Source organism: Pseudonaja textilis, chromosome 3 (genome assembly GCF_049901715.1).
Source record: "Pseudonaja textilis isolate UNSWEBS1 chromosome 3, rPseTex1.2, whole genome shotgun sequence".
Classification (NCBI taxonomy): Eukaryota; Metazoa; Chordata; class Lepidosauria; order Squamata; family Elapidae; genus Pseudonaja; species Pseudonaja textilis.
Window position 1 is genome coordinate 198,518,024 of NC_141992.1, and position 143,295 is coordinate 198,661,318.

General features: G+C 46.4%; 1 protein-coding gene across 1 annotated transcript; it reads right to left on the reverse strand.

The window, feature by feature from the left end:
- Nucleotides 1–24,731: 24,731 nt before the first annotated feature.
- On the reverse strand, nucleotides 24,732–116,359 carry LOC113452797 (1-phosphatidylinositol 4,5-bisphosphate phosphodiesterase gamma-1-like). The gene is given in 34 exon segments (XM_087931836.1): nucleotides 24,732–27,746; nucleotides 29,236–29,420; nucleotides 30,210–30,298; nucleotides 31,814–31,975; nucleotides 32,312–32,426; nucleotides 33,939–34,087; nucleotides 35,740–35,964; nucleotides 37,541–37,637; nucleotides 42,239–42,402; nucleotides 44,837–44,903; nucleotides 45,802–45,898; nucleotides 47,052–47,155; nucleotides 49,063–49,140; nucleotides 50,860–51,043; nucleotides 51,256–51,375; nucleotides 55,509–55,709; nucleotides 55,826–55,890; nucleotides 55,892–56,008; nucleotides 57,348–57,458; nucleotides 59,033–59,152; nucleotides 62,758–62,926; nucleotides 64,269–64,389; nucleotides 66,711–66,796; nucleotides 69,024–69,142; nucleotides 72,013–72,114; nucleotides 74,436–74,508; nucleotides 76,057–76,091; nucleotides 78,193–78,273; nucleotides 80,703–80,787; nucleotides 87,565–87,612; nucleotides 90,206–90,299; nucleotides 97,891–98,040; nucleotides 114,469–114,811; nucleotides 116,190–116,359. Coding segments are annotated over 33 exon segments (3,900 nt in total). The 5' UTR covers nucleotides 114,704–114,811; nucleotides 116,190–116,359; the 3' UTR covers nucleotides 24,732–27,694.
- Between the last annotated feature and the right edge of the window lie 26,936 nt (nucleotides 116,360–143,295).

The window sequence follows — 143,295 nt, forward strand, 5'->3', positions numbered from 1 at the left end:
AAGATATCGGCCTGGCAACTCTCCAAGCCTAATAAAGGTCTGTAGTTGTGAAATCTCACGAAAGACTGTTTTGCTGGAGAGGAGTTCAGTTTAAACTAAATAAAAGGAGTCTTACTGGAATGAGGAGCCGGCTTCATGATCTTGGGAAGCCTCGGTCAAAACATCTACAATCCCCCTGTGGTCTCCTCTTTCAGGACACGGCAGCCTGACCCTGTCCGGCCTCCGACTCAGAGGCTGCCACGCCCGATGCCTTTTCTGGAAGGACCCCAAAACTCACCTTGGGGTTGATGATTTCAATGTGGAGCAGCAGAGAAGCCAACTCCAGATCCTCACTGTAGCTGTTCTTCAACGGCACCGACTGGTAGCCTGTGGACAAAGGTGGACGATCAACTCCCAAAGCCAAGCAAACGATCTCCAGGGAGTCCTCAAGGACTATCTGTAGACCGAGGACTACCCACAAATTTCTGTTGCAATGCAACACGTTCGTTAAGGGAATTCTGCCCCATTGTATGACCGATCTTGCCAGTGTCAACTCCTAAAACATTTTGTATACACATTTTATAGTTGTCAACAGAAAGAAGGGGGGGGGGTTCAAAGAGAAGGCGGCAGTGTGGAATCGAAAGTACATTCCATTCATATTTTCTTCAGAGACTGATTAGAGGACTGAAACTTCTGCCGGCAAAAATCTTAATTGGAGAGCATGATTGATGACTCTGGGCTATGGATGTTTTTCATTGGATGATACATCTGGGGGGGTTGGTGGGGAAGCAGGATCAAGGGTGACAGTGAATTACGTATCTCAGAGTCAGCTACGCCCAGGCTAATGGCGGCAAGTTAACTTCAAATCAATCCTTTCAGGTTTTGGGAGGGTGTCTCGAGGCTCATGATTTAATTGGGGTAACTGCCGGAATCCTGACAGACAACACATTTCTCTCACCACAGGCCCAGGTGCGTGAATACAGGTAATCCTTCACTTACGACCCCAGTTGCAACCAGAATTTCCATTGCTAAGCAAGATGGTTGTGAAGGGGGTTGGGTCTGATTTTACGACCTTTTTTTGCCATGGTTGTTAAGCGGATCAGGGGTCGTTAAGCGAATCCAACTTTACCCACTGATTTTGATCGTCAGAAACTGGCTGGGGAGTTTGGCCAGAATGCTGCAACAGTGGCCAATACATGCTGGTTGCCAAGCACCCAGATTTTGATCAAGTCAAGTCAATGCCACTAGATGACCTTGCTAGGGCTCGCTGCCTTAGAAGAGTGGGGAAACTTCTCAGGGACGACTCACATCCCGCTCGGCACTTCTTCACTCTCCAACCATCGGGGAGGAAGTATAGAAGCTTAGCCAGCCGCACCAACAGGCTGAAGAACTGTGAGCTGTCAGACTTCCGAACGGAAAATAATGTCATGTCAGCATAGTAGGATAGACTTGCAGGGCCGGTGCATTGTGCAAGAAGGTCACATGCTGTAATAAGATTGGGACTGGACCTCAAGGGTGAAAATATATTGGCTTAAGATTCGGGCATGGCTGGAAGAACTGACAAATCAAAAGATCCAATTTAACCCAGAGACCTTTCTATTGGGAATGTCAGAATCGTCATGGGACGAGAAGCATCAGCATTTAATATTACATATTATCACAGCGGCTAGGATAGCTTTTGCCCAAACCTGGAAATCAAAAATACTTGAATACAGCTCATCAGTCTGAAACCCACATGACGTATCTGATATTAGCACAATTGAGAAAGTCCAGAAATATTTCACAAGAAGAGTTCTCCAATCCTCTACTCGTTGTAGAATACCTTATTCCACCAGACTTGAAATTCTAGATCTAGAAAACCTTGAATTACGCTGTCTTCGGTCTGATCTCTAAGTATGGCATATAAAATCATACATTGCAATGTCCTACCTGTCAATGAATACTTCAGCTTCAAGCATAACAACACAAGAGCACACAATAGATACAAACTCCAGGTTAACCGCACCAAACTTGATTGCAGGAAATACGACTTCAGCAACAGAGTGGTCAATGTCTGGAATACTCTTCCTGACTCTGTGGTTTCTTCCCCAAACCCCAAAAACTTTAACCTTAAACTGTCTACTATTGACCTCACCCCTTTCCTAAGAGGTCTGTAGGGGGCGGGCATAAGTAATGTACAGATAGTTAAATTCCTTGTTCCCCCTCAGCTTTGATGGAGCTTAAGACCTCGGTTTAAAATTAATCTTGGTGGATTTCCAAAGACAAAAGAGATTAAGAGAGATGTTTACCTATCTTTGCTCATGCAAAACAAACATCGGGCATTGTGCAGTATTATCATACTATCCACATTGTCTCTCACAGAGAACCTTCAGGAATAAGGAATAAGAACTGGCATTCATTCATTTGGCTCCTGGTTAAAAAAAATGGCACGGTTCCAATACAACCCTGGATGTGTTCCAGATAGTACCTTTTGCCACTAACCCACCAGATATTTTGTTTTTTAAGGTTGGGATATTGGATAATGCTTCACAAACTGCAAATCCCCCACTTTCCTCCTGAGTCACTTTACTTATCATTTGGTGGTACACCAGTTGAGTCCGTCTCCCAGTCAAGAAACCCTTGTGGTCTCCCTTCTTGACTATTGCAATCTTTCAGCAAATCTTTTAATTCTCAGACCTTGTGTCCCTCCAAGCTCAATGGAATTGAATCCATGTGGAGGGAGGAATGCAGTGGGGTACCCCAAGGCTCTTTCTTAGGCTTCCTACAATTCAGCTTCTTCACCAATGATTTAGATGAGGGGATAGAAGGGGAATTCATCAAATGTGCAGATGACACTAAGCTGGCAGGAATAGCCAGCACTCCAGAAGATAGGCTCAAGATCCAGATGAATGTCAATAGACTGGAACTCTGGGACCCATTCAGCAAAACGCAATTCAGTGGTGAAAAAAAGTAAGGTTTTACAGTCAGGCAACCAAAATCAAATGTACAGATACAGATGAGGTGAAACCTGGCTCCATTGCAGAAACTGCAAGAAGGATCTTGGAGTCCTAGTGGGCAGTTACCTAAACCTGAGCCAGCTGTGTGCTGCAGCTGCCAAAAAGACCAACACAATCCTAGACTGCATAAACGGAAGGATACAATCCAGATCGTGTGAAGTATGATTCAGACTTTATTAAAGCCTTGATAAGACCTCGCTTAGAATACAGCATCCAGTTTTGAAATTTGCCATGTTGAGACTCACTGCTATTCTCTCTTGAACCTGGATCTTCTCTCTTGAACCTGGCTCTCCAGCCCCCACAAGGTGGGGTACAGGTATATATCTTCTACCATCCTGGACTGCACTTTGAAGGCTGCAGAGCAGATTGCAAGATGAAAGCTTTGCTACTTGCTTTGTTGTGGGTCGAATTCTTGTTCAGGGATCCAGGTAGGATCCCGAACCTTTGATCTGAGTTGAAGATTTTATAAGCATTTATTTATAAATTTTATTGGCTGCCCATCGTACCATAGGGTATCTCTGGGTGGCTTACAGTTAAATTCCCATTAAAACATAAACATTAAAACTCAAACATTAAAACCAAAGAGACACTTGAAGGGCGGGGTTGGAGTGGGGTGGAAGTGGGTCTGTTATTGCTCAGTTGACCTCCTCCATTGAGCTGACCCACCACGGGGCTCCCAAGTAGACCGGCAAGGCCACCTCTTTAGGCCCTTATGAAAAGATAGAAGGGTTGAGGCCAACTTCACACTGGGAGTAGCAAGGTTTTTGGGAGGGTAGGAGTTACAGCAGGGAAACCCTTGCTCCTGGACTCCACCACTTGGAATATTGGGCCAGAGGACGGGACCTTCAGGGTGCCCCCTCTCCTGGCATCTGTGGCATGGGCTAATTCCAGTGGGGTGGGTAACCCGACTCCTTCCCACGAAGGGCTTTAAAAGGGATCACCAACACTTTGAATTGGAAGGAGAAGCAGACTGGTAACCAATGCAGCTCATGGAGCAGTGGGGTAACACGGGCCGTTCTTGGCCCCCGCAAAATAGCCTGCACCGCCCCACTCTACAGCGGCTAGAACTTCTGAATGCGCTTCCTGTGTCTGTGTTATTTGTGGGACTGCCTCTTCCCAATGAAATCAGTGTCCCTTCCCAATGAAATCTGTCCCTCCCATCATACCCAAGAGAAGAGGCCTGTTGTGGGTGCAGTCTGCTAAGGAGCTCCATCTGGTGGGACCCCGGAGACGGGACCTTTCTGCCATGCTTCCAGAGAGGAAGAGAGTTGGGATAACCCCTCCCTGGAATCTCCCAGGATATATCCGCTAGGAGGAGGGAAGGAAGGGCTCCACCTGGCAAGATCCTTTGAGGAATTGTCACCTATCACTCCTGCATAATTGTTTTGCCACACAGACATAAGATGACTGGAGGAGCTTTCAGTTGTCAGGCTAAGACTAAGGATGGACAAGAGCAATTCAGCCAGAGCTCAGTGATGTATTTCCTGACTCACAATACAGAGGATCCTCCCAGGTGGAGCCCTTCCTTCCCTCCTCCTAGCGGATATATCCTGGGAGATTCCAGGGAGGTGTTATCCCAAATCTCTTCCTCTGTCTCTTATATTTTCTGAGCTGCAATGCCTCTTGTCTCTACACACAGAAATGCTCTCGCACACAGACACACACAGAGACATAGACACAAACACAAGGAAAGACTACATCGTTTTTAATCTCTCTCCCTCTCTCTATATATATATGTTTTATTAATACATTTTCTTTTTACATGACACGAGCTGGATCCCCATGCTTCATGAAGAAACTATGTGAACGGGCTATGCAAGATAAATTCGGTTCACAATCTGTTGGCTCAGTGGTGGTCAATGATTGAAACACATAAGGGTTTCCTTTCCTTTCCTTTCCATTCCATTCCTTTCCTTCTTTCCCTTCCCTTCCTCCTTTCCTTACCTCCATTCTCTTCCTTTCCATTCCTTTCCTTTCCTTTATTTTCCTCCTTTCCCTTCCCTTCCCTTCCTCCTTTCCTTTCCTCCTTTTCCTTCCATTCCTCCTTTCTTTTCCTTCTTTCCTCCTTTCATTTCCATCTATCAATTATCTCTCTATGCAATCATCTATCTATCTATCTATCTATCTATCTATCTATCTATCTATCATCTATCTATCCAATACAATACACTACAATACAATAAGCTTCTGAATTTCCTTCTGTGGTTCCACAAAGGTCTTAGATGAGATTCAACTGTAATTTGGCCTGAAATATCAAGATCTTCACTTACAGAATTAAGAATATTGGAAATATGGAGAGAAAACTATTTTCTAAGCCCAAGCAATGCAGGAGTCCGCTCCTAAAATTCACTAGGGAAATAGGGGTAAATATGAACATAAGCTACGTGAAGTAAGTTTTATGTCACAAACATATTGTGTTGCTGCTGTTGTTGTCGGTCAGGGACATTCCAAACGTGTAATCAAACTGATTTCCAGGGCAATCTCCAATTTCTCCTCAGAGATATATACACTGACCGTTAGAAACGTAATCAGGTCATTGTCTTTTGTCAGATATCAAAGGGGAGGTGGGAGAATGAAGTGGGGGTCTCAGAAAGTCTTTGATCAGGGGAAAAACAACTTCTTAATGCTGTGAGAAAACCCAGAGAACCAGGGAAGAAGGAGAATCTTCCAGGCCTGCATTATTATAAAGAGTATTTTTATTATTATGCCTCTTCTGCTGGATCTGATGGGAGGGACAGATTGAATTAGGAAGAGGCAGCCCACAAATGACACAAACTCCATGCCAGCAAAGACTTTACAGGACATGGACCCAGTTCCATGGAGCCAGAAGCAAGCTGGTAACCAATGCAGCTTCTGGGTCAGAGGGATACTGTGTGCCGTTTCAGGGCTCCCCGTGATTGCTTGGGCACCAGAGGTGGCATTCAGCAGCTTCTGTCCAGTTCTGGAGAACCGGTAGTGGAAATTTGGAGTAGTTCAGAGAATCGGCAAATCCCACCTCTGAGTGGCCCCGTCCCCATCTCTTCTCTGCCTCCCATTGAGTCCCAGCTGATGGGCTGAGTCTTCTTTGGTTGCCCTGCACAGGAGAACAGAGCTGGAAAGCAGGTTAATGGGGTGGGGAGGGGATGGGATTTTGCAGTAACCTTCCCCCAGGAGTGGGGAGGGAACGGAGAATTTACAGTATCCTTCCCCTGCCAGGCTCAACAAGCCACACACACAGACCCAGGAGTAAAACGTTTGAATCCCACCCCTGTTGTGCCCCCACATTTTACACAAGCTGATACTTCTGCATATTCTTCAAATGCATGGTGATGGACCAAGGTGCTGTTTGGACCAGGCACCTCACCGTTCCCCACCTCTTCTCCCACATCACACCCCTATTCAGAAAACCCCATTTGATGGTGCTGAGCAGATCTTCAACATCCTGGAGAACCGGATTTGTATGTCTGAAATGGTTTGTGCCAGCCTAGAATTAAGGCGGACCTCAACCACCGCATCCCCCAGACTCACTTTTCATTCTTAGAGCTCTCCTTCTGAATACTCTCGTTCTGAGAGTATTCATTGGATCATTATTCTCTTAGTAAAAGAAATAAAGATTGTGATTTGCTACTTATTTTGTGCCCCTGAATACTCCCAAAACAGGGGTGTCAAACTCCTGGGGTCATGGCAGCATGACATGAGGTGTTAGGACTTTTTCCCTTCTGCTAAACTAGGCCTGGGCCTGGTCAGGGCGTGACGCATCCAGCCCATGGACTGTGAATTTGATGGCCCTGTCCTCAAAGATATTCAGGTGAGAGCGGAAAAGCTTTCATCTTGCATTCCTCTCTGCAGCCTGCAGTTTGTAGCCCAGGATGGGAGAAGGAGCTCAGGATACCTTTAAGATGTTGTCCTTGCAGGACTGGATTTCCAGGGTTAAGAGAGAAGAACAGGGAGACTCATGGGGAGAAGGGTAGGTCAGAGGGATGGTCTCCTTTCTCCCACCACAAAAGGGAAAACGTATCAGGCCAGGTGAAGAACCAACCTGTGATGACCCAGGCCATGGCACAAGGGCAAGACAGTCAAATAAACAAGAAGAATCCCTTTATTATCTCCAACTTGGCCCCCAATGTCCAAGTTAGCTTAGGCTGGAGAAAAACTCTCCCAAGAACAATCATTAAGTGGAGGAAATTCAGTCCGAAAACAAAGTCCTTTTCCACAGGGTTTTGCAAAAGAATAAAGTGGAACAATGACTGATGACTTCCTTTTACCGGTCCACAATAGAAAGCGTCCTGACACATTGCCTTACGGTGTGGTATGCTGGCTTGTCGACCATGGATAGAAAGACATTACAGAAGGTGTCAAGCACAGCAAAAAACATCGTGGCCTGTTCCCTGATACCACTAGATGAGCTCACTAGGCCTCGCTGCCTTAGAAGAGTGAGGAAAATTCTCAGGGATGACTCACATCCTGGTCAGCACTTTTTCATTCTCCAACCATCGGGGAGGAGATATGGAAGCATAGCCAGCTGCACCAACAGGTTAAAGAAGAGTTTCTACCCATGGGCTGTCAGACTTCTGAACGGAAGATAACTTCATGTCAACATAGTATGAAAGACTTGCAGGGCCAGCACGTTTTGCAACAAGGTTACATAATGTAATAAGATTCGGACTGGGTTAGGGACTCCTGTCTTCAATGTGAATTGTGTTCAATGTGTTTATGCACGAAGGGAGGTTCAACCAATCTCATTGTACACATGTTCCACAGTGACAATAAAGTTAATAAGAAATTTGATGAGTTCCCCCTCATCCAAATCATTGGTGAAGATGTTGAACTGTACAGAGCCTAAGAAGGAGCCATGGGGTACCCCACTGCATTCCTCCCTCCATATAGATATAGTTCCAGTGAGCTTGGAGAGACTCAAGGTCTGAGAATTAAAAGATTTGCTGAAATATTGCAATACTCTGGAAGGGAGGACACAAGGGTCTCGTGGTTTGGAGATGGACTCAACTGGTATACCAACAAATCATGACTAAAGTGAGTCAGGAGGAAAATGGACGATTTGCAATTTGTCAAGCATTAACTGATATCCCAACATTAAATTAAAAATTTCCATTTGGTTAGTGGCAAAAGATACCATCCGGAACTCAATCCTGGTTGTATTGGAACGATGCCCTTTTTTAAACCTGGGATCAAATGAATGAATGCCACGTCTCTGTCCTTCTTCCTTATTCATGTAAGTTCTTTGAGAGAGACAATGTGGACAGTATAACCATTTTTCACAGTGCACGATGTTTGTTTTGCATCAGCAAAGATAGGTAAACATCTCTCTTAATCTCTTTTGACTTTGGAAATCCAACAAGATTAATTTTAAGCTGAGGTCTTAAGCTCCATTAAACCTGTTGGGGAAGAAGGAATTTGACTCTGTACATTTCAATGTTAACTTGAAGTATTAAAATACGGACAATCAGTTTATACATGCATTAGAGTTCTCTTTATGAATTAGAATTAGAATTTTTTTTTTCATTTCAATGTGATTGGACGCCCAAGGAATTTGGGGGATTTAATGAAATTTTAGTTGATGGATAGAACATATAATGCTCTGCATCTCAACCTCACTTGAGGCACTAGGATAATTGTAAGGAATTGCTGTCCCATAAGTTCAAATTTTGCCTTGATTTAACAGATATAGCTTTTGTCTAAAGCTCCCTCAAATTAAGGTGGAAGAAGGAATTTAACTATCTGTACATTTAATCTGGGGATAGAAATATCTGGTGTTTCACAATAATAAAATAATGTAGTGGGAAGGGAATTTTGGAGGACTTCTACTCCAAGGTGCTGCCTAAGCATGAGGCCCTGTAATATCTTAGATAAATGGTTATCCAAACTCTTCTTACAAACTTCCAGCAATAGAGCACCCTCAACTTCTGAAGGCAAGACATCCCACTGATTAATTGTTCCAGCTTTCATGAAATTTCTCCTTAATTCTAGGTTGGTCCTCTCCTTAATGAGTTTCCATCTATTGTTTCTTGTAATGCTTAGACACACCCAGTTCCAGTAATCTTTCTTCAGATGTTTTAGCCTCCAGCCCCCTGGTCATTCTAGTTGCTCTTCTTTCCAGAGTCTCAAGATCTTTTTTTTTTTTATTGTGGCAGATATAGAAACTGGATGCAATATTCTAACTGAGGTCTTATTAAGGCTTTATAAAGTGCTAATAATACTTCACATGATCTTGATTCTATCCTTTTGTTAATGCAGTCTGGGATTGTGTTGGTTTATTTGGCAGCTGCAGCACATGCCTGGCTCAGATTTAGGTAACTCTCCACTGGGGCTCCAAGATCCCTCTCGCAGTTACTGCAACGGAGCCAGGATTCCTCTGTTATGGACATTTTGAGTAGTTCGGAGAACGGGCAAATACCACCTCTCACTGGCCCTGCCCCAACCTGCCCAGTCACAACTTGCCATGCCCACACTGCCCGCTCTCCACACCTCACCTTTCTGGTATAGCACACTGTGCGCTCCTCACGTTGACCAAACAGTCTCTGCTTGTGGCTTTCCCGCCTTCCGGTGCAGAGCCTGTGGCCCAACTGAGCGCTCCTGATCTGTCTGCCTGGGAAAGGAAGCCTGCAACTCACCCGAACCCTCTGTCTCTGGCCTTTAGATTGCCTGGTCGACTTGGCCACAGCAGCTGCATCCCACGCAGCACGGGGAATCTGCATGGCTGCGCTTGCTGGGAGAACGCTCTCCCCATGGGTGGGAAGCCACATGGCTGTGCTCGTTAGGAGAACAAATTCCCCGAGGATTTCTTTGCCTGCTTGATTTCCAGCTCCTTCGCACTTCTCCCAAAATGTGCAGGGAAACAAAAATTTGTGGGGCGGGGGGGTTAAAAGTAATCCACTCAATCAATTACAACTTAGCACAAAAAAAAAAAACCTCACAAAGATTAATTTCATTTGAAGACTTTCTCTATTAGATAGGTTAATAGATCTTAAAAGAGGAACTTCAACTATTGACTCAAGGCAAAGTTTGCACACCTTAGACAGCTATCCTTGAAAAAAGAAGAATATGGAAAGGTGGCAGGGTTAAAAATTAACAAAGAAAAAACAAAAGTATTAACAAAAACCTGTACAAAGGAGCAGAAGGAAGAACTAGCAAATAAATTAGGTGTGCAGGTGGTAAATAAAGTAAAATATCTTGGGATCTGGTTGACTGCTAGATGTCTGTTGATTAAAAAAGATAACTATGATAAGTTAATAACGCAAATAATTAAAGATTTAGATAATTGGGCCAAATTGCAGTTATCGCTATTGGGACGTATTTCGATAGTACAAGTGAATATTTGGCCAAACCTGTTGTTCCTGTTTCAGACAGTGCCAGTCAAGCTGGAAATTTAGCAACCCGTGGAGATCTGGATTTGGAGTGACACTCAAAATTAAAGTGGAAAAAAACACTACAGGCTGATCCAACTCTGATGTAATGTCCTTAAAAAAAGTCAAAATGAGGCTCAGTAGTGTGTGTAGCCTCCACGTGCCTGTATGACCTCCCTACAATGTCTGGGCATGCTCCTGATGAGGTGGCGGATGGTCTCCTGAGGGATCTCCTCCCACACCTGGACTAAAGCATCCCCCAACTCCTGGACAGTCTGTGGTGCAACGTGGCATTGGTGGATGCAGCGAGACATGATGTCCCAGATGTGCTTAATTGGATTCAGGTCTGGGGGACGGGTGGGCCAGTCCATAGCATCAATGCCTTCGTCTTGCAGGAACTGCTGACACACTCCAGCCACATGAGGTCTAGCATTGTCGTGCATTAGGAGGAACCCAGGGCCAACCGCACCAGCATATGGTCTCACAAGGGGTCTGAGGATCTCATCTCGGTACCTAGTGGCAGTCAGGCTACCTCTGGCGAGCACATGGAGGACTGTGAGGCCCCCTAAAGAAATGCCAACTCACCCCATTACTGACCCACTGCCAACCGGTCATGCTGGAGGATGTTGCAGGCAGCAGAACGTTCTCCACGGCGTCTCCAGACCCTGTCGGGTCTGTCACATGTGCTCAGTGTGAACCTGCTTTCATCTGTGAAGAGCACAGGGTGCCAGTGGAGAATTTGCCAATCTTGGTGTTCTCTGGCAAATGCCAAACGTCCTGCAAGGTGTTGGGCTGTAAGCACAACCCCCTGTGGACGTTGGGCCCTCATACCACCCTCATGGAGTCTGTTTTTGACCGTTTGAGCAGCCACATGCACATTTGTGGCCATCTGGAGGTCATTTTGCAGGGCTCTGGCAGTGCTCCTCCTGTCCCTCCTTGCACAAAGGTGGAGGTAGCGGTCCTGATGCTGGGTTGTTGCTCTCCTACAGCCTCTTCCACATCTCCTGATGTACTGGCCTGTCTCCTGGTGGTGCCTCCATGCTCTGGACACTACGCTGACAGACACAGCAAACCTTCTTGCCACAGCTCGCATTGATGTGCCATCCTGGATGAGCTGCACTACCTCAGCCACTTGTGTGGGCTGTAGACTCTGTTTCATGCTACCACTAGAGTGAAAGCGCCGCCAGCATTCAAAAGTGACCAAACCATCAGCCAGAAAGCATAGAAACTGAGAAGTGGTCTGTGGTCACCACCTACGAACCATTCCTTTATTGGGGATGTCTTGCTAACTGCCTCTGCTTTCCACCTGTTGTCTATTCCATTTGCACAACAGCATGTGAAATTGATTGTCAGTCAGTGTTGCTACCTAAGTGGACAGTTTGATTTCACAGAACTGTGATTGACTTGGAGTTACATTGACTTGGTGTTCCCTTTATTTTTTTTAGCACTGTATCTCTCAATTTATATGGCAGAGGAAGAAACCCAGAGTGAAATATAAATTATTACAGGATACCAAGAAAAAAGGAGGATTTGGCCTTCCAGATTTTGAATTATATTATCATGCTTTTATAGTAAACTGGCTTAAGGATTGGGTTAAATTAGAAAATAGGTTATTAGTATTAGAAGGTTTTGATCTCCAACTTGGCTGGCACACCTTCATGTGGGATGGAAAATCTTAACAGCATTCATATTTCCAAAGGCACCATGTAAGAAATGTGTTGTTCAATATCTGGGGAAAGATTAAAAAAAAACACTACCCAAAGGTTCCATTGTGGCTATCTACATTGGAAGCAGTCACACATCCAAATTTATTGGATTATGAAAATATTGTCAGGTATCAAGATTTATTATATGATACTGGAGAGCTTAAAAATAGGAACCAAATACAAATTCAAGGAAAAGAGATAGCATGGTGGCCCTTTGCACAAACACAAAGCCATTATAAAAAAGACAGAGAACAATTTGACTTTAATATGACCCCACAAGAATTAGATAAAATATGGCTAGGAGAGGAAAAGAAAACAATTAGTAAAACATATAAATATCTTTTGGATTGCAAATTAAAAGAAGAAACAGTCACAGAATCTATGATAATTTGGGCTAAAAACGTGGGTCATAGTATTGAATTAAATAAGTGGGAACACATCTAGCAAACAAATTGCAAATTAACCATGTCAGTCTCATATAAAGAAAACTTATACAAAATGGTTCATCGCTGGCACCTACCTCCTGCGAGACTGGCTAAGATGTTCCCCAATCTATCACCCAACTGTTGGAAATGTAACTACGCACAAGGAACATATTTTCACATGTGGTGGACTTGCCCATGTGCTCAGAAGTTTTGGGGAAATATTAGAAATTGGATTTTAAATACAACAATACAAAATTTAAAACTTGAACCTGAAAACTTTCTGCTAAGTATGATAGATTTAAACATGGAGAAAAAATATCAATATTTAATTTTGCGCATCATAACTGCGGCCAGAATAACCTATGCACAAAACTGGAAACTGTCCTTCATTCCTTCAGAGGATATGGTAATTTAAAAAATGCATGAATGTGCTGAGATGGATAGCCTAACCAAATTGTTAAAAAATAAACAAGATAGTGACTATTATGAAATATGGAACATTTGGTATGATTGGTTAAAGAAATGGTAATATTTGATATTTGGATAAGTTATGGAAATGACAGAAGATGCGCATTTAATTATAAACTATATAGAGAAATTAAAACATTAAAAGAATGAAGGATATATATATATATATATATCTGAGAAGCACAGAGAAGCACAGAGCCGAAGACAGAAGCCTGAAGATGATGAATGAGACTTCATCGAAAGGTTGCCTAGATACTGCCAATCTTACGCGGGAGAAAACCCGAATAACCAAAGATCCACATACAAATACCCGCGAGAACCTCAGAAAACAAATATATATATATATTTGTCTGCTTTAAATGTATATCAAATAAATGTTTTTTCCAGAATAAAAAAAATAATTAAAAAAAAGAAGAACTTCAACTATTGACTCAAGGCAAATTTTTGAACACCTTAGACAGCAATCCTTGAAAGTTACTGTTGTGCTCAAAATGAGGGTGAGACGCAGAGAATTGTACGATCTCCCCACCAACTAAAATTCCATTATATCCCCCACCTCACTATTTCTCCCCTTGTCCTCTCCCTATGCATATTTTGATGCTTTGGGTTGACTGATTGAGCTAATAACCCTTTTGCTAAAGACACTTGATATAGCTCCAAGTACAACGGGGCTTAAGAGAGATGGGCACCTGTCTCTGTTTATGCAAGGCAAACATTGCACCCCATACCAAATTATTGTATTATTTGTATCGTCTCTATTAGCCTGCCTCCAGGAATAAGCCATGAACAGGGACGTGGCATTCTCTTCTTCGGGTCCTTGTTAAAATGGTTCACAGTTACAAGACAACCACATTTGTATTCTAGCTAGTATCTTTTGATGCTAAACGGCTGGGTATTTGGGTTTTTACGGTTAGTGTTAGATCAATCGTGCACTTTCTATTCTTCGGGCAGGAGACCTCTGATTCTGGATCCCTAAAATCTTTTTCAGCGTCCCTCCATTTTCATCTAGGAAAGACTGCCCAATGCAATGAGCTGTATAGAAACAAAAATCAGGGCTTCACAAGAAAGAGGTTTTGTGTCAAGGAAAGCAGAATGAGATGTTGTGTTATAGACAAATGCTGCAAATCCCAAGGAAGCAGGTGAGCTAATAGCAATAACAATAGCACTTATATACCGCTTTATAGTGCTTTATAATCCTCTCTCAGTGGTTTACAGAGTCAGGCTCTGGCCCCCAACAATTTGTGCCCTCATTCCTTTTCCTCTGGATCTCTGCATTTTCTTACAGCCCTAAATAATCTGAGTATCTTTTGTATCTTGTGAATTGGTTAATCCACAGGATAGTTTTAGAGAGAACTTCTCATGCTCCGATCTGTTCATGTTTCTTTTTTTTGGAAAACAATTTTATTAGATTTTAAAAAAAACAAACAAAACAAAAAAACATCCAGCTTTCTTTCATAAATATACAAACAGTGTGTCGGTTGGTTTACCAGTTTTTGAGCATTCATTTCGTAGTCTCAATTACAGTTACATTACATAATAACTCATATTATCAATCAAAAATTATATACCCTAGTATCACTATCAAACAATCATTTGACTATGATTTCATTCATTCATACTTTACGAGATAACTATAATTTATTTTATAACAAATCCTATTATCATACGAAATCTATCCTGAAGACATTTCATAAATGTGATATTAAATAAAAAAGAAAAAAATATCTCTTCATATATTCATTATTATCTAAAATTCTAAATATTCTATTATTGTATTTTATCATCCAACCATCGATAGAAAGGTCCCAAATTTTATAAAATTGTTTATCCTCTTGTTCTCTAATTTCAAATGTCAAGATATTTTGTTTAATTTTGCATTATGTATAATCTTGTATAAATACAGGAAGAGATGCCGGTTGTCCAGGTGCCCAGTTTTTGTCTGCAGAATAGAAGGGTCTTCCTTGAAGTCGGGGAATGGTTGGTCCTTCACCTGATCTGAGCTGGCTTCCGTTTTGGTGTCGGGGCAAAAAGGCCACACCCCCTGGCCTCCCCCTTTCTCCTGAATCTTCCTAGGCTTCTCTCTAGATATCCTAAATATACAGCCCCACCCCCCACCCCCATCTCAAAGGGGTATAAATAAGTGTCTGCTTCCACCCTGGGCTACACTTTGCAGGCTGCAGAGAAGATCGCAAGATGAAAACTCTGCTGCTGACCTTGGTGGTGGTGACAATCGTGTGCCTGGACTTAGGTAAGGCCACCAAACTTTGATCTTGGGTGGCAATCAAACCCCCCCAAAAGGGGCAGAGTAAGGGGGGGTGGTATTCAAGGAAGTTGTGGTCCGTTTTTGGGGTGGGACGTTCTCACTGTTCCGGTCTGCACAAGGAGGAAGCCTTGGGGGGAGAAGAGGAGGTCTCCGTTTGGAGAGAAGCCCATGGCTGAGACAGGGGCTGTTCCAGGCTGGCATTCTGGGGTAGACTGCCTCTGAAAGTAGAGGTTCCTTTGCGTAGTGAGCTCTGCCGTGGGATTACTCCAGGGAAGGAATGCGATGAAAAAGGTTTCCGCTCACCTGTCTCTGGCTTTGCCACCCTTCAGTATTTGGGATGGTACGGCCAACGGGGACCAGTGATGCCTCCTTCAAGTCAAGCATGGAGATTCCTCAACATCAGCCGGTGAAGCGGCATAAAACCCGAAGTGTTATAGCTGTTTGTAATGACCCAAGGAAGCGAAGAAACCTAATACTCCTTCCTCCCATCTTCCCCACAGCAACAACCCTGTGAGGTAGGATGGGCAGAGAGAGGGTGAATAGTCCAAAGTTGCTAAGTTGCCTTTTATGCCCAAAGTGGGACTAGAACTCACTGTCTCCTGGTGTTCAGCCCAGAGTCCCCCAGGTGGCTTTCATGCCTAAGGTGGGACTGGAACTCAGGTTTCCTATTTCTAGACCCTTTGATCTTTCTAGGGAAATTTTCACAGCTGAGCTTAGCGTGAAAAGATCTATCCTCTAACATGTAATAAGATTACAAGATCAGAAAAATAAATATCAAAGTAATATTAATATATATATGTTATATCTTTCATCCAGGATACACCAGGACATGCTTCAAAACACCTGCACCTGTTAGATCTGGGCCTTGTCCACCTGGGGAGGACCTATGCTATACAAGGACTTGGAGAGATGGCCATAGTAAGCACATTTCTTATCTTCACTCACAGTTATTTTTCTTCTTGAACCGAGACTAGAGCTCCCAAATGCACCTGAGAACTGGAGGTCACCTAGGACCTGTCTGTGCCCTGCCTGGGTTCCCCTCAGGTCACATCCTGTTGCCGGACACCCTAAGCAATGCAAGGAAAGGGGGGTCTTGGACTGGGGTGCCCCATCTTTCTCAGCAACAGCCCAGACGGGAGGGGGAAACCTTCTTTAGAGAAAGGGGGAGGGAAACGCTGGGAGAGCTGCGGGTTTGTTCAGGAATTGAGGGAAAACGGACGAAGCCATGAAACATCCAAGAAAGGTGCCATTGCCCCTCAGTCATGTCGAAACAGGAGACTCCCCCAGAAATCTCTTCTTCATTCATTTACTCCCGAGTTTTGAGTAGGGGAGGAAGGAGGTCTGCCTTCCTCATGGGACGGGGAGCATGAATGTGTTCAGTGTGGGTTTACCAGTTTGTTCAGCAACAGCCACAGGTCTGTTCTTTGCTATTTTTAAAATAATCATTCTGCTTTGTAGGTGGAGACAGAGGACCGCGAGTCGATTTGGGATGTGCTGCTACTTGCCCCACTACAGATAAGACCGAGATACATATTACCTGCTGCTCAACAGACGATTGCAACACATTTCCGAAATGGGAACGTCCTAAACCACGTCCTTGAGGGAGGCTCTCATCCATCATGGACCATCCTTGAAAATTTATGCTTGTGGCCTTTACCGCAGGTGGTCCATCATCCCCTGCTGTCTTTGACACCTCGACATCTTTCCCTTTTCTCTCGTTCTCTCAGTTTCCTTCTGCTAGTTCTGTAGTTTGAGAATCGAATAAAACTCAGCATTCAATTCAAGTGTTTTGATTTTTTAATCCCCCCCCCCTCAAAACATCCCTCTCACGAAACCCACAGGTAAAGAGTTTTTCTCCAGGTTTCAGCAGGCAGTGAGGCTGGGATGAGCAGGATTCGGTCCGATCCCTGTTGAATCATGGCTTGGATTGCCTAACGGGTAATAATCTGACATTCGGGCAGGGTAAAGAAAGAGGAGAAACCCACAACCGAGTCTTTCCTCAGGAAAACCTTCCACTTCAAAGCCTCCCGTTCTTCTCTCTGGGGAAAGCTGAGGGGAAGAGGAAGACGCCTTGAAAGAGAGGAGGGGGATTTGGGGGGAAGAATGGCAGGCCTCTTCTCCATTTGGCCTACCTGAAAGAAGAAACGTCTTGATTCAGCAGGTGACTCTGCAGGCTCTTCTCAAGCTTTCTCAATCCTGAGTTCAGGTTTTGGCGGTTATACCTGGACATCGGGGCTTCACTGGCCTGATCTTTCCTCGCTGCATTGGGTAGACTACGCCAAAGCAACACAAGTAGACCGGGATGGCCCGGATCTAACCCCATTGCAGGCTTTGAGTTTGACACCCCTGCACTACAATGATGTGGTCCTTCCGCAAGAAAAATATTGGACTCAAATACATACTTAGTTAGAATAAGTGATAAAACAACATACAGATTTGAAACCAGAGATATTTTGGGTGGGTAAATTACCAGATCAGTATGACAAAGGCAAAACATATTTAATTTTACATACGTACGAACGAGAGCAACAATTGTGTTTGCACAGCAATGGAAAAGCAAAAAGATCCCTATGAAGGAAAACGTTATATAAAAAATATTAGAATGCGCTGAGAGGGACAGATTATCAATTAAAATAAAAGACAAGGAAGAAACAGAATACTTTTTAATATGGGACTTGTTTTACCAATGGCTAACAGGAACAGAGGTTACAAACCAAACAGATTAAAAAAATAATTTTTTTCGTATTGATAACTTTTCAAGATGGATTAACTAATTGTATTATCACTTTGTGATTAATATTGATACGAGTATTATGATTATGATTTATGTTGATTAACATTATATTTGTATTCAAAACTAATTATGCCCTGATAACACGCGGTTCAGATTGATATGGAATATTTTATCTGTATATACAGAAGCGATATACCACTCAGACATCATCACAAAATCTCCAGGACCGGAAAGCCTACAAACTTGAAATTTGGCACATTTGTTCCTCTTGGCTTCTAGGTGCTCAATAAGAAAGGATTTTTTGAAATGACCATCAGAGCATTAGTATTTCTTAATGCCGAAATTAACACCCTCTGATGCTAAGGAGTTCTACCCCTCCTCCTCACCTGAAAAGAACTCTGTTCCTCCTGCCAGTTGCCCCACATTCCGTTACCTTAGTAACACCACAGCCATTTGCACCGCTCAGGTGACCCGAGGACAGAGACAAACCTCCAAGCTGCCTCAATGACTCTATAAATGGATGCAAACTACACTTCCAAACAGGAAGCTACTCTGGCATCAAAGGTTGTAGTGTTTTTATTACCCACCATCCAATCAGAGCTGAAGAAGCTCCTTGGATGAGAAGCAAAAGGTCTTCAAAGAAAAACTAGACAGTCCAGTTGTCTCTTGAAAGAAAAATACCTGGGACAACAGTGGGAGGATTGTATTGTATTGTATTGTATTGTATTGTATTGTATTGTATTGTATTGTATTGTATTGTATTGTATTGTATTCTATTCTATTCTATTCTATTCTATTCTATTCTATTCTATTCTATTCTATTCTATTCTATTCTATTGTAAGGCTTTATAGAGTGGTGTTAGTACCTCCCTTGATCTTGATTGAATCCCTCTGTCAATGCAATTTAGGATTGCATTAGCTATTTTGGCTGCTGCTGCACACTGCTGGCTCCTATTTAGCTGGTTGTCCACTAAGACTCCAAGATCCCTCTCACAGTTCCTGCTATTGAGCCTGTTTTCACCCAGTCTATATGTGGTTTTTCTTGCGTAAGTGTAGGACTTTACTTTTCTCTACATTGAATTTCATTTTGTTAGATATGGCCCAGAAAACTACAATGATCTAATACATATCGATTTTACAGAAGACAATGTTGAAAAAGCACTACGCAATCTAAAACCATCTCTATCTATTGGACCGGACGGAATATGTGCCTACTTCTTAAAAAAAGCTATCCACTGCCGTAGCCGAACCTCTAAGCATAATCTTTCCTTCTTTTATTTCCATCTGTCAATTATCTGTCTATCCAATTGTCTGTCTATCATCTATCTATCTATCTATCTATCTATCTATCTATCTATCTATCTACCATCTATCTGTCTGTCTGTCTGTCTGTCTGTCTGTCTGTCTGTCTGTCTATCTATCTATCCAATACAATACACTGGAATACAATAAGCTTCTGAATTTCCATCTGTGGTTCCACAAAGGTCTTAGATGAGATTCAACTGTAATTTGGCCTGAAATATCAAGATCTTCACTTACAGAATTAAGAATATTGGAAATATGGAGAGAAAACTATTTTCTAAGCCCAAGCAATGCAGGAGTCCGCTCCTAAAATTCACTAGGAAAATAGGGGTAAATATGAACATAAGCTACGTGAAGTAAGTTTTATGTCACAAACATATTGTAATGCTGCTGTTGTTGTCGGTCAGGGACATTCCAAACGTGTAATCAAACTGATTTCCAGGGCAATCTCCAATTTCTCCTCAGAAATATATACACTGACCGTTAGAAACGTAATCAGGTCATTGTCTTTTGTCAGATATCAAAGGGGAGGTGGGAGAATGAAGTGGGGGTCTCAGAAAGTCTTTGATCAGGGGAAAAACAACTTCTTAATGCTGTGAGAAAACCCAGAGAACCAGGGAAGAAGGAGAATCTTCCAGGCCTGCATTATTATAAAGAGTATTTTTATTATTATGCCTCTTCTGCTGGATCTGATGGGAGGGACAGATTGAATTAGGAAGAGGCAGCCCACAAATGACACAAACTCCATGCCAGCAAAGACTTTCCAGGACATGGAGCCAGTTCCATGGAGCCAGAAGCAAGCTGGTAACCAATGCAGCTTCTGGGTCAGAGGGATACTGTGTGCCGTTTCAGGGCTCCCCGTGATTGCTTGGGCACCAGAGGTGGCATTCAGCAGCTTCTGTCCAGTTCTGGAGAACCGGTAGTGGAAATTTGGAGTAGTTCAGAGAATTGGCAAATCCCACCTCTGAGTGGCCCCGTCCCCATCTCTTCTCTGCCTCCCATTGAGTCCCAGCTGATGGGCTCAGTCTTCTTTGGTTTCCCTGCTCAGGAGAACAGAGCTGGAAAGCAGGTTAGCTGGGTGGGGAGGGGATGGGATTTTGCAGTAACCTTCCCCCAGGAGTGGGGAGGGAACGGAGAATTTACAGTATCCTTCCCCTGCCAGGCTCAACAAGCCACACACACAGACCCAGGAGTAAAAACGTTTGAATCCCACCCCTGTTGTTCCCCCACATTTTACACAAGCTGATACTTCTGCATATTCTTCAAATGCATGGTGATGGACCAAGGTGCTGTTTGGACCAGGCACCTCACCGTTCCCCACCTCTTCCCCCACATCACACCCTGATTCAGAAAACCCCATTTGATGGTGCTGAGCAGATCTTCAACATCCTGGAAAACCGGATTTGTATGTCTGAAATGGTTTGTGCCAGCCTAGAATTAAGGTGGACCTGAACCACCACATCCTCCAGACTCATTTTCATTCTTAGAGCTCTCCTACTGAATACTCTCGTTCTGAGAGTATTCATTGGATCATTATTCTCTTAGTAAAAGAAATAAAGATTGTGATTTGCTACTTATTTTGTGCCCCTGAATACTCCCAAAACAGGGGTGTCAAACTCCTGGGGTCATGGCGGCATCACGTGAGGTGTTAGGACTTTTTCCCTTCCGCTAAACTGGGCATGGGCCTGGCCAGTGCGTGACGCATCCAGCCCGTGGACTGTGAATTTGATGGCCCTGTCCTCAAAGATATTCAGGTGAGAGCAGCAAAGCTTTCATCTTGCATTCCTCTCTGCAGCCTGCAGTTTGTAGCCCAGGATGGGAGAAGGCGCTCAGGATACCTTTAAGATGTTGTCCTTGCAGGACTGGATTTCCAGGGTTAAGAGAGAAGAACAGGGAGACTCATGGGGAGAAGGGTAGGTCAGAGGGATGGTCTCCTTTCTCCCACCACAAAAGGGAAAACGTATCAGGCCAGGTGAAGAACCAACCTGTGATGACCCAGGCCATGGCACAAGGGCAAGACAGTCAAATAAACAAGAAGAGTCCCTTTATTATCTCCAACTTGGCCCCCAATGTCCAAGTTAGCTTAGGCTGGAGAAAAACTCTCCCAAGAACAGTCGTTAAGTGGAGGAAATTCAGACGGAAAACAAAGTCCATTTCTGTGGGGTTTTGCAAAATAATAAAGTGGAACAATGACTGATGACTTCCTTTTACTGGTCCACAATAGAAAGCGTCCTCATACATTGCCTTACGGTGTGGTATGCTGGCTTGTCAACCGTGGATAGAAAGACATTACAGAAGGTGGCAAGCACAGCAAAAAACATCGTGGCCTGTTCCCTGATACCACTAGATGACCTCACTAGGCCTCGCTGCCTTAGAAGAGTGAGGAAAATTCTCGGGGACGACTCACATTCCGGTTAGCACTTCTTCATTCTCCAACCATTGGGTAGGAGATATGGAAGCATAGCCAGCTGCACCAACAGGTTGAAGAAGAGTTTCTACCCATGGGCTGTCAGACTTCTGAAAGGAAGATAACTTCATGTCAACATAGTATGAAAGACTTGCAGGGCCAGCACGTTGTGCAACAAATTCACATAATGTAATCAGATTTGGACTGGGTTAGGGACTCCTGTCTTCAATGTGAATTGTGTTCAAATTGCGTATGCACGAAGGGAGGTTCAACCAATCTCATTGTACACATGTTCCACAGTGACAATAAAGTTAATAAGAAATTTGATGAGTTCCCCATCTATCCCCTCATCCAAATCATTGGTGAAGATGTGGAACTGTACAGAGCCTAAGAAGGAGTCATGGGGTACCCCACTGCTTTCCTCCCTCCATATAGATGTAGTTCCAGTGAGCTTGGAGAGACTCAAGGTCTGAGAATTAAAAGATATGCTGAAATATTGCAATACTCTGGAAGGGAGGACACAAGGGTCTCGTGGTTTGGAGATGGACTCAACTGGTATACCAACAAATCATGACTAAAGTGAGTCAGGAGGAAAATGGACGATTTGCAGTTTGTCAAGCATTAATTGATGTCCCAACATTAAATTAAAATTTTCCATTTGGTTAGTGGCAAAAGATACCATCCGGAACACAATCATGGTTGTATTGGAACGATGCCCTTTTTTAAACCTGGGATCAAATGAATGAATGCCACGTCTCTGTCCTTCTTCCTTATTCCTGTAAGTTCATTGAGAGAGACAATGTGGACAGTATATCCATTTTGCACAGTGCACAATGTTTGTTTTGCATCAGCAAAGATAGTTAAACTTCTCTCTTAATCTCTTTTGTCTTTGGAAGTCCAACAAGATTAATTTTAAGCTGAGGTCTTAAGCTCCATTAAACCTGTTGGGGAGGAAGGAATTTGACTCTGTACATTTCAAACAGTTAACTTGAAGTATTAAAATACTCACAATCAGTGTATACGTGAGTTAGAATTCTCTTTATGAATTAGAATTAGAAATCTTTTTTCAGTGTCCAAATGTTTACAAATGGGATGTGCATTTCAGAAGACCACAATTGTACAAAGTTTTGGTATTTCCCAATACTATGTGAAAGTGAAAGCTGAACTTTCAAGAAGCAGGACAGGAAAACTGTCATCTTGACCCTTTGGGACTTAGGTGTGGCAGAAGATTCCCCAGACGACCAGGGACGGCCAAGAAAACAAACTATCACTAACCGAAGGGAGTTTGCATAGCTCAGGGCTGATTGAACTGTCGGGGGCAGGGGGCATTGCTCATTGTTCTCTTTCAGACCTTTCATTACCCAGCTAGGTATCCTGATTAGGGCTTAGGGACAAATCATTCAGAAGAAAAATCTACCTAACGCAAGTGGTAAGAGTCGCTTTCATCCATATGGGTGGTCCTCGACTTAGCAACCGTTCCAAGTCACAGTGGCACTGAAGCGAGTGACTTATGACCGTTTTTCACACTTATGACCTTTTCTCCCACTGACGACCGTTGCAGCAGCCTCACAGTCACGGGACTTACATTCAGACACTTGACAACCGATTCATATTTATGACAGTCGCTGGGCTCACATGACCCATTGTTTTTGGCAACCTTCTGACCAGCGAAGTCTGTTAGGAATAACATAGGTTACCTAACATAGTTTGGGTAAAATAACATATATAAACTATGATTGTAAGTTTAAGTGTGTGTCACTTTAAACTGCAAAGCATGTAATTTTGGGTGCGGTGTTGAACCGCCATAAGAGGGAGCAAGAGAACCTGATGGATTGCTGACTATACTGGATTGATGGTTTGTTAACTGTGTGTTTTCCCTACTGCTGAGTTGCTGAAGGAAGAGAGGAGTTTTGACTTCTTCATATCTCTACTGCGAGGAGATATATTACTGGACTGATATTTGTAAGTTTACTGACCTCTCTTTTTCGACACTGGACTTTGCAACTGAATAATCCCTGGACGGACTGAACTAGTGAATGATATATGGACTGTTTGACTATGCTATAACTCTTACTGGAATAAACTATTTAACTAGCATGGTGTATCTGTTTTACTGAGTGTAAGCTACAAAAATGTTTATCTCACATATTTTGCCTGCCTGCCTGACTGCCGTGCAGATTCTGCTAGGGTGTATCCCTAACAGTGGTGACCCAAACTGGATGCAGTTATTCCTGGTGTGGCCTTACTAAGGCTTTACAAAGTGGCGCTAATACTTCCTTTGTTCTTGATTCTACACCTCTCTTTATACACCAAGGATTGTATTGGCTTTTTTGGGGGTGGGGTTGGCTGCTGACTGGAATTGACGAGGGAAGAGAGTCCCTAATTCCTCGCCCTTGGCACTGCTGGCTGTTTTTCTCCTTGACTGTTGATGTGGAAAGCGACGAGCGCATAGGATACGACTAAGACCGTTGGGCTTTGACCATTTGACATGTTACCTTAGGCTGAGTAAGTCAGTAGCCCTTCCTAGGGCGTTTACAAGGCAATCGACGCACGACCTTTAATCCATCACGGACCTTACCATTCCAGGTAGTCCTCGACTTACGACCACAACTGAGCCCAACATTTCCCTTGCTAAAGCGAGTCTTGCCCCATTTTACAACCGTTCTCATAACAGTCGTTTGAGCAAATCACCGCCATTGAGTTAGTAACCCTGCTGTAAAGTGAATCTGGCTTCCCCACGGACTTTACTCGAGAGTTGGGGTCAACGTGACCACCACCCCCACCCCTCTTGAGACGCGAGGGTTATAAATATGAGCCGGTTGCCAAAGTGTCCAGATTTTGATCAGGTGATCCTGGGAATGCCGCGGTGGTTTTTGTAAGAGTGAAAAATGCCCCTAAGTCGTCCCTTTTTTTTCCCCCATGGGACTAAATGAAAGGTTGTTAAGTCGAGGACTCCCCAGAGCACTAAACAGATTTAACAGATAAAGGGACCTTGTTGGAAGGGACCTTGTAGGTCATCTAGTCCAACCCCACCCACCCACCCAGCACAAGACAAAGCCAGCGTTGCAACAGGAGGGAGCGGAAAGGCGAGAAATTCAAGCGGACGGCGTCTTTTGTTATAAATACTGGCTAAATAAGATTTATTTTTTCATAGAAAGAAACAGAATCCCACCCCAGAGTGGCACGCCCCCAAAAAAAGGGGAGAGGCATGATCTTGCAACAGTGCTGGTGTGCCAACTCTCTTGTGCTTCTTAGGGGTTCCTCTGCTGGAAGAAAAATGGGGGAGCAGTTTGAAGTGGGCGATTGGCAGGACCCCCCCCCTGCCCAGGAATTGCTGCGGTCTTCTTGTCGGGTCGCTCAGTCCTCCTAGGTTGCCAATTTGCTTCCTTGTCAGCCTTTCCTCCTTTGCTTGAGGCTTCCCTGGTGCCCACTCCCTTTAGGACAGAACTGAGCTGGAAGGGACCTTGGAGGTTGTCTAGTCCAGCCCCCTGCTCAAGCAGGAGAACTTACATCATCCAGGCTCTTCTTGAAAACCTCCAGGGACGGAGCGCCCACGATTTTTTGGGGTGGCAAGCCCTTCCACGGTTTAACTATTCCCTTCATTAATCCCTTATTCTTCTTCACTCATGGAAACGAAGCCCAAGACCGAAAGTCACAACTGGAACTCGCTGCTCTCGCAAAAGTCACCAGAAAGGGGGGCATTGATTTGTATCTCGCTTTCAGAGCCCGCTAATTTCTTTATTTGTTCTTAAAAAGTCCATGGGGTCGACTGCATTTTAAAAGCAGAGACTCAAGGTGTGACCTTCGCAAGGAGCTCGCTTAAAGGGGCGCCGGTTCTCTACTCACAGCTGTGCAACCAGCTGCTTCCTCCCCGTGGGGGGGGGGGTTTAAGTAGGACAAAGAGGGAAGTCCAAGGATAGCAAAACAAACAAAAACCCAAACCCAACAGCTTTGCAAGAACTAAACATTGCAGGAAAGTTCTCCAGCTTTTGAGAAGTTCTAAGTGCCACCTTCGCCTTGCTGTATTTCCTGGCGGCCACTTTTTAAGTCCTGAAGGATGCCAGACTTCTCCAGACGAGTTTTGCACCCTGTTCTGGGTTTCCTAGCACCTCACTCCGAGGTTCACCACAAACACGTCCAGTTGGAGATGGAACTTCCTTGGCAAGTTGCATTTTTCTGGTTTCTAACACTCTCACTACGGTTCTTGCTGTGGAATAATAATTTCTTTTTTTTTAAGTGGTAATTACAACTCTCAGCAGGTTTATTATGTTAATTTTTCTTGCTGTTAGGAAGTTTCTCCCTAATTCTAGGTTGGTTCTCTCCTTGGTTAGTCTCCATCCATGGCTTCCTGTCCTGCCTTCAGGTTGACACCCCAACTCACCCCATTCTTTACGGCAGCCCCTTAAATACTGGAAGATGCTATCATGTCGCCCCCAGTCCTCCTTTTCATTAAAGTAGACCTATCCAATTTCTGCAACCATTCTTCGTATGCGATAACTGAATCAGAGAGTTGGAAGGGACCTTGGAGATCTTCTAGTCCAACCCCTTGCTCAAGCAGGAGACCCTGTACTTTTGCAGACAAATGATTGTCATGAACAGGGGTCTTCAAACTTGGCAGCTTGAAGACTGGTGGACTTCCAGAATTCCTCCTCCTCCAGTCATGTTAGCTGAGGAATTCTGGGAGCTGGACGTCCACCGGTCTTAAACCTGCCAAGTTTGAAGGCTCCTTGCTTAAGACCAAATGCAGATCACAGGAAGAGAAAAATATAGATTATGCCTTTAAAGAAGAGTTGAAGGCTGAAGCCAAAAGACAAGGGCCTTTTTTGGGGGTGGTGGTGGAGAGGAATCCCCTGAGAGAGAATCTGGAGAGGACGATGGGCTATCCTTTGCACCCGGGATCGTGCTTCGTTCTTCCGGTGCCACGTCTCTGCGTCCGCTTCCCCTTTTCCATGGTGACCCTGACTTGGCTTCCAAATAATGCCTGCCTGACGTGACCCTCAAGGAAGAAGAAAGGGGGTGTTCCCAAGGGAAAGGAGGCCACATGGAATAGCAAAACGAAAATATTTCTTTCTCAAAGTGACATTTCTCCGTATCGGCTCCCGCAGGCTTCCGGGATGGTTATTGGTAGGGAAGGGGGGATATTTATTTTTTTTCTTCCATACCCCCCACAATAAATAAATAAATACACCCAAGGCTGCCCACTGGGCACCACAATGATCTGCGGAGAGAGGTGGGTGGCACTTCGCCTCTGGCACCAATTTGGAATTTAGGATGGGAAGGAAGGCTGGAAAGCAGAACGCAAGGTCACTGGGAAATTTATCCTTGTTTCTCTCACCTCGACCCTCAAGAGCTAATGTGGCTAAAGGGATCCTTTAGGATCCGGCAGGCCAATCTTCTGGGACTCCCTCATATCTCTCTGCCCCCACCCCCTCGCTGCTCCTTCTCATCTGGCCCCAGTGGTGGGATTCAAATCACTTAACAACCGGTTCTCCGCCCTAACGATTTCTTCCAACGACCAGTTCATCCAAACCGCTCAGAAAGTTAACAACCGGTTCCCACAAACCAGTGCGAACCGGCTGAATCCCATCACTGAGCTGGCCCCGCCTCGAATTTCTACTGTGCAAAACCAACATTCTCTGGGAAAAGTTAGATTAGAGGCACTTTGCTAACTGCCTTAGTTGCACCAAAGCCAAAAAAAAAAAAAAGAATAATAATTAATAATAATTAATAATAATAATAACGAAGCCTCGTCTTCCCGATCCACCAGGAATTTTGGGGGTGGGGAGGAGGAGAAACATGGATTAAGACGGAGCCCCGATGCAACGTCGTCGAAGAAGAGAATGACGGTGAGAACGGCAGCTCTCCGACGCAAGGAAGGGTTGAGCCGGCCTGTTTCACCAGAGGGTGAAAAAACGCTAGGCCGGGATTCCGGCTTTCTACGCCCGGAGGACTCCTGCCTTGTCCCTGCGGCCGTGGTCCCCGCAGCAGGCAGGATTTGGTGGGCCTGAAGGATGTCTCTTGGAAGGTTGGAGGAAGAGATGCCACGATCTCTCACCAGGAAAGTCAGGTGCCGCTCAGTTACGCTTGTTGGCCAACTGACGGTCTCGCTTCTTCTTCTCCATCAACCTGCGTTGGAAAAAAAAAGAACACGAACACGAGAGGGATGGTCAGACGCAGCAGCGGGATTCAGCCGGATCGGGACAGTTCAGGCGAACCAGGTGTTAATTTTACATCCAGTTCAGCGAAGCGGTAGTTCCGAAGACCAGCTGGCCCCGCCCTGTCCTTCCCAGGTGTCCCCACACGCCTGGTTCTGGCTCCCAGGTAAGTGCAGGGAGGCCTCTGAGGCCCAAAATGGGGCACCGGGAGAGGGGGGTATGTGGTGAAAAGAAAGAAAGAAAGAAAGAAAGAAAGAAAGAAAGAAAGAAAGAAAGAAAGAAAGAAAGAAAGAAAGAAAGAGAGAGAGAGAGAGAGAGAGGAGAGAAAAGGAAGGAAGGAAGGAAGAAAAAGAAAGCAAGAAGGAGAGGGATGGGAGAAAGGAAGGAGGAGGGAGAAAGAAAGGAAAGGAAGGAAGGAAGAAAAAGAAAGAAGAAAAAGGGAGGGAGGGATGGGAGAAAGAAAAAGGAAGGGAGAAAGAAAATGGAGGGATGGGAGAAAAAAGTAGAGGAGGAAAGGAAGGAAGAAAAGAAAGAAAAAAGGGAGGGAAGGGAGAAAGGAAAAAAAGAAAGGAGGAGAGGGATGGGAGAAAGAAAGGGAGGGGAAGAAAGAAAGGAAGAGGGAAGGGAGGGAGAAAGAAAAAAGAAAGGGAGGGATGGGAGAAAGAAAGCCGGGAAGGAAGGAAGGAAGGAAGGAAGGGAGAAAAAAGGGGAGGGACGGAAGGGAGAAAGGAAGAGAAAGAAAGAGGGCGGGAAGGGAAAATGAATGAGATATGGATGGATGGATAGAGGAGGGAGAGGAAAAAGGAGAGGAAGGAGGGACCCCAAACCCTGGCACTAAATGCAGCTTCAGGGGATGCTTTGAAACAGCAATCCAGGGCTGGAAGGGACCTCGGAGGTTATCTAGTCCAATCCCCTGCTCCAAGAGCGTTGTTAGTGAGTTTCTCTCTTCTTCTCACCAAGGACCCCTCAGTCCTCCTCCTCCTCCTCCTCCCCTCTCCTCCTCCTCCTCCTCCTCTCTCCTCCTCTCACTCCTCCTCCTCTCCCCACAAACCCCACTTCCTTCTAGTACTGAAGATACTCCCTAGTTGGATAATGAGACGTTTGTAAGAAAACCACCAAGCTCAGAGAGCACCAAGGACCCCTCAGTTCTCCTCCTCCTCCTTCTCCCCCTCCTCTTCCTCCCCTCCACCCCGCCCCTGCAAGCCCTCCTCCTGCTGGTATGGATGACGTTACCTACTTGGCTCTTGAGACATTTGCAGGAAAACAACCAGGGGCCCTTGGATGGATTATTCCCCAGTCCGATTCCTCTTCCCTCCCACCCTCTTTGCGGGTTGCTAATGGGGCGAAAGTTACCCACCCCACCTCCTAGAAAGCAGAGCTACGGAGAAGCCCCCGCAAACTACAACAGAGTTACCCTCTTGGTAAATTTACCACCGGAAAGACTGCCAGCGGCCACTTACTTCCTGTTGCGTGCTTCGGTCAGCTCCATGAGTTGCTCCTGAGCCAACCTCAGCTCATCCAGCCGTTGCTGGTAACGCACGTCGCAATTGTTGCTGTGCTCCAGGTTGGACACCTGGTTGGAGAGCTCGTTCGCCCGGTCCCGGAGTTGCTGGATGGAGGAATACAAGTTCTCATCGTCTTCTTCCTGCAAGAGAGAGAAAAGTACTTCCAGGTGGCTAGGTCTTCCTTGGTTTGCGTCTTGCCCAGACCTGGAAGAGAACCTTGTCAGATGTTCTAGGGGCCCGCCAGCAGAGCTGGTTGGAGACTCGGACAGTGAGGAGGTTGAGGAGGAACCTGGGCCAGTCCTGGAGTCTGGAGAAGGCTCGGACAAGGGCTCTGTGTCGGAAGCAGAGATGGGGCCAGGGCCATTCGACAGTTATCAGCTCCCTTTGGAGTTGGAGATCAGTGAGGAAGAAGAACAATTGGAGCCTGTTCCCAGTGTGCGCACGCGCAGAGCTGCCAGAGGAAGGGAACAGCTAAGGAACAAGGGTCGACCCAGGAGTAAAGCCACAGGTGGACAGAGAATGGGCTCTCCCAGAGGGAATCAAGAGGAGTGAAAGGGGAGTGGTGTTTGCAGGAGACAATTAGTTCGTTTAATTAGTGTGAAGGTTTGTTCCTGACTTCTTGCCAAGTAATTGCTGCTACAGCGTGGCGTCTGGAAGATATCGGCCTGGCAACTCCCAGCCTGATAAAGGTCTGGAGTTGTGAAATCTCACGAAAGACTGTTTTGCTGGAGAGGAGTTCAGTTTAAACTAAATAAAAGGAGTCTTACTGGAATGAGGAGCCGGCTTCATGATCTTGGGAAGCCTCGGTCAAAACAACTACAATCCCCCTGTGGTCTCCTCTTTCAGGACACGGCAGCCCAACCCTTTTCAGCCTCCGACTCAGAGGCTGCCACGCCTGATGCCTTTTCTGGAAGGACCCCAAAACTCACCTTGGCGTTGATGATTTCAATGTGGAGCAGCAGAGAAGCCAACTCCAGATCCTCACTGTAGCTGTTCTTCAACGGCACCGACCGGTAGCCTGTGGACAAAGGTGGACGATAAACTCCCAAAGCCAAGCAAATGATCTCCAGGTAGTCCTCAAAGACTATCTGTAGACCGAGGACTACCCACAAATTTCTGTTGCTAAGCGAGACGTTCGTTAAGGGAATTTTGCCCCATTGTATGACTGATGTTGCCAGTGTCAACTCCTAAAACATTTTGTATATACGTTTTATAGCTGTCAACAGAAAGAAGGGGGGATGGAGTTTCAAAGAGAAGGCGGCAGTGTGGAATCGAAAGTCCATTCCATTCATATTTTCTTCAGAGACTGATTAGATGACTGGAGCTTCTGCCGGCAAAAATCTTAATTGGAGAGCATGATTGATGACTCTTGGCTACGGATGGGTCCCATTGGAGAATATACATCCACGGGGGTGTGTGGGGGGAAGACCAAGCTCAAGGGGGAAATGAATGATGTGTCTCAGAGTCGGCTGCACCCAGGCAGCACCGGCATGTTCGCTCCTAGTAAATCCTTTTCTTTATTTTTTTTTTACTCTGAGATGCGTCTGCAGCAGTGGTGGCTAACCTTTTTTGGCTCCCCTGCCAATAATCATGTGCCGCCACTCATGCGCGATCCCCCCTCGCACGCCATCCGCCTCTGCGCATGTGTGCGAGACACCCCTGCAAGCGCTGCGCGTGCTGTCCAGCCTGTGTATGGGAATTGGAGAGTCAGTTGGCAATTGGGAGCTGTCCCCTTAAGGGAATGCATCATGGTAAATGTAGTTCAGGTATCCTAGGAAATGTAGTCCCTGTCACATGACCACATCTGTAGTCCTGATTGGTCACTCAATGGACCCTCGATGGGTCGGGGGAGGTTTCTTCAAGCTTGCCTGAACTCACCGCTACGAGGTGGGAGGAATAAGGAATATAAGGAGATAACCATCTTTTTACCCACAAGACAGCTATGCAAAGGATTGAACATTAAGAAGAACTTTGTTACAAATGTGAGTTATGAGGATGCCTGATGAACCAATAATAAAGACTTTGCATGGATGTTTTGTTGACTTTTATCTATCTGCATCTGTACAGAAGACAACATCTACCACTGCACAGAATACAGAACACAGCGCATTTCTGCGCATGCGTCTCCCCTGCACCCCCCGCCCCCTGCGCCTGGGCGCCAGATACCCGACAATCAGCTGTCTGGCGGCAGTGTGCATGCGCAGTGGGGCTCTTCCAGGCGACCTCTCGCGTGCCGGGGTGGGAGGTGGGGGGCGGGGAATGGCTCCGTGCGCTACTTCTGACATGCGTTCCACAGGTTCACCAACATGGGGGCTATGGACTCAGGATTTGAACGAGGGTGGATTTTTCGGAGCCCCGACAGCGTGTTTGGCACACGCATGCAAAGTGTGGGCCAAGCCACCCCCACCGAACTGGTGGGTAAAAATCTTTGAATCCCAAGCCCCTGGAACCCACCGCTCACATACTGGGGGGGGGGAACATGCGAATTTCGCGAGGGGTGGGACGGGGGAATGGGAGGGGCCAAGCCAGGTACCTGTTTTGAGGCTTTTGACGGGGAAGGTAGCCTGGGCCAAGAAGTTGGGGTCACTGAACATGTCTTCCTCATAAACCACGAAGCGGAGAAAGGCAAACTGCGGGTTGTTGATGTCGAAGATAAACTGCTTGTGTAGCCAGAGGGGGTTGAGGCCGTTGTCGGCTGAGTGGAAAGGACCAAAAAATAAAAATAAAAAATAAAAATAAATAAAAACCACGTTAATTTGCGAACCCAGAGCAGCCCACCCCGAAATAGGACTCATCTGTCTGTCCCAGCCTGGGGGACCTTCCGCGTTTCTGAATTGGCTCAGTGGATCGAGGTGTCTCCAGGCGATAACCTGGGGCACCTGGGCAAGGTGTGGCTCCGTGAAAGAGAAGGTTCAGAGGCAACGTAAGCCTCCCTCTCCAAACTCGGTTCAGACGCGTCCCCGGGGTCTTGGAAGCGTTGGTTGCGTTCGGACCGACCCACAAGACGCCGGGCCATTTCCCGGTTTCCTACCTACGACATCTGTCTTGTTTTTGCTGTTGTCGAATTCCGAGCCGCACACCTCCACCTCCACAAACGGGCAAACGATGCTGCGGCCATTTTTGGGCAGGTGCCGGGCCCCTAAGATCTGGAGGGGAGGAAGAACGGGGTGGGTTAGGCGGGCAAGGCAGGACCCTCAAAAGGGGTAGCCAAGCCAGAGGGGGCAGAGGGAGGCATCCCAGTGGTGGGATTCAAACTTTTTTTACTACCGGTTCTGTGGGCGTGGCTGGGTGGGCGTGGCAGGGGAAGGATATACTGCAAAATCCCCCTTCCCTCCCCACCCCACTAACCTGCTTTCCAGCTCTGTTCTCTGTGCAGGGCAACCAAAGAAGATCCAGCCAATCAGGTCTCAATCATCTCTTTCTCTATCATCCATCCATCCATCATCTCTCTCTTTCTCAATCTACGTATATCTACCTACCTACTTATCCATCCATCCTTTTTCTCTCGATCATCCATCCATCCATTTACCATCTTCTCTGTCTCTCAGTCTAGTTATATCTACCTACCTACTTATCCATCCATCCATCCATCCATCATCATCTCTATCATCCATCCATCTACCATCTCTCTTTCTCTCTCAATCTACTTATATCTACCTACTTATCCATCCATCCATCATCTCTTTCCCTATCATCCATCTCTCTCTCTTTCTCAATCTACGTATATCTACCTACCTACTTATCCATCCATCCATCCTTTTTCTCTCGATCATCGATCCATCCATCTACCACTCTCTCTCTCTCTCTCAATCTACTTACATCTACCTACCTATTTATCCATCCATCCATCCTTTTTCTCTCGATCATCGATCCATCCATCTACCATCTCTCTCTCTGTCTCTCAATCTACTTACATCTACCTACCTACTTATCCATCCATCCATCTACCATCTTTTTCTCTCAACCTAATTATATCTACCCCTACCTACCTACCTACCATCCATCCATCATATCTATCATCCATCCATCTACCATCTCTCTCTGTCTCTCAATCTAGTTATATCTACCTACTTATCCATCCATCCATCCATCCATCCATCCATCCATCATCTCTTTCATCCATCCATCCATCTACCATCTCTCTTTCTCTCTCAATCTACTTACATCTACCTACCTACTTATCCATCCATCCATCTACCATCTCTTTTTCTCTCAACCTAATTATATCTACCCCTACCTACCTACCTACCTACCCATCCATCCATCCTCTCTCAATCTCTCTCTCTCTCTCTATCCATCCATCCATTGGGATTCAAATTTTTTTACTGCCAGTTCTTTGGGCGAGACTTGGTGGGCGTGGCTTGGTGGGCCTGGCAGGGGAAGGTTACTGCAAAATCCCCATTCCTACCGCATCCCACTAACCTGCTTTCCAGCTCCGTTCTCCTGTGCAGGGCAACCAAAGGAGACCCAGCCGATCAGCTGGGACTCAATGGGAGGCAGAGGAGAGATGGGGGGTTGGCGGGGCCAGTCAGAGGGGTGGCCAAAATTTGCTGGTTCTCCAAAATACTCAAAATTTCCGCTCCCGGTTCTCCAGAACTGGTCCGAACCTGCTGAAGACCCACCTCGGGAGGCCTCCCGCGAGGTCCCAGCTGACTGACCTGCAACTGGACAGTGATGGGCTCCACGTGCCTCAGGCTGCTCTTGTCGAAAGGGTCAAAGAGGTCGTCCCGCATCAGGTCCGGCTGCAGGACGTAGCCGCTGCGCCCGCCCAACATGAAGAGCGACTGGTTCAGCTGCATCGGTTTGTCTGGAAGGAGGGAGAAATTGGGACTCAGGGGAAAGAACAGCGGGAAGGGGACCCCATGAGGTCAGAGGAGGGGACACGGGGCCGTTGGAGAACATAAGGGTGTGCGGGAAAGGCCTTGGGAGGCAAGGGAAGAGAGGCTATCTCAGGGACCACTGGTGGTCCGTTGAGAAAATTTTGCTGGTCTGCAGAGAAATGTCCCCCCCAAAGCAATTAATCCAGGCTGTGCGGGAACACAAGGCTGCGCCGCCCACATGGCTGCGGGAACACAAGGCTTGCATCACTTGCATTGCACACAACACAAGGTAATAAGGGGAGGGGGCAAAGGGAGGAGGGGAGGGAACTTGCCCCATGTGCTCCACGCGCCTGGCCTGGCCACCGGGCTGCTTCTTTCCGCTTCTTTCTTCTTCTGCTTTTGGCTGCACGCAAGGAAAGCAGCCGAAGTCTTTCTTTCTCTCCCCCGAACTCCGCCAGAAATGAGTCTTTGGGACCCTGCAAGGCCTCCTGCTCCGAGAGGCTGCGCCGACACAAAAGACCCATTTCTGGCAGAGTTTGGGGGAGAGAAAGAAAGACTTCTGCAGCTTCTGCTGCTTTCCTTGCATGAAGCTAAAAGTCTCTCTCTCTCTCTCCCTCTCTCTCTCTCCCCCCGAGAACGGAGCAGGAGATGGTATCCTGCGATCCCAAATAAAGAACGATCGATCGGTAGGAAAACGGGGTGGGCGATTTTCCTGCAGACTTTTTGGGGGGATTTTCCCAGGGGGTCTCTGGTCCGTGGGATTTAAAAGGATGAGTTTGCTGGCCCCCGAGGTCCAAGAGGTGAGCGACCCCTGATCTAGGGAACAGCCAGAGAAGAGACCGCATAGCCTGCAGCTGTATAACAGGTAGAGGAAGAAACCCAGAAAGGTTTCTCACTCGTTTATCAGGCTGTAAAAAGAGACGGTGAGAGATTTGCATTCTCAGACCTGCAAGACTCTGTGAATTTAGCCTTTACAATGAAGTATAGGTAGTCCTCAACTTAGTGACTGTTCCAAGGTACCACGGCACTGGAAAAAGAGCCACTTACGACCATTTCTCACCCTTGTGACCATTGTAGCAGGCTGTTGTGGTTAGCTGGCAGCAGGTGCAGACAGCTAAGGAGAACGAGGACTCAGATGAGGGGCCAGGACCCTCAGGGAGTGGACTGCTGCCTTCGGAGAATGTGGGGGCTGGCAGCAGCGACGAGGAGGTTCCCGAGGAGCCTGTGCCAAGCGCGCGTAGGATTGCTCGTAGGAGAGAGCAGTTACAGCAGCACAGGCAACTCGGGAGTAAGGCTGCAAGGTCACGGCCCCTCCTTCCAGAGGATAAAAGCCAGGTTTGAAGAAGCGTTCTTTGCAGAAGGCAAAGACGTTCTGAAACTCAGCCTCATGGACATTATACTGTAGTTAGTATTTGAAAACTCTTGTCACTATTTTCTTATCTGTGGGTTTTTGGCAGCCTTGAACAACAACTTGGCCAGGCTATTTTCTGTCAGAGTTACTTAGTTGGAACCAGGTTGGGTCAGAACGCAGGCTGGCTGAGGAATTCTGGGACTCACAAGTCCACAAGTCTTTCAAGGGGCTACGTTTGGAGACACCACCCGCCCCGATCCAACCCACTCAAGATTAAAACGAATTTACCGGGAGTCTGGAAGTTAAGGGCAACCAACTGGCTGCCGCAGATCCACATGGGCAAGGGGTCGTAGTTGGAGGAGTCGAGGCGCTGCCCCTTGGGGTAGACGCGGCTGAGCTGGCGCCGGTTGTACTGCAGAAATTTCTTCCCCTTGCTGCGGTTGGCGTATTTCTCGGCCTTCGTCTCCGGGAAGGAAGACATGTCCCGGTAACAGGCTTTCTCCGTGCCGATCTCTGGGAAAGAAAACGGAGCAAGAAGGTCAGCTGTCCTGAATACGGATCCTCCACGGCTCAGCGTGCCACCCCCTGCAGAGTGGGAATATCGGGAAGTCCTCGACTTACAACCACAGCCAAGTCTCGACATTACCGTTGCTAAGCGGGACGGTTGCTGAGTGAGTTTTGCCCCTGTGTTACGGCCTTCCTTTCCACGGCTGTGAAGGGAATCGCTGCACTTGGCAAGTTAGCAATCTGGTTGCTATCAGGGAATCTGGCTTCCCCTTTCTGGCTCCAATTGCTCGATTGGAACAGAGCTGGAAGGGACCTCGGAGGTCTTCTAGTCCAACCCCCTGCTCAAGCAGGAGACCCTGGACCGTTCCAGACTTTGCTTGTCAGAAGGTCGCAAAAGGGGATTAGCAGCTGCAGCAATGGATATTCTGGGCTCCATTGTGGTTGTAAGACTGCCTGTATCAGTGATTGGATGATGTCTGTAGATGCCGTATGCTAAATCTATCCTTATAAAAGCGAAACGCCACTCACGCCTCATCACAAAATCTCCAGGACCGTAAAAAGCCTACAAACTTGAAATTTGGCACGTATGTTCCTCTTGGCTTCTAGGGGCTCACTAAGAAAGGATTTTTCAAAAAGACCCTCGGATCATTAGTATTTCATTAGTATTTCTTCTACAGCAATTAACACACTCTGATGCTAAGGAGTTCTACTCCCCCTCCCCTCCTGAAAAGAAAGCTCTTCCAAATGCAAACACAAGCGGAGGAGAGGAGTTTCACTTTCAGTTTCACAGCCCCAAGCCGCTTCAGTACAGAACAGTTGAGCTAAGCCAGGGGTCCCCAACCACCGGGCCACAGATCGGTACCGGTCCTTGGAACATTTCCTACCGGGCCGCCGGTTTGCTGGGCGCCGCCATCTTGTTTGACGAGAAAGTGCTTCCGGGTGAGCTTTTCTGGTTGGAAAGCGGCGTTTGGGGTGCTGAAAGAATCCTTGCGCCTTAGTTTCATCGAAGGGGGGGGGCTTCGAACGAAACTCAGGCGCGAGGATTCTTTCAGCACCCAAGGCAAGGCGAGCCGAGCGACCGTCCCGAAGCGAAGCCCATCGACAAAGGTACAAAGGAGGAGTTGAAAGGTGGCGGGGAGAAGCAGGGGATGGCTGGCTGGCCGGTCGCTTGGCTCGCCTTGCCTTGTCATGCGTGCTGATGCCGGTACCGGGCCGCGGATCATTTTGTGATGCCGGTACCAGGCCGTGGCACAAAAAAGGTTGGGGGCCACTGAGCTAAGCCACGCCCAGGCTCCTTGCTGTCTCCTTCTTGCTCACACAGCAAATACTGCTTCAGTTTCCAAGCAGCCCTCCACTCTCTCTGACACACTGACAGGACGCTAGCCAGATGAATACCGATGGATGCTGGCAGGCAGAGGCAGAATTTTTCCCCCCTGATTTTCCTCCCAAAAAAAACTAAGCCCAACCACATAGTTTCATAGCGAAGCACGAGTATCGAGCTAGTAAATAAACAGAACCCCACCTGAGCCTCAGGTCAGCCTGATTTGAAGCAAAGTCGGGACGAAAGGACATAACAACTTACTCTCCTCATCAAAGGGCACTGGACGGCAATAAACAACCAGTTCCGACAACTCCAGGGCGATCTTCTTCCTCCGTTCCATAATCTTCCCTTCCTGCATCTGCACATGAGACAAACAGATCCCGATCAGTGGTAACCTGGAGAGCATCTATTCCACCCCGCCATACACAGGCGGCACATACAGAGCAAAAAAAAAATGTCCCAACGTGTTGTTCTTCCACGTTAATTCTTCTCCCAAACCCACAATGACTTCAGGTCCTGTCTCTGAAGATTAAAAAGGACGGGCGTGTCTTGAAGGACACCTAGAACTGCCTGGACAATTTTTTTTTTCGAAAACGGTGGGCCAGACTCTGAGAGGAGGAACGAATTATATTTTGGAGACTTGCAGAGGGAAGAGGCCCAGCTGAGATATTTGGAGCCGGTCTTTACCATATAAAAAAGCCTTGGCAAGGCCACACTTGGAATCCTGCCTCCAGTTTTACTCACTATGGTACTCCACCCCACACACACACACAAAAATATGGAGACTCTGGAAAGAGTGCAGAGAAGAGCAACAAAGAGAATTAGGGGACTGGAGGCTGAAACATACAAAGAACGGTTGCAAGGAATTGGGTACGTCTAGTTTAATGAAGAGAAGGATCTGGGGAGACATGAGAGCAGTCTTCCGATCTCTCAGGGGCTGCCCCGAAGAAAAACTATTTTCCAAAACACCCGAAGGCACTACGAGAAGCAACGGATGGAAACTCGTCAAGGAGAGAAGCAACTGGGAATTAAGGAGGAATTTCCTAACAGGGAGGACAATTAACCAGTGGAACAGCTGGCCACCAGAAGTTGCGAATGCTACAATACTGCAAGTTTTTAAGAAGAGATTGGAGCACCGTTGGTCTGAAATGGTATAAGGTCTCCTGCTTGAGCAAGGGGTTGGACTAGAAGACCTCCAAGGTCCCTTCCGACTCTGTGATTCAGTTATCGCATACGAAGAACGGTTGCAGAAATTGGATAGGTCTCGTTTAATGAAAAGGAGGACTGGGGGCGACATGATAGCATCTTCCAGTATTTAAGGGGCTGCCATAAAGAATGGGGTGAGTTGGGGTGTCATCCTGAAGGCAGGACAGGAAGCCATGGATGGAGACTAACCAAGGAGAGAACCAACCTAGAATTAGGGAGAAACTTCCTCACAGCAAGAAAAATTAACCGGCGGAACAACTTGCTACCAGAAGTTGTGGGTGCTCCAACGCTGGAGGAGTTTAGACAGCCATTTGTCTGGAATCGTGTAGAGCAAGTGTGTTCAAACTTGACCAGTTTAAGACTTGTGGACCTTCAACTCCCAGAATTCCCGAGCTAACATGACTGGAGGAGGAATTCTGGGAGTTGGAAGTCCACAAGTCTTAAAGCTGTCAAGTTTGAAGACCCCTGGAATAGATACATAGAGAAAGAGAGGTAGAATAGATAGAGGGGGAGAGAGAGAGAAAGATAGATAGAATAGATATATAGAGTAGATAAAGAAAGGTAGAATACATAGAAAAAAATAGGATAGATAGAATAGATCAAGGGTCTTCAAACTTGGCAAGTTGAAGACTTGTGAACTTCAACTCCCAGAATTCCTGAGCTAACATGACTGGAGGAGGAGGAATTCTGGGAGTTGAAGTCCATAAGCCTTAAAGCTATCAAGTTTGAAGACCCCTGCTCTATCTTATATGCAGCTCTATCATTCCCCTCTATTGGAGTGATTTCCTGTATCACATTGCCACTCCAGGTTTCATCTCTATTGTTCCTGTGATGCATTTCCTGTTCTTGTATTACTCTAACACAAGGATCTTCAACCTTGGCCAGTTTAAGACTTGTGGACTTCAACTCCCAGAATTCCTGAGCTAACATGACTGGAGGAGGAGGAATTCTGGGAGTTGGAAGTCCACAAGTCTTAAAAGCTGCCAAGTTTGAAGACCCCTGAAATAGATAAAGAGAGATAGAATAGAGAGAAAGAGAGAAATAGGATAGATAGGATAGATAGATAGATAGATAGATAAAGAGAAAGAAAGAAAGAAAGAAAGAAAGAAAGAAAGAAAGAAAGAAAGAAAGAAAGAAAGAAAGAAAGAAAGAAAGAAAGAAAGAATACAATTCTTTATTTGCCAAGTGTGATTGGACACCCAAGGAATTTGTCTTGGTGCAAATGCTCTCCGTGTACATGAAAGAAAAGATACATCTATTCTATTCTCTTTATTCTATATGGGAATCTACGGGAAGTCTCCATCATACAGGTCATGGTTGTCCCAAAGGTGCTTTTCCCAAAAACTTTCCTGTTTTTTTTTTTTGTTGCCTTGAAAAGGTTTCGCTTCCCATCCAAGAGGCTTCCTTCAGTTCTGAAGTAATGTAATTGTATATTCTGGAGAACTGTAGAAGCTTCTCATATGGGAAGTGAAACCTTTAGACAGACAGACAGACAGACAGAGGTAGAATAGATAGAAAGACGGATAGAATAGAATAGAATAGAATAGAATATTGGAAGGAATAGAATAGAATAGAATAGAATAGAATAGAACAGAACAGAACATAACAGAATAGGAGAGAGACAGACAGACAGAATAGAGCAAGGGTCTTCCAACTTGGCAAGTTGAAGGCTTGTGGACTTCAACTCCCAGAATTCCTGAGCTAACATGACTGGAGGAGGAGGAATTCTGGGAGTTGGAAGTCCACAAGTCTTAACGCCGCCAAGTTTGAAGACCCCTGGTGTAGAGTTTCCTGCCTGAGCAGAAAGTTGGACGAGTAGACCTCCAAGCTCCCTTCAAATTCTGTTTGTTCTGTTACTCTGTCTTCTCCCATCAGGCTCCCTGGCCAACAGAGGCAGAAAAAGGCCCTTGGATGCACCCCAAGTCCTATTCCATCGCATCCTGACCCCAGAACCGACTTTCCAAAAGCCGTTCAGACTCCGTAACTTCGAACAGGCACTTGGTGGGGCCAACCCCAAAACTTGAGGGACCGGATCTTCCAAGCAGGAGGGTCAACTTGTAAAACATTCCTATGCTGGTTTCTAAGTTGCCGTATGAAATGGGGGGGGAGGGGGAAGGACCCTTAAGGAGCAAACAGCAAATGAACATTCCAAGCTTATTTTACAAAGATTGTAACTGTGGCAACCGGGTATTCTGGGCAGGAAAATCCTCCTTTGGAGAGCGTGATTGACAACGCCTAGCCCATGAACGTGTTTCATTGCGCCATCTGAATGTTGATACACCCAGAGGGGGTGGGGGGTGGGGGAAGAGGGTCATAGGCGATTGTCAATGAGGTTTCTCGGAGTCAGCTTCATGCAGGTCATGCCAGCGTGTCGCTCCTAATAAACTCTTTTGATGTTTTTTGAAGTTTGGCTCGAGGCTCACGATTGAATTAGGGCGATCGCTGGAATCCTGACAACAAACCGACTGTCAACTCACAAAATATTTCTTTGGTCTTTTTAAGAGTTGCCAACAGAAAGTGAGGGAGGAGCAGTGCGGCAGCTTGCAAACCGAACGCGCATTCCATAAATGTTTTCAAAGATAGTCACTAGGTGACCGAAGCTTCTGCTGTGCAAAATTCTAACAGGAGAGCATGATGGACGACTCTGGGCTATGGAGGTGTCCCATTGGAGGATATGAATTATGATAGAACCCGTGGGGGAAACCAGGGTCAAGGGTGACAATGAATGATGTGTCACAGGATATTCATGAACTGGAACAGAGCGTGATAACAAGGTCAGCCAATGAATAGCCACAGCAACTAAGTCAGCCAATGAGAACTGTTTGGAAACTGAAACTAGAAGTAGCCTAGGCGTGGCTCTTTATTAAGATCTGCAGTTCTGCAGCTCTGTTGAGCTCCGAGTCTGTTGAAAATGAAACTATTTCTCTCCTCTTGCTGAACTAAAGTAAAAGATTAACTTGCTTGCTTGCTTGCTGAAGTCTGGAGCTCTGCTCTGAACTTGCAACATGTTTCTGTCTGAGTTTGCTCCGTGTTAGAGAAATCTACAACTGGTTTGTAAAATCTACTGATGATGTTTATAAAGATGTTTTTTGTTTTTTTTTAGAAAAAACTTTATTAATTTTACTTTTAAAAAACAACAACACAGCTACAAATTCTACACAACAAAAAGACAAACAGGTCTTGGCATAGGCCAAGCGGGAAAGAGAGGGAGGCTTGAGAGAGGAAAGAGGGAAAGGGAAGGGAAGCGGGGGGAAAGAGTAGGGAAAACAATTATAATAAAACCGTATTTTTTGTGACTGTCTGTAAGGTCCTTTCTTCTTCAAAACCATCGTCGGCGGTTTATAAAGAGGTTAAATGAAGCCTCAGCCATCTGTATTTATTTTCCTGGCACTGAATTAACACTGCAAAACTCTGAACATGACGCATCTCAAGAGTCGGTTACACCCAGGCAGTGCCGGACATGTCAACTCCCAATAAATACTTTAGAAGTCTTGGAAGTTTGGCTCGAGACTCATGAATTAAATGAGGGAAACCGCCGGCATCCTGACACCAGGATGCCTGAGATACGTAATTGTCCCTGTTTCCCCACCGCACCTCCTCTGGGTGTATCATAAATCAGACTGTCCAACAGAACCCTTTCATGGGCCAGGAGTCATCAATCCGGCTCTCCCAGGAAGGATTTTGCCCAGCCAGAATACCCCGCGTTACCATCTCGTCGAGATAACCTTGGGAATGTCCGTTAGGAGGACTCACCCTAGCGTCTGCGTTTTGCGTGACCTCTCGGATCTTGGCCACCCAGTCGTTCAGCTCCTCCAGAGTATCCGTGGCGACATCCAGCGACTGGGATGGGTGGGTCATCTGCTGAGAATGGATGGTGAAGACAAAGGGTTTGGGGCTCCTGGCGTCTTTCGAGATAACTACAAGGACATCAGAGGGGGGCGGCTTTTACTGGAAGAGCCCGCCCCTCCCCCCGCAATGCAGGACCGGGGGTGGGGAGGGGCAGGGGGCGTGCAGGGTGTGGAGGGTCGCGGGTCTCCCATTGGGGGAAAAGCAATCAGAAGAGGACCACAGCCACGAAGGGGGTGGCCTCACTGATGTTCTTCAATAGATGCTCAGTGGCCCCTCTGTCCCAAATCTCACTTCCCCTGAGGAAGAGCTGGACTAGATGACCTTCGTGGTCATAGGTCATCCTCAACCTACAACCGTTTGTTTAATGGCCATTTGAAGTTACAAGGACACTGAAAAAAATAATAAGTTATAGCCTGTTTTCCCAAAAAATACAACCTACCCTGAAAGTAAGGCCTAGCTTCATTTTTTTTACACGTGCGCCCAATATAAGCCCTACCTCCCAAAATAAGCCCTAATTAAGACCCCGTCCACTCTTAAATATTAAGCTATGATGGGGATGGGGTGGAGCTGCCCGACTACTTACCTTTGGACAGGTGTATCCAGGCCTCGCACCCTCTGACACCTGCCTCAGCGGCCCATTTCTTCTGCAGCCGGCAAGGCTGGCAAGGCTTATCCTGAAGGCCTCTGGAGCTGATAACAAAGCTCAGGATCGATCCAGAGCTCTCTTATAGGCCTTCAGGAAAACCTTTGTGGCTGCAGAAGAAGTTCCTGAAGGCCTTGGACAGCGAAAAGGAGGCCCGGGACGACGCACGTATGTGAGGTTAGTCAGTGGATGGCATCCCCTGAAAATAAGACCTGGTGGCTATTTTTTTTGATGGGGAAAAAAAATCATAAGACAGGGTCTTATTTTCGGGGAAACATGGTATTTCTTTTTCACACCTATGAGCGTTGCAGCCTCCCCGTGGTCACATGATCAAAGCTCAGAGGCTCGGCAACTGGCATGTACTTATGTCAGTTGCCGTGTTCTGGGGTCACCCGATCCCCCTTTGCGATCTTCTGATGATGGAGAAGCCAGATTACAATTGAGCCCGGGATGTCTGCGCTTAAGCAAGAGAAGTGAGTTTTGAGCCATTTTAGGACCTTACTTGCCACGGTCATTATGCAAATCGCTGCCGTTGTTCAGTTAGGAACATATTTTTTTAAAAAAAAGAGAGATTTGACCACCATTTGTCTGAAAGGATATAACATTACCTACTTGAGCCAGAGGTTGGGCTAGAAGACCTCCAACTCTTGTTATTCTGTTATGTGTGGTTGTTAAGTGAATCTGGCTTCTGACTATGTTTGTCCGAAAGTCGCAAAAGGAGATCACGTGACCCCCGGGACACTGCAACTGTCATAAGTACATGCCAGTTGCCAACCCTATGAATTTTTTTTAATCTATATTTTTATTTTATTCAAAAACAAGATTAAAATACAAAATACAAAAACGCCAATCAAAAAGTCCTACAGAAAACAAATTGAGAAAAAAAAAACCAGACAAAAACCACAAAACAATCAAAACATTTTTAAAAAAGCTACATCAAAACAAGAATGTGACCAGGGAGATGCTGTGAAAAACGGACCCTTAATCACTTTTTTTTTCATTGATGTTGTAACTTCAAATGGTCACGAAACGGTAAGTGGTTAAGTTGCAAGCGATCTGAAAATAAAATAAAATATAAAAGAAAATGGCAATAACAGAAAGTAATAAATAAATAAAATAGAATCAAAAATAAATAAAGTGAAATAAAATGATAATTGAGTTACTAAAATATAAAATAACAAAATAATGTAAAATATGATTAAAATAAAATAAAGTAAAATATATTAAAATAAATATAAAGTAAAGTAAAATTAAAGTAAAATTAAAGTATAAAGTAAAGTAAAAAATATTAAAATAAAAATAAATAGAATAGAATAAAGCAAAATTAAATGATAACAGAAATAATAAAATATAAAATCGCATAACAAAATAATAAATAGAATGATTGAAATAACACAAAGTAAAATAGAATGATTAAAATAATACAAAATAAAGTAAAATATGACTAAAATAAAATAAATAAGATAGTAAAATAAAATAAAGAGAAATAAAATAGTAATAGAAATAACAAAACATGAAATAACATAAAATAAAGTAAAATAGAATGATTAAAATAAAATAATAAAATACACTAAAATAAAGCGAAATAAAATGGGAATAGAAATAATAAAATATAAAATAATAACATAAAATAAAAGTAAAATAGAATGATTAAAATAGAATAAAATAAAATAATAAAGGCAGGGTGTCACCCTTGAAGCTGGCAAACAGAGGCCAAGCTGAACCTGACACGGGGTCCACAATGTGGGTGGGAGACCCCCCCCGGGGCCAAGGAAAGAGGTCCCGGCGCCCGCCCGCCCCTCCTCCGAAGCGCTCCATTACTCACCGCCAGCCACAGAAACGCTGTGCAAGACACTCACCCACGTGGCACGATGGGACGTCGATGAACCCTTTCAGAAAGTTGCCCAAAGGGCTGTTCTCCACCGACTGGGGTGGGAGGGGAAGGGAGGGGGAGGAGAAAGAGAAAAAGGGGAGGGCAGAAATGTTAAAATGTCTACATATAAAAGCCAAATGCCCCTCGCGCATCATCGCAAAAATCTCCAGAACCGTCAAGCCTACAAACTTGAAATTTGGCCCTGTGTGTTCCTCTTGGCTTCTAGGGGCTCGCTAAGAAAGGATTTTTCTAACGGACCCTTGGATCGTTAGGATTGCATTAATATTTCTTCTACAGCAATTAACACGCTCTGATGCTAAGGAGTTCTTCTCCCGCTTCCCACCTGGAAAAAAGAAATCCCTTCCAAGTGCAAAACACAAGCCGTTTCAGTTTCAATTTCAGAGCATCAAGCAGCTTTAGTGCAGAACAGTTGAGCTAAGCCACGCCCAGGCTCCTTGCTGTCTCCTCCTTGCTCACACAGCAAATACTCTTTCAGTTTCCAAACAGCCATCAACTCTCTCGCACACCGACAGGACGCTAGCCAGATGGATACCGGTAGGCAGAGGCACAATTTTTTCCTCCTTATTTTCCTCCCCCCAAAACTAAGCCTAACCACATAGTTTCGTAGCGAAGCACTGAGTAACCGAGTTAGTCTTTTTTAAGGTCGCTTCTGTTCACTGACTCTTAAACCGTTGTTGTTGTTGTCGTTTTAAACCTGTACAACTCTGCGTGGACTTCAATTCCCAGAATTCCCCAGCCAGCTGTGCTCTCTTCTCTGGGTTTGCACCCTCCATCTTCGTTTCCTGTAGATGTGCTGGGTGGAGTCCCACATTCCCAGAAGGGGAAGGCTAGCCAGGATGAAGCCAACATGGCTTGTCCTCTCAACATTCGTAGCGGTTCCCCCTCCCCTCCCCCCTCCAAAAAAAAAGCTGGGAAAAATGAGGAACTCACCGCTTCATCTTGCTCCGGCACGGAGGCACTCAAAGTTTCCTCCACGTAGTTAGCGGGGAACCAGAGCTGCTTCTTCCCACCGTAATCTCCTCGCCACCTGGAAGAAAGGAAAGAAAGCTGAGAAACAGTTGGGAACAGATAAGAGATAATCAAGAGTTGGAAGGGACCTTGTAGGTCATCTAGTCCAACCCCCTGCCCAAGCAGGAAACCCTACACTATTTCTGACTGGGACTCTTGACTGGGACCATGATGACGTGGTACAAATTATTACGCAAGCAGAACAGGAAAAGGACAACAATGTCAACTCCTAAAACATTTTGTATACACGTTTTATAGTTGTCAACAGAAAGAAGCGGGGGGTGGTTTCAAAGAGAAGGCGGCAGTGTGGAATCGAAAGTACATTCCATTCATATTTTCTTCAGAGGCTGATTAGAGGACTGAAGCTTCTGCCGGCAAAAATCTTAATTGGAGAGCATGATTGATGACTCTGGGCTATGGATGTGTTTCGTTGGATGATACACCCAGAGAGGTGGGGCGGGGGAAGCAGGATCAAGGGTGACAGTGAATTACGTATCTCAGAGTCAGCTACGCCCAGGCTAATGGCGGCAAGTTAACTTCTACCAGGCTGCTTCTTCCCGCTTCTTTCTTCTTCTGCTTCTGGCTGCACGCAAGGAAAGCAGCCAAAGTCTTTCCTTCTCTCCCCCAAACTCTGCCAGAAATGAGTCTTTGGGACCCTGCAAGGCCTCCTGCTCCAAGAGGCATGACAAGTCCCACAAAGACTCCTTTCTGGTGGAGTTTGGTGGAGAGAAAGAAAGACTTTCGCGGCTTCTGCTGTTTTCCTTGCATGAAGCCAAAAGTCTCTCTCTCTCTCTCTCTCTCTCTCCCTTGAGAACGGAGCTGGAGACGGTACCCTGCGATCCCAAATAAAGAACGATCGATTGGTAGGAAAAACGGGGTGGGGGATTTTCCAGCAGACATTTTGGGGGGATTTTCCCAGGGGGTCTCCGGTCTGCGGGATTTAAAATGATGAGTTTGGTGGTCCCTGAGGTCCAAGAGGTTGGCGACCCCTGGTCTAGGGTCTCCTGCTTGGCCAAGGGGGTCGGACTAGAAGACCCCCAAGGTCCCTCCCACCTCGGCAATTCTGTTATGTTTGGGAGGCCTGACTCCCAGAGGTGAGATTCCTGGCTACTTTGGGGTTACCCAGCAAAGGTAGCTTGAAGTTCCTCCCTCCAAAGTCGTCTGGGACTCACCATCCCCCATCCTGCTTGTCAACGTTATGGATGATGGCTTGTTTGCAGAAGGAGAGCTCGTCTTCTCGCTGGGCTTTGTAGTCGTACAAGGCCTTTACGGTACACTGCAAAGGGAAGGGAAAAAGAAGCTTGGAAAAAGGGAGTCCTTGACTTACGACCACAATTGAGCCCAGAATTTTATGGTGCTAAGTGAGAACTCTGGGAAGGAGCCTTGCCCTGTTAAATGACTTTTCTTGCCCCCGTTGTTGAGTGAGTCAATGCAGTTGTTCAATGAGTAACCTGGTCGTTAAGTGAATCTGGCTTGCCCCTGTGGACTTTGCTTGTCAGAAGGTCGCAAAAGGGGAATCGCGGGACATTAGAACCGTCATAAACGTGAGTCAAATATCCAAATTTTGGTCCCATGACAATGGAGATGCTGCAACCGTTGTAGGTGTGAAAAATGGTTATAAGTCACTTTTTCAGTGCCATTGTAGCTTTTACCGATCATTAAACGAAGTGTGGTCAGTGTCAACTCATAAGTTCTATTTTTAATTGTAACGATGAGAAGAGAGCAAAATCCATAAATTGAGAATCTAATATGGGAATCTGTAGAATAGAATATTCTTTATTGGCCAAGTGTGATTGGACACACAATGAATTTGTCTTTGGTGCAAATGCTCTCAGTGCACATAAAAGAAAAATCCATTCATCAAGAGTCAAGGATCATCCGGTACGACACTTAATAAGTCACAGGGTATAATAAGCAATCAAATCAGACAGATAAATAGAATAGAATAGAATAGAATAGAATAGAATAGAATAGAATAGAATAGAATAGAATAGAATAGAATTCTTTATTGGCCAAGTGTGATTGGACACACAATGAATTTGTCTTTGGTGCAAATGCTCTCAGTGCACATAAAAGAAAAATCCATTCATCAAGAGTCAAGGATCATCCGGTACGACACTTAATAATAGTCACAGGGTATAATAAGCAATCAAATCAGACAGATAAATAGAATAGAATAGAATAGAATAGAATAGAATAGAATAGAATAGAATAGAATAGAATAGAATAGAATTCTTTATTGGCCAAGTGTGATTGGACACACAACGAATTTGTCTTGGTGCAAATGCTCTGAGTGTCCACAGAAGAAAAGATACATTCGTCAAGAATCATCAGGTGCAACACTTAATAACAGTCACAGGGTATAATAAGCAATCAAATCAGATAGATAAATAATAGAATAGAATAGAATAGAATAGAATAGAATAGAATAGAATAGAATAGAATAGAATAGAATTCTTTTATTGGCCAAGTGTGATTGGACACAGAAGGAATTTGTCTTGGTGTAAATGCTCTCAGTGCACTAAAAGAAAAGAGACATTCGTCAAGAGTCAAGAATCATCAGGTGCAACACTTAACGATAGTCATAGGGTACATGAGCAATCAGATAGAGAGAGAGAGAGAGAGAAAGAGAGAGAGAGAGAGAGAGAGAGAGAGAGAAAGAAAGAAAGAAAGAAAGAAAGAAAGAAAGAAAGAAAGAAAGAAAGAAAGAAAGAAAGAAAGAATACAATTCTTTTTTTGCCAAGTGTGATTGGACACCCAAGGAATTTGTCTTGGTGCAGATGCTCTCAGTGTACACAGAAGAAAAGTTACATCTATTCTATTCTATCGATTCTATTCTGTCTATTCTATTCTATATGGGAATCTATGGGAAGTCTCCATCATACAAGTCATGGTTGTCCAAAAGGTGCTTTTCCCAAAAACTTTCCTGTTTGTTTGTTTTTTTTTGTTTCCTTGAAGAGGTTTCGCTTCCCATCCAAGAGGCTTCCTTCAGTTCTGAAGTAACGTAATTGTATATTCTGGAGAACTGTAGAAGCTTCTCATATGGGAAGTGAAACCTTTTCAAGAAAAAAATAAATAAATAGGAAAGCCCAATTGGCTTTTGCAAAAAGCACCTCGGGGAGAAGATGGCTAAAACCGCAACGCACAAAATGCAGAAATAACCCCCCACCTTCGCCCACTTACCCTGGCCATGGGCATCTTGTTGGCTTCCACGTAGAAGTGAGGACTCCTCACCTCATACAACGCCCCATAATCCAGCTCCTGTCAAAGAGATTTGTGACTAAAAACCTGGCCTCATTTTTTCCATCTTAGCAACTTCAAGGAGAGTGGACTTCAACTCCCAGAATTCCCCAGCCAGCACAGCTGGCTGTGGAATTCTGGGAGTTGAAGTCCACACCTCTTAAAGTGACACACCTCTTAAAGTGACACACCTCTTAAAGTGACCACACCTCTTAAAAGTTGAGAAACTCTAGTCCACTTCATTTCTAAGGAACCCAACATGGAAGAAGACTCTCCCAAAATCCCCAAAATCCTTGTATGACCTTCTTTGTACTGAGTTTTGACTACTGCATCAAGTAAAAAACAAAAAATTAGATCCTATTAACTCTCACACCTTTCCCTTCCCCGACCTATTCTCAGCTATGTGTTGTTGTGCCTATTCTACTGCTATTTCTACGAACACCTCTGTTAGGCAGAGCGATTTAGTTTCTTAAAAGGAGAAAGAGGCAGATCTGAGGGATGGAAGTCGGTTTAGATAGCCCCTTCCCACTTTAGGGTTTTAGGGCTAATCAGAAATAAAAAACACCCCAGGCAGGTAGTCCAGCCTCCTGCTAATTCCCCGCTCGCCTCATATTTCATCTTTATTCCAGCAGAAATAGATTGAATGCTTGATTTGGGGTAAAATCAGAGAGGATTGGGCCTTCCTTCCTTCCTTCTCATCTTTCTTTCTTTCTTTCTTTCTCTTCTTTCTTTCTTTCTTCTCTTCTTTCTTTCTCCCCTCCTTCTTTCCTTCCCTTTCATCTCATCTTCTTATTTCCTTCCCTTCCTTCCCCTCCTCATTCATCCATCTTCTTGATGGCTTCCTTCCTTCTCATCTTTCTATTTCTTTCTTTCTCTCTTTCTTTCTTTCTCTCTCTCTCTTTTTTCATCTTTTTCTTTCTTTCCTTCTTTCATTTTTCCTTTCCTTCTTTCTTCCTTCCTTCCCTTTCTTCATTTTCTATGCCTTATTTCCTCCCTCCCTCCACTCCTCATTCATCCATCTTCTTGATGGCTTCCTTCCTTCCTTCCTTCTCATCTTTCTTTCTATCTTTCTTTCTCTCTCCTTCTTTCCTTCCCTTTCTTCTTCTCTATGCCTTAGTTTGTTCCTTCCTCCTCCTCATTCATCCATCTTCTTGATGCCTTCCTTCCTTTTCATCTTTTCTTTCTTTCTTTCTTTCTTTCTTTTTTTCTTTCTTTCTTTTTTCCTACCTTCCTTCCTTCCTTCTCTTCTCTATGCCTTATTTCCTCCTTCCCCTCCTCATCCCCCATCTTCTTGATGGCTTCCTTCCTTCCTTCTCATCTTTCTTTCTTTCTCTCTCCTTCTTTCCTTCCCTTTCTTCTCTTCTCTATACCTTATTTTGTTCCTTCCTTCCCTCCTCATTCATCCATCTTCTTGATGGCTTCCTTCCTTCCTTCCTTCTTTCTTTCTCTTTCTTTCTTTCTTCCTTCCTTCCTTCCCCTTCCTTCCTTCCTTCTTCTTCCTTCCTTCTTCCTTCCTTCCTTCCTTCTCTTTCTTCCTCTTCTCTATGCCTCATTTCCTCCTTCCCCTCCTCATTCCTCCATCTTCTTGATGGCTTCCTTCCTTCCTTCCTTCCTTCCTTCCTTCCTTCCTTCCTTCTTTCCTTCCTCCCTCCTCCCCTCCCTTCCCCTTCTACTCTTTTGGGAAAACAACATGCTGGCTGGGGGATGCTGGGTGTTGGGGTGGCCCAGGGGCTCCCTCACCGCCGTGCCCATCCTCTCCAAGGTCTCCTCGTTGATGGGGTACCGCAGCTTCATCTTGCGGTACAGGGGGTGCTTCTCGTAGTAGCTGACCAGGTCCAGGAGGCTCTCGAACTCCGCCGAGCTGCCCAGCGTGAACAGCCGTCCTTCCTGCTGGACTCGGCAGTGCTTGATCTTCCCCTCGGCCCTGGGGGGGGACGGGACACAGGGGACACACAGAGGCCATCAGGGGGGAGGGTCCTAAAAACCACACTTAAGTCATGGAGGAGAAGCAGGGAGAGGGCAAGCCCCTTGAGGTAGAAACCGACGGCCGCCGAATGAAAGTGTTGCCAAAGCGAGGACTATCTACAACTTTGCTCCGGCCCTTCGGGGCCCTTCGGGGTGCATGGCCAGGCTCACCGGAAGGAGATGGCGTAGGAGTCGGCCTCGCTTCGCTTGCGCACCAGGAAGGCGCCGTCCCTGGGCACCCGCATGAGCATGTGCTCGGCCTGTAGGCGCGTCAGGTTGGCGTGGTACCACCTGCGTGAGGGGAGAGAAGAGGTGTGAGGACCCAGGGGTGGGATACAGAAGCAACAAAGTCACAAAAACAGGTGAAGTCCCTTCAATTCCTTCAACTTGGCTTCAAAGCTCCAATTATCAATGACTGGAGAGAAAAAATCCCCCACAAACAGTTGCGAAAAGGAAGAAATTCCATTCAAACTCAACGTACGTATAAATTATAAATAGGAAAAAACAACACAAACCACACGGAAGCCATTAATGAGACCAGGCAGGATAAGGGCTTGAAGACGTCCACAGATATCAAAATACACACACTGGGAAGGAGGCCAGAACTCAGATAAGAACAGACAGGCTAGAAATATTTTCACGCTTTGCTTCCAGCACTGGGCCATGCGCAGTTTGTCCTTTTAAACAGTCTTCCCAGCTGCAGCCCATGAAGGGGATCAGGGCCCTTTCCTCCCCCGTAGACCATGCCATTCACGTTTCTCCCTTATCCTCCCTTTGTGCCCTAGGATGGAGAGGGGATGGGCCTCTGAATGCCCAGCCGGCCTGTGCCCTTCTCCAGTTTCCTCCACAACCTCCAGAGCCACCCTCCCACTCCCTGTTAGCTGTTCCTCCTCTCCCTCGGAGTCAGACAAGAGGTGCCAATTCAGACACACAAACATACACACACACACACGGGTGTCGAGACCGACGGGTGAGGGGCTCACAGATCTGCCAGGAAAGGCTTGCCACCGAACATCCAAGCTCTGCCTTGTCATCTTCTTTTAATGACCCCATAATCCCCATAATGGAGTCTGGGCAACTGGGAGCTAGCAGAGCGTTTACTGGCCAGATGCCTTTCCTATTGCCAATGCGGAGTTTTGTTCAGCAGATATATTCTCATTGTGACCAGAGAGAAATATCTGCCTCTCTCTTAGGATCGAACTCACAGCCTCATTTTATTAAAAAAAATTTAAATGTAAATTAACAACAAATTAATAAAAAAATAAATTAAAAGCGCTCTCCCAACCCAAGCAGCGAGGAACGCTAAAGAGGAACTGACCTGCCTACCATTATTCAACCCTGCCTTGTTTTGGAGGTCTTAAATTAAGAAGGCACTCTGTGAATGCTCAGAAGCTCCCACACCCTCTCGGATTGAGCTCTTGCTGCTAGGAAAGCTTTTGGGAGCTAAGAAGGGATGAGGCCTGGGTTCGAGTCAGCGACATTCAGGATTCCCCAGGTGGGGGCACTCCAGGAAGGTCATCTCCTGATCCCTTTCCTCCCCCAAATTCCAGGGCCCGGGTGACAAGGAGCATGGGAAGCAAAGAGAAGGGAAGGGAAGGAGGAAGGGAAGGGAAGGGGGAGGGATGAAGAAGGGAAGGGAAAGGGAGGGAAGGAGGAAGGAAGGGAAGCAAAGAGAAGGGAAAGGGAGGGAAGGAGGAAGGGAAGGGAAGGAGGAAGGGAAGGAGGAAGGAAAGAGAAGGGAAGGGAAGGAGGAAGGAAGGGGAGGGATGAAGAAGGAAGGGAAAGGGAGGAAGGAGGAGGGAAGGAAGGAAGGAAGGGAAGGAAGGGAAGGAAGGATGAAGAAGGGAAGGAAGAAGGAAGGAAGGAGGAAGGAAAGGGGAGGGATGAAGAAGGAAGAAGGAAAGGGAGGGAAGGAGAGGAGGGAGGGATGAAGAAGGAAGGAAGGAGGAAGGGAAAGGAAGGGGTGAAGAAGAGAAGGGAAGGGAAGGAGGAAGGAAGGAGGAAGGAAAGGGGAGGGATGAAGAAGGGAAGGAAAGGGAGGGAAGGAGGGAGGGAAGGGTTGAAGAAGGGAAGGGAAGGAAGGGATGAAGAAGGGAAGGAGGAAGGGAAGGAGGAAGGAGAGGGGAGGGATGAAGAAGGGAAGGAAAGGGAGGGAAGGAGGAAGGAAGGGATGAAGAAGAAAAGGGAAGGGAAGAGATGAAGAAGGGAAGGAAAGGGAGGGAAGGAGGAAGGGAAGGGAAGGAGGAAGGGAAGGAGGAAGGCAAGGAAGGGAGGGATGAAGAAGGAAGGGAAAGGGAGGGAAGGAGGAAGGGAAGGGATGAAGAAGGGAAGGGAAAGGGAGGGAAGGAGGAAGGGAGGGATGAAGAAGGGAAGGAAGGAGGAAGGAAGGAGGAAGGAAGGGAGGGATGAAGAAGGAAGGGAAAGGGAGGGAAGGAGGAAGGGAGGGATGAAGAAGGGAAGGAAAGGGAGGGAAGGAGGAAGGGGAGGGATGAAGAAGGGAAGGGAAAGGGAGGGAAGGAGGAAGGGGGAGGGATGAAGAAGGGAAGGGAAAGGGAGGGAAGGAGGAAGGGAGGGATGAAGAAGGGAAGGAAAGGAGGGAAGGAGGAAGGGAAGGGATGAAGAAGGGAAGGGAAAGGGAGGGAAGGAGGAAGGGAAGGGATGAAGAAGGGAAGGAAAGGGAGGGAAGGAGGAAGGAAGGGATGAAGAAGGGAAGGAAAGGGAGGTAAGGAGGAAGGGGAGGGATGAAGAAGGGAAGGGAAGGAGGAAGGGAAGGAGGAAGGGAAGGGAAGGGGAGGGATGAAGAAGGGAAGGGAAAGGGAGGGAAGGAGGAAGGGGAGGGATGAAGAAGGGAAGGAAAGGGAGGAAGGAGGAAGGGGAGGGATGAAGAAGGGAAGGGACGGAGGAAGGGAAGGAGGAAGGGAAGGGGAGGGATGAAGAAGGAAGGGAAAGGAGGAGGAAGGAGGAAGGGGAGGGATGAAGAAGGGAAGGGAAAGGGAGGGAAGGAGGAAGGGGAGGGATGAAGAAGGGAAGGGAAGGGAAGGGAAGGGAAGGGAAGGGAAGGGATGAAGAAGGGAAGGGAAAGGGAGGGAAGGAGGAAGGAAGGGATGAAGAAGGAAGGGAGGAAGGGGAAGGGAAGGAGGAAGGGGAGGGATGAAGAAGGGAAGGGAAAGGGAGGGAAGGAGGAAGGAAGGGATGAAGAAGGGAAGGGAAAGGAGGGAAGGAGGAAGGGAAGGGATGAAGAAGGGAAGGAGGAAGGAAGGAAGGAGGAAGGGGAGGGATGAAGAAGGGAAGGGAAAGGAGGGAAGGAGGAAGGGAAGGGATGAAGAAGGGAAGGAGGAAGGGAAGGGAAGGAGGAAGGGAGGGATGAAGAAGGAAGGAAAGGGAGGGAAGGAGGAAGGGGAGGGATGAAGAAGGGAAGGGAAAGGGAGGGAAGGAGGAAGGGAAGGGATGAAGAAGGGAAGGAGGAAGGGGAAGGAAGGAGGAAGGGAAGGGAGGGAAGGCAAGGGAGGGATGAAGAAGGGAAGGGAAAGGAGGGAAGGAGGAAGGGAAGGATGAAGAAGGGAAGGGAAAGGAGGGAAGGAGGAAGGGAGGGATGAAGAAGGAAGGGAAAGGGAGGGAAGGAGGAAGGGAAGGGAAGCAAAGAGAAGGGAAAGGGAGGGAAGGAGGAAGGGAAGGGAAGGAGGAAGGGAAGGAGGAAGGAAAGAGAAGGGAAGGGAAGGAGGAAGGGAAGGGGAGGATGAAGAAGGGAAGGAAAGGGAGGGAAGGAGGAAGGGAAGGGGAAGAAGGGAAGGGAAAGGGAGGAAGGAGGAAGGAAGGGATGAAGAAGGAAGGAAGGGAGGGAAGGAGGAAGGGAAGGGAAGGAGGAAGGGAAGGAAGGAGGAAGGGAAGGGAGGAAGGCAAGGGGAGGGATGAAGAAGGAAGGGAAAGGAGGAAGGAGGAAGGGGAGGGATGAAGAAGGGAAGGGAAAGGGAGGAAGGAGGAAGGAGGGATGAAGAAGGGAAGGAAAGGGAGGGAAGGAGGAAGGGAAGGGATGAAGAAGGGAAGGGAAAAAGGGAGGGAAGGAGGAAGGAAGAGAAGGAGGAAGGAAGGAAGGAGGAAGGGAAGGAGGAAGGCAAGGGGAGGGATGAAGAAGGGAAGGGAAAGGGAGGGGAAGGAGGAAGGGAAGGGAGTGAAGAAGGAAGGGAAAGGGAGGGAAGGAGGAAGGAAGGAAGCAAAAGAAGGAAAGGGAGGGAAGGAGGAAGGAAGGAAGGAGGAAGGAAGGAGGAAGGAAAGAGAAGGGAGGAAGGAGGAAGGAAGGGAGGGATGAAGAAGGGAAGGGAAATGGAAGGAAGGAAGGAAGGAAGGGATGAAGAAGGGAAGGGAAGGGGAAGGGAAAGGAAGGGAAGAAGGAAGGAAACAAGGGAGGAGGAAGGAAGGCTTCTCACTCCTTGCTTTCAGGGGCGTTGGGCTGCGGCACGGGGTCTGTCAGGCGCATCTCAAACTCGTTACAGCGCAGAGGCACCTCCCGGTAATGGCAGATGAGGCTGTAGAGGCTGTCAAAAACCAGGTTGTCGGTCAGGTAGAACTTGGTGGTGCCGGCTTCTTGCCGGGAGTGGATGCGGCAATGCTGGACCCGTCCGGAACGCCTGGAAAAAAAAACCGCGGCGGAGAAGAGGGAGCGGCTGGGGGTTCAAACAGTCATCGAGCCCAATCTCAGGGGCGGGTCAAAGGTTTGGGGGTGGGACGACGTCTTACAGCGAACGAGAGGGTGTAATCGCCCACGAACGTCTCGCTCTCGCGGACCAGGAACGTGCCATCTTTGCCCCCCCGTCTCGGTGCAGTACTCGTGCAGCAGCCGCTCGGCAATCTGGCGCCCGTCACGGCCCCCGCCCAGCTTGCCATGGAACCACTTCTCACTGAAGTGCAGCTCGTTGTTGTTGAACTCCTGCGGAACTCCCCGAGACAAGAGGGAGCAACCGAGGAGAAGGAGACAGGGATGGGCAGGATTGAAACGGGGAGGGAGGAAGCGCAAGAGAGGGAGGAGAGAGAGAGAGAGAGAGAGAAAGAAGGGGGAGAGAGAAAGAAAGAGAGAGAGAAAGAGAGAAAGGGATGGAGAGAGAAAGAGAGACCGGGAGGAAGAGAGGGAAAGAGAGGGAGGGAGAAAGAGAAAGGAGAGGAGAGAGAAAGAAAAAGTGAAGGGAGAAAGAGAGAAAGAAAGAGAGAGAAAGGGAGGGAAGGAGAGAGAGAGAAAGAGAGAAGGGAGGGAGGGAGAGAGAAAAAGAGAGAGAGAAAGGGAGAGAGAAAGAGGAAGAGAGAGAGAAAGAGAAAGAAAGGGATGGAGAAAAGGGAAGGAGGAAGAGAGGGAAAGAGGGAGGGAGAAAGAGAAAGGAAGGAGAGAAAGAAAAAGAGAGGGGAGGAGAGGAGAGAGAGAGAAAGAGAGAAAGGGGAAGGAGGAGAGAAGAGAGAGAGAGAGAGAGAAAGAGAGAGAAAGAAAGAGAGAGAGAAAGAGAGAAAGGGATAGAGAGAGAAAGAGACAGGGAGGAAGAGAGGGAAAGAGAGGGAGGGAGGAAAAGAGAGAGAGAGTGAGGGAGAGAGAGAGAAAGAGAGAGAAAGGGAGGGAAGAGAGAGAGAGAGAGAGAAACAGGGAGGAAGAGAGGGAAAGAGAGGGAGGGAGGAAAGAGAGAAGGGAGGAGAGAGAGAGAGGAAGGGAGAAAGAGAGAAAGAAAAAGAGAGGAGGGAGGGAGAGAGAGAGAAAGAGAGAGAAAGGGAGGGAAGGAGAGAAGAAAGAGAGAGGGAGAGAAAGAGAGAGAGAGAAAGGGGAGAAGGAGGCAGGGAGAGAGAGAAGAGAGAAAGAGAGAGGGAGGGAGGGAGAGAGAGAGGGAAGAGAGAGAGAAAGAGAGAGGGAGGGAGGGAGAGAGAAAGGGGGAAGGAGGCAGGGAGAGAGAAAGAGGGAGAAAGAAAAAGAAGGAGGGAGGGAGGGGAGAGAGGGAGAAAGAGAGAGGGAGGAGAGAGAAAGAGAGAGAGGGAGGGAAGGAGAGAGAGAGAGAGAGGGAGGGAGGGAGAGAGAGAGAGAACAGCAGTTGTAAATGAGACATGGCGCACTCCTAAGAGCTGGTACAAACTACAGGAAGTCTTCTATTCTTTTACTCCTAATGATAATGAATGGTTCTCATTCCACACACACAAAACCAACAAAAACCCGGCTTCCCCAGTGATTCCTTCCCAATCCCCTAGTCCTCTTGGAGGACCAGCCATTTCCAAAGAGCCTCTATCGGCCGACTTACCTCCTTCTGTTCCGCCTCCTCCTCCTCTTCCCCATGGGACTGATAGTGGGAGGTCTCCTCGGAGTAGTAGATCTTGTGGCTTGTCAGGACAAAATAGTGGGGGCTCCAGGTCTGTAAGGGAGAAAGTCGGGAGGGGGGGATGTTGTCAAAGCGAGAAAAAAAAACCCAGAAAGGAATAAAATCCTTTCTGGATGAAAGATCAAGTACAGGTCGAGTGCAAATCCCGCCCTCCCCCAAAATGCAGAATCCTAGCATTTTACCCCAAAACCTCAGGATGTTACAACACAGCCAACGACCCAGGAGATTACAGCACAAGACTCAGGATGTCACAACAATAGAACTCAGAAGGTCATCACACAGCCCATTACCCAGGTCATTATAACACAGGAGGCTGATAGACACACAGCCAATACTTCAGCCACACATGTTTTTACGAAAAAGCCAACCAATCAGCAAACATCAACTCCACCAACCAATCAAGAAATAACAACACAGCCAACCTCCCCATCGGTATATATAGGGAGACGGCAGCTCGGATCACGCTTTGCTCGCACAAGCACGAAGCCGAAAGCACCAGCCTGAAGATGGTGAGTGGGACCTCGTTTCATAGGAAAAAAAAGCGGGGGGGAAATTCTGCCTCTGCCTACCAGCATCCATTGGTATTCATCTGTCTAACGTCCTGTCAGTGTGTGCAAGAGTGGAGGGCTGTTTGGAAACTGAAAGAGTATTTGCTTAGTGAGCAAGGAGACAGCAAGGAGCCTGGGCGTGGCTTAGCTCAGCTGTTGTATACTAAACCTGCTTGGTGCTGTGAAACTGAAACTAAAACTCCTCTCCTTGCATTTGGAAGGGAGTTCTTTTCAGGAGGGGAGGGAGAATAGAACTCCTTAGCATCAGAGCGTGTTAATAATAATATACGAAATACTAATGCTTGTGTTTCTCCACTTTGGCCACAAAGGTGGGTGGACTCCAACTCCCAGAATTCCCCAGCTAGCCATGGGGAGCTGAAGTCCACAAATCTTAAAAGTCACCAAGGTTGAGCAACACTGATCTAGGGCAGGAGTCCCCAACCACGGTCCCGGACCGGCACCGGTCCGTGGAACAATTTCTACCGGGCTGCCGGTTTGCTGGGCGCCGCCATCTTGTTTTGATGAGAAAGTGCTTCCGGTGAGCTTTTCCTGGTAGAAAGCGGCGTTTGCGTGCTGAAAAAATCCTTGCGCCCTAGTTTCATCGAGGGGGGGGGGGCGGCTTCGAAGTTTCATCGAGGGGGGGCGGCTAAGGTGTGAGGATTCTTTCAGCACGCATGGCAAGGCGAGCCGAGCAACTGTCCCGAAGCCGTCGCGAAGCCCATCGACACAGGTACAAAGGAGGAGTTGAAGGTGGCGGGGAGAAGCGGGGAACGGCTGGCTGGCTGGCCGGTTGCTCGGCTCGCCTTGCCATGCATGTTGATGCCGGTACCGGGCTGTGGATGATTTTGTGATGCTGGTACCGGGCCGCAGATGATTTTGTGATGCCGGTACCGGGCTGCGGCACAAAAAAAGGTTGGGGGCCACTGATCTAGGGAATGTCTGGCTGAGGAAGTTTGATATGAGCCAACCATGGTGATGGAGACCATCTGGAGATCTTCTGAAGACACCAGGCAGCCTCAGTCACCATCATGTGGCCCCACCTCCTCCCCAGGAACTCACATGGTCAATGGGATCTTCCAGGTACAGGATGCCATTCTTGATGGAATTGCTGAGGTCGTTCTCCGAGTAGCTGGCTGTGGAGACTTCCTCATACAGGTTGCCTTCCACCAGCTTCTTGTGCTGAGGCCGGGAGAGAAAATAAAAGAGAATTTTGAAGGGATGCAATGGTTGGAGCGGACAGCCATGTCCCAGGGCTCCTGATGGGCAGCTTTAGTTATTCGTGTACGTACATATATCAAATTTAGAAGCAGATCATGTCCATCCCAAAGGGACGGTTCTTGTGAACAAAGGGGATGAAGGAGAGGGGATAATGACGGAGAGACTCAAAGGATGGCATTTTTTGGCCAGCTTAGGATTGCTCACTGGGCAACATGTTCTCGTTGGGATACAACAACCGCTGGTGACCTTCTACCGCTGTATCAGAGAGTATCTTAACTTGGGACCATCCAGAGGCAAAGATATTGGCTGCAATCTCAGACCTCCGAGATTGCATGCCGTATCGTCGCGACGTCAGCTCCGCCCTCTCCAGAGAGTATCCTGCACCTCTGTATGGTTTGCCAGTTGCACAGTGGCAGATAGGAAAGCACTCCAGAGGGTTAATGTCATTGCCTAGAAGATCACGGGTTGCCCTCTCCCCTCTTTGGAAGAGCTTTAGAGCTCCCGCTGCCTTAAGAAAGTTCAAAACATTCTCAAAGATCCATCTCATCCTGGGCACCCTTTTTTTTTTTTGAACTATTACCATCTGGCAGACGGGACAGGATAATAATAAAAACAAGGACAAATAGGCTGAAAAAACAGCTTCTATCCCAGGGCAGGAACTCTGCTGAATTCTACCGTATCACGCAATATTCATGCAATATCAGGGGGGGTTTCAATTCAATTGCATAGGAGGTGAAGGATGCGTGTTTGTGTTTTATTTTCATCGTCACAATGTACACTAAAGGCGGCATTTCATTTCCTTGCACGAGGTGCCATGACAATAAAGTAAATGAAGCACAGAAGGACAGGGGTGGCATTCTACCGGTTTGGACTGGTTCGACAGACCCGGTTGTTAGGATTCTGCGCGGTTTGGAGAACTGGCGAATCGTGTCGCAGGCCGGCCCCGCCACTCTCCCCCCTCCCTGTCAGTCAATCCTTGCCGCGAATGCCCAACATTGCTGACTGCGTTCTCCCCGCCCAGTCACACCTCCTTTCTTTTTTTTTTTCTTCCTTTCCGACGATCAGCTGTTCCGATGATCAGCTACGCTGGGATCCCCCTCGCTGTCTTACTGCTTCGCCCAGGAGGCCTCCCCGAGGCCCGGGAGGTCAAAAGGGGCATGTGGGGTAGGGTGTGTGTGTGTTGCTCCATGCCCCCCCCCATGCACTCTGTTTTTTGCCTTCTGGAAGCAAAAACGCCGCCGCCCCCCGGGCGGCTTGCCTGAGGCAAAAAACCCAGAGGGGCTGCAAAGAAGAAGAAGAAGGACGAGAGGAGGGAGGGGGGGGAAGGAGAGGAGGAGGAGGAGGAGGAGGAGGAGGAGGAGGAGGAAGAAGAAGAAGAAAAGAAGAAGAAGAAGAAAGAAGAAGAAGAAGGAGGAGGAGGAGGAGGAGGAGGAGGAGGAGGAGGAGGAGAGGAGGAGGAGGAGGGAGGAGGAGGAGGAGGAGGAGGAGGAGGAGGAGAAGGAAGAAGAAGAAGAAGAAGAAGAAGAAGAAGAAGAAGAAGAAGAAGAAGAAGAAGAAGAAGAAGAGGAGGAGGAGGAGGAGGAGGAGGAGGAGGAGGAAGGAAGGAAGAAGAAGAAGAGGAGGAGGAGGAGGAGGAGGAGGAGAGGAGGAGGAAGGAGAGGAAGAAGAAGAAGAAGAGGAGGAGGAGGAGGAGGAGGAGGAGGGAGGAGGAGGAGGAGGAAGAAGAAGAAGAAGAAGGAGGAGGAGGAGGAGGAGGAGGAGGGAGGAGGAGGAAGGAGAGGAAGAAGAAGAAGAAGAAGGAAGAGGAGGAGGGGGAAGGAGTGGAGGAGGAGGTGGAGGAGGAGGAGGAGGAGGAGGAGGAGGAAGAAGAAGAAGAAGGAGGAGGAGGAGGAGGAGGAGGGGAGGAGGAGGAGGAGGAGGAGGAAGGAGAGGAAGAAGAAGAAGGAGGAGGAGGAGGAGGAGAGGAAGGAGAGGGAGGAGGAGGAACAAGAAGAAGGAGGAGAAGGAGGAGGAGGAGGAAGAAGGAAGAAGAAGAGGAGGAGGAGGAGGAGGAGGAGGAAGAAGAAGAAGAGGAGGAGGAGGAGGAGGAGGAGGAGGAGGAAGGAGAGGAAGAAGAAGAAGGAGGAGGAGGAGGAGGAGAGGAAGGAGAGGAGGAGGAGGAACAAGAAGAAGGAGAAGGAGGAGGAGGAGGAAGAAGGAAGAAGAAGAGGAGGAGGAGGAGGAAGAGGAAGAAGGAGGGGAAGAAGAAAAAGAAGAAGAGAGGAAGAAGGAAAAGAAGAAGAGGGAGAGGGAGAGGAAGAAGAAGGAGAAGAAGAATAGGAAGAAGGAGAAGAAGAAGGAGAAGAAGAAGAAGAAGAGGAGAGGAAGAAATGGAAGAAGAAGGAGGAGAGGAAGAAGAAGGAGAGGAAGGAAGAAGAAGAAGAAGAAAAAGGAGGGAGGAGAGAGGAGGAGGAGGAGGAGGAGGAGGAGGAGGAAGAAGAAGAAGCAGCCACGCCCACCCAGTCACATGGCCACAGAACCGGTTGTTAAAAAATTTGAATCCCACCCCTGCAGAAGGGTCTCTGAGCTTGGCGGTTTTCTTGCAGATGTTTCATGACCCAACTGTGGAACATCATCAGTGCTAGAAGGGAGGGGATTTTAGAGAAAGGAGGAGGGAGGAGGAGGGCTGTGGGTTCCTTGGTGCTCTCTGAGCTTGGTGTTTTTCTTCGAGACGTTTCATGACCCCGCTAAGTAGCATTATCAGGGCTAAAAGGGAGTGGGGTTGTGAAAAGAAGGGGAGGAAGAGGAGAGGGAGGAGAAGAGGAGGAGGAGGAGAAGGAGGACCGTGGGATTTTGGGGGCTCTCTTGAGCTTGGGGGTTTTCTTGCAGATGTTTCATGACCCAACTAGACAACATCATCAGTGCTAGAAGGGGGCGGGGATTAAGAGTATAGAATAGGGGACTCCACACAGAACCCTGTGGTGTGCCAGTGTTAAAAATAAGGAGCTATGATTACCTAATCTGACCCCCTGAGAGCAGTGAGACAGGATGCTCTATCCCTGACACATAAGCACGGTGTAAGTGGATAGGCATAACTGAGCGTGGAAAGGAGTATCCACTCATAAAATACTTCTCTGGTCTTTTTGGAGTTGCCATAGAAAGGGGGCAGCAACGAAGCAGCTTGCAAAACCAAAAGCGCATTCCATAAATGTTTTCAAAGATAGTCACTAGGTGACCGAAGTTTCTGCCCGCACAAAATTCTAACTGGAGAGAATGGTGGATGACTCTTGGCTAAGGAGGTGTCCCATCGGAGAATATGAATTACGATGCACCCAGGGGCTGGAGGAAAACCAGGATCAAGGGTGACAATGTGTTGTGTCTCAGCGTCGGCTACACCCAGGTTGCACCGGCATGTCGACTCCTAATAAATCTTCTTGAAGCTTTGACAATCTGACTAGATTTAAATCATGATTTAAATGGGGTTCACTATCGGAGCCCTGACCCCGGGAGATGGTTTCAAAGAGGGCAGAGGGGTCGGAGAGGCTCAGGGTTTCTCCCGGGTGGAAGATGAGGGAGAGCTTGGCTACCTTGATGAGGATTTTTTTCTTGAGCTGGGCAGGAGAGGGCAGTTGGTCGGCATTGACGTCGACCGGTTTGGTCAGCAGCATGTCGCCAAAGACCTTCTTGAAGTGGGACGCCATGTTCCTCTGCTGGACGATGCTGCAGTGATCCTCGATGGAAAGGATGACAGGATACCTGCGGGGGAAAGGAAAGGGCATCAGGCAGGCCCTTGAAAAATCCCGGGGTGTTATTTATTTTTTTTGGTTCTGTTTTTGTTCACATCGAGGGCAATATCCAGGACTGGCCTAGAGGTGGAGCTCTTGCCTCACAATCAGGAGGCTGTGCGTTTCGATCCTAGGGAGAGCACAGTGAGAACGTATCTGCTGAACAAAACTCCGCACTGGGGACGGGAAAGGCATCCGGCCAGTAAACACTCGGCTCCATTTCAGTTGCCCAGACTCCACCCCGGAAAGGATTATGGGACCGTTAAACAACAAAGATGATGATCTAGGGCGGTACGCAAGGATGTGCCGTTCTGCAGAGGGAAGCTGACAACGGCTAAGCAGTTTGGACGAGGAGGACACGAGGCAGGACTTCCTGAGAAGAGGAGGAGCTCGGCAAAGGGTTGGGGGCAGAAGTTTGGGGGGTCCCAATTGAATAACCTTCCCGAGTAGACTTGGGAGCCAAGGACGGAGCTGCTACCTGGCTGCTCCATTCGGTCAACCGAAACATCAGTTCTGGTGTCCGGAACATCCTCCTCCGCTCTGAGGGTCAATTTTTATGGAAGGCCTGAAGCCATTTTGTGAGGTTCATTCCTGCCTTTGCACATTCCGCCCTCCAATCGAGGAGGAGGAGGAAGAGGCGGAGGAAGAGGAGGAGATGGAGGGAGGCAGGAGGAAATGGAGGGAGGGAGGGAGGAGGAAAAGGAAGGGAGGGATGGAGGAGGATTGGAAGGAGGGAAAGGAAGAGAAGGAGGGCAAGAGGGAGGAGGAGAGAAGAAAAGGAGGAGGCGGAAGGAAAAAAGGAGGGAAAAAAGAGGAAGAGGAGGAGATGGAGGGAGCGAGGAAGAGGAAGGGAGGGAGGGAGGAGGATTGGAAGGAAGGAAAGGAAGAGAAGGAGGGCAAGAGAGAGGAGGAGAGAAGAGGAGGAAGAAGGAAAAAAGGAGGAAAAAAAGGAGGAAGAGAAGGAGATGGACGGAGCGAGGAAGAGGAAGGGAGGAGGATTGGAAGGAAGGAAAGGAAGAGGAGAAGGAGGGCGAGGGAGGAGGAGGGAAGGGCAGGAGGAGGAGGAGAGGAAGAAAAAAGGAGAAAAAGAGAAGGAGGAGGAGAAGAAAGGGAGGAGGAGGAAGAGGAGACGATGACAAGGGTGAGGAGAATAGGAGCAGGAGGGGAAGGAAAAGAAGGGGAGGAAGAGAAATAGGAATTAGAGGAGGAGGAGGTGTTAGAGGAGGAGGAGGAGGAGAGGAGGAGGAGGAAGAGGAGAAAGCCCAAGGAAGGAAGCAGGGCCCAAGGCCTACAAAGGCCGCAACACGGCTTACTCGGAGGTGGCGAAGGCGTGCTCCTTGATGGTGTGCAAGACATCGAGGAACTTGATTTTGGAGGTCAGCGTGTGGCCGTGGTAGATGATAGGCAGGTCATCAGGGCCATCCCAGCAATCCACTGAAAATCAAAACTTTCTTAAGTTTTCTTAAAAAATTAGAATCCCAAATTTTAAACCATCACATGAATTCGGGCCTTCTCCGCCGGGCAACTTCTGGCCGTGTTGAGATTCGAATGCCCCCAAATCCCCAGTCCGTGCATTGTGTGTGTGAGAGAGAGCGTGGTTTGTGTGGGAGTGTACATTTCAATCAATCAATCAATGAGAATAGAGTTGGACGGGACCTTGGAGGTCTTCTAGTCCAACCCCCTGCTCAAGCAGGAGACCCTAGACCCGTGATGGCAAACCTATGGCACGCATGCCACAGGTGGCAGGCAGAGCCATTTGTACCAGCACGCAAGCTGCAGGCAAACTTACCTCACTGCGCATGCGTGCGCCTCACAGCCTGATTTTCGGCCGGTTTGAGGCCTTTTTCGGCCTCCCAAAGGCTTGAGGAAGGCTTCTGCAGGCTTTGCAGGCCGAAAACTTAGGCCCGTTTGTCACTTCCTGTTTTTCTGAAAATACCGGAAGTGGTGAAACAGGCCTAGTTTTGGGCCTGCAAAGCCTGCAGAAGCCTTCCTTAAGCCTCTGGGAGGCCGAAAAAGGCCTCAAACCGGCCGAAAATGAGTTGCGAGGTGCAGTGCAGGTAAGGGAGCAGTGGGTCGGGTGGGTGGGGATTGCACGCGCATGCGTAGGGGGCATGGGGGGGGCGCATATTGCCTTCTGGGTGCTGGTACGCGAGTGCGAGCATGCAAACGCGCACACAATTTTGGGCACAGGAGCCCAAAAGGGTTAGCCACCACTGCCCTAGACCAACTCTCAAGAGTTTTACTTTAAAACGTTTTTACTGTTTTAAACTGCAAGTATTCCAATCTTTGCACACTTCTTGGAGGTGCCCAGTTGAGGAAGCACACGCTTCTAGCTCTCCAGCCACAAAGGCAACGAACAAATTAAACATCTCAACCACCTGCAATTCAATCTAACAAAGGGCTCCTTGCAAAAATACACAAATTGCATTTCCCCTTCTGCAGCCATCACAGGCACCTTCAACTGTGCCACAGGGTCTTTATCAAGGGCTGGCCAGATGTGATGCTCTTGCAACATCTGTAGGACCAGTGACCTTGCAGTTTGGTATGCTGAGAAGCAAAGGGAAGGAGAGTGGAGAAGAGAGAAGATAAAATAGAAGAATAGAAACGGAACAGGATACAATATAGAATAGAGTAGAATTAGAAGATAGAAAAATAGGAATAGAATATAGAGCAGAGTAGAATTAGAAGAGAAAGAATAGAAAGTAAAAGAACTGAAACAGAATAGAATATAGAATAGAGTAGAATTAGAAGATAGAAAAATAGGAATAGAATATAGAGTAGAGTAGAATTAGAAGAGAAAGAATAGAAAGTAAAAGAACTGAAACAGAATAGAATATAGAATAGAGTAGAATTAGAAGATAGAAAAATAGGAATAGAATATAGAGTAGAATTAGAAGATAGAAAAATAGGAATAGAATAGAATATAGAGTAGAATCAGAAGAGAAAGAACATTAGAAGAATAGAAATAGAATAGAATATAGAATAGAGTAGAATTAGAAAAGAGAAGACAGAAGAACAGAAATAGAATATATAGAATTAGAGAAGGGGAGAAGATGGAATAGAAGAATAGAAATAGAAGAATAGAAATAGAATAGAATTAGAAGAGAAGAGAAAGAAGAGAAGAGAAGATAGAATTGAAATAGAAGAATAGAAATAGAATAGAATATAGAATAGAGTAGAATCAGAGAAGATAGAAGAAATAGAATAGAAATAGAGTACAATATAGAATAGAAGTAGTGGAGAGAAGATAAAATAGAAGAACAGAAATAGAATAGAATATATAGAGGAGAGGAGAAGAGAAGGGAAAAGAAGAGAAGAGAAGAGAAGAGAAAAAAGATTGAGAAGAGAATATTCTTTTATTGGCCAAATGTGGAATTTGTCTCCAGTTGCATAAGCAGTAAGCGATAAATCATGATTATAATCATAAAATACACTCATCATAAATCACAAGATACAACACTCGGCTGTTTAGTATCCTATGGTCATAGGATACTAAATAAGCAACCAACATAAATCACACTAGGATACCAAATAAAACAATATAAATGTTTTTTTTTTAATTAAGAAGGGGAAGCCGTGGCAGGTTTTGTTGTTGTTTTTTCCTAAATGTAGAAAATCACTACATTGGTGAGGGAAAAAAACAACCCCCACAGACGGTTCTCAGAAACATCTTCGGTGCAGAAAAGCAGAGGCAAGGATGGGACCCTTAACCAAGATTGGTCGAAGGGGTCAGGAATGGGGGGACATCAGCTTACATTCGATGCATCGGCAGCCCATCCGAAGGCAGCGGGCGTAGGCTTCCAGGGAGGACTCACTGGAGAACTGGTCCCCCGTGAGGTACCTGCAAAGGAGGAGGAGGAGGAGAAGCCACCGGCCTGAAACTTCCTGACAAGGCCGCCGTGGGTTAGGAAAGGGAGAAGTTGGGAATGCGCTGGAGGAGGCCCCCAAGTCCACAGTCCCTTAATGGCTTTCTTTCTTTCTTTCTTTCTTTCTTTCTTTCTTTCTTTCTTTCTTTCTTTCTTTCTTTCTTTCTTTCTTTCTTTCTTTCTTTCTTTCTTTCCTTCCTTTTCTCCCTTTTCCTTTCCTTCCTTACCTCCCTCTTTCTTTCCTTCTTTCCCTCCCTTTCTTCCTTCCCTCCCTTTCTTTCCTTCCTTCCTTCCCTCCCTTTCTTTCCTTCTTTCCCTCCCTTTCTTTCTTCTTTTCCTCCCTCCCTCCTTTTCTTCCTTCCTTCCTTCCTTCCCCTCCCCTCCTCCCTCCCTCTCTCTCTTTCCTTCCTTCCCTCCCTCTTCCTTCCTTCCTTCCTTCCCTCCCTCTTCCTTCCTTCCTTCCCTCCCTCCCTCTTCCTTCCTTCCTTCCTTCCTTCCTTCCTTCCTTCCTTCCTTCCTTCCTTCCCTCCCTCCTCCTTCCCTCCCTTTCTTTCCTTCCTTTCTTTCCTTCTTTCCCTCCCTTTCTTTCCTTTCTTCCTTCTTTTCCTCCCTCCCTCCTTTTCTTCCTTCCTTCCTTCCTTCCTTCCCCCTCCCTCCCTCCCTCTCTCTCTCTCTCTCTTTCCTTCCTTCCTTCCCTCCCTCCCTCCCTCCTTCCTTCCTTCCTTCCTTCCTTCCCTCCTCTTCCTTCCTTCCTTCCTTCCTTCCTTCCTTCCTTCCTTCCTTCCTTCCTTCCTTCCTTCCTTCCTTCCTTCCTTTCATTACCAAACTTGGTAATGTCATCAGAACAACAGCAGCAGCAAAATGCCCTCTCACCGAACCGGCTGTAGCACCGGTTGAATCCCACCCCTGGGTCAATGACAGCGTTCCAGAAAACATCCACTCCAACATAAGGTCTCAATATGGCCTCCAAAGCTTACAGTCTACACTACACGAGTAGGATTCAGCCGGTTCAAGTGAAACGGATATTAAATTTACATCTGGTTCACAGAACCGGTAGTTAAACTGACCAGCCGGCCCCACCCTCCCCTCCCCTCCCCCGAGTCTCCACACGGCCCATTTTGGATGCAGGTAAGTGCAGGGTCCGTGTGGAGGTTCTGGGAGGGGGAAAAATGGTCCTCCCAGAAGTTCCGGAAGTCTGCAAACGGGCCTGTCTCCGGCTACCAGAGCCCAAATGAAGCCGTTTTCACCCTCCCAGAAGACTATGGGGAAGGCAAAAAATGACCCTCCTGGAAGTCCCAGAAGTCCGGAAATGGGTCAGTTTCTAGCCTCTGGGGGGCCTCCGGAGCCTGGGGGAAGCCATTTTCGCTCTCCCAGAGGCCTGAGGAAAGCCTCCGGACTCTGGGGAAGGTGAAAAACGGCCCTTCTGGAAGTTCCGGAAGTCCGGAAACGGGTCAGTTTCTGGCCTCCGGAGGGCCTCTGGAGCCTTGGGGGGGGGCATTTTCACCCTCCCAGAAGCCCGAGGGAAGCCTCCGGACTATGGGGAAGGCAAAAAATGACCCTCCTGGAAGTCTCAGAAGTCCAGAAACGGGTCAGTTTCTAGCCTCTGGGGGGCCTCTGGAGCCTGGGGGAAGCCATTTTCGCTCTCCCAGAGGCCTGAGGGAAGCCTCCGGACTCTGGGGAAGGTGAAAAACGGCCCTCCTGGAAGTTCCGGAAGTCCGGAAACGGGTCAAGTTTCCAGCCTCCGGAGCCCGGGGGGGGCATTTTCGACCTCCCAGAGACTCTGGGAAAGGCGAAAAATCAGCCCTCCCGCAAGTTCCGGTAGGCCATGCCCACGCCCGCCCAGCAACCCGGCAGAGAACCAGTTGCTGGGATTTTTGAACCCCACCCCTAGTCTACATGTACTCTAGCACAGGGGTCCCCCCCAATTTGGCAACTTTTAAGACTTTGTGGAATTCCACTACCCAGAATTCTTCAGGCTGGCTGAGGAATTCTGGGAGTTGAAGTCCACGAGTCTTAAAAGTTTGGGAGACCTCTGCCCTGGCTCCAAATTTGCTGTGGGAAAGTTTGCTAACGTCTTGGCGTCATGGCCAACACAGGCCTGGTGGAATGCAATGGATGGGTCCCATCTAGCCTGACCTCAGGTGGCCCCCTTTCCACCCCTTATCCGTCCATCATTGGCCCCAGAATCCGAGGAACTCTTACGTGTTGTGAGAAGACGAGATCCAGTACTGAGACAAAGGGAAGGTCATTTCTTCAGGGGCCACTTGCTCTCCCTTGGAATCCATCAGCGTGTTTTCTTTGGAGAACAAGAAGGTCAGGAACTGCGCAACGAAGAGGGAAAGAAAGACCATTACAGGATAACAAGAGTTGGAAGGCACCTTGGAGGTCTTCTAGTCCAACCCCTTGTCCAAGCAGGAGATTCTACACGGGGGTCACCAACCTTTTGGACCTCAGGGACCACCAAGCTCATAATTTAAAATCCCGCGGACCACTAATATGAATTTTGACTGACAGTGGCTTGCTGACGTTGGTGGGAGAGAGAGAGAGAGAAAGAGGTGTAATCTAACATCTCTCTCTCTCTCTCTCTCTCCACACACACACACACAGACACACAAACACACAGATGCTGGGGTGGGATTCAAATTTCTTAACAACCGCTTCTGTGGGCATGGCCTAATTTTTTGGGTGTGGCTTGGGTGGTCATGTGACCGGCTGAGCATGGCTTGTATGTAAATATTATTAATATTTATGTAAATATTGAATTTTTTTATATAAAAAAGAGCAACTTTTACCCAAAAATCAGGCAAAAAAATTAAAATTAAACAATTTTATGAAGTTTGGGATCTTTTTTATCAATGGTTAGATAACGAAGCATAATAATAGAACATTCAGACTTAGCATAACAAAAAAATTTTCTTTTCTTTTGATATTATCTTTATAAAACATTATCAAGATAGATTTGGCATGATCTTATGATTTATTGCAAAATAAACTAAGTAAAACTATAGTTATTTCGTTAAAGCATGAATTAATAAAATTATAGATAAATGATTTTTTAGTGATGATATTAGGTTATACAATTATTGATTGATAATATGAGCTATTATGTAATATAATTATATTAGTGACTAGGAAATGGATGCACAAAAAAAAAGTGGTAAACCAACTGATACTCTGTTTGTAAATTTATGAAGAAGGATGATATTTTTAAGTTTTATGTGGTATGTCTATGTTGTTTTGTTGTTAAAATAAAAAACTTTTTTATAAAAAAAAAATCAGACAAAGCAGGCAAGCAGATTGAGTTGCTCACAGAATCACAGATTCATTCAGAGATCTATCCATCTGCCATTGGCTATCTGAGTCTGCACTGAATAATAGAACCTAAAAGCAGAGCCGAAGATCTATAGATTAGCTAGAAAGCAAGAAGTCCAACCATTTCCTGCTTTCTAGTTAATCTGAATCTCCCAGCACAGCAGAACAGAGGATGGTCGGAAAAAAGAAAAATAGCAAATTAGCAGGCAAGTTTGTCAGGTAAGGAGTGAGTGGCTGGGGAGGGTTCCCAGGGGCCATGTGGGCGGCGCAGCCTTGTGTTTCTGGATTAATTGCCTCGGGGGCTGTTCTGGGGGGTGGCATTTCTCTGCGGACCACCAAAATTTTTTCGCAGAAGATGGGGTCCCGTGTTGGAGCACCCACATCCGAAGGCCATTAATTGTTCTATCTTATCAGGAAATTTCTGCTTAATTCTAGGTTGGTTTCTCCTTGGTTAGTTTCCATCCGTTGTTTCTTCTCTTACCTTTCGGCGTTTGGAAAATAAGTTTGACCCTCTCGTTTTTGTAGGAGCCCCTCAAATACTGGAATATTGCTACCACATCTCCCCGAGTCTTTCTTTTCACTAGACATACCCAATTCCTTCTGGCGCTTTGGAAAAATAATTTGACCCCCTCTTATTTGGGGCTGCCCCTCAAATACTGGAATACTGCTATCACGTCACCCCTAATTCTTCCTTTCATAGGATTTGGGTTTGACTAGCCAGACCCAGATTCCGTAACCGTTCTTCCTACGTTTTAGTCTCCAGGCCTTGAATCATCCTAGTTGCTCTTCTTTGCATTTTTTTTTTCCAAAGTCTCAACATCTTTTTTTCGGAACGTGGTGACCAAAACTGGATACAGCATTCCAAGGTGTCAACTCATAAAATATTTCTGTGGTTCGTTTTTAGAGTTGACAACAGAAAGGAAGGGGTGAGCAGTGAGGCAGCTTGGAAATCGAAAATGCATTCCATTAATAGCTGTTCAAAGATAGTAACTAGGTGACTGAAGTTTCTGCTGTGCAAAATTCTAACTGGAGAGCCTGATGGATGACTCTGGGCTATGGACGTGTCCCATTGGAGAATGTGAATTACGATACACGCAGGGGGTGGGTGGAAACCAGGATCAAGGGTGACAATGGATGATGTGCCTCAGAGTCAGCTACACCCAGGCAGTGCCGGACATGTTTGCTCCCAATAAATCCTTTGGAAGTTCTAAAAGTTTGGCTCGAGACTCATGGTTTAAATAGAGGGAACTGCCAGAATCCTGACACCAGTAAGGTGTGGCCTTACTAAAGCTTTATAAAGTGGTACTAATCAGTGGTGGGATTCAAACATTTTTATTACTGGTTCTGTGGGTATGGCTTGGTGGGCGTGGCAGGGGAAGGTTACTGCAAAATCTCAATTCCCTCCTCACCCCACTAACCTGCTTTCCAGCTCCGTTCTCCTATGCAGGGCAACCAAAGGAGATCCAGCCGATCAGCTGGGACTCAACGGGAGGCAGAGGAGAGACGGGGTTGGCGGGGCCAGTCAGAGATGGTTCTTTTGCTGGTTCTCCAAACTACTCAAAATCTCCGCTACCGGTTCTCCAGAACTGTTCAGAACCGGCTGAAAACCATCTCCGGTACTAAATACTTCACCTGATTTCGATTCTATGTCTCTGTTTATGCAACCAAGGATTGCATTGGCTTTTTTGGCAGCTGTTGCACACGGCTGGCTCCCATTTAAGTGACTTCCGACTAGGGCTCCTAGATTCCTCTGGGGAATTCTGGGAGTTGAAGTCCACCCATCTAAAAGTTGAGAAGCGCTGGCTTAACAAGACGTGCGTGCGCACACACACACACACACACACACACGGATGATTGAGGAAGAAAGCCGGACACTCACTTCATCCAGCTGGAAGACAGGCTCCGCCAGGTCAGCCAAACGGTCCTGCAGGTAGCTGCACATCAACCTGCGTACCTTGGTGATGTCATTCGCCCAGGTTTCCTGCGGAGAAACGGCCGGGGGCAGAGTTACCAGGAAGCTGTGCAGCAAACTTGAACTGAGAAGGAGGGGCCACGCTCAGGAGAGGTCAAAAAGAGCCAGGATGGCACCTGCAAAGTCCTGCCACTTTGGATAGGCGCTGCGTCGGTTTTATCAAAGTCAATCCGCCATTGGAAGATTCGAAAGACCCGGTTAGACAGAGAACATAATGGAGAAAATGCAAGTAGCGGTTAGGAGCCGAACTGATTGTGGTGGAATGTGGTCTGGATTCCCGGGAGGGAGGGGCTTTCTTTTCTTTTCTTTTTTCTTTCATTTTTTTCTTAATTAGATAATTAGGACTGCAGAAAAAACCATGGCTACCAACCTGCCTTCCATGGAGGACCTGTAATATCCTGCACAGGAGTCACAAAGAGGGCTGTGAAAATATCTACAGACCCTTCACATCCCGGACATAAACTGTTTCAACTCCTTCCCTCAAAATGACGCTACAGAGCCCTGCACACCAGAACAACTAGACACAGTGGAGTTTTTTCCCGAACGCCATCACTCTGCTAAACAAAGAATTCCCTCAACACTGTCCAACTATTTACAATGTCTGCACTACCGTTACTATTAAATCGTCTCATCACTCTTTATCACCCATCCCCTCCCACTTGTGACTGTAGGACTTTAACCTTGTTGCTTGTACCCTTACAATTTATATGGACTGTTTCCTAGTATGATTTGATTGCTTATTGTACCCTATGATTGTTATCAAGTGTTGTACCTGATGATTCTTGACTCTTCATGAATGTATCTTTGCTTTTATGTACACTGGGAGCATTTGCACCAAGACAGATTCCTTGTGTGTCCAATCACACTTGGCCAATAAAGAATTCTATTTCTATTTCTATTCTATTCTATTCTATTCTATTCTATTCTATTCTATTCTATTCTATTCTACTCTACTCTACTCTACTCTACTCTACTCTATACTCCACTCCATTCCATTTATTCTATTCTTTGTATTTTGTATATTCTATTCTATTATTTCCTTATTCTATTCTATTCTATTCCATATTTTCTATTCTATTCAAATTCTATTCTACTCTATTCCATATTTTTATTCTATTCTCTGTAGTTTATATGTTCTATTCTATTCTATATTCTATTCTATTCCATTCCATTCCATTTATTCTATTCTCTGTATTTTGTATATTCTATTCTATTCTATTCTATTCTATTCTATTCTATTCTATTCTATTCTATTCTATTCTATTCTATTCTTTCCTTATTCTATTCTTTCCTTATTCTATTCTATTCTATTCTATTCTATTCTATTCTATTCTATTCTATTCTATTCTATTCTATTCTCTCTCTCCCGCTCTTTCTTTTTTCATTCATTCATTCATTCATTTTATTTACATTCCAGAGGACCAATAGACAAGCTAACTTTGGCTCGTGTGGCTGGGAGGAAGAGAGTTCAGAAGGCGACTCCCGACCTAGAGATCCTCGGAGTGTAACATTGAGGATGAAAATAGTCTGCTTTAGTTTGGCAAGATTCTGTCTAGAGGGGAAGAACAATACAGGAATACAGGCAGACCTCAACGTACAACAGCTCGTTTAGCGGCCGTTCGAAGTTACAGCGGCACTGAAAAAGTGACTTATGACCATTTTTCACACTTATGACCGTTGCAGCATCCCTGTGATCATGTGATCAAAATTTGGGTTCTTGTCAACTGACTAATCGCCTTTTGGGACCTTCTGACAAGCAAAATCCATGGGGAAGCCAGATTCACTTAACAACGGGGTTACTAACTTCACAACTGCAGTGACAAGAAAGGTCGTAAAATGGGGCAGAATTCACTGAACAAATGTTTTCGCTTAACAACAGAAATCTTGGGCTCCGTTGTGGTCGTAAGTCAAGGACTACCTGTACAGAAAGGCAGTTTGTTTATTTATGTATTTATTGAATTTACACACTGCCCATCTCATTGTCAAGGGTAGGCAACTAACCAAACATCACACAAGCATGGATACACAACATGAAAACATTCGCTGTTAAAGTGAACACAAAGAAGCGAAAAAGTCATTTTTGTTAATGATCTCTGCTGGTTTTCATGAAAGCAAACTTCTTTCTTTCTTTCTTTCTTTCTTTCTTTCTTTCTTTCTTTCTTTCTTTCTTTTCTTTCTTTTCTTTTCTTTCTTTCTCTCTCTCTTTCTTCCTTCCTTCCTTCCCTCCCTCCCTCCTTCCTTTCTTCCCTCCCACCCCTCCCCTTTCCTTCCTTTCTTCCTTCCCTCCCTCCCTCCCTCCCTTTCTCTCTCTCTCTTCTTTCAGAAAATACCTTTTGATCGTATTGTAAGAATTTCTGGAAGTCATATAAGGTGACTTGGCAGAGTTCGGGCCGATCCATGTTACTGAAAAGGAAGCCGGAGAAGGAAGAAGCCCCTCAGTAGCTGTGCCACACAAAACACACACACACACACACACTCACACCCAACAGCACTTTGTCAAGGGTGGGGTTCTCGGTACTCTCTCAGCTGGGCTTTCTTGCAGACATTACCTTACCGAACTAGGTAATTTCATTAGGGCTAGAAGGGAGAGGGGTTTGTGGAGGAGGAGGAGGAAAGGAACTGTAGGGCCTGGGTGCTGTCTGAATTTGGTGGTTTAGAGAGAATAGAATAGAATAGAATAGAATAGAATAGAATAGAATAGATGGGATGGAATAGAATAGAATAGAATAGAATAGAATAGAATAGAATAGAATAGAATAGAATAGAATAGAATAAGGAAAGAATAGAATAGAATAGAATAGAATGTAGAGTAGGATAGGATAGGGTAGAACAGAATAGAGAATAGAATAGAATATAGAATAGAATAGAATGTAGAGTGGAGTAGAATAAAGAGTAGAGTAGAATAGAATAGAATAGAATAGAATAGAATAGAATAAGGAAAGAATAGAATAGAATAGAATAGAATAGAATAGAATAGAATAGAATAGAATAGAATAGAATAGAATAAGGAAAGAATAGAATAGAATAGAATAGAATAGAATGTAGAGTAGGATAGAATAAGGAAAGAATAGAATAGAATAGAATAGAATAGAATAGAATAGAATAGAATAGAATAGAATAGAATAGAATAGAATAGAATAGAATAGACAAAATACAGAGAATAGAATAAATGGAATGGAATGGAATAGAATAGAATATAGAATAGAATAGAATAGAATAGAATAGAACATATAAACTACAGAGAATAGAATAAAAATATGGAATAGAGTAGAATAGAATAGAATTTGGATAATGTTCCGTTACCAAACTAGGTAACATCATCAGTGCTGGAAGGGAGTGAAGTGTGGGAGAAGGAGGAAAGAAGGAGGAGAGGACAGAAGGAAGAGAGAAGGAGGAGGGGAGGGGAGGAGGAGAAGGAGGTGGAGAAGAGGAGGAGGAGAGAAGAGGAAGAGAGGAGGAGAAGAAGAGAGGAGGGGAGGAGGAAGAGGAGGGAGGGGAGGAGGAGGAGGAGGACAAGAGGAGGAGGAGAGGAGAGAAGGAGGTGGAGAGAGGAGGAGTAGAGTAGGAGTAGGACTAGGAGGAGGAGTAAGACAACCTGTCTTAAAGTTGCAGAGGTCAGAAAATAGGGGGCTATAAGAAGTTTCGAAGGAGGCTCCCTTTAATTACAGAGAGAATAATTAGACCTCCGGGTGGGATATTCCTTCTTTTTTTTTCTTTTTGCTTTTTGTTTGCTTTGGTCAATTTTGGGAGGCCCCCGGCTGACCCTGGGAGAGAACCTCCCCCCGTGGTGCCAATCTTACGTTTGGTCAAGCGGGCTCAGTCACAATCAGGGAAAGCGTCCCAAAGCCGGTAGACAGAGGCCACGCAACGCCCCGGTTACGAGCACCTGGGCCCAAGGGGAGACAGTTTGGGGGGTGGGGGAGAACCGAGGCACGCCCCCTCCTCACTCACCGCAAGGGGAAGGACAGCTCCAGTTGCTCGATGATCTGAAAGGCAAAGAGACCACATGGAGATCAGCAACGTTCGTCGGGTCCCCGGGGTTTTAATCGCTCACACGGCTGGCATCGACGGAGGTTTTAAGAAAAGGTATTTTTAAGCATTAAGGTTCCCTGGGAATTCCCTTCCGTGATGTCAGACGGTTAGAGTTAGTCCCTGACTTACAACCGTTCATTTAGTGACAGTTCCAAACGACAGCAGCACTGAAAAAAAGCGACTTATGATGGCTTTCCACGCTTACGACCGTCGCGGCACGGGGTTTACACTCCTCTGCTTGGCAACTGACTCACCCTTACGACGGTTGCGGGCTGCTTCCAACAAGCCAAGTCAAAGGGGAGGAAAGCCAGATTTGTTTAGCGGCCAAAGGATTCACTTAACAACTATGGCGAAGGAAGGTCGTAGAATGGAGCCTTAGCAAAGGGAATTTTGGGCTCAGTGGCGGTCGTACCTCAAGGACTTCCGTGGTCCTTGACTCGCGAACCAATCGCTTAGGGACCGTCTGGAGTTACGACCGATGTGAAAAAGGGAGGCTTTATATCTCGGATCCAAAGTTTGTCAACTGGTGACCCAGAGAATTTGTGGGTGCTCTTATCACTGGAGGTTTTTAAGAAGAGTCGCTTGTCTGAAATGGCCCAGGGTCTCCTGCCCGATCAGGGGGCTGGACTAGAGGACCTCCAAGGTCCCTTCCAGCTTATTCATTCTATTATTCTAACTCGACTGCTTTATCGGTAGAAAGTTCCCACCTCTGAATCAAATGTATAAGTCAGAAAAGGAACTGCTGGTAATCCTCACATTATGACCACAACTGAGCCCGAGATTCCCGTTGCTAAGCAAAGACAGGTATTAAAGAGGTTCTGCTCCCCATTTTACGACCTGCCTTGGCCACAGTTGTTCAGCGAATCACTTCCGTCGTTAAGTTGGTCACACGTTTGTTAAGTTGAATCGGTGGCCAAAGCATCCAAATTTTGATCACGGGGATGTGGCCACGTCATAGGTGTGAAAAATATGGCTGTTTTTCACAGGTACGACATTGCAGAAGCCCCACGGTCACGTAATCGAAAATGCTTGGCAACTGGCATGTACTTTTTCTAATGCTGTTGTCACTCTGATCATTAAATGAACTGTTATAAGTCAAGGACTACATCGATCAGACGCCTCCTCCTGCTCTTCCAACACAACACTCCTGCAATGGAGGCTAAAAGTTCTTACCGATTTATATTTAAATACTTGGGGTTTTCATGAGCTGTAAGCCATCATCATCTCAATCGTGACACATCACAGCTTAAACTATCTTGCTTTGCATGTAATAAGTCTACCTCGTATATTAGTTTCCCCTTTAAAGTTGCATTACTGAAATAAATGAACTGTTGCGCAATATTCTAATTTTTTTGAGTTTCACATGTACTCTAAATGCTCTGATAATAATCTTCTCTTAGTGAGCCCCTAGAAGCCAAGAGGATCATACGCACCCAATTTCAAGTTTGTAGGCTTTACGGTTCTGGAGAGTTTGTGATGATGCGCGAGTGGTATTTCGCTTTTTTATATAGAGAGTATATTCATGTACCAACTGCAGCTAGAATGGTAATTTGCACAAAATTGGAAAAGTGAAGAGGTTCCGACTGACAAGGAGGTGATTAGGAAAATATTAGAACGTGCAGAAATGAATAGACTAACGCTGGCAATTAAGGAGAAAGAACTTACTGAGTATGACACGATATGGGAATTACTCTAAAGAAAAAAGGAAGTTAGAAATAAAATGAGATTAGTGAATTATGAAAAGTACCGTATGTTAAGATAGAGAGGTAAACCATATGATGATTGTTCTTGATATGATGATTAAGCCTACGATGTTTAATGTGATCACTATAGTTTTATTGGAAGATAAGTTAAGAGGGAGAAATGGAAAGTTTTATTACCGTATATACAACACTGCGATGGCCAGACTAGAGAGTCAATATCAAAATAATGTATACTGTCGTGTAATTTTGACGGGTTATTGCACGGAGATAATTGTAACCAGACGAAACCCTGTTTAATGGAAGATGGAATGTTTATATTAAAAAATAAATGAATGTTAAAATATATTCTTACCGATTTCTGCGCATCGAACATCAGGTTTTTGTAGAACTGTGTGAAATGGCTGAAGGTGATGTCACCACAAACCTCCAGATCCTGCCCGGACCCAGAAGAGAAAAGGAAGAATTAATTTAAATTTGCTGAGACCAGATTAAATCTCCCACTCAACCTGGATCCCTCCCACATATTGAGACTCCGGTTCCAACGGTTACCAGCGACGACGTCAGTAAAACAAGGACCCGGGTTGTTAGGGGTCAAGAGGCTGAGTCTGGCCACCGCTTAGAGAAGGCTGTAAAAGCACTGTGAAGCGGGATGTAATTCTAAAGGCTATTCCTTCCTTCCTTCCCTCCTTTCTTTCTTTCCTTCCTTCCTTCCCTCCCTTCCCTTCTTTCCAAAGGTTGACTCAGCCTTCCGTCCTTCTGAGGTGGGTAAAATGAGGACCCAGATTGTTGGGGGCCAGAGGCTGACTCTGTAAACCGCTTAGAGAGGGATGGAAAGCACTGTGAAGCAGTATAGAAGTCTTAAGTGCTAGTGCTCTTCCTTCCTTCCTTCCTTTCCTTCCTTCCTTCCATCCTCCTTTCCTTCCTTCCATCCTTCCTTTCCTTCCTTCCTTCCATCCTTCCTTCCTTCCTTCCATCCATCCTTCTTTCCTTTCCTTCCCTTCCTTCCTTCCATCCTCCTTTCCTTCCTTCCTTCCTTTCTTCCATCCTTCCTTTCCTTCCTTCCTTCCTTCCTTCCATCCTTCCTTCCTTCCTTCCTTCCATCCTCCTTTCCTTCCTTCCATCCTTCCTTCCTTCCTTCCTTTCCTTCCCTTCCTTCCTTTCTTCCATCCTTCCTTCCATCCTTCCTTTTCTTCCTTCCTTCCATCCTTCCTTCCATCCTTCCTTCCATCCTTCCTTCCACCCTTCCTTCCTTCCTTCCATCCTTCCTTCCATCCTTCCTTTCCTTTCCTTCCTTCCTTCCTTCCTTCCTTCCTTTCCTTCCTTCCATCCTTCCTTTCCTTTCCTTCCTTCCTTCCTTCCTTTCCTTCCTTCCACCCTTCCTTCCATCCTTCCTTCCTTCCTTCCTTCCTTCCATCCACCCTTCCTTCCGCTTAGAACGCAGTATTGCAGGCTAACTCTGCCCACAGCTAGGTGATCGATTCTCGCTGGCTCAATGCAATGGGCTGACTCTATCAACTGCTTAGAGAGGGCTGCCAAAGCACTGTGAAGTGATATATAAGTCTGTGGTGATTGTTCAAAGCCAACCCATGTTTGATCATTTGTCACAAGCATAGCTAGCCTCTCCCGCTTTGCAGAAATCCAAATACTCCGCATCTACAGCATCGCCCCCTTCGACTAGCATGCAAGGGGATTAAAGAAGCGAAAGTACTAAAGGAGCTGTGGCGGCGCAGTGGTTAGAGTTGCAGGGTTGCAGGCTGACCCTGCCCACTGCCAGCAGTTCGATCCTGACCGGCTCAAGGTCGACTCAGCCTTCCGTCCTTCTGAGGTGGGTAAAATGAGGAGCCAGACTGTTGGGGGGCAAGAGGCTGACTCTGTAAACTGCTTAGAGAGGGATGGAAAGCACTGTAAAGCGGTATATAAGTCTGAAGTACTATTGCTAAGTAGGAAGGAAGGAAGGAAGAAAGGAAGGAAGGGAAGGAAGGAAGAGGAGGGGGAGGGGAGGAAGGAAGGAAAGAAGGAAGGGAAAGAGGGAGGAAGGGAAGGAAGGAAGGAAGGAGAGAAGGAAGGAAGGAAGGAAGAAAGGAAGGAAGGAAGGAAGGAAGGGAGGAGGGGAGGGGAGGAAGGAAGGAAAGGAGGAAGAGAAAGAGGGAGGAAAGGAAGAAGGAAGGAAGGAAGGAAGGGAGAGAAGGAAGGAAGGAAGGAAGGAAGGAAGGAAGGAAGGAAGGAAGGAAGGAAGGAAGGAAGGAAGGAAGGAAGGAAGGGCTGTGGTGGCATAGTGGTTAGAGTTGCAGTATTGCAGGCTGACCCTGCCCACTGCCAGGAGTTCAATCCTGACCGGCTCAAGGTTGACTCAGCCTTCCGTCCTTCTGAGGTGGGTAAAATGAGGACCCAGATTGTTGGAGACAAATAGACTGACTCTGTAAACCGCTTAGAGAGGGATGGAAAGCACTAGGAAGCGGGATATAAGTCTGAAGAACTATTGCTAAGTAGGAAGGAAGGAAGGGAGGGAGGGAAGGAAGGAAGGAAGGAAAGGAGAGAAGGAAAGAAGGAAGGAAAAGGAAGGAAGGAAGGAAGGAAGGAAGGAAGGAAGGAAGGAAGGAAGGAAGGAAGGAAGGAAGGAAGGGCCATGGAATCACAGTGGTTAGAGTGCAACATTGCAGGCTGATTCTGCCCGCTACCAGGAGTTCGATCCTGACCGGCTCCAGGTTGACTCGTCCTTCCATCCTTCCGAGGTGGGTAAAATGAGGACCCAGACTGTTGGAGGGCAAGAGGCTGACTCTCTACAACCGCTTAGAGAGGGCCGTAAAAGCACTGTGAAGCGGTCTAGACGTGTAAGAGCTGTTGCTAAGGCTATCCGCTTACCACCAGTTTATCTCGAAGGAAACGCATATTCGGTACCCGGTAGTTGACCTGAGGTAACATGGTCTTCAGATCTTTGGGGCTGATGCTGCAAGGGAGACAAAAGTTGGACGTGCGTTCAGTGCCACACAACGACCGTCACGCCCCCCCATCGGCGTCGTATTTCTTCCCTTTCCTCTCGGAGCTTAGGAAGGGGCGTTCCCATAGTGGCACACCTCTCTTCGTGGCGGAGAGAGGATTTGAACGCAGGCCTTGTCCAACCTCTAGAGATTACATCACATCACACAAAGAAAATAAAACTTTTGAGGGGGTCCAGAGGACAAACACCACACCATCAAATCTTCAGGTTTTAGTTTAATTCCATTTTTCTCTTGTCAGTGTCCCCCGATCTCTGCAAATTTAAAAGGGGTGGACTTCAACCCCCTTGACGGTTCTGGAGCTATTGTGATGGGTGGTAATTTCGCTTTTATATCTATATAGATAGATAGATATAAGAATATAATATTGTTAGCATTGGTGGGCTGGTAGTTGATTTCTCCTTCCTTTTTTAAAACTTTTATTTTGCATTTTAACTTCGGAAATAAAATTAAAACATTTGAAACGATCAAAAGAAATGAAGAGCTAAACTGCTGGCCGGGACTTGCCAGAGGTGTGTGTGTGTGTGTGTGTGTAGTGTGTGTGTGTGTAGTGGGTGTGTGTAGTGGGTGTGTGTTTGTTCGCAGGGTGCCCTGCCAGATCTCTTCCCCGCGTATCTCGGGAATCAGGCAGGAAGACCAAAGATCTGTTTTCACTTTGAAAAAAACACCTGGATCCCTTCCAGGGAGGGAGGGAGGGAGGGGCAGGAAGGAGGAGGAGCACCACCACCACCACCAGGTATGCCTACCTGAGACATTTCATGCCAAGGCAATTCAGGTCAAGCCAGGTGGGGCTCTTTCTTGCGTAACGACTTTGTTTGCGCAAACACATTTGTCCTGGGACGGCAGCCCAGGAGGCGGTTGGCACATTCCAGTTCTGTGTCTATATGCGTTACATTTCGTGGCCGGGGGTGGGTGGGTGGGGGTGGGGGTGGACATGAAGGTACCTTCTTCATCCTTGCACCCCCCGGATTGGCTAGGACAACGGCCACACCCCTCCGACAAAAGGGAGGGGTTTGCAGCAGAGGGTTTGTTGCTGGTCACTGAGTCTGTCTGTCTGTCTATCGTCCGTCTATCTATCTATCTATCTATCTATCTATCTATCTATCTATATCTGTCTGTCTATCTATCTATCTCTATCTATCTATATCTATCTATCTATCTATCTATCTATCTATCTATCTATCTATCTATCTCTATCTGTCTCTATCTATATCTATTTATCTATCTATCTCTATCTGTCTCTATCTATATCTATCTATCTATCTATCTATCTATCTATCTATCTATCTATCTCTATACCTATCTATCTCTATCTATCTCTATCTATCTATCTCTATCTATCTGTCTCTATCTATCTGTCTATCTATCTATCTATCTATCTATCTATCTATCTATCTATCTATCTACCTCTATCTCTATACCTATCTCTCTCTCTACCTCTCTCTCTCTCTCTATCTATCTATCTATCTCTATTTATCTGTACCTATCTATCTCTATCTATATCTATCTATCTATCTATCTATCTATCTATCTATCTATCTATCTATCTATCTATCTATCTATCTGATATAAATAATAGATGACAGATAGATGATAGACAATCTATCCTATCCTATCTATCTATCCATCCATCCATCCATCAAATGATAGAAGATAGATAGATAATCTATCTATCTATCTATCTATCTATCTATCTATCTATCTATCTATCTATCTATTCTATCTCTCTCTCTAGCTAGCATCCATATTGATCTATCTATCTATCCATCCATTCATATTTCTTAATCCCTTTTAGAGGTAGTTTCCCTGCTTTCTTACAGAGGTTTTGTTACCAAGATAGCCAATCTCAACAGTGGGTCCTGGGTGCTCTCTGAGTTTGGTTGTTTTCTTGCAGACGTTTCATGACCCAACTAGGTAACATCATCAGTCTTAAAAGGGAGTGCGTTGTGAGTTAATTTTGTGAGTTTGCTTGCTAGCGAATGTTATGTGACAGACTCAGGTAGCCGATGCGAGAAAGACAGCTTTGAGTGAATCTGTGATTCTGTGTGCAACTCAATCTACCTGCCAGCTTTGCCTGATTTTGGGTAAAAGTTGCTCTTTTTTAATAAAAAAATCAATATTTACATATTTATAGTATTTACATACAAGCCATGCCCAGCCAGTCACATGACCACCAAGCCACACCCACAAATTAGGCCACATCCACAGGACCAGTTGTTAAGAAATTTGAATCCCACCCCTATGCGTGTGTGTGTGTGTGTGTGTGTGTGTGTGTGTGAGAGAGAGAGAGAGAGAGAGAGAGAGAGAGAGAGAAATTAGATCAGATATCTCTCTCTCTCTCTCACCAATGTCAGCAAGCCACCGTCAGTCAAAATTCATATTAGTGGTCCACAGGATTTAAAATTATGAGTTTCCTTATGCCCAGAAGTTTTGGAGAAACATTAAAAAATGGAGTCTAAACATAACTAAACAAGATGTAAAACTTGAACCTGAAACCTTCTTGCTGGGTATGATAGATTTAAAAATAGAAAAAAAATATATCAATATTTAATCTTGCACATTATAACGGCAGCCAGAATAAGCTATGCACAAAATTGGAAACTGTCTACTTGTCCCTTCAGAGGAGATGGTCATTAAAAAAAAATTCACAAGTGTGCAGAGATGGATAGCCTAACTAAATTATTAAAAAACAACAAAGATAGTGACTATCATAAAATTTGGAATTGTTGGTATGAATGGTTAAAGAAAAAGCAATATTTAACAACTGGATAAGTTATGAAATTATGGAAGACGTGCGTTTAATCATAAAGTATTCTGTGAAATTAAAACATTCAAAGAACGAGGAAGGTATTGTAACAAGGCAGAATACCTGCTGCAAAATGTATATATGTGTGTGTGTGTGTGTGTATATGTATATATATATATACATACACATACATACATACATACATACATACATACATACATATGAACACCCACAGATGAACACAATATAGAAGCCTGATGATGGCAGATGAGATTCTGCCGAAACGTTGCTACAACTTTAAAAGCACAACTACAATGACGTGGGAAAATACCTGAACAAAGCTGAATGCCATACATGTAAGTACCCATGAAAACTTAAGAAAACGTATATATATTTGTTTATATATTTGTATGTTTTTAAATGTTTTAAATGTATGAATCTCAAATAACCTTTATTTTATATTTAAAATAAAAAATAGATATAATTATGAGTTTGGACTAATTCTCTTGGGTAGAACAGCAGCAGCCCAAGAGATGCTTTGTTGGAGAAGATCCCAGAAAGTGAATTTTGACTTTTTCTCCCCCCGCCTTTTTTTTGCGGGTTAAAATAAAGCAATGGATTTAAAAGAATGTTGAGCAAGATTAAACTGAGTTAAATATTAAACAAAAAGCAGTCCTTGTGACTTTGCTTTGTGCTAAGTAACCTTGGTGGAGCGAACCACACGCTCCCTTTGGTTTGAATGTGCGATTCTATGCTCTGCTTTGGCTGGGAAAAAAATATTATTTTCTGGACCCCTCGCTTCCTTCTGGTCCAGCTCCACATCACTTCCTATCTCCACACCCATTTCCTCCTCCCTTTCCTGCTCCCACATCCTGTTTATGGCTTCTTGGGGTGGGGGGGAGTGAGTGAGGGGGGGGAATACCCAGTCAACGCCCCCACCTTCCTGACGTTTTGGCTTTTTCCGATTTTGTTCCGAAGTCTGTTGGTTTGGAGCAGGGATGTGGGTATATCTAACTTTGGCCACTTTTAAGACCTGTGGACTTCAACTCCCAGAATTCAGATAATCAGAGTTGGAAGGGACCTTGCAGGCCATCTAGTCCAACCCCACGCCCAAACGGGAGACCCTACACCATTTCTGACAGATGGGAGTCCAGTCTCTTCTTGAAAGCCTCCAGGGATGAAGCTCCCACAACATCCGAAGGCAACTTCTGTTCCAGGGGTTGATTGTTCTCACTGTCAGAAAGTTTCTCCTTATTTCCAGGTTGAATCTCTCCTTGTTCCTGCATCAGGAATGGTCGACTCAAAGAAGGGCTAAGAGGGGGCCAAATTTAGAGTCCCTGTAAACGCTAGAAGAGAATATTTATAGCTCAGAGTTGAACTGGGCGGTCCTTGGTACTATCGGAGCATGGCTGTTAACTTGCAGACGTTTCACGACCCAACTAGGTAACATCATCAGTGCTTGAAGGAAGTGGGTTTCTTTCTCTGTTTATATGTCTTATCTTCTATATATATAAAAGCGAAATGCCCCTCACGCATCATCACAAAATCTCCAGACTCTGTAAGGCCTACAAACTTGAAATTGGGCCTGTCTGTTTCTCTCGGCTTCTAGGGACTCATTAAGAAAGGGTTTTTCAAAATGTAATAAAATAATAATAATATCATTCATCATCATCCTCAGAGTATTATTATTATATTATATTATTATTATTATTATTATTATTATTATTATTACTATTACTATTATTATTACTATTATTTCCCCTTCTCCACCTGAAAAGAAATCTCTTCCAAATGCAAAACACAAGCAGAGGAGTTGCAGTTTCACAGCACCAAGCAGCTTTAGTACAGAACAGTTGAGCTAAGCCAAGCCCAGGCTCCTTGCTGTCTCCTTCTTACTCACACAGCAAATACTCTTTCGGTTTCCAAACAGCCCTCCACTCTCTCACACACTGACAGGACGTCAGCCAGATGAATACGATGCTGGCAGGCAGAGGCAGAATTTTTTCCCTCCTTATTTTCCTTCCCAAAAACTAAGCCCGGCCGCATAGTTTTGTAGCGAAGCACGGGGATCCAGCACTGTCACTATTGGTGGGAAATGTTTGTGGTAGTTCCTTCACTAGGTTGTGGTTTGTTTAACACCAGACCAACAATTTGAGCAAAAAAAACAATTTAATCAAGGAACTGCTAAGAAGAAAGCAGAATTCCAACACTGGCAAGACAAGCCACTTGTAAATAAACCCTGTTTCTTTCTAGCACTGATGATGTTACCTAGTTTGGTAATGAAACGTCTCCAAGAAAACCACCAGGCTCTGAGAGCACCAAGTGCCTCATATGCCCCCTCCTCCCCACAAAAAAAACCCACTCCCCTCTAGTACTGATGATGTTACCTAGTAGGATTATGAGACATCTGCAAAAAAAAAAAACCAACCAAGCTCGGAGAACAGCAAGAAGCCCACAGCCCTCCTCTTCCTCCTTCTCTCCACAAACCCCACTCCCTTCCAGCACTGATGATGTTACCTAGTAGGGCCAGGAGACGTCTGAAAGTAAACCACCAAGGATCCCACGGTCCTCCCCCTCCTCTTCCCCACAAACCCCACTGCCTTCTAGCACTGATGATGTTCCCTATTTGGGTCACGAAACATCTGCACACAACACACATTCGTACACCCTTAAGTGCTCTGTGTGACTCTCTGATGAAATTACCTAGTTTGGTAATGAAAGGTCTGCAAGAAAAAGATCAAGCTCAGAAAACACTAAGGACCCCATAGTCCTCTCTTTCTTCTTCTTCTTCCTCCTCCTCCTCCTCCTCTCTAAAACCTCTCCTCTCTTCTAGCACTGAGAATGTTACCTAGTTGGGTCATGAAATGTCTGCAAGCAGAAAACCAAGTTCAGAGGGCAGTAAACACCCCACAGTCGTCGCTCTCCTCCTCCTCCTCCTCCTCCTCCTCCTCCTCCTCCTCCTCCTCCTCCTCCTCCTCCTCCTCCTCCTCCTCCTCTCCACAAGCCCCACTCCATTCTAGCACTGATGATGCTACCTAGTTGGGTCATGAAATGTCTGCAAGCAGAAAACCAAGTTCAGAGGGCAGTAAACACCCCACAGTCGTCGCTCTCCTCCTCCTCCTCCTCCTCCTCTTCCTCCTCCTCCTCCTCCTCCTCTCCACAAGCCCCACTCCATTTTAGCACTGATGATGCTACCTAGTTGGGTCATGAAATGTCTGCAAGCAGAAAACCAAGTTCAGAGGGCAGTAAACACCCCACAGTCGTTGCTCTCCTCCTCCTCCTCCTCCTCCTCCTCCTCCTCTCCTCCTCCTCCTGCTCCTCCTCCTCCTCCTCTCCTCCTCCTCCTCCTCTCCACAAGCCCTCCATTCTAGCACTGATGATGCTACCTAGTTGGGTCATGAAATGTCTGCAAGCAGAAAACCAAGTTCAGAGGGCAGTAAACACCTCACAGTCGTCGCTCTCCTCCTCCTCCTCCTCTTCATCCTCCTCCTCCTCCTCCTCTCCACAAGCCCCACTCCATTCTAGCACCGATGATGCTACCTAGTTGGGTCATGAAACGTCTGCAAGAAAACCACCAGGCTCAGAGACCACCAAAGCCCTACAGTCGTCCTCCTCCTCCTCCTCTCTGCCATCTCCACCTCTTCTAGCGCTGATGATGTTACCTACTTGGGTCGTGAAACATCTGCCAGAGAACCACCAAGCTCAGGGGGCCACAAGGACCCACTACCACCACTACAGAAACCACCGCAAAGCTAACCTCCCCCAGAATCCGTCAAGCTTCACCTGACCAAGCAAATGACAGTCGGCCCGTCCAGATTCTCGTAACTCAAGGGACTAATAGGAAAGTTTCTGCCAGGGGCTGTTCGCTGTGGCTGCTTGTGTCGAACCCTCCCCTCTCAAGGGGACCCCCCAAAAAAGCCCCCCAGTTCCTCCACGGAAGCCTCCACGCCCTTCCAAGAGAAAACGGTCCTCATGTACTCACCTGCCTTCTCTAGATCGGTCCATGGAGTCGAACTGCTTCCTCAGCCATCTGAAGGAGGAGAAAAGCACTTTTAGAAAGGGGTACGTTACAGTAGGCAGAATAACAGAAGAGTTGGAAGGGGACTTAGAGGTCTTCTAGTCCACCCCCACCCACCCCGCTCAAGCATTCCCGTCCCTTCTTAAAAACTCCAGGGATGGAACACCTACAACGTCAAGTGGCAAGCCGTTCCGCTGGATAATTGTTCTCCCTGTCAAGAAGTTCCTCCTCCATTCCTTAAAAACTCCTCAAATTTCTCCTCTCCGGCTGGGGAATTCTGGGAGTTGAAGTCCACTAGGCTTCAAGTGGCCAAGGTTGGAGACCCCTGCTTTGGAGGATAGTTTGACACCCCCTCCTCTTTGTGGCAACCCCTCAAAGATCGGCACCCTGCTATCGTGTCACCCCTTAGTCCTTCTTTTCATTAAACTAGGTATACCCAGGTCCTGCAGCAGGTCTGGGCCTCCGTGAGTCCTGTTTTCCGGGTCGTTTTTGGCCACTGTGTGGAGGCCTCCTTCACGGATGTGCGGTAGGCCCAAAACGGGCTGAAAAAACAGGACATGCGGAGCCCCCAAAGTGGGACTCACGGAGGCCCAAAACCGGAGTGCGCCTTATGGGCAGATGCGTCTTGTAGAGCGAAAAATACGGTAGTTTCCATCCAATGCTTCTTGGGTTGCCTTCTGATGCTACGGAGAATGGGTTGACCGGGGGTGGGGGGTGGGGATTCAGCCGGTTTGCACCGGTTTGGGCGACCCGGATGTTGAAGTTACATCTGGTTTGCCGAACCGGTATTTATTGTGGTTCGCCGGCAGCAGGTGCGGGCGGCTGAGGCCTGGGAGAGCGAGGACTCGGATGAGGGACCTGCAGGTGATGCAGGGATGGGGCCAGGACCACCAGGGAGTGGAGTGCTGCCTTTGGAGATGGTGGAGGCTGGCAGCAGTGAGGAAGAGTCCCCCGAGGAGCCTGTGCTCAGCGCAGGGCTGCTCGAAGGGAAGAGCAGCTGCAGCAGCACAGGCAGACTCGGGAGTAAGGCTGCCCCTCCCTTAAGGGATAAAAGCCAGCCTGAGAGACCAGGATTCTTTGCAGGAAGCAAAGAAATTCTTGCCTTTCAAGCCTTGTGGAAGTTCGGATCTCTTAGTTTGGGTTTGAAGAACTATTGGTTTGAAATATTTCTTGGCAATTTAATCTAGTGCTTTAGGCAGCCTTGCACCACCTTGGCAAGGCTCCTTCTTATCAGAGACAATTAGTTTTCATAGCGTTTTGACTGTGAATGAATAAAATCCACAGAGAAGCCTGAAAAACGGTTTTGCTTTTTTTTCTCTGTTCGGTGTTTGTTTGCTTGGAACAAAGTTTGGGTCAGAACAGTATTTGAACCGACCAGCTGGCCCCACCCACCCCACCGCCTTTCCTCCCGTGGCCCATTTTGGATGCAGGTAAGCACAGGGTCCACGCAGAGGCTCTGGAAGGAGGGAATACGGGTCTTCCAGAAGTCCGGAAACGGGCCTGTTTCCGGCTTCTGGAGGCCCTCCGGAGCTGAGGGGAGGCCATTGTCGCCATCCCAGAAGCCCAAGGGAAGCGTCTAGACTCTGGGGAAGGTGGAAAATGGTCCTTGCGGGGTTTCAGTAGGCCACGCTCTCCACGGCCACGCCCACCCAGCAACTGGGCAGCGAATAGGTTACTGGGATTTTGGAATGCCACCCCTGGGTTGACCCACCCTTCTTTGGACTAGAACCGGTGGGCTGGGGACCACTGGTGGTCCATGAGAAAGTTTTGGTGGTCCGCAGAGAAATGTCCCCCCCCCCAAAAAAAAACAATTAATCCAGGCTGCACAGGAACACAAGACTTGTGTTGCTTACATTGCGAGTAACACGAGGTAGTGAGGGGAAGGGGGAAAGGGTGGAGGGGGGGGACTCGCGCCCCGCGCCTGGCCTGGCCACCGGGCTGCTTCTTTCTTCTACTTTTGGCTGCACGCAAGGAAAGCAGCCAAAGTCTTTCTTTCTCTCCCCCAAACTCCGCCAGAACTGAGTCTTTGGGACCCTGCAATGCCTCCTGCTCCAAGAGGCGGCGTCGGCAAAGACTCATTCCTGGCGGAGTTTGGGGGAGAGAAAGAAAGACTTCTGCGGCTTCTGCTGCTTTCCTTGCATGAAGCCAAAAGTCTCTCTCTCTCTTTCCCCTTGAGAATGGAGCTGGAGATGGTATCCTGCGATCCCAAATAAAGATCGATCGATCGGTAGGAAAACGGGGTGGGGAATTTTCCTGCAGACTTGTTTGGGGGGGATTTTCCCAGGGTCTCCGGTCCGTGGGATTTAAAATGATGAGTTTGGTGGTCCCTGAGGTCCAAAAGGTTGGCGACCCCGCCCCCTGGGCTAGAAGACCTCCAAGCTCCCCCCATTCCTCTCTGGAAAACTTTGAGGAGGAGCATCAAGACTGTTCTTTGGGCTGGGGACCCGTGTGGACACACTCCGTCTTAAACTGGGGCAAGGAGGAGGAAAGACAAGCCGGAGACTTTTAATCCGTTCAAGGGGAGCCCCTTCCAAGAAAGTCCCCAAAGGAGTGGGATCGTTCGCTCCAAATTTGGCGATGCTTCCCCTCCCCCGCCGGCCCATACCTTTCAGTCTGCAGAGGAGTCGGTGATTGCCGCGTGTCTCTCACCAGCCAGTTCAGCCCGGCCACCCAGAGGGTCACGTCATCCTCGCAAAAAGCTAAAGGAGACAAGATAACAGAAAGAGACGGAGGACAATCAAATGGAGGGACGGATTTATCCCTGAGCTCCTGGCTGAAAGGAAAGGCTGCCTGAGCCCCGGTGGCGCTGTGGTTAGAGTGCGGTACTGCAGGCTACTTCTGCTAATTGCCAGCTGCCGGCATTTTGGAAGTTCAAATCTCACCAGGTTCAAGGTTGACTCGTCCTTCCGTCCTTCCCAGGTGGGTCAAATGAGGACCCTGATCGTTGGGGGAAAGAGGCTGGCTCTGTAAACCGCTTAGAGAGGGATGGAAAGCACTGGGAAGCGGTAGATAAGTCTTAAGTGCTACTGCTAAGTGGGAAGGAAGGAAGGAAGGAAGGAAGGAAGGAAGGAAGGAAGGAAGGAAGGAGAATGAATATTGGAGGGAGGGATGGGAAGAGAGAAAGAGAGGGAGGGAGGGAGAGTTGGAAGGAAGGAAAGAAGATAGAGGAGGAATGGGAAGAGAGAAAGAGGGAGGGAAGGAAGGAAGAGAAGGAAGATGGATGAATATTGGAGGGAGGGAGGGAGGGAAGGGAGGGAGAGGGAGATAGGAGGAAGGGGAGGGAAGAGGAGAAAAGAAGGAAGGAAGGAGGGAAGAAGAAGGAAGGAAGGAAGGAAGGAAGGAGAATGAATATTGGAGGGAGGGATGGGAAGAGAGGGAGGGAGGGAGAGAGGAGGAAGGAAGGGAGGAGAGGAGGAGGGAGGAAGGAAGGAAGGAAGGAAGGAAGGAAGGAAGGAAGGAAGGAAGGAAGGAGAATGAATATTGGGAAGAGAAAGAGAGGGAGGGAGATGGAAGGAAGGGAAGATAGAGAGGAATGGGAAGAGAGAAAGAGGGGGGAGAATAGAATGAAAGGAAGGAAGGAAGATGGATGAGGAGGGAGGGATGGGGAGAGGAGAGAGAGAGGAGGGAGGGAGGAAGGGAGGGAGGAAGGAAGGAAGGGCATGGTATGGTGCAGTGGTTAGAATGCAGTAATGCAGGGTAATTCTGCCCACTGCCAGGAGTTCAGTCCTGACTGGATCAGGGTTGACTCAGCCTTCCATCCTTCCGAAGTCGGTAAAATGAGGACCCAGATTGCTGGGGGACAAGAGGCTGACTCTCTACAGCCGCTTAGAGGGGGCTATAAAGCACTGTAAAGCAGTGTATAAGTCGGAAGGGCTATTGCTATCTCAGAAGCTTCCCCTTGGCCCAAGCTTAAGACCTTGTTCCTCCCATTCAATATCCACTTGCACGCCTAGCTTCACGTAACAAGCTAAATGACAACCCCTAGTTGACCTAATCCCATTCCTACGTTCAGGGGTCCTGAGACGTCCCAACAAATAGACCATATGATGTTAAGCCGTCAGGGGTCCCGCCCGGTCCCGATAAGAGACGGACCCACATCCTGTTTCAGCCAACAGTCTAGCACAGGGGCCCCCAAACTTAGCAACTTTAAGACTGGTGGACTTCAACTCCCAGAATTCTCCAGCCAGAAAGAACTCCTTAATTCTGCCTTAAAAACAATGCTTTAAAACTGCATTCAGGTACACCACACACCTCTCTCTCTCTCTCTCTCTCTGTTGTGTTAGTCATGGGAAGTTTATTTGTGTTGGCTAAAAGCCACCCACACGGAGGGAGGGCCTTGCCAAGGACAGATTCGAGAGCTAAAAGCAAACCAGACGAAGAACCGCCAAGTCGAAAGTGTTGAGATTAAACCGATCAATTGTTTTAAAAAAAGCAAAACAAACCCTCCAATGAAATCGCCTTTCCTAAAATATCTGGAACAAATAAACAGAATTAAATCCGTTTGGATCACAGGTAGTCCTTGATTTACGACGACAGCGGAGCCCGACGTTTCCCTTGCTAAACGAAACAGCCGGCTGAGTGAATTTTGGCCCATTCTGTGACCTTTCTGGGCCCGTTGTTAAGTGAACCCCTGCAGTTGTTAACGTTAAGTCACACAGTTGTGGTGTGAATCCGGGTTCCCCATTGACTTTCCTTATCAGGTCACAAAAGACCCTGGGACACCGCGACCGTCGTAAATATGAGTCAGTTGCCAAGCTTCTGAATTTTGATCACAATCGTAAGTATGAAAAAACACTCATAAATCACGATTTTCAGTGCTGTTATCATTATCTGTCCATAAATTAAATCCCAGTAAGGTCCCTTTAAAAGATTTGCAGCTCTCCTATCTAGTTCTGACCAAGAAAGATGTCTTATCTGCTCTTCTCCTGAAAAGGAATCTCTTCTGTTGGGATTCTGCCCCATAAGTCAATGATTTGTCTAGGAATAAGAGAGGCTTATTCCCAATTTAACCTGTTCCATAAATACATCAACCACCTGGCAGATAGACTTCTTGAGCCAGAGGCCACCTGAGAAGTTCAAAAGTTGGGATCTTGGTATCAACCAAGCTTCTCTCTGCTTGGATGTCTACCAGGAGATGAGGTCTTCATTTGACGCCTTCAAAGGCTGGGATTACAAGAACCTCTGGCCATTGTAGGCTAAGAACATTTTAGGTTGGGAAGCTTGGAGTAGTATTTTCTGGTGTTCAAGGTCATTCCCAAGTAACATGTCTATCAACTCTATAAGGCAAGGGCAGGCAACTATGGCCCCTTTAAGACCTGTGGACTTCAACTCCCAGAATTCCTGAGTCAGCTAGAAAAGCTTTCCTTCCATAGGGCCCCTCTAGGACTCTGTCTCAATTGTAGAAGAGGAGTTACAGCCAATCTCAGCCACTTTAAGATGGGTGGACCAACTCCCAGAATTCCCGAGTCAGCCAGAAATGCTCCCCTTCCATAAGGCCTCTCTAGGACTTCATCTCAATTGTGGAAGAGAAATACAGTCGACCTTTCATATGGGTGGACTTCAACTCCCAGAATTCCCACATCAGCTAGAAATGCGAAGTCCCACTCGCCATCCTCAGGCTGGTGCTTTCAGCTTCGTGTTTGCACGGGAAAAGACCCGAACACACCTAGACCTGTATGTATGTATGTATGTATGTATGTATGTATGTATGTATATATGTATGTATATATGGTATTCAGCTTTGTTCGGGTATTTTCCCACGTCATTGTAGTTGTGCTTTTAAAGTTGCAGCAACGTTTCGGCAGAATCTCATCTGCCATCATCAGGCTTCGGTATTGTGTTCATCTGTGAGTCAGGCTTTCACAGCCGTTTCTGTTTTAAATTCGGTGCTAGCCTATGCTGTGCCAGAATGGCTTTTTCTTCTTCTGAAAAAAGACCTGAAAGCATGAATAGAAGAGATGATTCCACCAGACTGTCAATCATTTGGAAGCCTGCACTCTCAAACAAAAAAACTCTCCACACCACAAGCCAGACAAACACCTGGGCACAAACAGACCCCACCCACACCCGATACCTCCAGCTCAAACACACCCCAACCAGGCACCCAGATGAAACCTAGCTTTCTAACAAATGATAGCCGTCCATTTACTTGGAGCCAAGCTGCACTAAAAGCCTCCAATACAGGAAACACAATGTTGCCACCCAATCAAGACACAAAAAAAGCCACAAAACAGAGAGAAGATATAAGAAACACCAATCAAGCAGAACACAGCAAACTCCAAGACCAATAAACACAGACCAAGATTCCCAGCCAATCAGGGTGAAGAAAAAACCATTCTGGCACAGCAGTAGGCTAGCCCCAAATTTAAAACTGAAATGGCTGTGAAAGTTTGACTCACAGACAAACACAATACAGAAGCCTGATGATGGCAGATGAGATTCTGCCGAAACGTTGCTACAACTTTAAAAGCACAACTATAATGACGTGGGAAAATACCCGAACAAAGCTGAATACCATACACACACACACACACACACACACATAATTTAGATATATATATAAATAAAAACTCTGGCTAGCCTGAGGAAAGATACAGGTAGTTCTCAACATACAGCCATTCATTTAGTGACCGTTTAAAGTTACAAAAAAATAAAATGGGATCCGTCCTCACACTTACGACACTGCAGCCATCACAAATATGAGTCAGTTGCCAAACATCTGAATTTTGACCACGCGACCATGGGGGGAGGCTACAACGGTCATAAGTGTGAAAAACGGTCACCGTCTTGCTCAGCAATGAAATTTTGACCTCTACCCGTACATCATTTTCTTTGCTGTCCAGCTTTTAAAATTCACTTAACAACAACTTCAAAAACAGGTCGTAAAAATGGACGTGATTCTCTCAACCTTCTTGCCTTAGCAATGGATTCCAACCATGGTCGTAAGTCGAGGACCACATGTAGAGATATCTAAAGAGGGCCGCTCTCTCTTTCTGCTCACACTGGGTAACCACAACAAACGTGGGTGTAATTTAAGAAATGTGATAGCAAGCTATTAGTAGGAGAGGCAGTGTGTAATCTACGTTGCTTTGAACAGGATGTAATCAAAGACAGGGTATGTTTACTCGGCTAAAAACAGCAATTAGATCCGGGAAAGGTTGCAACCGACTCCAGAATTACATCAAGCCAGACTATTTATGAGTTCCAGATGTGTGGCGATAATTCGCCAAATCTGCTATCAGGAAGCACCAGGTTGGGGTGGGGTGGGGGAATGTTCTAGCCAGGGGGGGTCATGCCCTTGTTGGGAGTCTGATTCTGAGGGGGAGATTGAGCAGCTGACAGGGAGTGGGAGTGTGGCTCTGGTGGCTGTGGAGGAAACTGGGGAAGGGCACAGTCCGGCTGGGCATTCATAGGAAGACCCAGGGCCACCCCCTCTTCATCCTAAGGCACGCAGGGAGGAACGGAGAAGGGAGCAACATGGCTTACGGGAGAGAAAAGGGCCCTGATCCCTTTCATTAGTTGCAGCTGGGAGAACGGGATATAAGAAGGGCGTTTGCAGACAGCACCTTGCTGGAAGCAAAGCGTGCATTATCTTTGTTGAGGCTTATCTGGGTTTTGCTCCTCCTCCCAACTGCTTGGTGATCTTGTGGAAGTCTGCAATTTATTATCCTGGCCTATCGTATTAATTACTTCAGTGTGGTTTGTGTTGGTTTTTTTTTTTTATATTTCTAATTATCTTTACTTTGGGTTCGGGCTGCATTTCTTCCCTTTGTAGACTGTTTTTGGAAAAGTTTGATCTCCAGCCGAGGATAGCTGGACATTGGGGACCAAGTTGGAGGCATTATTCATGGTGATTTGTTATTCTTGTGCCCCCGGACTTTAGGGTGATTTTAGCTTGATTTTTGTGCGGCTGGCTGGGAAATTCTGGGAGTTGTAGTCCTCCAGGCTTAAAGTTGACAAGGTTGGAGGCCCCTGTTCTAGGCATGGTCTTAATTTGGACACAAATGGGTAAATGCCTCTGGAAATTCTCAAGTCATCCAGTTTAGGGTTTATCCCAAAAGGCAAATGGATCTGTTTTTCCTTGAAGACGTTCCGCTTCTCTACTTCCATTCGCCACCATTCAGTCAGAACCAAAGAAGCTTCTCGGATGAGAAGCGAAACGTCTTCAAGAAAAAAAACAGAGAAAGTCGAGTTGCCTTTTGGAAACCAAAGATGCTTTGGGACTTGAAGGGGTACCTTTTGCGTAAGTGATCTTAGAATTTGTATAACACGATACGAGGCTCCCATCACCCTGACCCGTTAAGTATTATTATCATGGGAATCTTTATTATCATTTTTACTCCATTTAAGTATTGACAAAGGGCAATATTTGTAGCTCTGGTTTTCCAGGCGGGGTCCTTGGTGCTCTCTGAGCTGGGTTGTTTTCTTGCAGATTTTTCATGACCTAACTAGGGAATATCATCAATGCTGGAAAGGAATGGGATTGTGGAGAGGAAGAGGAGGAGGGAGGAGGAGGAGGAGGAGGAGGGGGAGGAGGAGGAGGAGGAGGGAGGAGGAGGAGGAGGAGGAGGAGGAGGAGAGGAGGAGGAGGAGGAGGAGGAGAACTGTGGGTTCCTTGGTGCTTAATTTAATTTAAATTTAAGCACGGTATTAAATATAATAAACTGTAAATATTTAAATGAGGTGCTCTCTGAGCTGGGTTGTTTTCTTGCAGACGTTTCATGACCCAATTAGATAACATCCTCAGTGCTAGAAGGGAGGAGGTTTGGAAGAGAGGAGATGGAGGAAGAACTGGAGGAGGAAGGAGGAGGAGGATTGTGGGGTCATTGATTCTCTCTGAGCTTGATTGTTTTTTTGCAGACATTTCATGACCCAACTAGATAACATCATCAGTAGAAAAAGGGAGTGGGGTTTGTGGAAAGGAGGAGGAGGAAGAGGAAAGAGAAGGAGGAGAGGGGGAGAAGAGGACAAGGAGCAGAAGGAAGAGAGGAGGGGGGGAGGAAGAGGGGAGGTAGATGATTGTGGGGTCCTTGGTGCTTTCTGAGCTGGGTGGTTTTTTTGCAGACATTTCATGACCCAACTAGGTAGCATCATCAGTGCTAGAAGGAGGAGGGTTTGAAGAAAGGAGAAGGAGGAGGAATTGGAGAAGGAAGAGGAGGAGGAAGAGGAGGATTGTGGGGTCCTTGTTACTCTCTGAGCTTGGCTGTTTTCTTGCAGATGTTTCATGACCCAACTAGGTAATCATCAGTAGTAAAAGAGAGTGGGGTTTGTGGAAAGAAGGAGGAGAAGGAAGGAGGAGGAAGAGGAGGGTGACAGTGGGTTCTTTGGTGCTCTCTGAGCTTATGCTGATGCTGTTATCTAGTTGGGTAATGAAATGTCTGCAAAAAAAACCCAATCAAACTCAAGGGAGCACCGCACTTAAATATTTATGGTTACATTTAATACTGAACTTAAATTTAATAAGGTAGTCCTCAACTTGCAACCACTTGTGCAGTGGCCGAGGATTACCTGCATTGCCAAGATAACCAGTTTTATGCCAAGAACTACCTACCTCTGACTAAAACTAAGACCAATGAATCAGAACTCTCTTCGGTTGTGTGCTATTCACTCTCTCCCGTTCAGTCGCATCAAAAAGCACAACGCAACGGTGTTTAAAAACTGGGGGTTTGTGGAGAGGCCTTTGAGCAGAGGTGAGATCCCATTTTTTTTAAACAACCGGTTCTGTGGGCGTGGTTTAGTTGGTGGGCGTGGCTTGGTGGTCATGTTATTGGCTGGACGTGGCCAGCTCAACGTCACTCCCATCGAGGCACGCATCTCCTTGCCTGGCCTCTCATGACTGTGGGGATGCTGCAACAGTCGTAAATGTGAAAAATGGTCATAAGTCACTTTTTCAGTGCCAGGGTAACTTTGAGTGGTCACTCCACACAAGCAAAGTACTAGCAAAGGAGGGGAAAAAAAACTCCAGAGACGTTCCAGAGACAGGAAGTCTAGTTCTGCCAAGAATGTAATAAGGATTAACCGAGAGGCAGTTTCTGTCAGCAACACCAGAATGTTTCCTTCCTGCCTTCCTCACAGGATTAGCCCAGTCATTTCTTCTAACAACCGTTTCTCCGAACTGCTTAGAAGGTTAACAACCGGTTCTAGCAAATAGGTGCAAACCTGTAGAATCCCACCCCTGCCTTTAAGGCTGGGGAGTGGTGGGGGTTGCTCTGTGGGGTCAGGAGCTTCAGCTTCTGCGTTTCCACCCCCCCACCACCTCAAAAAGCGTTTGCTACATTACCCTCCACTGACCGGCAACACTCAGCGTCTTCAACCGGAAGTCCATTCCATACAAGATGACAAAACACAACGTTGAGTCCAGCTTCCTGGCTTCTTCTGGGTAACGTTCGAAATCCCTGGAATTTTTCCCAGGTCGGATCTGTTTGATCTCCCTGATGTCCACTGTGGAACAAAAAAAAAGAGAGAGAAGAAGTGAGTCAGTCCCATAGTCATACAAAGATTCAGTTAAAAATGCAGTCGAGGCATCCTCCTTCCTCCTGGGTATTCCTGGCGATGTGAATCACACTTTCTCATAAGTTTGCCAATTGCAACCACAGCCTGCCTTCCCTGTCCCCACCTCCCCGTCCCCCGCAACATCATGAGGACTAGACCCTAATCTGCCTGGTGAGCCTGGCATCAACTCCACCACTTGAAGATATTTTGAATGAAAAAGGGGAATTAAAAACAGAGCAGGAAAACTTAGTAATCAAGGAACAGACATTGCATTGTGGCCACAAATGCAGATACAATCTCGGTATGAGAAAGATGCTAAAATGTATGGTTTAAATAAAGAGTGAACAGCTTTGGACCAGATATGAACTGGAACAGATGAAAAAATCGATAAAAGAAAATATATTGTTATTTATTGGGTATTCAACTTGAAAGTGAGCAGGTAAAAGAGACCATGATTGCGTGAGCTAAAACTTTTGGATATGCAATAGAATTAGACAAACGGCAGAAACTGTGGGATAGAAATGTTAAAGTGACTATGTCAACCGCATATAAAGAAAATCTGTATAAAATGTTTGGTGAAAATGTATAAGGATAGATCTGCTAAACGTTGGAAATATAATCAGGCACCCGATTCATATGTGGTGGACATGTCCACAAGTTAAAAAAATATTGGATGAAAATACATACCTGGTTGGAAAAAATGATAAAATAGCATATAGACATGAAACTAGATATATTCTTACTGTGCCTTCCCCAGAAAAATGTGATAAAAGGACTATATACTTGATTTTACATGTATTAACCACAGCTAGAATTGTATATGCTCAACAATGGAAGTGCGATGAGATCCCGACAGATGAGAATTAATTAAGAAAATACTAGAATGTGCAGAAATGGATCGACTAACACTTACTATTGATAAAGAAGAAACTAAATACTTTTTGACATGGGACTCATTTCATCGATGGCCAGACAATAAAAACAGAAGTTAGAAAGGAAGGGACATTAAAAAGGATAAATGTTAAAATGGAAATTTGTTAAAATGGACAAACAAAATATTGTTGTTACTACCGTTTTAATGTTATTGTGATAGATGTTATTATAAACACCTTTGATTATGATTGCCTAAAAAAAAATTGTACCCAGACGACACACTGTTTGATTGAAATAGAATTTTTATATATTATATTACTAAAACAAATACAAAACACACCATCACTTGGTCCCGTTGTCAGACCTACTTCCTGAGACCCAGAAGATAGGTACCGGCTTCACGTTAGTCGAAATCTGAAAAATCACTGTACTAGAATCTATATAGTGGTACGTGTCAGGTGTGAAAAATCAGGTCCACGTGTGGAAGTCCAATTAAACTGATTTATTGCTGCTAAGCTCAGGCACAGGTACCTTCTCAATTTAAGGTGAGCACCTGGCTAGAGTTAGAGAAAGGGATAACGGCGTTCAACGGGGAATTGAATTTAGACCATTTGTGGCTGACTCCTCTTTTAACTCTGGGTTTTTCACCTGGGTTCTGCCACTCGTTCTCTTACAGTATGTGAGAAATACTTTGGGGAGGGCGAAACGGTCAGATAAGAGAGGGGCACAGCCCGCTGCTGTAGGTAGGTAGTCCTCGCTTAGCGACTGGTTGTTGAACGACTGAAGTTATGGTGGACCTCCCCAGAGCTATTTGGGAGCCATTTTTTTTCTTTAAAATTTTTTTTATTTTTATTTTTTACAATCAGTCCATCTTCCATTCAAACGGTGTGTCATCTGGTTAGCAGCATCTTGTGCAATAACAATTACAGTTGATACATATTCATTGCTTAATATTAATACTCTATTCTTACTTAGCACTAATCACGTCACATATCTAATTCTTGTATCGTTCCCCATCTTAACATTTTTAATTCTATTTTTTGCTACTCTTCTTTCATTTCTATCTTCCATATTTATTCTCCAACCATGGATAAAATGATTCCCATATCACATCATATTCAGTTTGTTCCTTCCCTTTGATGGCTAGTGTTAGCCTATTTATTGCTGCACATTCTAATATTTTCCCAATCACATTCTCTTCAGTCGGAATCTCTTCTTGTTTCCAATTTTGTGCAAATACAATTCTAGCTGCAGTTAATACATGGATAATTAAATATACATTCTCTTTACTATAATTTTCAGGGCCTGATAAACAGATGGACTGATGCGTGCATGTATGCGCAAACACACACACACACACATACACATACATACACACACTCCTATAATCACATTTGGGACACTTTGGCAACCGGCTCGCATTTACCACAGGGCTTCAGGAGTGCGTGAAATCTCACACCATACAAGAACGGTAACAAAAGGAAAGAAATCGGGCCAATTTCCATACAGGGCCCCGTCCCTTCTCAAAAGTGGGCCCCGAGGAACCCCGTCTAGGCCAGCAAACCAAAAACGCGCAAAAAGGTTTTGAATACTTGTCATGCCCCTCTTGGAGTCTGACTCTGAGGGAGAGGTGGAACAGCTGACAAGGAGTAGAAGTGTGGCTCCGGTAGTTGTGGAGGTAACTGGGGAAGGGCACAAGCCGGATGGGCATTCAGAGGAAGACCCAGGCCCATCACCGCTTCAACCTAGGGCACACAGGGAGGAGCGGATAAGGGAGAAACGAGAGTGGCGTGGTCTAGGGAGGAGGAAAGGGCCCTGATCCCCTTTCATGGGCTGTAGCTGGGAGGACTATTTAAAAGGACAAACTACTCATGGCAAAGTTGCTGGAAGCAAAACGTGCGTTATTCTTACTGAAGCTTATCTGGGTTTTGGCTTCCTCCCAACTGTGGTTGCTGCATTACCTGGTAGAAGTCTGCAATTGATCATCCTGGCCTGCCGTATTAATTACTTTAGTGTGGTTTGTGTTGGGTTTTTTAAATTTCTAATTAACTTTACTTTGGGTTCGTACTGCATTTACTCCCTCCGTAAACTGTTTTCTTTAAGAGTTTGATATCCAAGCCGAGGATAATTGGACATTGGGGCCAAGTTGGAGGCATTAAAGGGAATTTATTCTATTTTTGTGACTTTGTTATTTCTATGTCCCGCCCCGGGTCATCACAATGCTAAACCTGTAAGAAAGATTCCATTTCCGTGGTGGCGCAGCGGTTCGAATGCAGTACTGCAGGCCGACTCTGCCCACCGCCAGCAGCTCGATTCTCACCAGGATCGAGGTTGAGTCGGCCTTCTGCCCTTCTGAGGTGGGTAAAATGAGGAGCCAGATTGTTGGGGGGCTGACTCTGTAAACCGCTTAGAGAGGGCTGTAAAGCACTATAAAGCAGTATATAAGTCTAAGTGCTATTGCTATTCCGTAGAACTCTGTTTCGGCTTCACGCAGAAATGCTCTCGTTTCAACTTAGGAAGGGAGCAACTAAACTGCGGGTTCTGCAAAGGTTTTCTACACAGGTTTTCCCAACGGATGTGCATCTGAAGCCGCCTTGCCCATCTGTTTCCCCTCCTGCAAATTATCTGTCCCTCTCCCCTTATCTCTTTCCCCTCTCCTTCCTTCCTTCTTCCTTCCGGCTATTTTCCTTCTCCACGATGAAGTTTAATCCAGCCTTCGCTAATCTGGGGCCTTCCGGATGGGATGGACTACAACTCCTATCGCTCCCAGGGCTGCAAATCTGCCCTTTTTAATCAGGGCCTTTTGAAAGTGTTTTAGGAGGATTCCAATATTTCCTGACTGACGCTTAGTCAGGTCTTAACTTTTCTTTTCTTTTCTTTAAAATAAATTTTATTAATTTTCTATTGTTTATACAGTTATTAGTGCTTAATGAACTTGAGCGCTGTCTCTGGATATTTAATTTGCGTAACAATACAGATTGCGTTCTTAATCGTCAACTCTTTTTCCAACTGCTAGTAAAATAATAGAACAGAACAGAACAGGAGAGAAAGGAAAGAATATGGGAATAGAATAGAATAGAATAGAATAGAATAGAATAGGGGAATAGAATAGAATAGAATAGAATAGAATAGAATAGAATAGAATAGAATAGAATAGAATAGAATAGAATTCTTTATTGGCCAAGTGTGATTGGACACACAAGGAATTTGTCTTGGTGCAAATGATCTCAGTGTACCAAGACAAATTCCTTGTGTGTCCAATGACACTTGGCCAATAAAGAATTCTATTCTATTCTATTCTATTCTATTCTATTCTATTCTATTCTATTCTATTCTATTCTATTCATTCAGAGTCAAGAATCATAAGGTACAACACTTAATAATAGTCTTAGGGTACAATAAGCAATCAAACATACTAGGAGATCTGTTTGATAAGATTCTGTGTCTTTTTTGGGTTTAATATTCAGCGTAAGTCTGTCCATTTCTGCACAATCTATCTGCACAATTATCTTCCTAATTATCTCTTCATCTCACGGTGTTTCTTTATTTTCCAATATTGTGCAAATATAATCCTCGCTGCTGTTAAGACATGCAATATTAAATATATACTGTTCTTATCAAGGTTTACTGGTATTATGCCTAATAAAACCAGTTCAGGATTAAAATCTATGTATCATCTTTTCTAACCACCTGTGTATTTTAACTTTTCTGTTTTACTGGCATGCATCTCCCTGGGTATAAAAGGTGACAAGAGTGGTGATGGATAAGGAGAGGGAGGGAAGGAGGGAAGGAAGGAAGGAGAAAAGGAAGGAGGAAGAAAAGGAAGGAAGGTGGTTTGAATGAGGAAGGAAGGAGAGGAAGGAAGGAAAGAAGGGGAAGGGAGAAAGAAAGGATATTAGAGGGAGAGAGGGATGAGAAAGAGAAAGGAATGAAAGAGGGGGAGGGAGGGAAGGAAGGTTTTAGAGGGAGAGAGGGATGAGAAAGAAAAGAAAAAGAAAGGGAGGGAAGGAAAGAGGAAGGAAAGGAGGAAGGAAGGAAGGGAGGGAGGGAGGAGGAAGGAAGGAAGGGAGAGGAGGGAGGGAGGAAGGAAGGCGATTGGAATGAGGAAGGAAGGAAGGAAGCAGAGGAAGGAAGGAGGGAAGGAAGGAGAACGAAGGGAAGAAGGGGAAAGGAGGAAGGAAAGGAAGGAAGGATATTAGAGGGAGAGAGGGATGAGAAAGAGAAAAGAAAGAAAGAGGAAGGGAAGGAGGGAGAGAAGGAAGGAAGGATATTATAGGGAGAGAGGGATGAGAAAGAGAAAGAAAAAAGGGAAGGAGGGAAAGAAAGAAAGAAAGAAAGAAAGAAAGAAAGAAAGAAAGAAAGAAAGAAAGAAAGAAAGAAAGAAAGAAAGAAAGAGGAAGGAAGGATCTGGAATTCATCTTGGAACAAGGAGACGGCACAAGAGCAAAGAGAGTTGGGTTGCATTTAACATTTTTTTGGGTGGGTGGGGGAACGACAGGCTAGGGCCACAACTGTTGGGAAGGCCAGGCCAGACAGGGACATAGTTTCCCTCCTACCAGTCGGGAGACAAAACGTTTGAACTCTTTGTGTCTGTGCCTGTCTGTGTTGCAGGCACTCCATGACGTAAGGTTTCCATTAAAATCTTTGGCAGGAAAATTGATTTTCACTACTTGCGGGTTGAAGCTATTAAAAAAAAAAAAAAAGCAGGATTATCAAAGGCACCAAGTGCTCTGGCTACAGGATAACCCCCCTGCTGCCTTTTTTCCCTTCAGGTAACCATGCAAGGGCCCCCTTCTAAAGACCCCCCAAACATGCTAACTTCTTTTAACAAACTTCTCCCTTCCATCCTGCAGGAAAACACTGAGGACCAGGAACCTCAATACTGGTAAAACATACCCCGACTGTCAAAGGGCTTTTTTTTGCAGAGGTTAGTGCGGTCCGTTGGGAGGGCAGGGGAGGTAAAACCTCTTGTTTTGGGGGGTCAAACCTGCTGCGGGGACGAATTTGTGCGCTGCACCAAATCGCATCCTGTCACTTCCTGCCTGATTTCTCAGAAATCTCTTTTGGGATGCAGAAAAACGCTTGGTGCGGTGTGCGCACGTCAAGGAAATGGGCACAATCCTGCATCCTACGAGCTGCTTTCTGGTCCAGTTTGACCCTTTGATTTATGATAAAAAAAGACCTTCTGGGGATCCAAGATGCACGATTGGATAATAAGAAACATACGAAAAAGGGTTGCAGGGATTGGGTGAGTCTAAATGATGAAAAGAAGGACTAGGGGAGCGACGGGATAGCAGCCTCCCAGTATTTGAGGAGCTGCCCCAAAGAGGAGGGAGTCAAATTATTCTCCAAAACCCCTGAAAGGCAGGAGAAGCAGCCACGGATGGAAACTCATCAAGGAGAGAAGCAATTTAGAACTAAGGAGGAATTTCCTGACAGCGAGAACGATTAACCAGTGGAACTGTTTGCCACTAGAAGTTGTGAATGCTCCAATACTGGAGGTTTTTAAGAAGAGAGTGTCTGAAATGGTGTGGGGTCTCCTGCTTGATCAGGGGTTGGACTAGAAGACCTCCAAGGTCCCTTCCAACTCTGTTCATTGTTATTACTTCCTAATTTCTCAGGAATCTGTTTGGGGTTCAGGGGATGAATAAAAGAAACGAGCACAATTTCTGCATTTGGGAGAGGAACTCTTGAAGAGGGGGGGTTCTGGGAGACCCTCCCAGAACAGGGGTTCCCCAACCTTGGCCACTTTTAAGACTTGTGGACTTCAATTCCCAGAATCCCTCAGCCAACTTTGGCCATTTTAAGACTGGTGGACTCCAACTCCCAGAATTCCTCTGGGAATTGGATTCCACAAGCCTTAAAGGGTCCAAGGGTTGGAGACCTCTGCACCAGAAGACCCCCCATCTATCCCTCCTCTTCCTCTTTCCCTGAATCCTTCCCTCCCTCCGTTATCTAAGCCTCCATCTACAGGCCAAGTAGTTATTTCCTGGAGGCGAAACTTTCTGTAAATAGCACCCTGCAAATTGCAGGAAAACAGACCCTTTAAGAATGGCAATTATTTTGTTTTTGTTTTTTCCTGAGTTTCTTCTACATGAGCTGTGTTTCGAAGTTTGCTTAAATCATTGGGTTTTATCCTGATAAAAGTCCCGTTTTTTAAAAGTGCCCTCTTTGGGCCGTACGGCAAGCAAATAAAAACAAGGCCCACCGTTAGTCATCAATAACAATTGTCTGTGATCAACAGTTAAAAGTTCCCCCATTCTAAGCAAAAAAAAAGGGGGGGGAAATCATTGTTCGGAAATTCCCCAGATATGGAACACAACAAGGAAGGTGATTTCAGAAGATTGCACAGCATTGCCACTGCAGCGGAAATTTGTGTCGACTCACAACTAAACTCTGTTTCAATCCAAGGGATTGAATTCCTCAGCAAAGTCCTTCAGCTTATTAAAAATAATTCAAGTTAGAGATCGTTAGGGCAGGTGGCTAGAGAGCAGTCAGGGCCTCTCAAGATAGGCCGGGAGTAAAATAAAAATCGATATGGGTAGGTACACCAGCCGTGGCCATAAGAAAACCAGTCGGGTCTAATGATTAAGGCAACAGGCGAGAAGAGTGGGAGACGGTGAGTTCTAGTTCCACCTTAGGCCTGAAAGATGGCGAAGTGACTTTGAACCAATCACTAGGAGATGGTGAGTTCTAGTCCCACCTTAGGCATGAAAGCTGGCTAGGTGACTTTAGGCCACTCGCTAGGAAGGTGGGAGTTCTAGTCCCACCTTAGGCATGAAAGCTGGCTAGGTGACTTTTGGTCCATCACCAGGAGATGGTGAATTCTAGTCCCGCCTTAGGCATGAAAGCTGGCTAGGTGACTTTAGGCCACTCGCTAGGAAGGTGGGAGTTCTAGTCCCACCTTAGGCATGAAAGCTGGCTAGGTGACTTTTGGTCCATCACCAGGAGATCGTGAATTCTAGTCCCACCTTAGGCATGGGACTAGAAAGCTAGCTGGGTGACTTTAGGCCAATCACCAGGAAGGTGGGAGTTCTAGTTCCGCCTTAGGCATGAAAGCTGGCTAGGTGACTTTTGGTCCATCACCAGGAGATCGTGAATTCTAGTCCCACCTTAGGCATGAAAGCTGGCTAGGTAACTTTAGGCCACTCACTAGGAAGGTAGGAGTTCTAGTCCCGCCTTAGGCATAGAAGATGGCTGAGTAACTCTGAACCGATCCCCAGGAGACTATGAGTTCTAGTTCTGCCTGAGGTATGAAAACCTGTGGGCCAGTCCCTTTCTCTCATTCCACCTCAGGGTTGTCATTTTGGAGAAAATAGGAGGAACAAGTGCGTTGGATATATTCATTTCCTTGAGTTATTTGTAAAAATAAATACTGTAGAAATAAACCAACATGATTATCCTTCTCATCTTCTCATCTTCCCTACTATCTTCTCCTTTAGATACCTTATGATTTATCACTTGCTGTTTCTATCTTAGGGTTAATGATTATAACTATGGTTTAGGATCTACGTCTTAGCCCTTTGTGGCTTGTATGTAGACTGAGAGCTTATGCACCAGAGACAAAATTCCTCGTGCGTCCAAATCAGACTTGGCCAATAAAGAATTCAAGAATTCAAACCACCCCAGTCCCTTTCTTATATAGGAAGTCCTCAACTTACAACAATAGGTTAAGTCAGGTCTCAACTTGGGCCTTGAAGCCTGGCGGACTTCAGAATTCCCAGCTGGCTGGGGAATTCTGGGAGTCGAAGTCCGCCAGGCTTCAAGGGCCCAAGGTTGGAGACCCTGCATTAAGAGACAATGTCTCAATTAACAACAGAAATTTCAGGCTTGGTTGCGGTTTTACGTCGAGGACTATCCGTATGTTTGTCAAGTTCCCCACGGTGGCACCCTCCAAAACCAGCTGCCCCCTCGTCTTGGCATTCTCCTCACTGGCACAAGTGGAGAATATCTTTGGGCTGGCATTTTCCCAAACCATTCCATTGCAAAAAGAAAAAAACAATTTTTTTTTTAAAAAAGAAAAGAAATAAAGTGGGTGAAGGCCGGATTATTGGACGGGCAACACGCAAAAGAAGCCAGAAGGTGTTTCTGCTGTTGTGAGATGCTGGCATAGCCGTGCCCTGCACTGTCCACACGGTGGGAATCGGCTGCAAATGGCCGATTGTCTGCAAAACAAAAAACCAAAAAAAAAGGAAATGAGGCCTTCAAAACAGCCACTCCCTCCACCCCCCGTCTTCCTGGAAGGGTCACTTCCAAAGATCAACGGAAACTCTGGATGATTCATGGCTGCAAAGGTGGGGGCAGCAGGGGGGGCAATTTTCATTTTCTCCAGCATTATAAATAGGATGGAGTGGGCACGGAGGTTTTTCTGGTGTCCGGCGCAGCCTCCCACCTCAGAGACACACCCCGCCCCGCCCCCAGTTGTCCAAGGGGCTCAGGAAAGTTTGGAAACCGTTTCTGGACTTTATGCTTGAGGTGGAATGGGGGGGGGGGGGGAGAATGAAGATCAGGGGAAACCACCCTGGGATTTCACGAGATCTTAAAAATGGGGAGTTTAGGGAAGAGTTGGTCACGACATTGAAGGACACCTCTGTTCTGCAGATCTGGGCAGGATTAGAACTCCCACCCTTCTGGTGGTTAGCCTAAAGTCACCTAGCCAGCTTTTATGGATAAGGCAAAACTAGAACTCCCGCCTTCCTGGTGGTTGGCCTAAAGTCACCTAGCCAGCTTTTATGGATAAGGCAGGACTAGAACTCCCACCTTCCTGATGGGGAACCTAAAGTCACCTAGCCAGCTTTTATGGATAAGGCAGGACTAGAACTCCCACCTTCCTGGTGGTTGTCCTAAAGTCACCTAGCCAGCTTTTATGGATAAGGCAGGACTAGAACTCCCACCCTCCTGGTGGTTGGCCTAAAGTCACCTAGCCAGCTTTTATGGATAAGGCAGGACTAGAACTCCCCCTTCCTGATGGTGAGCCTAAAGTCACCTAGCCAGCTTTATGGATAAGGCAAAACTAGAACTCCCGCCTTCCTGGTGGTTGGCCTAAAGTCACCTAGCCAGCTTTTATGGATAAGGCAAAACTAGAACTCCCGCCTTCCTGGTGGTTAGCCTAAAGTCACCTAGCCAGCTTTTATGGATAAGGCAAAACTAGAACTCCCGCCTTCCTGGTGGTTGGCCTAAAGTCACCTAGCCAGCTTTTATGGATAAGGCAAAACTAGAACTCCCATCTTCCTGGTGGTTGGCCTAAGTCACCTAGCCAGCTTTTATGGATAAGACAGGACTAGAACTCCCACCTTCCTGGTGGTTGGCCAAAGTCACCTAGCCAGCTTTTATGGATAAGGCAGGACTAGAACTCCACCTTCCTGATGGGAACCTAAAGTCACCTAACCAGCTTTTATGGATAAGGCAAAACTAGAACTCCCGCTTCCTGGTGGTTAGCCTAAATCACCTAGCCAGCTTTTTGTGGATAAGGCAAAACTAGAACTCCGCCTTCCTGGTGGTTGGCCTAAAGTCACCTAGCCGCTATGGATAAGGCAAAACTTCCTGGTGGTTGGTCACCTAGCCAGCTTTTATGGATAAGGCAAAACTAGAACTCCCGCCTTCCTGGTGGTTCAGTCATCTAGCCAGCTTTCACATCACCTAGTCAACCTCCCTAGCAACCCCCCATTCCATTCGCAGCTGCTCTGGATGGACTCTGACAGGCCCAAGCAGGAAACTAGGGTGTGTGTGGGGGCGGGGGGGCTGTCAGCCAGGAAAAGGAAGCATCGATGGCACCATGTGCATCCGGTCCAGTGTCCAGCACTTCGCCTTGCTTGTCCTGGGGGGGGGGAGGGACCTCCCCCTTCCCTTTCCCTTTAGAAAGCGCTACTTCCTGACCCTGCGCTGATTTCATGCGAGCCATGTTCCCAGGGTGGCCGTCTCTTCCCACACGGTGTGGGCGCCCTCCCCTTTTTCGCCACAGCCGCGCACGCCGGGGTCCTCCTCAGAAGCTCCTTTTGCACCGCAGTAGCGTTTGGATGGACCGTCCGTTTACGTCCAGCTTGGACAGGAGAACCTCCCTGCTGGCCACGTCTCGTCGCTGGGTTATTCCGAGGGAAAAAGGCGCGAGGGCGTGTGGGGGTTTCTTCGAATATTTTGAAGTCCTGTTCGGCCCAATATTTGAGGGGCTGCCCCAAAGAAGAGGGTGGGGGGAGTCAAGCTATTTTGTAAAGCAGGAGTCTCCAACCTTGGACACTTGAAGCCTGGTGGACTTCAACTCCAAAGCTGGCTGGGGAATTCTGGGAATTGAAGCCCACCGGGCTTAAAGTGGCCAAGGTTGGAGACCCCTGTTCCAAAGCACCAAAAGGCAGGACAAGAAACAATGGATGGAAATTCACCCAGGAGAGAAGTAACCTGGAATTAAGGAGAAACTTCTTGACAGGGAGGACAATTATCCAGTGGAACAGCTTCCCACTAGAAGTTGTAGGTGCTCCATCGCTGGAGGTTTTTAAGAAGAGACTGGACAGTCAATTATCTGAAATAGTATAGATCAGCGGTCCCCAACCACCGGGTCCCGGACCGGTACTGGTCCGTGGATCATTTTGTACCGGGCTGCCTATTTTGCTTGGGCGCCGCCATCTTGTTTCGATGGCACTTGAGAAAGTGTTTCCGGTGTCGGTCGTCGGTTGGAAAGCGGCATTTGGGTGCTGAAGGAATCCTCGCGCCTTAGTTTCGTCGAAGGTGGGGGCGGCTTCGAACGAAGAGCCGTCTCGATGGCGGTGGAGTCTCGCGTTACTCAGGAGAAGATTAAGAAAGAGCCCAAAAAGCCCATCGACCGTGAGAAGGTACAAAGGAGGAGTTGAAGGTGGCGGGGAGAAGTGGGGGACGGCTGGCTGGCCGGTCGCTCGGCTCGCCTCGCCTTGGTCGTGCGTGCTGATGCCGGCACCGGTCCGTGGATTGTACCGGTCCGTGGTACCAAAAAAATTGGGGACCACTGGCATAGATTATCCTGCTTGAGCAGGGGGCTGGACTAGCCAATACAAGTGGACTCCAACTCCCAGAATTCCTCTAGCCACCATATTTGGACTTCAACTCCCAGAATTTCCCCCAATATGAGTGGACTGGGGAATTCTGGGAGTTGAAGTCCCTATACCTTAAAGTTGCCCACTTTGCAAAAAAAAAACCCACAGGATTCTCCAGAGATCTTTTCTAGCCAGAAAAAATAAAGAGATTCCCCAGATTTAAAATAATGAGCAAAAGGGGCTTTTTTTGTGTGAGAGGCTAGAGAGACCGAACGGAACCAGGCAGGCGCTGGCCTCCACAACAAACTCTGCAGCTGCCAAACCTGGATTGTTTATTTATTGAGCCACAAAACACAGAGTCATCCTTTGTGTGACACACAGGCAGCCCTGGCGCCCAGCAGGGCTGGGTCCGTGGGCTGGGAGGAAGCGGGGTGAGATAATGTGACCGGGGTGTGTTTGCCCTTCAGGCACCTCTTTGCTTTCGCCTGTCCTTAAACCACAACTTCTTCTTCACCCACACCTTTGCTCCAACCACGGAAGGTATGGAAGGAGGCGCTTGGATGCACCTGGGACGGTCTGCAAAGATTAACGGCGGTTTTTTGCCGTCCTTGGGGGAACCCAATTTTATTCATCAACCCCCGAAAAGGAACATAAGGAAGCAGCAACAGAAGGAATCTAACTTTCCCCGCCTGGTTTGAAAACAGCCGCGTTGAAGCTCGGAGGGTGCCTGAATGCAAACGTTTTGCCTCAAAGCTAGGGGTTCCTAAATTGGGCAACTTGAAGACTTGTGGACTTCAAGTCCCAGAATCCTAGCGTTGAAGTCCGCAAGTCTTAAAGTTGCCACTTTAAGGAGACCTCTGGCTTTAAGCTGAGCTTTGCTTTCTCCGGCCTTCGATTTGGTCTCCAAATGGTCTGGGATGATTTGCAACCCTCTTCCTGTTTGCCCCGGGGGGGGAGTTAAGGTACTGTGCAAAGGGCCAAGGTCCTGCACCACAACAATCATTTAAATATGAGCCGGCAGTGTGTGGCGGCAACCCCAAAAAAGCCAACATAATCATAGGCTGCATTGGCCGAGGGACAGAATTAAGATCACGTGAAGCGTTAATATACCGCTCTATATCCCGAAAGCCATCCCTCTGCTAAACAAATAATTCCCTCAACACCGTTCAACTACAAAGTGTACACTACTATTACTGTTAATCTTCTCACCACTCCTTATCACCCAACCCCTCCCACTTGACTGTTTCCTAGTATGATTTGATTGTTGATTGTAGTCTAGGACTATCATTGAGTGTTGTACGTTATGATTCTTGATTCTTAGCGAATGGACCTTTTCTTTTATGTATAACGAGAGTATTTACACCAAGACAAATTCCTTGTGTGTCCAATCACACTTGGCCAATAAAGTATTGCATTGCATTGCATTGCATTGCATTGCATTTGCATTGCATTCTATTCTATTCTATTCTATTCTATTCTAATTCTATTCCATTCCATTTAAATTCTATTCTATTTAAATTCTATTCTATTCTTCCTTCTTTCCTTCTTTCATTCTATCCTATCCTGTCCTATCCCATCCCATTTAAATTTTATTATATTTTTCATTCTATTCTATTCTATTCTATTCTATTCTATTCTATTCTATTCTATTCTATTCTATTCTATTCAATACAATACAATACAATACAATACAATAATACAATACAATACAATACAATACAATACAATACAATCACATTTAGCCAATAAAGAATTCTATTCTATTCTATTCTATTCAATTCTATTCTATAGGCCTTGGTAACGCCATATCTGGAATAGCGCATCCAGTTTTGGTCACCACGTTATGACGACCTACAAAGTCCCTTCCAACTCTGATTATCGGTTAAATCTATTGAAGTTACCACAGCACTGGAAAAAAAGTGACTTATGACTGTTTTTCACGCTTAACGACCGTTGAAGCATCCCCGTGGTCAAAATTCAGACACCCAGTAACACGCTCATATTTTTTTAACGGGTTGCAGCATCCCAAGGTTTTCCGTTTGCGACCAACTGACCAGCGAAGTCCAACAGGGAAGCCCGATCTGCTTAACAACCGTATTGCTAACTTAACAACTGCAGTGATTTACTTAACAATGGTGGCCAGAAACGTCGTACAACAGGACAAAACTCACTTTAACCACTGTCTCACTGAGCAACATAAATGTGTTTTAGTTAATTAAAGCTGGGTGCCACCAAATCTGGCACATTCACAAGAATTCCCCACAATACAGATAGAGGCAAACACAATGACCTACAGAAAAGGTACAAAACCCGTTCGTATTTTGGGGAGGCCAAACTAGGAACCATTTGCAAAATCTTTAATTTGCAAAATCTCTCATCGCTTCTTGTTCAGTCTTAGGGGAAGGAAGTCTCAGGCCTTCCCTCTCTGGGAATTTCACACAGCCACATCTTTTTTAACAGCCTCTTTGCAGTTTAGTTTGCCACGTATGTTCCAAGCTAGGCAAACAGATCTATTATTTTCCTGTCGGTCTCTTGTTCTTAATAAATGTATTGATTACATTTAGTTAATACATTTTTAGTCAGTTTATTTTCCAAAGCCCCTGAAGGCAGGACAAGAAATTAATGGAAGAGAGAAGCAACCTGGAATTGGGGAGAAACTTCCTAACTGCGAGGACAATTCACCAGTGGAACTGCTTGCCACTAGAAGTTGCGGCTGCTCCAACACTGGAAATGGCATAGGATCTTCCATTTGAGCAGGGGCTGGACTAATGACCTCTGAGGTCCCCTCCAGCTCTATTCCAATTCCGATTTGCAGAGTTATAACTCTAATTTAACGGCCTTTGTGTATTATTTTAAAGCCCACTGAAGGAGTCTTTAAAACAGAACCTTGGCCACTTTTAGGACTGGTGGACTTCAACTCCCAGAATTCCCCCAGCCAGCATGGCTGCCTCTGGAATTCTGGGAATTGAAGTCCACACGTGTTAGAAGTGGCCACAGATGGACACCCTTGCTTTAAAACCAAGGTAATACATTAAATCCAGACAAATAAATCTTTTTTTTTTTTCCTTCCCTTGTTGTAGGCCAGATTCAGAAGTCAGGAGAAGGTGGTCGAAGAGTGGCACACTGTCTCCCTGTTACATCCGAGGAAGTCAAAAGATATTTGTGTGTCTGGTGAACTGAACTTCCACAACTCTGACTGGTGTGAATGGAGTCCTCAACTTACAACAGTCTGTTCAGTGACCGTTCGAATCGACAAAGGCACCAGGGGAAAAAAAAAAGGGACTTGTGACCGTTTTTCACCCTTAACGACCGTTGCAGCGTGTGTGTGTCTCCGCCCCTGTGGCTGCCGGATCGAAACTCACACGCTCGGCAACCGGCTCGTATTTATGACCGTTGCAGTGTGCCGGGGGCCACGCCTACCCTCTTTTTTTGCGACCTTCTCAGGAGCAAAGGTCAAGGGGGAAGACGGATTCACTTAACAACCTATCCACGGCAACGATTCACTTAACAACGGGGGCAAGAAAGGTCGTAAAATGGGGCGAGACTCGCGGGGCAAACGTCTCACTCAAGAAACATCCAGTTTGGGGCTCTATAGTTTTAAGCTGCTTCAGATTTACACACACACACACACACACACACACACACACACACGGGTTAACCTAAAGCCAAGACCCTCACAATGGACAGGAGGCCCCAAAGGTGTTTTTTTTTCAAGAGGCAACCGGACTTCCTTGGTGTTTCTCTGAAGACGTTTTGCTGAAGCCAAGAAACAAGGAAGGAAGGAAAGAAAAAAAAAAGGAAAGAAAGGAGAGAAACGAAAGGAAGGAAAGGAAGAAAGGGCGGAAAGAAAGAAAAGGGAAGGGAGGAAAGAAAGGAGGGAAAGAAAAGAAGGAAAGAAGGAAAGGAAGGAAGGGAAGAAAGGAAGGAAAGGAAAGAAAGGAAAGGAAGGAAAGAAAAAAGGAAGGAAGGGAAGGAAGGAGGAAAGGAAGAGGTTGGATGGACGGAAAGACGGGATAAAAAAGGAAGGAAGAGAAGGAGGAAAGGAAGGAAGGAAAGAAGGAAGGGAAAAGAAAGAGAAAAGAAAGAAAGGAAAGAAAGAAAGAAAGGAAAGAAAGGAAGGAAAGGAAAGGAAGGAAGGAAGGAAGGAAGGAAAGGAAGAGGGTGGATGGGTTTAGGAATAAAAGGGAAAGACGGAAAGACGTGATAAAAAAGGAAGGAAGAGAAGGAGGGAAGGGAGGAAGGAAAGAAGGAAGGGAAAAGAAAGAGAAAAGAAAGGAAAGAAAGAAAGGAGAGAAAGGAAAGGAAGGAAAGAAAGGGAAGGAAAGGAGAGAAAGGAAAGAAAGAAAGGAAGGAAAGAAGGAAGGAAAGGAAGAGGGTGGATGGGTTTAGGAATAAAAGGGAAAGACGAGGAGGCCCCAAGAGCCCCGGAGGCCCCACCTGAGGGGGTCCTCCCTAGGCCTTTGGGTCGGTGGGGGGAGGCTTCCTGCTCCCCCCAGCCACTCACCGTCCCCCTCCACCTTCTCGGGGCTTCGGCTCCAGACGATCTGGCGGCTCTTGAGGCGGACCTGGAAGCTCCTCCGTTCGGGCCTCTGGGACTTCTTCTGGTAGAACAAGGTCAGGACGGAGCCCGTCTCCAAGCCCTGGAGCACCTGCGCCATGTCCGGCCCGTTGGCTGCCTCCGCCCGGGGGGGCTCCTCCGGGAAGCCATTGGGGAGGCTGCTCAGTCGGGAGAGGGACATCCTTCAGCGCATGGCCGGCCGGGGGGCTCCTAGCCACGGGGAGGGGGCAGGTCTTCTGCGGGCGACCGAGGCAGGCTCCAGGGGGGAGGGTGCTCCCCTTTCAGGCCCCTGGGGGGAGAATTTGAAGAGGGTCATCAACTTACATGGAGAGAGAGAGAGAAAGAGAAAGTCAGAGGAAGGAAGGAAGGAAGGAAGGAAGGAAGGAAGGAAGGAAGGAAGGAAGAAAGAAAGAAAGAAAGAGACAGAGAGAGAGAGAGAGAAAGAAAGAGAAAGTAAGTAAGTTTAGGAATAAAAGGGAGAGAAGGAAAGAAGGGATAAAAAGAAGGAAGGAAGAGAGAAAGAGAAGGAAGGAAGGAGAGGGAGATAGGGAAAGGAGAGAAAAAGGGAAGGGAAGGGAAGGAGGGGAGAGAAAAAGGGGAGGGAAGGAAGGAAGGAAGGGAGAGAGGGAGGGAAGGAGAGAGGAAGGAAGGAAAAGGAGGGGGAGAAAAAGGGAAGGCAGGGAAGGAATGAAGGAAGGGAGAGAGGGAGGGAGGGAAGGAAGAAAGGAAGGAAGGAAGAAAAAGGGAAAGGAGGGAGGAAGGAGGGAAGAGAATGAAGGAGGGGAGAGAGAAAGATGAAAGAAAGGAGAGAAGGAAGGAAGAAAGAAGGGAGAAAGGGAAAAGAAGGAAGAGAGAAACTAGGAATGGAAAGAGAGGAGAGAGAAAGGGAGGAATGGAATGAAGAAAGGAAGGGAGAGGGAGGAAGGACGAAAAGGAGGAAGGAAGGGAGAAAAAGGGAAAGGAGGGAGGGAAGGAGGGAAGAGAATGAAGGAGGGGAGAGAGATAGGGATGAAAGAAAGAAGGAGAGAAAGGAGGAAGGAAGGAATGGAAGCTGGGTGGGAAGGAAGGAAGGAAGAAGGGAGAAAAGGGGAAGGAAGGAAGGAAGGAAGGGAGAGAGGGAGGGAAGGAGAGAGGAAGGAAGGAAAAGGAGGGGGAGAAAAAGGGAAGGGAGGGAAGGAATGAAGGAAGGGAGAGAGGGAGGGAGGGAAGGAAGAAAGGAAGGAAGGAAGGAAGGAAGGAAAAGGGAAAGGAGGAAGGGAGGAGGGAAGAGAATGAAGGAGGGAGAGAGAAAGAGATGAAAGAAAGGAGAGAAGGAAGGAAGGAAGAAGGGAGAAAAGGGAAAGGAAGGAAGAGAGAGAAACTAGGAACGGAAAGAGAGGAGAGAGAAAGGGGGGAATGGAATGAAGAAAGGAAGGGAGAGGGAGGAAGGAAGAAAAGGAGGGAGAAAAAAGGAAAGGAGGGAGGAAGGAGGGAAGAGAATGGAGGAGGGGAGAGAGAAAGGGATGAAAGAAAGGAGGAAGGAAGGAATGGAAGCTGGGTGGGAAGGAAGGAAGGAAGAAGGAGAGAAAAGGGAAAGGAGGGAGGAAGGGGGAAGAGAGAAAGGGAGGAAAGGGACGAAGGAACGAAGGAAGGGAAAGAAAAAGGAAGGGGAGCCAGGCGACACCCACCTCCGAGGTCCTTCACGGGAGCATCTCTCCCCCTCCTGGGGGCAGGGGGGGGAGCAGTGGGGAGGGGGCGCCGGGCGGGGGGTCCCTGCGGAGGGAGGCTCGGCGGGCAGCAGCGGCGGCGGCGGCTGCAATGGAGGCGCAGAGGAAACGCCGCGGCGCCCGGCCGGAAAGACTCGGGAGGAGGAGGAGGAGGAAGGAGGAATTTGGGGAAGGGAGGAGCGGAGCAGCAGCAGCAGGAGGAGGAGGAGGAGGAGGAGGAGGAGGAGGAGGAGAGGAAAAGATGGGGGGAGGAGGGGAGGGGGAGGGCGACCCCTGCAGGCGGCCGGAGAGACTGCAGCCGCTCGGCCTGCGGTGCCCAGGTGCTAAGAAAGCGCTGGGGCGGGGGGTGGATTTTGCAGCCGGTCACCTGGGGACACCCCATTTCTGGGTCTAGCCCCCATTTATGGATCTGGGGGCATTTTGGTTTCTAGGGCCCCCCACCTCCCATTTATGGATCTAGGAGCCCCCATTTCTGGATCTAGGGTCCCCTGCCCCATTTAGGGATCTGGGGGGCATTTTGGGGTCTAGGGCCCCCACCTCCCATTTATGAATGTAAGCTGCCTTAAAACAGCCCCCCAATGAGGACTTGGAGGTTCCCCCCAAAAAAGAGGTTGGGTTTGAGAGTTGGGGTGCAATGCCGTGGCACCCCTGTTCTCCCCTTGCAAGGGGTGCCCTTATAGGGGTTTCTCCCCCGCCCATCCGGCTCAGACCAAGGTTTTCTGCCCCCCCCCTTCCCTCTCCTGCCCATCCAGCCGGGTCCAGAGGTGCCACGTCGGTCCTTCGGGTCTCCTTCGGGGGTGGGGCAGCCTCTTTTGGAGGCCTCCAGAGTCCAAGTTCTTCCGCGCTTAATCCAGAAGGGCCCCGTCAGCCCCACGTCCACCTCCTGCCCAGCCCCAGCCTCCAATCGGCCTCTGGAGAAGCCCACCAGGCCGAGATCCACCAATCGATCGGAATAGAACTGGAGGGGACCCTTGGAGGTCTTCTATTCCAACCCCGGGCTCAGCAGGAGACCCTAAACCAGGGGTCTCCACACTTGACAGCTTGAAGACTTGTGGACTTCCAACTCCCAGAATTCTTCCTCCAGTCAGGTTAGCTCAAGGATTCTGGGAGTTGAAGTCCACAAGTCTTAAACTTGCCAAGTTTGAAGACCCTTGATCTAGTCTATCAGTTGTGGCTCCGGGCTTGGATTCAGCTCCTGTGACTGATATGAGTTCAAGTGAGGAGGACATGGCAGAAAAATATGAGCCGGCACGGCTCAGTGATTGGACTGATAACCAGGATGAGGAGATGGACGGGACAAAGGACGACAGACCTGATGTATTAGAATTGTCAGGACCTTTGACCTCCTCTGGTTCCTTACCTGATCAACAGCCGGGAATGGCTGACAGGGAAGTTTTGAGAGAGTCTTCTAGTGGAGATGAGAACTTGGAAAATTTGTGGTTAAATGTAAAAAATAGAAGACGGTTGAAAAGGCAAAATCAGCTGGAGCGAATGAGAAGAGCAAGTCAGTAAATTAGCACGTTGCCTCAATGAGTATAAAAGGACACAGCTGGGCTGGTACATTTTGCCAGGAACAAAATGACTATTTGAGTGAGGACGTTACAGCGAAGAAGCTCTGAGGCTGAGGATTTATTGCCAGGACTGGTTTGCCGGACAGAGTAAAGATTTATGCTGTGGTTTCTGCCAGCCGTTAGTTTGATTTAATTGTGAAGCGGCTGCTTTCTGTTTTGTTCGTTTGAATTTCGAAGGGGAGTCATAACATCTATCTATCCTATTTCTCTCTTTCTATCTATTCTACCTCTCTTTATCTATTCTATCTATTCTATCTTTTTCTCTCTTCCCCCTCTATCTATCTATTTTATCTCTCTTTCTCTGTGTATCTATTCCAGGGGTCTTCAAAGTTGACGGCTTTAAGACTTGTGGACTTCCAACTCCCAGAATTCCTCCTCCTCCAGTCAGGTTAGCTCAAGGATTCTGGGAGTTGAAGTCCACAAGTCTTAAAACTTGCCAAGTTGGAAGGCCCTTGCCCTATACGGTTGCAGAACAAGTGGTTTTCCCATCTCTTCTTGAAAACCTCCACTGGCTGCCTTGAACCCCTTTACAAGAGGGGTGTGTGTGTGTGTGTGTGTGTATGTGTGTAGCATTTGCAAGGGGGCAGCCAGGACCGGGGCAGACCCCTGGTGAAGAGGGTGATGGCCATCCTTTGGAGAGGAGGTGAATGTTGCTTTGCTGGCTGGGGAATTCTGGGAGTTGAAGTCCTCCAGGCTTAAAGCGGCCAAGGTCGGAGACCCCTGCCTTAAAGGATCCAGCGTGGGACACCTCCTCCCCCCCATGGATTGGTCTGCTGCCCACAACAAACCCATGATGTCACTTGCTTGGTTATAAATCACCCTTGTTGCACAAGGTGTGACATTTGCGAGCCAGGAAATGCTTTGGCAGCCAGAGGTTGTCACGGTGATTACTCTGGGCGGTTGAAGGCCGCAAGGGACGAGTGGATAGTGCAAAGGGCCTTGGGGTGGAGAGGACTGCGGCCTTATCTCACCAAGCTTTGCGCTCCCCACCTCAAACAGCCAGGAACGAGGGCCAGGTAAACAACAAAGTGGAAGGGCAGAATTGTTAGGAAACAGAGCACCGAGGAAGCACTGATGATGTTACCTAGCTGGGTTATGAAATGTCTGCAATGAACAAGGTCAGAGAGATGGAAGGGAGGGAGGGAGAGAGGGAGGGTGAGGGAGAGGAGGGAAGGAAGGAAAACAGGAAAGTAGGAAGGATGATGGAAGGGAGGGAGAAAGGAAGGGGGAAGGGGAGGAAGGAAAGAAGGGCGGGGGAGGGAAGGAAGGAGGGTGATGGGAGGGAAAAAAGAGGGAGAGGAAGGAAAGAATGGGAAGGAAGGAGAGGGAGAGGGAGGGAAGAAGGAAGGAAGGAGGATGGGAGGGAGAAAAGAAGGAAGGGGAAAGGAGAGGAGGGAAGGGAGGAAGGATGATGGAAGGGAGGGAAAAAGGAAGGAAGGGAGGAAGGAAAGAACGAAGGAGGGAGGGAGGATGATGGGAAGGAGAAAAGGAAGGAAGGGGAAGGGAGAGGAGGGAAGGAAGGGAGGGAGGAAGGATGATGGAAGGGAGGGAGGAGGGAAGAGGAGGGAGGAGGAAAGAAGGGAGAGAGGGAGGGAGGACAATGGGAGGGAGAAAAGGGGAAAGGAGAGGAAGGAAAGAACGGGAAGAAAGAGGAGGGGGAGGGGAGAGAAGGAAGGATGATCGGAGGGAGGAAAGAAGGAAGGGAGAGGAAGGAAGATTACTGATGATGTTATCTAGCTGGGCCATGAAATGTCTTCAAGAAAACAACCAAGCTCCGAGAGCACCAAGGACCCCACAGTTTTACTCCTCCTCCCCTCCAAAAAAAACCACACTCCCTTCTAGCATTGATGATGTTACCTAATTGGGTAATGAAACGTCGGCAAGAAAACAACCAAGCTCAGAAGGCACCCAAGGACCCCACAATCTTCCTCCTCCCCCTCCTCCTTGCAAGAAAACACGAAAGGAGTAGTATCTTATAGGCATATATGCTATTGCTAGGTGCTATAATCATGACGGGCACCATCCAGACAACTTAATTGGCCTGTTAATGCGAATGTCATAAGGTGGGCGCTTCACCCCGGCAGGTTTTCACGAATAGACTGGGCAGCCGGGATGGTATGAGGTTTCCTGCCTTGACTTTTGAGGTCTCTTCCACTCCTACGATGTCCAAGGAGGAGAAACCCAGGATAGATTGCAACGGGAGCGTTCCCCCCATCTAGGAAGGCTCGTCTCTAAGAATTGCTCTGAGCATGCCACTTTCCCAAAATCCAAGAGACTGCCTTTGACCCGGCTTTTTGTTAAAAAGTTTCCTTTTAAACCAAAAAGTGTGCAGGTCGTTCTTGGCTGACCACTGCAATTGAGCCCCAACAATTTTTAAGTGATCTTTGCCCCGTTTTACAAAAAAATATATACATGTTTTTTGGGGGGTCGCCGTCGATAACGCGAATCACTGCAATTGTTACGTTTCTAACACGGTTGTTCTATGAATCTGGCTTCTCCACTGAGTTTGCTTGTGAGAAGGTTGCAAAAGGTGACCCCGGGATGTAGCAACGGTCATAAATATGAAGCAGTGGCCAAGTGGCTTAATTTTGATCGCATGACCTTTAGGGATGCTGCAATGGTCATAAGTGCATTGTAACTTGGAACGGTCACTAAATGAATTGTTGCAACTCAAGGGTCACGAGGACCAGATGGATTACCTCCCAGGGTTTTAAAGGAGCTGGCAGAGGTCATCTCAGGACCACTAAACCACATCTTCTAAAAATCCTGGAGCACCGGGGAACTACCAGAGGACTGGAATAGAGCTGATGTGGTTCCCATCTTCAAAAAAGGAAAATAAACAGACCCAGGAAACTATAGACCAATCGGCCTAACTTCAATACCTGGGAAGATACTGGAAAAGATAATTAAAAAACAGATCTACCAACATGTGGAAACTAGCGAAGTAATAACTAGCAGTCAGCACAAGTTTGTTAAGAGCAGATCATGCCAAACTAATCTTATTTCATTCTTCCACATAGTGACTAAATTAGTATACTGACCAGCGAAATACTGTGGACGTAATATATTTAGATTTCAGCAAAGCATTCGACAAAGTAGACCACAACCTACTTCTTAATAAGCCAGAAAAAAGTGGAATAGATAACACCAGATGAACTCGCAACTGGCTGGCAAACCGTACTCAACGAGTAGTCCTTAATGCGTCTGTCTACCTGGAGGGAAGGAAGCAGTCGGGTGCCACAAGGTTCCGTCTTAGGCCCAGCCAGGACTCTTCAATATCTTCATTAATGACTTAGATGAGGGAACAGAAGGGGAACTTACCAAATTTGCAGATGATACTAAGCTGGCAGGAATAGCTAACGCCCAAGAAGATAGGCTCAAGATCCAGATGGATCTCGACAGACTAGAACCCTGGGCCGTATCTAACAAAATGAAATTCAATGTAGAGAAAAGTAAAGTCCTACACTTAGGCAAGAAAAACCCAAAGGACACATATAAACTGGGTGAAACCAGGCTCAATAGCAGCAACTGGGAGAGGGATCTCGGAGTCTTAGTGGACAACCAGCTAAATAGGAGCCAGCCGTGTGCAGCAGCAGCCAAAAAAGCCAATGCAATCCTAAGCTGCATTAACAGAGGGATACAATCGAGTTCACAGGAGGTACTAATACTACTCTATAAAGCCTTAGACCACACCTAAAATACTGCCTCCAGTTTTGGTTACCACATTATAAAAAGGAAGTTGAGACTCTAGAAAAAGTGCAGAGAAGAGCAACCAGGGTGATCGAGGGACTGGAGGCTGAAACCTACGATGGACGGTTGCAGGAACTGGGCCTGGCTAGTCTAGGGAAGAGAAGGACCAGGGGAGACAGGAGAGCATCTTCCAATATTTGAGGGGCTGCCCCAGAGAGGAGGAGGGGGGTCAAGCTATTTTTCTAAAGCACCCGAAGGCCAGACAAGGAATAATAATGGATGGAAACTGACCAAGAAGAGATTCAACCTGGAAATAAGGAGAAACTTTCTGACAGTGAGAACGATCAACCCCTGGAACAGAAGTTGCCTTCGGAAGTTGTGGGAGCTTCATCCCTGGAGGCTTTCAAGAAGAGATTGGACTTCCCTCTGTCAGAAATGGTGTAAAGTCTCTTGCTTGGGCAGGGGGTGGACTAGATGACCTACAAGGTCCCTTCCAACTCTATTGTTCTGTTCTGTCCTGTCCTGTTCTGCGGACTATCTGTACAGTACATTGCAGTCACTGCTCATGCTATTTACATTTCCTGGACACTCAATTAATTGACGATTGTTTCAAAAAAAAAAAAATCACAAATGCCCATTAACAAATCCATTTCTCTTTTTTTCTTCTTTCTCAGATCACTTTTCTCCCCTTGATTAAAGAAAGCAATACTCTGGTTTCTCTTCAGATCGTATAAATCTTTCGCCTTTTTACTAAAGATTAAAGAAAGCAGAGAACTGGGCTCAGAGCTGGTTGCAATATGGGCGGCTATACAAATGTGAACGAACGAACGAACGAACGAACGAACGAACGAATATTTGGTTTATGATCTTATCCTGCCATTTCCTTGATCCCACCTGCATTGAACCTCGTTGCTGGAGCAGCCACAGTGATGGCAGAATCGCCATGGCGCTTTCGGATTCCAGATCTTTGAAAAGCTTAGAGTTCTCATCTTCCTCGCCAATGGATGGAAACCAGGAAAGAGTCGTGGTCGTGCTTTCTCCAAGTGGAAAAGTTATCCGAAGGAGGGAAAGCAGGAAGACTGGTGAGCCTGCCCCCCCATCCTCCTCTCCACACTCTACTCCCTTCTAGCACTGATACTGTTACCTAGTTTGGTCATGAAACGTCTGCAAGAAAACAACCAAACTCAAAAAGCACCATGTTTTTAATTGCTTTCTATTCTTTCTTTCTATTTTCTTCTCTTCTTTTTCTTTCTTTCTTTTCTTTCATTTGTGTATGTGTTGTTGGTTTGTTTTAATTGTAAAATTAATAAAATTTATTTATTAAAAAAAAGCACCAAAAACCCCACAGTTCTCCTCCTCCTCCTCCTCCTCCTCTTCCTCCTCCTCCTCTTCCTCCTCCTCCTCCTCCTCTTCCTCCTCCTCCTCCTCCTCCTGTTCCTTCTTCATCTCCTCCTCCTCCTCCTCCTGCTCTCCACAACCCCCCTCTCTTGCAGCACTGATGCTGTTACCTAGTTGGGTCATAAAATGTCCGCAAGAAAACAACCTAGCGCAGAGAGTCCCAAGGACCCCACAATCCTCCTCCTTCTCCTCTTCCTCCTCCTCCTCTTCTCCACAACCCCCCTCTCTTGCAGCACTGATGCTGTTACCTAGTTGGGTCATAAATCGTCCGCAAGAAAACAACCTAGCGCAGAGAGTCCCAAGGACCCCACAATCCTCCTCCTTCTCCTCTTCCTCCTCCTCCTCCTCTCCACAACCCCCCTCTCTTGCAGCACTGATGCTGTTACCTAGTTGGGTCATAAAACGTCCGCAAGAAAACAACCTAGCGCAGAGAGTCCCAAGGATCCCTTATTTCAACCCTGAACTGCAAATGTTCTATTTATTCTTCCCAATAGAAGGGTTGTTATTCATACCTCGCTTCTTCTTCTTCTGCCCTTTTTTCTTCTTTATTTTTGCACAGGTCAAAACGTTAAATTTATTGAGAGAAGGAAGACGGTCTTGTTGCTTCCGCTCAGCCTACCCTGTCATCTTTTGCGGCAGGACGTCTTTTCCCCGAGTCCTTTCCACGCCTGCCGAAGAAACCTAAGGAGAGTCTGGTCTTCAAAATGTCCAACAAGACAGACGAGCTCAACGCCTGGATGGAGACGGCCAAACCGAGCGGAGGCTCGGTTGGGTTTGATGCTGTTAAACCGGACTTCCTCCTCTCCCTGGATGACCAAGTCTTCCGTTCTCAGGAACCAAAGATGGAGGAGGCGTCAGAGCCAAGCGGTTCTGCTTTGGGAGAACTGGGAGAAGACCTGGGCCTGTTGGATGAGGAGGCAGCTGCTCAGGTGCAGGGAGAAAGGAAGACTAAAGCCCCCAAATCCTCAGAGGAAGGAATGTACCTGGGTCCATCTGGGTCCATCGTTTGCCGAACCCGGAAGCAGAAAAAAGAAGGCGCCCAGGTATCATATTTTTCCTGGGATATGCGTGTCCAGGGGTGGGATTCGATTTTTTTTTTTTAACAACCGGTTCTGTGGGCGTGGCTTAGTTGGTGGGTGTGGCTTGGGGGGGTCATGTGACTGGGTGGGCGTGGCCAACCAGACATCACTACCGTCGAGGGGCGCTTCTCCTCGCCTGGCCTCTCATGACAGTGGGGATGCCGCAATGGTCGTAAGTGTGAAAACGGTCACAAGTCACTTTTTTCAGTGCCATGGTAACTTTGAATGGCGACTAAATGAGGTGTGGTAAGTTCAAGGATTACCTGTACAAAAATACAAAAAGCGTCTTTGCTTGCAAAAAGCTGCCCTAAATACCGATAATTAGTATTAAAAATACCTGCAAGCCGGAGTTACAGTGTCCCAGCTGCTTCCTGTCATCATCATCATCCTCTTTTCATGATCCCATAATCCCTTGAGGAGTGGAGTCCGGGCAACTGAATGGAGCTCGCAGAGTGTTTTACTGGCCGGATGCCTTTCCCTGTTGCCGGTGTGGAGTTTTTTTTTATTCAGCAGATATATTCTCATTGTGCCCAGAGAGAGAAATATCTGCTTCTACCCAGGATCGAACTCACAGCCTCCTGATTGTGAGGCGAGAGTTCCACCTCCAGGCCACTGCACCCCTCCTGTAACCTCTGTAACTTTATGCTTTACCTAGCTCGATGCCCGTGCTTCGCTACAAAAATATTTGGTCGGATTTAGTTTTGGGGAAGGAAAATAAGGGGAAAAAAGTTCTGCCTCTGCCTACCAGCATCCATCGGTATTCATCTGGCTAGCGTCCTGTCAGTGTGTGAGAGAGTTGAGGGCTGTTTGGAAATGGAAAGAGTATTTGCTGTGTGAGCAAGAAGGAGACAGCAAGGAGCCTGGGCGTGGCTTAGCTCAACTGTTCTGTACTAAACCTGCTTGGGGCTGTTCCTCATTTCTAATCTTAATTCCATAAATCTCTGGGTTTTGTCTGGTTGCAGTTAGCAACACTTCTAAAGACAAGATAAATAACAGAGGCGATAATGGACACCCTTGTCTCACTCCTTTTGCAATTTCAAAATCTTCGGTACGATCTCCATTTAATAATACACTTGCTTTTTGATTTGAGTATATTTCTTGTGGTGTTTTTTCAATATTAATGCCAAAGTTCATCTTTTTAATTTGATATAGCATGAATTTCCAATTGAGATTGTTGAATGCTTTTTGTGCATCTAAAAAAATTAAAGCTGCCTGTTTTTCTGGGTGAGCTTCGTAGTATTCAATCGAATTCAGTACTGTCCTAATATTGCTTTTAATTTGTCTATTTGGCAGGAAACCATTCTGGTCTGTATGTATAAGTTCACTCAAAATTGGTTTCATCCTTTCTGCTAATATTGTCATATATATCTTATAATCCGTATTTACCAACGAGATTGGCCTATAGTTTGCAATTAGTTGTTGATCGTGCCATCATTTGCAATTAAGGAGATGTATGCCTCGGTCCAGGACCTCGGAAGTCTAGCTTGCGTTAATGCCTCATTATATAGTTCCAGTAATATTGGTTCAAATATTTCAGATACATTTTTCTATAGTTCGCCTGGTAGACCATCTGGGCCTGGTGTTTTATTATTTTTTTGTTTTTGTATCGCCTTTTGTAACTCGGTTAATGTTATTTCTTTATTAAGTACTTCTCTGTTTTCTTCTGAGATTGGGATCAGACCATTTCCCTCCAAGTAGTATCTAATGTTTTCTTCCCTAACATCTTCTTGCTTATAAAGCTCGCCAAAATACCTTTGCGTGATTCTCTTTTTCTCCTCCATCTGATAATCCTCCTTCCTCATCCTTGAGTTGCTGAACTAGTCTTTTCTCTTTCTCTATTTTTAATTTATGGGACAACCACCTTCCTGGTTTGTTTGCTGATTCAAAGAAATTATGTTTAAGAGTTTTTAAGTTACGTGCATTTTCTTCAAATTTAGTTCATATCTAATCATCCTTATTTCTTTCTTAACTTCCATATATTTTGGGTCTTTTTGGAGCTCATATTCAAATTTTTTAATCCTTTCTTATAATTCGTTCTGTTTCTTCCATTTTTCTTTATTTTTCTTAGCTATGTAGGCTATTGATATGCCTCTCACGAAAGCCTTTGTAGCGTCCCATAAATTTTATAAACTAGTATGGTATTTTAGATTAACCTTAAAAAATGTTTCTAACTCATTTTTAATTCCTGAGATATATTCTTTTTCCTTTGTTATTTGTGAATTTAATATCCATCTCCTTTTCCTTTTACTATGTCCTTTCCATGTAATTTTAACCGGGCTATGGTCAGCCCATATATTAGGTATTATCTCTACTTCACTAATGTCTTTCTCGATTGCCCCATTAACCCATTCCATATCGATTCTGGACCATGATTTTTATGGACTAGAATAAAACGTATATTTCTTCTCATTTGGATTCCTCTTCCTCCATATATCTTCCAAATTGGTCTCGTGTGTTAAATAAAAAAAAAAATTGGGTAGAATTCTCTTTTTTTTCTTCCTAGTCCCTTCCATACTAATATAGTCTTTTTTAACATCAACAGTGGCATTAAAATCCCCTATCAAGCAAATATTTTCTTCACCTACACTAATTATTTTATCATACAGTCCCTTATAAAACTTCTTCTGGTTATCATTAGGGGCATATATCCCCACTAATAGTAATTGTTTTTGATGTAAATTAATATGTATCATTAAAATTCTGCCTTGTTCATCTGCATAGAGTTTTTTTTGCATTTATCCCTTTTTTTACATAAATTGCTACACCCCTTTTCTTTTGATCTGCCAATGCTGTAAATAATACACTCAACTTGGGATATTCTAGATATATTTTTATGCTGTTTTTGGATATGTACCTCCCGTAGGCATATAATATCAACATTTTGTTTAGTTAATGTGGTTAATATTTGTTTCCTCTTAATCTGGGAGTTTAATCCATTGATGTTTATTGCGAGTAACTTAATCTCTTCTTCCATTGTTAATTCTGAGTCTACCTAAATCTTATGTTTGTTCTTGCTTCTCTTTGGGGTCTTATTCTTAGTCCTTCTCTCCTTGGGTACTCTCTTTTTTCTTTGCCTCTCTCTTCTTGGTCCATTTCTTGTATTCCCTATTGCTGATCCTCTTGTTGGTCCTCCTGACTCTTGCTTTCTGGATCTTCTTTGCTGCTCTCCTCTTCCTCTGTTTCCATCAACTGATCGTAAAGTTCTTGCATCTTTTCAATACTATCAATTTTTATTCTTCTTTCTTGCCACGTCACCAGCATTCCTTCAGGGACCAGCCATCGGAACCAGATGTTTCGTTTATTCAGGAGTATCGCCAGAGATCTGTAGTCCTTCCTCAACTCTCTTACCTGCCTTGGAATTTGTTTCAAGGTCGTGATCTCTTTTTCTTTATACACCATCGTCTCGTCCTTTGTGATTCTATATACAATATGTCTTACATTATTTTGGCGAACCTGATGTGGGCAGCTTGTTTCGTCTGGTGTAGTCTGTATGGATTCGGTAGACCTCATCCAATTCTTTCACTATTTCCTGCTGGTCCCTTTGCAATGCCTCTGCTATTAAGTGGGACATTATGTCTCCCAGGTCTTCATCTTTGGATTCCAATACATTTTGGAACCTCAAATAGAATGCTGCACGTTCCATTTCGAGATGGATAATCGAATCTTCTAAGTCTCTGTTCATCTCTATTACTTTCCTATCCATCCCTTCCAATCTCTTATCTGTTCGTTCAGCTTTAGTTTCTATGTTCTTTATTCTTTGTTCATTCTTCTCCAGTGTCTGTTGGATCGTTCCCATCTTCTCCTCTAAATTTTGAACCTTACCCTTCATTTCTCCCATTTCCGTCTTCATATCTGTATGGTTATTAACCCTCGTCTCCTGCATTTTAAGCATCGTTTCCTGAATAGCTGTTGATGTTGCTTGCATCGTCTGCATGTTGGCCACGTTGCTCAACTTTTCCGTATTTAACATTCCTTCTATTGTTTTTTGGCCCACTGGAGATGTAATAGACAATGATGAACCAGACATTGGTTTTTTTCCCTTTCAGGTTCGTTGTTGCAGTACTGGTCATATTTCTAACTTTATTGTAGATATCTTCCCACTTTACCTTTCACTATTTAATTTTTCTTTCGTTATTACTTCTATTCAGTAGTTTCCCTTAGAATATAAGTATCTTTTCCCACTTATGATATTCTAAATTATTCAGATTTGATTCAATCTTTTATAGAATCTGAAATTAACGGAATCACCAAAATTAAAGAAGATAAAGAAGGGAGAGAGCAAAAGGGATGACAGGAAATGAGAGAGAAAAGAAAGAAAGATTGTAATATAATATCCTAAAATATACTTGCTGTAAATTATTCTTATACCACTATTTTATATTACTATATTATGATATATCAACTGTATTTTTTTATCTTTAACTGTAAAGTTCGGTTTCCTTTAAACAATTCTACATTCCACTTCTTATATATATGACCTTACTTATTTCATTAGTTGTTAGTAATCAATCAATAATCATCAAAATAGTATTTCACCAGTTTTCAGTTTCATGTCATTTAAACTTTTAAATTCTTAATAGATTCAATCAAACCTTAATCAAAATGTTATTTCATTAATTATGTTCTATGAAAAGAAGTCCAGTAGTATTCAATCACTTTCCTTTTCTTGTCCATTCACGTTTTGTTTAGTCACAGTCTGTTACATCAGCTTCTCTTCTCTCTATATAATCTCAAAATGTCACTTCCATTCTTGGGTTTAGTCCTGTCTCTTACTTTTTTCCCCCACTGTTCTTCTTTTACAAGTCACAGATCCATCTGGTTAAACTCCAAATTCCTAGATAATCAGTCTAAATCAACTCCAAATTTTTTAGAACAAGTCCAAGACACGTCAATCTTTAATCAACTAAATTGGCTTTGATGTCTGTCTTAAGAGTTCCTTGCTTTCACCGCCAGATCACCATTTCCCTTTGGACTTCCGTCCTCTTATTTAAGACTCACAGTTCTGCTGTCTCTCTCTGCCGTTTCTCTCCTCGACTTTCACTTTCCGCCTCCTTCACTCCAAGTTCAATCCATCAATTGATGCCAAAAACACTGTTCGTGCTCTGGTATCTTCCTCAATGGGCTAAAGCGCTGCGACTTCGGTCTGCCATCGAGATGGCCGATCACTCACACGTCGGAGCAAATGGGGTCTCCCTCGAAGCTGTCAACAGCCACCACTGTCAAACTTCTCCTCGGGCTTCCTCACACCTTCGTCTTCCCCTCCAGGGTCTATGTGCCCCTCACCGGGGCCTCCAAACACGCAGATTGGGGATGAGAGAGCAGAGCTTGCTCTTCTCTTCCCAACTCGCCACAGCGCTGCAACCGGAAGTCTGTAATTGTCTTTCTTATATAATATTCTCCCCAACTGCCACCAATGAAGGGGATCATGGCCACTTCCTCTCTCGTAAGCCAAGTTGTTCCCTTCTCTGTTCCTCCCTGCATTTCCTAGGATGCAGAGGGGCCTGGTTCTTGCTCTGACTGCTCAGCCGGTCTCTGCCCTTCCCCACCCTCCTCCACAACCTCCAGAGCCACACCTCCATTCCCTGTCGACTGTTCCTTCTCTCCCTCGGAGTCAGACTCCACCAAAGGCATGACAGACACTGAAAAAAGTGACTTATGACCATTTTTCACACTTATGACCATTGCAGCAGCATCCCCAAGAGTCACATGATCAGAATTCAGATGCTTGGCAATTGACTCATATTTATGACGGTTGCGGTATCCCTGGGGTCATGGGAAGGTAGATTCACTTAATGACCGTGTGACGAACTTAACAACTGCGGAGATTCACTTAGCAACGGTGGCAAGAAAGGTCCTAAAATGGGGCAGAAGAACTCACGGGATAAACGTCTCGCTTAGCAACAGAAACCACAGGCTCAATCATTGTGGTCGGAAGTTGAGGACTACCTGTAACCCCACCCCCCATCCATTTCAGCATATTTCTTCCCGTTTCTTGCAGGGCCCGGAGGTCACACCTGGTTGTGCCTCTCCCATGGACGTCCTCCTGACCACGGTGGGCAGCCTGAAGACGTGTGAGGAGAGCCTTCTGAATGCCACTGCGGTGAAACTTACCGTCCTTTTGCAAGAGCAGAAAACTGACTTGAAGGACAAGGTGAGCAGAGGTGGGCGGACTTCAAAGTTTTTTTAGCAAGGGGCTCTCGGCCCTAATGACTGGCTGGGTGGGCGTGGCTAGATGGTCATGTGACTGGGTGGTCAGGTGGTCAGGTGGACGTGCTAGGTCAGTGGTGGCTAACCTTTTGGGGCTCCTATGCCAAAAATTGTGTGCGCGCTGGCGCTCGTGCGCTCGCCTTCCAGCACCCAGAAGACAATGCACCCCCCACACCCCCTGTGCATAAATGCACAATCCCCCCTCCTTTCTTGCACTGCGCCTCACAGCTGATTTTAGGCTGGTTTGAGGCCATTTTCGGCCTCCCAGAGGCTTGAAAAAGCCTCTGCCGGCCAAGTAGGCCCTTTCGTCACTTCCGGTATTACAGGAAGTGACAAAACGGGCCTACTATTTGCCCTGCAAAGCCTGCAGAGGCTTTTTTCAAGCCTCTGGGAGGCCAAAAAAGGCCTCAAACCATCCAAAAATCAGCTGTGAGGCGCGCGCATGTGCCGTGAGGTAAGTTTGCCTGCAACTCGCCTGCTGGCACAAATGGCTCTGTGTGCCACCTGTGGCATGCGTGCCGTAAGTTCGCCATCACGGTGCTAGGTGGTCATGTGACTGGGTGGGTGTGCCCAACCCGACATCGCTTCTTTGCCCTAATTATCTTAAAAAAAAGATATATATATACCAAAAAGTTGAATATTATTTCGTGCATTTAATTTAATACTTAAATAAAAGACTGGGTGAAACCAGGCTTACTAGCAGTGACTGTGAGAGGGATCTTCGGGTCTTAGTGGAGTTTCTGGTGAGTTACGGGATTCTTATTATTTGGGAATTAATCCACTCAGAGGCTAGTAGCTACATTATCTGATTTTTTCTCTCTCTCTTTCTTTTTAATCAAGGGTTTTTTTTCATTTCAATCTACACATACACAACAATACATTAACAGTGTGACATCAATATATCATACATTTTAGTATAGGCAAACTTAATAACACCAATCATATCTCTTAATACACACATTCACATTCAATCATAATCCTTCGTTGCTTCACCATTTCAATACTCTCTCCTAGTGTCAATCACCGTATTAGTTAAACATACCTAGTAATTTCATTATTCAATCCACCCCCACAATTTTTTTATTTTTATTTTTAAATAAAACATTCTCATTGGGCAAACCTTGTGGTACCAGGTTTCATATCTCTAAACATGACCTTACCTATATTCATTTTATTTGCTCAATTTCATATCATTACTTATCTGATTTTCTCAACGACTCTCCCTCAGCAAGTGCTGAGTGGATTGTTTATCTAGCTTATCACACTTTTACCAGGTGTGAAATGCTCTTGGCTGAACGCCCAGAAGTTCAATTAAGCGTATTAGGAGCTTTCCTGAGCTGCTTGTCATTCTGAGGTTATTGGGGGCTCCCCAAGCCCCGCAGAGTCTTAGCTAGGGGATCTCCTGAGCCCCTGAGAGCCCCCAGCAGCCCACCCCTGGGAGAGAGGCTCCTTAAAGTCTGAACCAGCCAGAAAGTGGTGTCCCCAGTGAGAATCCAATTCTGCACTGTTTGGGGGTCTTCTCCAACTCTCCCCCAAATCCTCTCGGGAGGGTTGAATTCCAGTGACAGGGCTCCATGTTTGTTGGGATCTATGCAGGGGTGTGATTCAGCCAACATAACAACCGGTTTGGTGAGTGTGTGCTTCACATGTGCGCAGAGCGTTTGCTAACTGACCTTCTCCAGCCATCCCTGTGTGTTAAACAGCTGTCGTGCGGCAAATCAGCTAAGCTTGTAAACCAAAATATGAAGCACAGGCTAGAGCCAAAGCGAGTGGGTAGGCCCAACAGCTGATCGACAGAGAGAACCGGTTCGCCCGAACCGCGCAGAATCAGTGGAATCCCAGCCCTGGATCTATGGGGTCACCAGGGGCTCAGCAGTTGACTAGTTGTTTGAAAGAGAATCTGATTGAATCTCCGGTCAACCACAGAAATCAAGGGTGACTTTGAGCCGGTTGCTGCTCTCAAATGAACTTTGGAGAAAGAAATAAGACATTTCCTGACAGGGAAGACAATGAGCCAGTGGAACAACTTGCCTCCATCACTGGAGGTTTTCAAGAAGAGACTGGATAGTCACTAGAATGGTGCAAGGCCCTGTTGGCAAACCTATGCCACGCGTGCCAGAAGTGGCACGCTGAGCCACTTCTGCAGCCATGTGAGAGCTCGCCTGGAAGCACGTCACTGCACATGTGCGTACAGTAGTGGCGCCCGACAGCTGATTGTTGGATATCTGGCACACACATGTGGGGGGGCGGGAGGCACGGGAGACACATGTGTATGGGCAGAGACCCATAGCGTGCGTAGGGGGTGTGCGCGCATGCACAGAGATGTGTGATGTGGGGGTGATTGTGCGTACATGTGCAGAAATGCACAGGGTGCGCCAGGGGGGGTCACACACACATGCGCAGGGGTGTGGGGGGCAGCATGCATTGCCTTCTGGGTGCTGGCATGTGAGTGTGAGCGCACAAGTGCACATGCAATTATCGATACGGAGCTGAAAAAGGTTAGCCACCACTGCCCTAGACTCAGAGATGTGATTCTACAGGTTTGCACCTATTCGCTAGAACCGGTTGTTAACATTGTAAGCAGTTCGGAGAACCAGTTGTTAGAAGAAATTACTGGGATAATCCTGTAAGGAAGGCAGGAAGGAAACATTCTGGTGTTGCTTACAGAAACTGCCTCTCAGTTAACCCTTATTACATTCTTGGCAGGACTAGACTTCCTGTCTCAGGAACTTTTCTGGAGTTTTTTTTCCCCTCTTTTGCTGGTACTTTGCTTGTGTGGAGTGACCATTGAAAAAAAGTGACTTATGACCGTTTTTCACACTTACGACTGTTGCAACATCCACACAGTCACGAGAGGCCAGGCGAGGAGATGCATGCCTCAATGTGAGTGATGTTGAGTTTGCTACGCACAGCCAATAACATGACCACCAAGCCACATCCACCCAGTCACATGACCACCAAGCCACACCTACCAACTAAGCCACGCCCATAGAACCGGTTGTTAAAACATTTGAATCCCGCCCACTGCCTAGACTGCTACCCCAGACCGACTCTCAAAGGTTTTACTTTAAACTGTTTTTCCTGTTTTAACTGCAAGTAATAGATGAATATTTTGGTTTAATGATGAAAAGTAGGATATATATTTCTTTTCATGAAACTAGACAATCCCAATTTCTGCAACCGTCCATCATAGGTTTTCATTCTGGTTGCTCTTCTCTGCACTCTTTCCACAGGTCTCAACCTCTTTTTTTTTTTTTACATCCTGGCCACCAAAACTGGATGCCGTATTCCAGATGCGATTTTACCAAAGCAGCATAGAGCAGTTTCTTCCCAAGTCTTGGATTGTGGCTCGGCACCTTAAATACTCAAAGAGCCATTCCCACAGAAAAGAAAACACCAGGAGCCACAAAACCTGCCAGGGGTTGAAAAGCTTCATAAATTGCGTGCTGGAGGGTGTCGTAAATTTGGGTTGTGACACATATTTTGACCGACAGAGACCCGCAGCAGAGGGATGAAAGAGCCACATGCAGCTCTAGAGCCATGGGTTGCCGACTGCTGCCCTAACTTGTGGTCCTGTACCCATCTCCCTCTTCCACCGTTCTTCTGCAGGTCTCAGAAATAGTGGAACACCTGTCCTGTGAGATGAGCAATATCCCAGTGGGCAGAGCTCGGAGGGCAGCGTTGAATGTCATGACTTCTCTAGCCGAGGTGTCACCTGAAGACGTGGTCTCCAGCCTCTTGAAGCACTCGCTGCCCTGCAACAGGTATGACCCCCGCCTGCCTCAAACAGCCTGCATTTCAGAAGGAGAGGTCTGTAATTAGCAGTCCAGGCAAACGGTTTCCCACCCAGTTCTCTGGGCTTTCCGATGTGCGCCTCTCATGCTCACCAGAGAACAGGATCCCCTCCCGAAATTGTCAGCTCTGTGTCTGTCAACCTGGTCAGTAAGAAAAAGAAGACTCTTGGCTGGTTGCTTGAGAGGGTTTAGTGAGGGCCGTAAAGCCCTGTGAAGTAGTGCATAAGTCTCAGTGCTATGGCTGTTGCTATTGGAGTTGTGGATTCTCCATCACTGGAGCTTTTCAAAATATAGATTAGACCAGCCATCGGCCACCGATGGGCTGCAGCCCACTGGTGGTCTGTGAGAAAATTTTGGTGGGCCGCAGAGAAATCTCACCCCCAGAGCACCCCCACAAAGCGATTAATCCAGGCTGCTCAGTAACACAAGGCTGCGCGGCCCACATGGCCCGTGGGAACCCTCTCCTCCCACTCACTCCTTACCTGGTGAACTTGCCTGCTAAATTGCTATTTTTTCTTTTTCCGACCATCAGCTGTTCTGCTGTGCCGGGAGATTTAGATTAGGTCGGAAGCAGGAAATGGTTGGATTTCTTGCTCTCTAGGTAGTCTTGAGATCTTCGGCTCTGCTTGTAAGTACAGCCGAACCTCCCTTAGGACTGAAGGTTTGCTTGCAAGCAAATTCAGCGCAGACTCACGGCAAGCAAATTTGAGAGACTGAGCTAGCCGATGGCAGATAGATAGATCGCTGAAGGATTCTGTGAGCAACTCAATCTGCCTGCCTGCTTTGCCTGCTTTTGGGTAAAAGTTGCTCTTTTTTAAAATAAAAAGTTCAATATTTACATACTTGATGTGTTGTGAGTTAATTTTATGAGTTTGCTTGCAAGCAAATTTTATGTGACAGACTGAGGTAGCAGATTGCAGAAAGATAGATCTCTGAATGAATCTGTGATTCTGTGAGCAACTCAATCTGCCTGCCTGCTTTGCCTGATTTTGGGTAAAAGTGGCTTTTTCATATAAAAAATTCAATATTTATCTATTTAAAATATTTACATACAAGCCACATCCAGCCAGTCACATGACCACCAAGCCACACCCACAAATTAGGCCACACCCACAGAACCAGTTAGTGGTCCCTGGGATCTAAAATTATGACTTTGGTGGTCCCTGAGGTCCAAAAGGTTGGCGACCCCTGATCTAGTCCAATCCCCTGCCCAGTGGTGGGATTCAAATTTTTTTTACTACCGATTCTGTGGGTGTGGCTTGATGGGTGTGGTGTGGCATGGCTGGCATGGCTTGGTGGGCCTTGGTGGCAGGGGAATATTACTGCAAAATCCCCATTCCCTCCCCACCCCATTAACCTGCTTTCCAGCTCCGTTCTCCTGTGCAGGGCAACCAAAGGAGATCCAGCCGATCAGCTGGGACTCAATGGGAGGCGGAGAAGAGATGGGGTTGGCAGGGCCAGTCAGAGGTGGTTCTTTTGCTGGTTCTCCAAACTACTCAAAATCTCCGCTACCGGTTCTCCAGAACTGGTCAGAACCGGCTGAATCCCACCTCTGCTCCTGCCCAAGCAGGAGACCCGATCCCATTTCTGACCGATGGCCCTCCAGTCTCTTCTTGAAAGCCTCCAGGGATGATGAAGCTCCCACAACTTCTGGAGGCGAGTCCTTCCGTTGACTAGAATAGGAGATTAACAGAATTGGAAGGGACCTTGTAGGTCATCTAGCCCAACCCAAGCAGGAGACGCTACACCATTTCTGATAGATGGCAGTCTAGTCTCTTCTTAAAAGTGATGAAGCTTCTGGAGGCAAGCTACTTCCCTCACACCTGCCCATGCTTCCATTTTACAGCACAGCCTCCGAAATGTGGAAGACTCTTTGCATGGTCCCGGAGACGAACACCAAAGTCATGTGGTACTTGCTCCGAGAGCTGAAACAGAGAGCCAGCTTGCCCAAACACAGCTCCAGCGCCGGAGATGGCACCGGTTACAAGCACTGGCTGGCTCCTTTGGCAGTAAGTGTTGTTGTGGTTCGCCGGCAGCCGATGCAGATGGCAGTGGAATCGGACAGTGGGGAAGAGAGAGGACCAGTCAGGGTATCTGGAGAGGACTCGGATGGGAGTCCTGTGTCCGAGATAGAGATGGGGCCAGGATCATCTGGGAGTGAGGTGCTGCCTCCGGAGCCTCCGGAGTTTGGCAGCAGCGAGGAAGAGAAACAGTGGGAGCCTGTACCCAATGTGTGTATGCACAGAGCTGCTAGAAGGCCAGAGCAGCTGAAACAAAAGAGATGACTCGGGAGTAGGGCTGGGAGGTGATGGCCCCTCCCATAAGGGATAAAAGTCAGACCAAGAGGATGAAACCTTTGCAGGAAGCAAAGTAGCTTGATTGGTTCCGAGACCTCCTTGAAGCTCTGTGTACTTCGGTTGGTTTGTTCTTGTACTTTGGTTGGTTTCTTTTCTAGTTCATTGGATACTTCTGGTTTTGGCAGCACTTCATAGAACTGAAAGGTGGGTGCTTATCTCGAGGGACTGTTTTGAGATTAATTCCGGCTTGGAATGAAAATACTTCTCCCAGCGTTGCAATAAAATAGGTTTTGCTTTTAAAACAAGTTTGTTTACGTTTTACGAAGCCTGGGTCAGAACATGTGTCAGCCCTGCCAGGTAGACCAGACCAGAGCATGAACTTCCCCAGAGGAGGCTAAAACGACAGGACTTTTCAGGCTACAATCCCAGAACCTTGCAGGCATGATTAGAGGTACCACGTTCCCATGAAAATAAGACCTAACTGGAAAATAAGCCCTAGGCCTACACCATTTCTGACAGGTGGCTGTCCAGTCTCTTCTGTCTGTCTGTCTGTCTGTCTGTCTGTCTCTATCTATCTATCTATCTATCTATCATCTACCTACCTACCTACCTACCTACCTATCACCTGTAAATCTATACCATACATCTGTCTGTCTCTCTTTTTTCTTTCTCATATATATATGTGTGTGTGTGTGTGTGTGTGTGTGTGTATGTATATGTGTATGTGATGTGTATGTGTATGTAATGGTATGTGTGTGTATATATATATATATATATATATATATATATATATATATATACACATACACATCTATCTGTCTGTCTCTGTCTCTTTCCTATCTATCACCTATAAATCTATATCATCTATCTATCTATCTATCCATCATCTATCTATCTATCTATCTATCTATCTATCTATCTATCTATCTATCTATCTATCTATTTATCTACCTACTTACCTACCTACTTTCTATCTATCGTTCAATCAATCTATCTATCATCTATCTATCATCTGTCTATCTATCTATCTATCTATCTATCCATCCATCCATCCATCCATCATCCTCTCTCTCTCTCTCTCCATCCACAGAGAACAAACCCCACTTATTTTACTAGCACTGATGATGTTACCTAGTTGAAACATCTTCCAAAAAACAATTGAGCTTAGAGGGCACCGAGGACCTCACAGTCCTTTCCTCCTCCTCCTCCTCCTCCTCCTCCTCCTCCTCCTCCTCCTCCTCCTCCTCCTCCTCCTCCTCCTCCTCCTCCCCATCCTCCCCCTGCAACTCCTCTTCCCTTCTAGCACTGATGATGTTATCTAGTTGGGTAATAAAAGGTCTGCAAAAAGCAACCAAGCTCAGAGAGCACCAAGGACCCCACAGTCCCCCTCCTTCTCCCCCTCCTCTTCCTCCTCCCCTCTGCACAAACCCCAGTCTCTTCTTGCACTGATGATGTTCCCTAGTCGGGCCATGAAACGTCCGCAAGGAAGTCACCCAGCTCAGAGGAGCACCAACCCTGCTGCTTCTTCCGTTTTCTTCCTTCCCCAGGCCATGAGAGCCCTGCGTGAAATGTTGAAGCCGTTCACCTGCACAGGAGCCATCCACGGTTTCTACCCCACCCTCTTCCTGGCTATCCTGACCCAGATCCACTTCCTGGTGCAGCTTCCAGACTACGTGGAGGAGGAGATGGAGGAGGAGGAGATGGAAGGCCAGACGCACCAAGCAGCCGGCTCCGGTGGCAGGGCTAACAGCCACCCTGGCCAACAAGCGGTCGCTGAACATGTCAGGTGATTATATGGGGGAGACACCCCCCCCTCCTCTACTTAAGATGTGCCTGTCTAGACTTGATGCCAACGAAGACAAGGCCTCCCCGAATCTTCTTTCAACCAGAAGAGAGCTGGAAGGGGCCTCAGAGGTCGTCTAGTCCAACCCCCCCGCCCAAGCAGGAGACCCTATCCCATTTCAGACAAGCAACTGTCCAATCTCTTCTTTTTTAAAAAAAAAACAAGTTTTTTTTTAATTTTTTCTTATCTGCAAACATATCATTGTGTGAACAGTGCGACAGCTGGGTGTCTTACCTTTTAAAACAAATATGACGGCATTTCCACATGTAATACATTGATCAATATTATAACATTTAACCTCAATATGCAGTTTTTCTCTTTAACTATTCACTATTTCCATGAGTTATTTTGTATCCATCTCCATATTCTAAATCTCTCTTTTTACTACCAATCATATCTGATCAATCATATATATAGTGTTTAACAGATTTAGTTATATTATCCAGCATTTATCCCCTTTTAATGTTAATTGTACCACTGTTATATTTTAACACTAATCTCATTTCAGGTCATATTTTCCATCTTGTAGTCAATTGACCAATTATACATTCTAATAAGAATATATATTTTTATCTATTACTATACCTTATATATATATATATCCCCCCTCAAATTCAAGTCCAGTCTCTTCCTAAAAACCTCCACGGATGGAGCTCCCACAACGTCTGGTGGTAGGCAGTTCCACTGGTTAATGGTTCCCACTGTCAGGAAATTTCTCCTTAATTCCAAGTTGCTTCTCTCCTTGCTTAGTTTCCATTTATTGTTTCTTGTCTGACCTTCTGGTGCTTTGGAAAATAAGTCGACCCCCTCCTCTTTGTGGCAGCCCCTTAAATATCGGAACCTCGCTATCATATCACCCCAATCTTTTTGTTCTGTCGACTAACCAAACCCAAATCCTGCAACCGTTCTTTGTATCTTCTCGTTTCCAGGCCTTGAATCGTTTTCGTTGCTCTTCTTTGCATTTTTTTTCCAAAGCCTCAACACCTTTTTTTGCTAACGTGGGGACCAAAACGAGGGTGCAAAGTATCCCAGGTGTGGCCTTACTAAGCGGGACTAATACTCCGCTCCGTTTATACAACCAAGGATCGCATTGGCTTTTTGGGCTGCTGCCACGCACGGCTGGGTCATGTTTAAGCAATCGTTGGCCGGGACTTCAAGGTCCCTTTCTGTTTTTTGAGCCAGGTCTCGCCAAATCTGTCCTTGTCCCTTTGCTTTTTCCTGCCCAGGTGTCAAAACCTTTTCTCCACCTTAAATTTCACGTTGTTGGAGAGGTGCCCATTGTTCAAGGTCTGTCAAGGTGAGCCTTTTGTGTTTGCTACCTGTGCAGGTTCGCAGTGGATACGCTGAGGACCCTGTTGATCCGAGACCACAACTATAAGGTCCTCCTAGGCATGGAGAAGAATAAGGGCTGGGGGCTTCTCACCAGCAAGGAGGAACATCTGAGAGGGGTAGTTCTCCTCGCTCGGTAAGCTTCTGCTCCTGAGTTCCTTTGATACATACATACGTACATCCTGAAGATGGTGAGTAGGACCTCATCGAAATGTCACCAAGATACTCTCAATCGTACACGGGAAAAGACCCGAACACACCAAGACCTGCATATATGCAGGTCTTGGCATGTTTGGGTCTTTTCCTGTGTAAGATTGAGAGTATCTTGGCGACATTTCGGCAAGGTCCCACTCGCCATCCTCAGGCTGGTGCTTTCGGCTTCGTGCCAGTGCAAGCAGTGTGTGATCGGAGCTGCTGTCTCTCTATATATATACTGGTGGTGGGGGCTGGTGTGCTGGGCTGGTTGGCTGCGCTGCTGCCTCTTGATTGGTTGATGGAAAACTCGAAGCCAGACTAAAACCCAGAATGCTGCATCACAGCCACCCGCTCAGGACATCACATCAGAAAACTCAGGGAATTACACCACAAAGCTCAAGAAGTTGCAACACAGCAAATGACCGAGGATATCACAGCACAAGACCAAGGATACCACAGCAATAAATCTCACAAGGTCATCACACAACCCATTACCCAAGCCGTTACTACACAGGAGGCTAATGGAAAAGAGATCAAAACACAAACGACCTAGGAGATTACAACGCGGGACCCAGGATACCACAACAAAAGAAACTCGCAAGCCCATCACACAACCCATTACCCAAAGCTGTTAAAACATGAGGGGCTAATGGAAAAAAGATCACTACAAAACAAACGACCCAGCAGATGACAGCACCAGATCCAGGATATCTCCACAACAAAACTCACAAGGCCATCACACAGCCCATTATACCAACATCAACTCCATCAACCAATCGAGGCAGCAGCGCAACCAACCAGCCCAGCACACCAGCACACCGCCCCCCAATATTTATAGAGAGACGGCAGCTCCGATTGCACACTGCTTGCACTGGCACGAAGCCGAAAGCACCAGCCTTAGGATGGCGAGTGGGACCTCACCGAAACGTCGCCAAGATACTCTTAATCTTACACGGGAAAAGACCCAAACACACCTAGACCTACATACCTGTACCCGTGAAAATCTACATGTATGTATGTATGTATGTATGTATGTATGTATGTATGTAGTATTCAGCTTTGTTCGGGTATTTTCCCACGTCATTGTAGTTGTGCTTTTGAAGTTGTAGCAACGTTTCAGCAGAATCTCATCTGAAGACAGAAGCCTGAAGATGATGAATGAGACTTCATCGAAACGTTGCCTAGATACTTCGAATCTTACGCGGGAGAAAACCCAAACAACCAAAGATCCACATACAAATACCTGCGAGAACCTCAGAAAATATATATATATATTTCTTAAGTTTTCACAGGTACTTACATCTATGGTATTCAGCTTTGTTCGGGTATTTTCCCACGTCATTATAGTTGTGCTTTTAAAGTTGTAGCAATGTTTCGGCAGAATCTCATCTGCCATCATCAGGCTTCTGTATCGTGTCCGTCTGGATAATACAATACAGAACAATACAGAAGCCTGATGATGGCAGATGAGATTCTGCCGAAACATTGCTACAACTTTAAAAGCACAACTATAATGACGTGGGAAAATACCGAACAAAGCTGAATACCATACATGTAAGTACCCGCGAAAACTTAAGAAAACATACACACACACACACACGCACATGCACACACAAGAAAGAAAAGACATTTAAAAACAATGAACATGGTGAAATCAGCCTAACCCACATAGTTGTCTTACATCGCTATATTGTGTAAAAAATAGTACATATTTACATTCTATATGCATAGTATATAATATGTACATAAACCTTCATTATTTCTTATTTTCTTGATCCTTCCTCTTTTCCAACCAGTGATAAAACTTATCCCATATTTTGTAATAATCTGACTCATCCTTATTTTTTTTTATTCTTTTGGCAATTTGTCCATTTCTGCATACATCCAAATTTTCCTAATTATTACTATGACATTTGGAGTTTCTTTACATTTCCACCGCCGGGCATAGGCTAATCTTGCAAGTATGATAACATGAATTATTCGATATCATAACTCTCCTGAGTTCCTGATTCCCGAGGAAAGCCATCAGCCCACCTGTCAGACGAACATAACCTCTTGGCGTGGGGTGGGGCTCCATTTCCCCAGAATCCTGGCCACCGACACAAACCATCATTTGTTGGGGTTGCTGGCAGAGGTCATCCCACAACTGGATGCCCACGAGGAGGAGAGGGCTTTGACCGCCAAGGCGCTGTTTGCAGGGGTAAGTTGAGAGGGTGTCTCGGGCACCGGAGGCGGGTAGGGTGGCAAGGGGATGGCCGAGCGGAGTTTGACTTGATAGGACTCATCTCTGCTTGTCCACTTTTGGGGAACTCCTGAAGCAAAGATGGATCAGAAATGGTTGACCAGGAAGGATCAGTCAGGAGGACCTGGTTCCGGAGAGCTCCAGCTCTCTTGGGTCTACCAGAGGCTCCCCCTGGCATCTACCCGTTGTTTCTGGGATTGCCCCCTTGCCACCCAGTTCCACATCTCAGTTCTTTTGGGTTGCAGGCTCCAGGCGCTGGAGATCTGGCCTTCAGGAAGCCAACCGAGTGAGCAGCCTCTGAGTTGGTTTTCGGTTTCTGCAAAGGCAGCCTGTGCCATACTCCTCCTTGCCGCCTCCCCTCCTCCTCCTCCTCCTCCTCCTCCTCCTCCTCCTCCTCCTCCTCCTCCTCCTCTTCTTCCTCTTCCTCTTCTTCTTCTCCTCCTCCTCCTCCTTCTTCTTCCTCCTCCTCCTCCTCCTTCCTCTTCCTCCTCCTCCTCCTCCTCCTCCTCTTCCTCTTCCTCTTCTTCTTCTCCTCCTCCTCCTTGCCACCTCCTCCTCCTCCTCCTCCTCCTCCTTCTTCCTCTTCCTCCTCCTTCTCCTCTTCTTCCTCTTCCTCTTCTTCTCCTCCTCCTCCTCCTCCTTCCTCCTCCTTTCTCCTCCTCCTCCTCCTCCTTCTTCTTCTTCCTCTTCCTCTTCTTCCTCCTCCTCCTCCTCCTCTTCTTCTTCTTCCTCTTCCTCTTCTTCTTTTCCCCCTCCTCCTCCTTCCTCCTCCTTTCTCCTCCTCCTCCTCCTCCTCCTCCTCCTCCTCCTCCTCCTCCTCCTCCTCCTCCTCCTTCTTCCTCTTCCTCTTCCTCTTCTTCCTCCTCCTCCTCCTCCCTCCTCTTCTTCTTCTTCCTCTTCCTCTTCTTCTTCCTCCTCCTCCTCCTCCTTCCTCCTCCTTTCTCCTCCTCCTCCTCCTCCTCCTCCTGCTGCTGCTGCTGGCAAACCCCACTTCCTTCTATCACTGATGATGTTCCCTAGTTGGGTCATGAAACGTCTGCAAGAAAGCCACACGGCTCAGAGAGCACCAAAGATCCCACAGTCCTCCTTCTCCTCCTCTTCTTCTCCTTCTCACCCTCCTCTTCCTCCACTCCTCCTTCTCCTCCTTTCCACAACCCCACTCCCTTCTAGCACTGATGATGCTTTTTTGTGAGGTCATGAAACGTCTGCAAGAAAAACACCAAGCTCAGAGAGCACCAAGGACCCCACAGCAGTCCTCCTCCTCCTCCTCCTCTTCCTCCTCCTCCTCTTCCTCCTCCTCCTCCTCCTCTTCCTCCTCCTCCTCCTCCTCTTCCCCCTCTTCCTCCTCCTCCTTTCTCCAAAATCCCCTCCCTTGTAGCACTGATGATGTTCCCTAGTTGGGTCTGTTCCCTAGTTGCTGAA